This window comes from Ischnura elegans, chromosome 6 (assembly GCF_921293095.1).
Source record: "Ischnura elegans chromosome 6, ioIscEleg1.1, whole genome shotgun sequence".
Taxonomy (NCBI): Eukaryota; Metazoa; Arthropoda; class Insecta; order Odonata; family Coenagrionidae; genus Ischnura; species Ischnura elegans.
In genome coordinates, this window is record NC_060251.1 from 41,191,727 (window position 1) to 41,335,905 (window position 144,179).

Sequence of the window (144,179 nt, forward strand, 5' to 3'; positions counted from 1 at the left end):
CACTTCGTCGTTCCTCCTCATTTCCGTCCACTTCTCTCTTTCCATTCTCCTCCACAACCACATCGCTTCAATTCTTCTTTCGGTCTTATTAATATATTGATAACTTTGTCTATTCCACATTTTATTTGGTACCCCTCGACCTGTTTCAACACTCCCATGTCCTTTTCAGAAGGAAACAGTAGTATAGTATTGATTAGAATAGTATTTCCTGCAGAAAATAACATGGGAGTGTCAAAACCGGTCGAGGTGTACCAAATAAAATGTTGGAAATAGCTGTCAATATATTTGTTTAACCATGAGCAAATTCCAAAAAGTCCGATCGCATACAATTGAAGATATCAGCGATTTCCCGTCCTACTTCTTCAGCGTTCCTGTTTCCACACCATGAAGCGCTATACTCTACGTCAGACTCAACACGAGCATTTTCTTTAAATTCTTACATAATGATCCTCTCATCAGCTCTCACCTTTGTATGAACGTTTCCTTTGCAAACTTTCCTGTTGTCGTGACTGCTACGTCCGTTTTCCTCTAATTAGCTGCCAAAATGATTGAAGTGATCCAGTAGTTTATGAGATAACGTAAATTAAAAAAAAACTACCGAGTGGGTTTTCCCCCACATTTTCATCAGATTAAGTGGTCTATTAAATGCTACACTGGGATCCAGCTCGATTCCGAGTCCGAGATCCTTGTACGAAGTGGCTAAAGGCTTTACTTAGTGGTACTCGGAATCCAGCATTTTTACCTACATTCTTGGAAAACCAAGGTCTTCCAAGAGTAACTAATCTTTACCTGGACATTTTTTATGCTATGTTTTGGTATTGATGATAGATCAGTGCTTACGTCGAAGCTTGAGACAACATTACATCTGTTATTTCAGCGTTGTATCTGAAATTACACCAGCATCAAAGATGCAAATTAAAAATCATTGGAATAAAACGATATCACTGTATCACATGAGATTTATAAATCTATATATTAGAAATTTACAAAAATCGTACAAATTTAATCGCGTTCTTGCATATGACTCGATATTATTTAGAAAAAAATCAAGCTATATTGATTTTTTTTAAATTCCGTCGAACATTTTGGAGAGAGAAAAATCATCATCTTTCTGCTGAAGTTGAACTTGATTCCCCAAAAATTCATCCAATGATTCAACGACTGAATCCACCAAAGTGGCCTAGTATTATTTACGTTGCGCATTTGGCGATGACTTCGTAAAAGTTCACCACTGGCTTTAGTAATCCGCGGCTTGTTTTTAGAATATGCCGCTTGATGGGGAGTTTAAAAACTCAAATTTGAAGTCTCGTTTTTTTTAGTCGATGACAATATTTTTCAAAATGAAATAAGAGCGAGATAAGACGGGAAAGGTTCAGGCACTCCAGAAAATATTAGAGCGAGACTTCTCAAAGATATATATTTGATTCTTCATGTTTTGCAAACATTCGTTGACCTAAACAGATGATATGGTCTGTTAAAAATGGTCGGGGTTAATGCCTTGCTATCTCAAAATTCCTCTCCTCCGTAACCAAAAAACATGCCTCTTTCCGATTCATTTGTTCAACAGCCCAGAATCCTCGAGCAACTGCGAAGCAGATAAATCCTTCAAGTTCGTCAAATAACTCTTCATTATTCAGGCCCAGTACCAAGGGCGTTCCTCAATTAATCCTAAGCAGTAGCGTATATTTGTATCTTTTGGGAGGCTGAGATAAATGTAAGGTTAGGGAAAGTAATTTTTAATAAAAAACCTGATATTTTATGTTTTAAATGCATGTTCAAATTAAAAATTTAGGAAAACCGATATTACTTGCAGACGTAGAGAAAGTATTGCAATTGCTCTAAGAAGTGGGCAATACTCATGTCTGAGGTGCGAGCTCCCATTGTATACACCCAGAACCCCTGATCCTAAGAGAACCTTTTACGTGATAATTTAGTCGCACCATTTCTAATTGTGAATGAATTTTTGCGATATTTTTTTGCCTATGGATTATCTAAAACCATTTCAGTATAGGTGTTATAAAAATTCCGAGAAATTGCTCCTGATAAACATACATATTTGAATTGGCCACAGGCACGATATATGCACATTTTTCCTGTTCTCATTTTTCCTCACTGACCTGGAACCTATTTAAGCGCGATCCAATAATCTATACACTCTTATGAATGGAAAAAAGTTATTGATTTCCGTTACTTTCACGCGTTATTTTGACTTGTGCCGCGCGATGCTTGCTTCAAAACTGAATTGAACCAGGTAGAATCACGTTAAAATTTTTCAAAATATTTTAAGTAATATCTACTTGACAGCATATTAAATTAACGATACGTTCTGAATCAAATATCCATCCATATACTAATACCACATGCTGCTGAAAAACATCCCTAGTCGAGCACCTCAGGGATGACCTTCAGGGTGCTCTTCGGATGACGTTCGAAAAAGTCTTAAGGCCGTTTTATACGGGGCACGTACTTGCACTATCTGACGTGTGTACGAAGGTGCAGTAAAAATTGCGTCGTGTAAAGCGGTGGATTGCTAAAAAGCATGCGAGAATGCATGGATGTGAGATGGCAAAATAGTCCCTGTTCTAATTTCGTTCATGCATTCGCTCAATTCTACGCGATTTTAGAAATTAATGCAGTTCTAACATGCACAATCCCGTGCCCCGTGTAAAACGGCCTTTACATCTACATATTATACAGTACTCAGGAAAACTTTAGTCATTTGGTTGCGCAGAAAAGGGAAGTAAAATTGTGTGAGGCATGGGAATACTCAGCGAGGGGCAGGGGGGCAGTTGCCCTCCCCCCCTTTAGAAGCAAAATCAGTACTGAATTGAAACGAAAGTACTCAACAAATTCTCTTAAAACCCACGAAGAATGATATATATTAGTAGGTATAAGATATGTAACTAAAATAAAACTATTTTTTCAAGGAAATAATCTCATAAATCCCATGGCTTGCCCCCTCTCCCTAGGCCATGGCTTGCCCCCCCCCCCCCAGTTGTGATCCTGGGTACGCCCTTGGTGTGAGGGCTTAGGGAAAGGAGTAAGGGCGTACCCAGGATCAAAACTAGGGGGGAAGGGAGCAAGCCATGGTTTTTCAAGTGATAGGTAAGAATTGAGCACGGAATAGGTGAATGAAACCAACATTTTAATGGAACTGTAACAGATCTTTATTAGTTTTTCAAATTTTTTGCTTGAAAAAATATTATTTGCCTTAAAGACATTTGCGAGTTTTGCTTCTGGGGGGGGCGGCAGCTGGCCCCTCCTGCCCCTCGCTGTGAACGCCCATGGAAAAGAGCGAATCAGAAAGCGATCATATGGAAACAGAATGGCCAACTTAGCAATTAAATTTGGAGCCATCATCATCATCACTGATCAACGATCCTAAGATTGATTTGACGCAGCTCTCCACTCAATCCCTTCATATTTCTTCTTTTTCGCGTACTTCTTTACCTATTCCATTCATTTTATTTCGAGGGCTTCCTTTTTCGTTCTTGCCATCCACTCGTCCCTCGACGATTGTCTCCCCTTATGTAAGTTCAAAGTGAATGCTCCATATTTGGATTTTACTTGCCTCAGTGGAATGTTTTTAGAAGAATCTGGCTTGCTGTAAAAAATTAGGAGCGTAACGTGAATTTCTGAATGTTTCCGAAATTTTTTCTCACCGTTGGTGGGTGAATTTCATTTCAAACACTACAGGCCCCCTAATATCATGCATTCATTCGATCTCTACCCGTAAGTACGTCTGCAATATTAGTTTTTTTACGCTGTTTAATATACAAGAGCAAAACCACCCCCATGTGCACATTGATGAGAGGTCCACTATCGATCGGAAGTTCATCCTAAAAATCAACGATATAAACATGAAGTCCGTGATTCGAACATTCTTTGGTTTAGATATTTCAGAATCAATCTGGGATATTAAATTGTATGTTCAATTTTGGATAAATAACAATTTAACCGTAACTCTAGTATATTCCAACTCCATTATATTATGCGCACTATTTTTCCTTTATTATTCCAACACCTGATATTATACTCGTATTCTTTTAGATCTACATAAAATATCAATCGCATGAAAGATTCAGATGAGCCTTGAAGCTGTCGAAACGCACATTTCGCCCAGAATATTTTCAAACAACCCCCAACTCACTTGGAAATGATTTTTTATTTAAGTCAACACCCTGAAATTTGAAGCCCACTTTCATGGTAGCAAAGAGGAAAACAAACCACAAACTTGAGTACCTTTGACTCGGATTCCCCTTTCTTGGCTTGGCCATCCTTTCTCCCGTCCCCCGCCTCATTACGTGCGTAAGAAGGAACTCCCCGAAGACGTAGTGGGAGGGGAGGTTGGTGGAAAGCGGAGGGGAAGTCGTAGGGGAGGGGTAGGAGGATTGCAGAAGGGTAGTCGCCGGAGGACCTCATCCTCTTGGCATTGACTTCGGAGACTTGAACGCCTTAAGTTCTCGACCGTTTCGAGTCCTGTCCAGTTGTGCACGAGGACGCTGAAACCCACGGAAGATACCATAATGGCTACCACGAATGTTTGTCTCTTGATCGCCCTCTGCCTAGCGGTGGCCGCGGCAATGCCACAGATGCCAAGTGCCACAAATGGCAAGAAGCCAAGTAAGTACTTATACTTCCAGTGTTTTCATTATTTAGCTCATTTGAGGCGCGCATGTTTTCTAGTGTCCCATTATTTCATAGCCGAAAACTTTTTTCTAAGATCAGCAGACATAGGATTGAAAACCCTTTGAATTCAACGCCTTTCAACAACCGCAACTTTACTCTTTTTATAAGGTTACTTTTTGCATACCAAATTATATTTCAAACCGTGACAGACAAGTGTTCAGTGCGAAACTTTCTCAGCTTTCCGGTTACCTCAGGGGAGCTGATCAGAAGATATGTTATTGTTGTCAGTTGTGTATGTAGGTCCTAAAATCAATGGTGTGTTATTATGCTTTAATTTTTAAAAAATTTCATTTCATAACGCTGCAGTTTTGAGTTTTGTCAATAATTAAATTAACTTCTACTCGTCCCAATATTTCGTAAAGTTTTGGATTCATCATGAATTTTAAAGCAGTAAGAGTATTTTGTTGAGAATAAAGTGGAGAATTTTCGTGGTAACCTTTGGGTTGGAATGGTTTGATGGAGGATTAATTATAAGTATACTGGTATCTTTAACACAGAGTGACCTCAGGACTTAGTTTAAATGAACTCCGAAATAGAGCAATTCCATGTACTATTCGTTTTTATATCATCTTCGTGTTAAACCGCATTATTTACCTTTGGATGTTTACAATCACCCTGTCAATTCAAATGTCATTAAGTGTTTTTCACGGCGCGTGATATTGTTAAATTTCTCCCCTAACAATGTGAAGGGAGCATTGAAATTACAGAACGAATGACTTTGTAATTAGAGAATAAAAATTTAAAAATTCCATTCAAGCGGGTTTTTGAACCCGCTATTTCAATTTTTGTCTCACATCGAGGTGCCTAACGTAAGTCATCATATTACCAACTTGCTGTCTGTACATGTTAGAATGAAGTGCTTTACCAGCCTATGTTTTCAGAGAATTTTTTTACGGGACATGACATGACATTTGGGTTCTCTTCACTGTCAATTGGCCCATTACTGCCGGCGCACTGCGGCGTTTCTATCGTTATGTTATCCATATCCCTCATGTTAATGAGCTTTAATAACAGTCATTAAGCCCTCTTGTCGATGGGCGACTCGACCATAGAAACTTTTCCGGCAATGGACCAATTGACTCGATTGAGAAGCCTAATATTCTTCACCGAAGACCTTAATGTGGCCCACATGTTAACGTACTAGCACAGTAGTGACCCATGCATGTTGTCGTGTCCATCAATGCACCGAATTTAATAAGGGTAGACCTGTAACTTTCTTGTCATCTGCAAACTTGCTTCAATGTAAAATGATGTTCTCATGATCCATGTTTTATACCTGGGAATTTTGATGTCATTGTGTATGTCGCCCGGCAGTTAAAGCGTTGGAATTATGACTAATGGGTCCCATATGGGTGAATATAATGGGTTATGTTCAAATCCCGGGAGAGGCATACGGCAATCCCATAATACAAATGCCCAAAGTGCGGTGTCATACAAGGAAAGGAATTGACCCCTGCCCTTCCCGTAAAATTCACAATGCGTGATGGTGGTATTATTGTAAATATATGGCATGGGTTATTATTATGAGATGGCAGATTCCTCAGTAGCTCGGATATCTATTAGGAATTCTTGACAACAATCAGAACATTTCCGATTGGTTTCGGTGTGATCATTTTTATAAAAAATGATTAATAAACCTTAATCATCACAGACCCAAAGTGCTTTGGGTGGTGGTAGGGGCGAATATCCTCTTGAGTAATAAATGCCGTCACAGCAATGGTCTGATCGCGAAAAGACGTCACGGGAATTGCGTGTGCCTAATTCTAAAGCCTTTATGACGTACATCATCGACACCGTATTTTCCCCTTCGCTGTCCAAATGTCGTTCCTTCGTTCGACCGGCAGACGTCTACCTGCGTGCGTCTTTTCGCGGAGACAAAAGGATGATGGCATGCCCAAGGCGTTCGAAACACTTGCCCGTCATGCTATGAAATGTAGCCTTGCACACACGTAGGATCCTTAATGGGCTAACATTAGCGCTGAATGACGAGTCTTCAATACCTTCATTCAAATGGCCCGTCCATCGATAGTACCTAGGACGTGTTCGCAGATGACATGACTAAGATTCGTGTTATTGTCAGTGAAGTCATGGTAAAATTAGCAGTGCCGGAACGCATTTTCCTTATCTTATTTTAGAAGTGAAATATTATTGTTGTTTTTACAAGTCATTATTTACATTTTATTGGAATTTTTTGTTTTTGCATGCATCAATTAGAAATTTTGAGGCAGTAAATTTGATAAAAATGATATTTGACTATTATATCTTTTGTTAACCAAAGGCGGAACGGCGTTCCGGCGCGTTCCGGTTCCATGACATTTTTGATTATTGTAGAGGAGATCACGAAAGGGAGATGAAAGGAATGAAATACAGGACAGAGATTTAAGATGTCGTTCTTTCCTAGGACTATCAGGGATGGTAACAGATGTGCCATCAATGTAATTAATCGCTGCACTCGCTGGGTCGATCGAATGAATGTGATTTTTTTTTCTTTTTTCCCTGTTCTTATTTGGGTCCTCGTTTTCCATTTCGGCATTTATCTAGTTTCATGCAGCTGCATTTATATTTATCCACTTAATAATTCGTATTTTTAGCATGGTAATATTGATCTTGCATGAAGTATTGGCATGTGTTAGAGCTTTATTTTTTACGCGGCTACGAAGGCGAAGTATTGCATGCTGCATGTTCGTTCCTAATAACCAAATACCATTGAGGTGGCTCGCAGGGTATCATGTAGACATAGTTTATTTATCCGGTTACCTCCGAGGGAGTGACAATTTGAGTCGCCATTGAAGTTAGTGGGGTTTATAGATCCTAATTTCTGGAGGCGAGAGCCTTATTGATAACTACGCACAATTTCAGATTTCATTCGTGGGAACAAGAATTTGACCGATATTTTAATTTCTTCAAGCGGCGTAATTTGTTGAATGTACAGCTCTATGCAGTTTTTATCAAGCTCAGAATTTCAGGTGGTAAATATTATGAGTAATTTTCCTTTTTTTGATAAATTTAATCAAAAACCAATAACGTATTATGGTCGGCTTACTTGCTGCGCTTGTGTGTGCAACGTTCTGACATTAACTAAGTACCGTGAAGACATTTTATTCCTCCAAATGGGCCATTTCTCGAAATGTAGCCGATGAATTTTTCTCTTTTGAGCTAAGGCGGTATCATTATATCGTAAACTTAGCAGGGAGGCCCGGAAGACATCTCAAGGCCAAACGAACCGTTGAGGATCGTGAATGAGTATGAGTGACCTCGGTTTGAGTATGTGATGGTAGACGATGAGTAACTGGTCAGACATAAATTCGAATGTTAGACCCTCCCGGAAGACACTTGATGATTTCGAAATCGTTTAAAAAAAAATAACGCACTGGAATGGCAGGATTAGTGAAGAGTTGCTGCATTAAGCAACTGGGTTTTAAATTTTATGAGAATCTGGAGATATCCCCTGCGTTCTTTACAAACCAGTGGGAAAAATGTAGCCTGGACCGGAGGAAATAATTAAATTCGAATATGATTATTTTTTAAAAGTAATCTGTGAATTTACAGATTCTACTGTCCCAGAACAGAAAAGACACGAAGGAGCATGGTATTTTGATTAATTATCAGCAATTTCATGAATGAATGTTCGGTATTTATTTACACTTATTAGCTTTTCACTTCTTGTGGATGTGAATTAAATTTTTTTAGTAGATTACCTACCTATGATGCTGATGATCTTCGCTGCTGACGCATCCTCTAATTCAATATCTACCAATAAGAGTACCGGAGGAAAAAAATTTAAGAGAACGGGAAGTTATTTTCGTGTATGTGTATTTACCATAATACCGGAAACCTAGTGCGGTTAGTCTTCTTACGATAACAAGTAATAGATATCCATCTACTTGATTTGCTAATATTTTTTTGTTTTTCCGTTTATAGCCCGGTCAAATTAGCCCAAAAAAGGGGGTACCCTTGCATAAATTGCCAACAAGCTGAAAATTTCCAGGAACGTTATGAATACCACCCTAATGAAATCGAAAGTCCCCATAGATCCCGTGTGTGCAAATTTTTTTATTCAAGGTCAAAGGTCACAAAAATGGGTTTTTTGGATTTTTCGGCCAAACCGTTAATTTTACGATAAAAATTGCTTTGTTCAAAATTGTAGAGCAGTTAATTTTCTACAAAATTGTCATCATACTCTTTTCTCTAAGATTTATCATTTCTGAGATAGAGCCATTCGAAATTACCCGTAACTGTATTCTCAGTAATATGCATAACTATATTATTGCGCTCTCTGAACATTATTGGACACGTAACACCCGTATTGCTCGAATGGCTCTATCTCAGAAATGATAAATCTTAGAGAAAAAAGTATGACAATTTTGTAGAAAATTAACTGCTCTACAATTTTGAACTGTGCAATTTTTATTGTAAAACCAACCGTTTGGCCGAAAAATCCAAAAAACCCATTTTTGTGGCCTTTGACCTTGAATAAAATTTTTTGCACACACGGGATCGATGGGGACTTTTCAGGATTTCTTTAGAGTGGTATCCCTAACGCTCGTGGAAATTTTCAGCTTGTTGGCAATTTATGTCTATTTTGACCGGGCTATTAATTTCGACTCCGATTTGGTGCTAACAATGAGTTGTTACTAATTTCGAGGGTCGTACTAACAATAACTTGTGCATCTGATTCTGTTTGAATCAGTGAAAATTTTGGAGAGTCGAATGCTGGTGAACTTACTTCACGACCTTGAGGTTTCTCGCAGACCATTACAGGGTGCGCATCTCAAACATTTAGATGCGCTATTATTTACGAAGTTTAGGATGCCTCCGAAAATATTTTTATCCTGCAGTCCCATCCACATTTTAAAGTCCGATAGTATTTTTTTAAAGCTTCTCTTTGAATCTTAAAATATAATCTGTAAAGAAACAGTTCCTCGGAATAAATAGAGTGTTGAAATGTCCACAGATCATTTTAATCAATGCGATGCGTGTACCAGCCAGGAGTGCATTGTATATACATGTAAATTCATAAATGTTGGTATACTTATGCCTTAAGGGCTTCTTCTTTGTAAAAATCTCAGTTTTTAATTGCTTTTCTAAATTTGTGGAACGTAATTCCATGGAAATTTCCTATAGAAGGATGTCTGTGTATTGTGCGCTTTCATAAATAGAAAATATTATCTCTGTGGAAAGCTGTCGTAACTCTTCTGCGGTTGTCGGAGGAGGAATATCATAAGTCGTCCCTGGTGTTTACCTAAGCCATTAAGCTTCGCCATGCACTGTGTACTTTCTAATTGCAGCCTCGTGTAGGCTTTCATAACGCCCATTCGAACAGAGTGAAGATGAGGGGATTCATTTTTTTAAACCATTAATTATTAAGGTCAGAAGGAGTGAAGTTCAAATCGTCGGCACAGTTTTAACAAGCATACGTTGAGAAATTATCATTTCGGTAATTTTATTTGGAGAGACTTGTTCACTGGGCCACCTAGCAGGCGGAAAGTCAGGCAGTTAGCCGGGGACCCCTCAATAATATTCTCAGGGTTCCTTACGGGAGGAAGATGAAGGCCAAGGGTTGGGAAAGATGACATTCCTCCGGACCACCAAATTTGCATCTGAAATTTTTGATGAACTAGTAAAAAATCTTCACGTAGCGGATGCCGGATTTTCGAAATAGTTTAAAAAATAACGTAGTGGAATTAGTAGAGTTGCTGCATTAGGCAAATGGGTTACAAATGTTATGAGAAAGTGTAGAAATTGATGGGGAATCTTTACGGAAAATGGAAAAAATGTAGCCTGGACCAGAGGAAATGATAAAATTCGAAGCAGATTATTTTGTAAGTAATCCGTGTATTAACCTATTCAACGGTCCTAGAGTAGAGAAGTATCGAGGGAGCCAAATTGTTTCGATTTATTGTTAATGATTTCTTACATGAATTAAGTTTCTTCAGTAGATTATCCATGATGCCAAAGACCTTAGCTGTTGACGCATCCTCTTAAGCCATATCTTCGACTAAGAGAGCTAGATGAAAAAATATGGTAGAACGGGAAGTTATTTTCATGTATATGCATATATTCCATACATAAAAGACATTGCTATGATCGCTAAAGATGGACGACCCTCGTTTTCGAAATAAATAAATACGCGCACAACTCTCTCTCTCGCCCAGGCTGCGTCTTTACATCCTTATTGACACAGTTCAGGTTAACCAACTGAAATTTGGGCAAATAATTAAAAGACTTTGGCAAAAATAAGAACAAATTTATTCAGAGGATAGCTAAGAAAAGTGGATCATTTGTGTTCCCAATAAAAGCTTTACCCATTATAATAATTTGGAAATGGATTCGGCCAGCTTAAAGCATAGCTCGAGGAATCTTTATGATAATAATACGGAGTTATAAAACATATACAGTGGAACTTGGTTATGACGGCATCGGCTGTAACGTCAACTCGGGTTTAACGTCACATTTTATACAGACCAGCCAAAATTGAACATTTTATGTTGCACGAAAACCCGTTTATATCGTCGACAAATATTGCGACGCTCGGGTATAGTGTCAAAAATTTTGCGATTCTTAAGCCGTGTCCCAATTGGCCATTTGGCTATGCCAATTCCAGGATTTAGCCATGACGCCATCTTGGAAGGATGTCCCAACTCGTTAGCCAGCATAAGGGAGGGAATTTAGGCAGCTAACGCGGCCGCCAGATTTAGGCATCGAGGAGTGCATCCTTCGCCCCACTTTTCCCATGATTCAAAGCGTCTTCAGGAGAAAGGGCATCATGGCTGTCAACAAGGGATAGTACTTGTTTGCAAGTAGTGTTGATATTTTGAGACTTGTTTCGAATAATTATTAATTTTTATTTTGTTTATAATAATGAAATTGCGTTAATGGAAGTGTAAGAATTACGGAGAAATTAGTTAAAGAGAAGGCGGCGTTAATTTTAATGCTAATTAATGTTTATATGCTTCTTATGTATGTATATGTTATTTTATAACTTTTTATACCGATCACATGTTATCTTTTGCTACCGTTTACTTTTTTAACGTGTTATATAATGCTTATTGATGTTTATATGCTTCTAATATAGGTATACTTAATTATGTAACACTATGTCTAAATTCTTATTTAACACTTTTTGTACATAAGGTTAACACCCGTAAGAATAAACAATTATTATTATACGTTATTGGACAAAGTCCAGAAATTGGAATCGGAATAAGTAACAAAAATTAAAATCTAGAGTGATTATAAGATGATACCGAAACCTGATTTATGTACGTAAACCATACTTTAAATAAATTTTGAAAATAATTCCCAAGTCAGACGGTAACCGTTTGAATAGACTAAATAGACCTGTTCTTAATAATGCAAAACTAGAAATTAAATTGCTAAAAGATAAGGAATTCGAAAAAGTACTTGGTTGAGAGACGATTGAAATATTACAAACCAATTAAAAGGAATATACGCTAACATTTCGCCACAAACTTATCTAAAACCTCTTAAACAAAACCATACGGAACTAAAAATACGAATTTGAAAGTATACCCCTACTCTACTATTACAAAAAGATTGTCTAAGATACTAAAATTATGATTAAATACTCTTCTCCGACATCTAATACTCAAAATCACTTGACACATTACATTTTAACAATTTAGGGTGGGTTTTGTTGATCATTTGTTCAAATCATTCCGATTATCTCTTGTTTTGCATTGGCCTAGTGCCCAGTAGATGGCAGCACCTGCGTAAGGATGTCCCAATTCATGCTCCCTTGCGGTTGGCTGCCCAGAATCTGGCTGGCTAAATACATGATGCCTAATGGCTAACGAGTTGGGACACGGCTTTAGGTTGCAAAAGTGCTTCACTGCTGCACTGCTTCAACACTCAGCGCGCTTCAAGACGTTTGTTGCACAACGGAGAGAATTTATATTTCTGAAAGGACCGTTCAAAAGAAGATCACAGATTTTTTCGACAGTAAAGTAGGGTTTTTATTGGGCTATAAAATATTTAATTGTGAATACCAGTTTTTTATTAACGTGTGCCATAATGGGCACTTTCTCAATCCCTCTGAGACTCAACCCCTCTGAGACTCAACCCCTCTGAGACTCAACCCCTCTGAGACTCGACCCCTCTGAGACTCGACCCCTCTGAGACTTGACCCCTCTGAGACTTGACCCCTCTGAGACTTGACCCCTCTGAGACTTGACCCCTCTGAGACTTCACCACGAGGAGACGATTCGCGAGCTCCTGAGTTTTTTTATTATACATATTCCAATGTACGAGTAGATTTCAATAAACAGTGTTGTATGTAGCAGAACATTTGCGTCTTTACTTTGTCCTTTCACTCAGATTAAAGGCTGCTTTTTTTATAACGTCACTCGGATATAACGTTAAAAATATTCTGGTCCCTTTGATGACGTTATAACCAGGTTCCACTGTAGTATTCAAAACTTCTGTAGAAATATCTCATTCTAATAAAGGCAAAAGAATCTCTTTTGACCGTCCTTAGTTGTTCCCTAAGCAAAGCGAAAAAAATTAACTTCATTAGCACCTAGTACCATGAGCCTCGGTATAATTGCCATGGGAATTAAGGAACCTGGGTAGCGTAGTGATCTGCGCATTGGCCCGGAAAGCCAAAGGTCCGTGGTTCGATTTCCGGTCCAGGGGAATTTTTTCTCATGGCAAGTCTAGTATAATTTCATTAGTTTCACCGATTTTATCATTTGGTTTTTCAAGACGAAAAAAATTTACGGACAATTGAGCATCTTGTATTTTTTTCGGATTCATTGAGGCCGTGGAACTACTCTTCATTTTGCGATGGTGGAAAAGCGATTAGGACGGTGCGGTGGTAATGAAAAGCCTGATCTAAGTTTTTTGATTAGTCGTCATCCTGTTTTGTTGCTCATCAAATAAAGCGGGATTCCCGGTAAAATTGATCCTAGGGTTGTTTTGGCATCATCATTCTTGGATTATTCGATTAAAATTAATATGGGGAGTCCCATCAAGAAGAGATGAGCGCGCTGCCTGCAAACTCAATTATGGTCTCTAATGCCTCCTGCGTACACGATTCTGAGGTGCGTGAGCGAGCGAAACCTGTTATGTCGAAGCTAAATCATAGGGTACGCGAAAGTGGTAATGCATGGTCGGTAGTTTAGTTCCAATTGCTAGTCAAGTTCAAAGAATCTATCCGCTAGCTATTTAAGTGGAATAGAACATGTTCTTGGTACTGTTGCATCCTCTTATAGGTAAGAATCTAGGTAATCATTAAATGAGTGATTATCGCTTTCGCGTGGCGAGGGTTGGAAGGGGACTCGGTACTCTTCTTTTTTGAAGGTTATCCTATATCTATCCGTCGTATGATTTATTTCTTTTATTTTTCTTTAGTAACTTCTGCCAGGCTGTTTAATGCAGACGCACAGTACATCTACTCAAGGGACTGGGGTACGTCGTAATATATTACGAACTCCATCACGTGATACAAAAGTATTCCATCGATGAATGCGATTTAAATTCCGTAGCTTCAGATGCCCATTATTTCTTGCAATAAAATTGCTTGAATATAAGCTTTTCTGGCATTACAACTGATTTGTTGGGTAAGAGATCGATTGCTTAGTGGATTGCGTTAATGTTTGATTTTAAATAAATCCTTTTTGAGGGTGTGAATATAAATTTTGTCATTCTTGACGTATGATTTTATATACATTCGATAATCAACATTGGTAGGTATATACCCACCACTCAAGCTCGGCTTAGCACTATTTTTTTAGTTCTTGACGTCACATGACATTACATGAAACAATAATAAATACGGTTTAACCTTTTCTTTTAACTTTTTCATCTCAGTGGCGCTTTTAGTTCAATCAAACAGCATCTGGTTGAATGGGTCCGTGGTTCACGACTAAGTTAATTCTGCGCTGCCCGCACTCCATTCCCGCCTAGATGGCTCGCCGCCCCCTCTATACCTTACTTCACAAAACAGGAGACTCATCCCCATTCTTAATTTTCTTATCCGTACTTCTTTTTTTTTGCTACTGTAGCTATTGCCCATTATTTTTCCATTTTTACAAGCATTTTTTGAAAGCTACTCTGTTAATTTTGAATCCTCATTAAGTAAAGTTGTGCGAGCAATATGTACTACCAAACTTTCAACGGCGCTGTCCATTTTTTTGCCTTAATTTTTCTTTATTTGGTGTGAATACCATGAGCGAGAGTGATAGTTGGGTTTACCTACTCACACTTGTTCAATTAACAATCTTTTGTTATTTTGCCCACAATTATCGCGCCACTGTATATGACGGGATAGGATCAAGGGCGGTAGAATGAATTAAAGATTAGATGATACTAACAAAGCACCTTGTAAAGGTACGTCTTTCTCTAGGAATTCTACCTAACGAGGAGTGCTGCCACTGCAAATGAAGTGACCTTGCCATGAGTAATGCTCAAGCCTCAAATGCTTACAATTAGCATGCAAGGCGCTACTTTGAGATGGATGCATGCGTTTTGAGCGAATGGCTATTTTCACGTTGGCCGGAAATCCCCGTGACTCATTGAGAATTATGCACGTAACATTTTGGCCACTAGTAAGATTTTCTATTTGCCCACGGCTATTTGTCAGCGTATAATGCCTCCATAGTAGAAATTCGCGAAGTAGAACTGCGCGGTAGTAGTGCTTCGTCTAAGCATATTCCATGCGAAATTGGAAAGATGATAATCATTGAGATGGCTCGCCAGTACAAGTTTTTATAGTACAATTTGAACAAGTAGTGTTCAAAGATAAGTGTAGAATACATAGTAGTCCCTTGACTACAAACAGACGCAGTCTCCATCATTAAAACACAAATGGTAATTTCCACACTATTTTATTTAACGCTTAACGACCGACCATGGTTTCCACACTTGGTGTCATTTTCAAGGTAATCCAACAAAAACTCTCTCGGTATATGCCCAGGCCAACGTATAAGGTGGGAGCATATGGAATTGGAGTGAGGGGAGTGGGAGGGGTAAAAAGTTTAGGTGAACAAATGAATTAAGGCCGAAACCAGAAGACATACAGCAGAGCGTGAGTGAAGGTCACCATTTGTGTTTTAATCATGGATATAGCATTATTCCACAAAATTAAGCCTCAAAAAATGTTATAAGTTTTTAGACGCAGTCACGTCGATGGGCATTGCATACTACCACGCAGGGGCGCAGCTCGGAATTAAGGTTGGGGGGGGGGGGGTTTCAGGCGCAACTAATACTGGGGGGGCACGGGGTTTGGCATACCCGCCAGGGTAAGCGGGAGGTGCGGGGACCCTCCGCCAGAAATAATTAAGATAAATGGCTCAAAATGGTGAGTTTCACGACCGTCTGAGGGATATTTTATTAATCCTCATACTATTCTTTAAGTAATATAATCCAAATAAGTAAAATAGATTTAACTTAAAAAATAATCTGAGCTCTGGGGGGGGGCATTATCCCCCAAACACCCCCCCCCCCCTCGCAGCGCCACTACTACCACGGAAACGTGGGAAGAAGTGAACCACCTCTCCTCCAAAATTGCGCCCGTGTCATGGGCTAAATTATTTCATGATGAAAAGAAAAGGAATCGATAAATTGATAAATAAGTGACTGGACTCCTTTGAGATGCAAAAACCATCCCTCCCCTGTGCAGATGTTAAAGATTTCCTAAGATTTATGCTGATCATAGCACAAGGCAGCGTCGGATCAAGGGGGAGCAAGTCCATCCCCCCCGGAAAGACTTCTAGAAATATGGAAAGGATGGTATTTTTAAGGTGACTTTCAAATCTAAGTTTTTATTTCACCTGCTAAACTTAAAAATAATTGATGAATATCTTAAAGCCACTTTTATACGTATATCGGACCTCATACGCGTTATCGCTGCGAGGTATTCCACACCATTACGGGACGGGCGTAGCGGAAATAGTTAAACCGCGCCTCTCGAAGCAACGACCTTCACCAACCCTGGCACAAGGAGATCTCTCGTGTCTCGTGAACTTTCGGGCGTGTTCTACCTTCGCCGTAGATACGTTGATGACGTCAACAACTCATGCGTATTACTGCTCCTCAGTCGGATACCCCTAGTCCTTGTTCATTGGTCGCTGAGGGATTCGCTGTTTTTAACACACTCAAAACGAAAGGTTCTATCATTATGCGCAACTGTGCGAGAACTCTAATGACGGCAGCAACTCGTGAAAAGTGGGCTGCATTTTTCGCGTTTTTTTATTTTAAACTTCCGTGAGAACGGTTTGTTGGTGACGATTTTTTTTGCGTCGCAACCTATCTTTCCCTTACTGCTACCGAATTCTCGAAATGAATTGCGGTCTGAGTAAGCGACCCCATGGCGGAGTGATTCCTCTGGTTGATATAGTTACTATTCTGTAATGAATATTCTGTTTAAATCCATTTATCTGCCTCTACGTATATCGGTCCTCATACGTGTTCGAGGGCATACCCAGGATCATGGTCTAGGGGGGGGGGGAGCAAGCTATGGTCTAGGGGGAGGAAAGCCAAGTTGTGACATTAGTTAATGAGATTATTTCCTTGAAAAAATAGTATATAGCATAGCGGAAATAAGTTATTGTCATGCTTGAAATTAGTTCAGGCTTTTCCTCCATGTTTCAAAAGTGAAGACTTCCTTAACAGTAAAGAGCACTGAAAATTTATACTCAAATGAAAGGGCAATCTGTTTGTATTTCTTAAAGAATAAGTAAGAGTACATATTAGGTAATTTGTCATTTCATTTAAATGTTGTTTCAAACAATTAACGATGGTGGGCTTGAGTTCCAAGTGGTGATTTTACCTATGATAAAATATTTTTCGACAGGTGCCGCCTCAGCTCCTCCAACAACTGCACCTCCACAGTTTACCTTTGACATTCTTCCTGATGCGGGCGATTTGGCGACACGTCTTGGAGGAGAATGTGACTCTCAAGTTGGAGCTCAGGCACAGAGTAGCTCCTCGAGCTTCAGCATGGTGCTTCCAGGAGGTATTGCAGTGAGTGCAGCCTTCAGTGAAGCAAGGGCAGCAGCTGGTGCAGCTCAGATTGGTACGTATCTTTTGTATGCATGGGGTATCCAAAATCCAGTAAATCAGCATTTAATTGGTGCATATTGGTTTCTACTCATTTTTTACATTGATGCACATATCCCAATAATTCATGGTTTTGTGCAAAGTAGGATTTATAACTTCTTTTGAGGTACCCAGGGAATGTACTATAAAGGCAAAATTTTCTGCTATAAGAAATGGTTAGAGCTCTGTTATTTATTTTTTGCTAAAATATTCCATGCAATATTAATGAGTGTGTTGTGTTGGACAGAAGTAAAGTCTGTATCCAGAACAATGAATGGGGGGGAGCAATGCTTCTGGGGGGGAGAATCAAGTTTGGGAGGGGGTGCATAAGATGGGGGAATTCAGTTGGACGGGGTACCCTAAAGGCTACATGTATATCCAAACATTTTGGTGGAGTTTGACCCTCTAGACCACCAAGAGGCTTTGAAAGAAGCTAGCACAGAAATAGCAGCTACAACAGGGCAGGGTTCAGACTTAAGTTTTCCGGGCAGTGAATTTTGAGGAGCATAAGAAATAAGCTGTAAATTTCTAAATACCTAGGTATTAAATAAAGGTTCAATTCTACAAGAGAGAACAATTGTAAGAAAATACTTTTTATCCTAGATTGGGTCGAGGACAGGGATGTATTCAGGAGGGGAGTAGGAGAGCTCTAAGGGGGTTAAGCCTCCTCCCCCTATTTTTCCCCCTTACGGCAACTACCAGTGATATATCTGCTTAGGACACCACTAGCCCATGGCATATATCCTCAGACACTCCATTGTTCAATATATTATCATAATCCTGCCATAAAAAAAATTTATTTCACTTTCGTCAATATATAGGAAAAATATTTAGCGAACTTATTGCAATGCAAATTGACAACCAATTTCATTGTAGGCAACCCGCATACCACCCCGGCAACCCCAAAGAAAGTTTCTGGCAGCTTGGCTGGGCCATAAGGAACTCTCTATTCACTCCCATAGATCCATATTGTACATATCTGCCATCAACAAAAAAAGGCATTATCATCACTGCTGATCCCTAGACATGCTTTGCTTGTCATCATTTACAATCCCTGTACATATTCAGGTGATTTATTGAATTCAAAAAGGAAAAAAGCATTCACCACTATAGTGAATTTGTCATACATGAAAGATAGAGAATTTTTCTGCCACAGTAGAAACTAACCCATTCCTTGTTCACCAGGAAAAAGTTTAAGAACGTTAGTTACAATTTAGAACCAAAATTTTACATGGTCATTGTGTTTTGTTCAGCAATTTTATTGTGTGAATATGATTTCCTAAAGAATTGGCCAATATTATGGGAAATTATTGTAGTTTAGTGGCATGCCTGAATGAGCTGTGCATACATTTCACTCCTCAGTGACCTCTACACATTATTGGTAGGTACTCCAAGGTCACAACTTTTAATCAGATATCTGTCAATTACATATGTTTATTTAGGATATTGGTATTGTATAAAAATTAATAATTTAATGAACCTTGGTATATGATGTAATTATGAAACAACCTTTTTAAAATAATGAGCAAGTACTCGTAAATACATATTTATTCTAAAACCAGTGAATTTCTGAGGGATCCAGTTCAATAATTTAATTTTCTTGAGCAGCTTTTGCAAGCGTGAATTCGAGCTGTCAATTTGGTATGGTTAACAAAGAATGTATTTTCTAAAGAGCATCAAATGCTCCAATGTAGAAGATTTGTTAAATAAATACTGAGGTCATATTAAGATCTGGATTTGCCTCAACAACATTATTCTAACGTCTGTTTAAAGACTAACTTATTTTTTTTAAAAAAAAAAAAGGTACTCCAAGCCCATTCCGTGGACGAGGTGTTTCAGTAACTGGACCAAATGGAGTGACATACAACATCAGAGCTCCTATTGAAGCAGATTTTAAGGTGGAAGGACCAGAAGGGACCAAGTGGAATGTACAGAGACAAGCAACCACTGTGACTCAGTAAGTTGTGAAAAATGGGAATGAAATTCATTACATCCACTCTGTTTTTAGAATATTTATAGAACACATACAGTTTAAAAAGCGGTTCATCTATCACTTTGCCCCACCAGATAGTTAAATTAAAAGTTACAGTGTATACCCACAGATTTGTTGTATCTGTTTTTGACGTATGGATGATAGTTAAGCACCATATTTAGGAAAGGTCTCAAATGAAGTAACATCCCATGCTGTCTCTAAGGTAGTGACACTGGCTTCATAGATTAAATATTAGCAGAAGCTTAACTAAATCATCAATAGCTGTATCATGTAACTTGCGACATTGTATCATAAAATATGTATGGCCAAACTTGTGTACATATATAGTAGAATTCTTGAAAAGAGTGATTAATGAATTTATTACATGGTACAACTTCTCCACTTTTGGGGACAGATAAATTTTTTGTATAAAAACCATGGGGTAAAGCATAACTCAATCTAGTATCCTCTAAACATAGGCCATAACCTAATGGCATCAGGAAATCATTATTTTGTTTATATGCTCACTTCATGAAAAATTCAGTGGTTTTGAAATCTGCTCATGGCCTCCCAGTGGCGGATACAGAAAACACTCAAGGGGGGGGGGGTGCAAAAGATATATTGAGTTGCCTTTACTTCTATCGTGATAAAAAATAATCAGGTCACAGGCAGAGTAAAATAAAATTTTTACTAAAGTAATTATACACATATATAAGACAATTCCATCTTATGATATAAAAAAGTCACAATTCTGGTTCTTCAATGTTTGGCAATACGGCTGGACCCACAAGGGAGGGGCGCACGCCCCCATCTGTATCCGCCACTGTGGCCCCCACTAAATCTTGATTTGAGCTGTATCCTAGCCATATCAAATTTAAGGTATTATTCTTTTGGTTTAACTGTAATGCAGTGGGAATTTCTGCTGTACTTGAAGGTCCCATTTGTAAGGGCCCCCATGTGGTTTTTAATTTATTCAAACAGTTGTGAGGGAACAAAATAATATGCTTAGTAACATTTGGAAAGAGAAACTAGGCTTAACTCATACTTTTTTATTGAACGAATTATTTCTAAATATATAATTGGAATCTAATTTCACTTTTGCTTACAGAGGAGCAGCCATCACTTTTCCCAAGTCATAAGTACTATTGAGTCTACATAGCTGCTTCAGCTTATGATGCAGTAAGGAGAATCCAAGATTAGAAGAAATAAGAATATGAGTGAAAATTACTGACACTGTTGATGATCTGCATGATGCTCTCTTTCAATCCTGGAGTTACTCTTTGAGTATAAGGCTAATAATGTGTTCTTAGTAATGGACACAATTACTCCTTATCAATGCACAGTGCTTTTTGAACCAAAGTGGACAAAAATGATGGTAGACGTTTTTACAAAGTTAGAATATTATTGAGCCTTTTTATATTACGAGGATTGTATTGAATGCTGAAATTCTGATATTTCAAGAATTCTTCTTCCCAGTGACGTAAATGCGTGCAAAGGAAATGTTTGGTGCACAACCACCAGCCCGCCTGTTCTGTGTGGTTTTAGCAATATGGAGAAACCTTATTATGAGGAATGGCTTTTCCCTTCGACTATTTTATTTCTGACTTACACATTCATTAGGCCAATGGTTTATTACTCATTGTAAAAAGAAGCTGAAGTATTTTTTTAATGAAATGATTTTTATATTGCATATGATTAATCTGTTGCAGCATAATTCAATAAACATTTTAAAAATTGAATTGAAGATGTAAAAGACTTAGTTTTTCATCAATCATGATGCTATTCTAAGCCATTAGAAAGGTTTTAAGGAAACTAAGACATGGATTGAGTGAAAATAAATTAGGCAAGGAGAATTGGTAACCCAGTGTCCTATTGGAGATAGTGGATGAGTGATTGTTGAGACTACAAGGTGAAGACAAACATAAATTATCCATCCTATTATCTTGGGGATCTATCTATGACCACAGTGAACAATTTTGTAATAGAGCATGGCAGTTTCACTCTTTCTAGTAGCATGGATAGTGAAATTCTTGACATTTCTGGAAGAACACATCCTTAATAGGATTGAGGAATGATCACATTGACGTCAAAGGAATTTTTGTCCACTGCAGATTCTTTGTAGCTGTGTCAAATAGAGAGCTGTTTCATAAAAACTTATCAAATTGTGGAATGTAAAATCTGCCAGGTATTCCAAAATTTACTGGAATGAAGTTAGTGTCGTGCGCAGTTACAAAGAGTTTACCAATACATCCACTAATTGTGGAATAATGTTATGATTTCATTTGCATTACCTTAGTAGATTGGGAACACTTAGATAAATATAGATTATACTGCTTTAGCACCTGCCATGGCCCAATGGGATCTGCCGTTTTGCAGTACAGTCGACCCCTGCATTAAAAATGGGCTCTGCTCAAGATAGATTTGGATAATGTCCCCTGCTGATTTTGCATGCTCATTGCTCACTTGAAATTTCGAGTTTTGCTGATAATTTTTTTTAGGTCACATGCACTAAATGCCATAAATTATGTAATTTTATGCTTTTTAATTCACATGAAACACATTTAACATAGCAAAATTTACATGTACTGATGGTCTTTGAAGTGATTCTTTGTATGGAAATAATGTTGATTCAACACACGATGGGTTTCACTTAATGATCGGTCCTCAGAAACTTACTAAAATTGTAAAGCAAAGGTCTATTGTATACCTTCTATACTTTCAGTGGTGAGTATAGATAACAATTTTGGTGGAAAGCCAAGACCAACGTTAGCAATGGTTAAGGAATCTGCGCATGAGCTATCTCTCTCTCTCTCACAAGAGCTATGTGGCTCTATTTTGAGGGGGGTGAGTAGGCTTCCCAAGCTCACAAAGTGCTCCCTTCGCTATGGTCATGATCCTGTGTGGTAGATAAACTCATTTAGAAAACATGTATATCAATGAAAAATAGGCTTGAAAATATTTGGAAGTAACATTTTCACTATATTACCTCTCAATATGGGCAATACCTCTTACAATGTGTGGTATTTATAGTGTGGGTGAGCTTCAACTGAGCAAAGTGGGCTTGAATTTAAGGTGAGCTGATGAAGTGAAAGAAATTCATCAAAGATTACTCCTAGCAGCTGTGTTTTTCATAAGAGAACATGTACAGGATATGAATGTGTCTATTCCCGGCGAGTTCATGGGCAGGTGGGGTTAGCTTAGAGTTCTAATTTGACCAATCCCTATACGATCCTACTCTTTCTATCCTGTAAAGAAACCTTACAAGAAATCATTCTGGAATCCGGGAGCAGGTACCTGGACCCCTCGTCTTTTATAACCCCTCTTAGCGGTAAGGGACAGCGGTCATACAATTGTTTATCCCGTCAGGTTTCGAAATAAATATTTGTTCATTTCTCAAGAAAAATAAACTAAGAATTGAATTCTTGGTCTTTTGAACAGCATTTACAAATTTTAAACGAAATTCTACGATAAATATTAACTGATATCTTGAGTTATGTATTAAAATCAACATGGAAATTGTTGCATTAAATGCGTTAATATTGGCCATAGAACTTTGCTTAAAATTTGACAATGCTCATAAAAAAATGAGGAATTCAATTCAAAGTCTGCAATTTACGTGCAAGCAACAATTATCCATATGATAAATACACATAAGCAATATATAAGTTGACTGCGAACCAGTGCCCCCAGGTATGGTCGTAAACCAGGAAAGGAGGGAGCACAACTACTCTCGGAGTCCGAGATAATGATAAGTCCCAGCGTGGAGGGGTCGAAAAAGGTTCAGCGAGACCCTTCTTAACGAATGCCCTCCAAAAATGCCCGTACCACGAGAAAGAAGAGTCTCTTGGGGCTCAGTACAGCAGTCATGCTATGACGAAAACTCCGCCGTCTCGAAGGGGTTAAGGTATCTATCTATGCAATTTAACTTTTTTATTTCACCACCTTAACAACGTTTAAAAATAATTGATTAGTAATTGATACATATTTAAAAGCCACTTGTGAACCCTAATCAGACCTCAGAGAATTCCCTTAGAGGTATTGAATACCGCATAGGCACTGTGGAAAGTAAAGAACTTACCCCTCCTCTTCCCACCGAAACAACTTCATAATTCCGCCCCCTACCTTGCCACTCCCTTCCCCACTTGGAGAGACCTATCATAAATCCTAGTTACACCCATGCCTCGGATATACTTAATAATTATTCTTCATTTATTGGCTTTTCTGAAAAAATGATTTCAGTTTCCTAAATCATCATTTTTCTTTTCTCAAAAAGGTATTCTCCTTGGCGACAAGGCAGGAATACTGATTTAAATTCGTCAAAATTAATTTTCATGGGTTTTGATTAATATATCCTTGAGACATAAAACAAAGCAAGATCAATTTTAGCATTGAGTTCAATTGAATTCTTAATTCCAGTGTACAGTAATGAAGTGAAATTATTAACATGGCAAGATTGGTCAAAAAAGAAATATGTACCGTTAAAAGAGAGAATTTTGCTGAAGATGACAAATTAATTCTTTGGGAAAGTATAAGAAAGGAGTAATATGGAACCTAATATTTCTTAGCAACATACGATAAAACATTTTTAAAAATCGTAAGCTTCACAGATCCAGCGATCGAGTAATTAAAAAATAACAGAAAAAATGCTCAGAATGAGGAAAGATTTGGTTGTAAATTACTTTGGGTCAGTCACTTATATAATACCCAGGATCAATCAACATAGTTCCCGCCCACCCTAAGGCATGAGTAAGAAAAATAGCAATTGTATAAATTATAAACTTGGGGAGGTGAAACAATTCTCCCACTTGGGATTCCAAGAGACTAAGAAGCAGACAAAGTAGGAGAGAAATAGTGAGTAGGAAACATGAAAAAAGAGGGCTTCGTGTCAATAGTACAAAAGTGGGTGACTCAGTAAAGTTATCACTGAGGCTAGCCGTAGTATACTTAAATTAGCTTTGTATTTTTTTTCCCAGTTGCAACATTTTACAAAAATACCCTTCACATTGGGGGTATCCCAGGAAAAAGGATGGCACTAAGAGGGTTAAAGATGAAAATAGGTACAGTGAAACCTCGATTTTACATTCCCCCATTATACATTTTCCCTGATTTTGCAGTTTTTATCAGGTCCCAAACCATACCGCCTTTAAATAATGATACTCTATTTTACAATATCCTCAATTTTGCACTTTTTGTAAGTGGTCCATTCAAAAGTGTAAAATAGAGGTTTCACTTTATATGTATATAAGTTTTGAAGTTGGGAAGCAATTTATTAGGACTCCCATGTGGTGGATGATTCTGTAAGGTATGGAGGCATAGGTGGTGATAGCAGTGGAGAAATCAACGTTGGAAGCTTTCAAATGTTGTGTTATAGAAGAATGCGATGGAGATCAAATGAACAGATTGTATGAGTAATTCAGAAGTTTTAGGAAGAGTAGGAGAGGAATCTTTTGAAACGTTGGGTAGAAATGGGACAATAGGGTGGTTTCCTATTTTTTTAAATTGCCTAAATCAAAAGATTATTACTCCTCCAGTACCCTTTTAGATTTTTAAATGACGATATCTATTTTTTACGATTAAATGAAGAAATAAAATTTTCAAGCACACGAAAACCCGATGGCTAAGTATGAATGCCCATGTGACATCATTCTGGTTCTGGCTGCTGCCACACGAGTCTACCTTGGTGTGAGACTATGAGCGCTGCTTCGATGTAGGCTGCCAGCAGGTAGCGCTTGGCTTAAATAAGGATTATTAATGCCCTATCAGATGAAGGTAACTTTTTGACCATGGGCAATTTCAATAGGTTATTATTAAGAGGTGTTTCCTTGAGCTCTGTGCCTAATGCATGCATTGGTAATCTCAGACGATGTAAAACTCTTGACTACTTGTATAGCATCTGGGTCCCTGTGACATCAGGTGGAGTGGCAACGCATGGGCACCAATTTGGCCTTTTTCAAATGAGGTTAAAATAGACCATTAACATCCGTTTAAACTGGGATTTCTAAAACCAAATAATTTGTATATTATGAATACGCTAATGGTGGGTAACGAATTGCAATCAATGCCTTTCATTTCCTTTGATGAAGGAAAATACCCTATTAAATCAGGCACATCATGAGACACGATGGTCTTATGAAAATTATCATCGAAGGACATGCAGAAGGGAAGAACTTTAGAGGTAGGTCATGGATGAGATACATAGAGCAGGTAGTGAAGGATGTACACCAAGTTGCAGCAATAAGGGCGCGTCAGACCCCGCAGCGCGGGGAAGCCCTGGCCAAAGGGGGCCCTCGTGATGAGTAGGGAAAAAAATACCGTAATTCTCGGAATAGTCCCCCCCCCCTAATTTTGAGGCTTCAGTATCGGGAAAAGTAAAAAAAATATGTGTGAATATAGTCCCCCCTTTACTTTTACCACAGGCATTTTTGGAAAAAAGGGGGGACTATATTGAGACATATATGGCAATAATCAGTAAGCAATGCTATAAATTACACTTTCTTAATCATAAGTAGGTTTATATAGAATAGAAAGCCTTTAATTCATTTCCATTAATACGAACAGCTTATATAGGGGCCCCTTAAATATTTTCGTGGGGGGCCCCGAAAACAAAGGAAATCTTTAGTGCCGCTACTGTCTATACTAGAAGAAATATGTAATGGCTAAAGCAAAAGCAGATAGGAAAATTGAGTGGAGGGCTGAATCAAACCAATCTTAAGATTGGTGACTGTTGATGATGATGAGCACAATTTCATATGAGGGCAGAATGGGAGCAGTAATTGATATTCTTGAGATCATCCCTCGCTAACACCCCTGTCCCTCCCCTAAGGGTAGTCATGTGATCAACCTTTGCCCACTTAAATTGGGTATAGTTTGAGACAGTATGGTCCATGCGATAGGGCAGATACAGGATTTCTTGCTCGGGGTACGACAGGCAAACGGTCTTCTCATATTAGAGACTAAAAAACAACATAAAACAATTACTGTATGAAATATTCACTTTAATATGAAATTTAATGATTGAGTCTCCATAATAAACAAAACAAATTTAATGATGACCATTCTTGTCTATTTTTCAAGCATCTGGGTGGGGGAAGGGGTCTCATGCCCCCATGACCCCCTCCTAATTCTGTCTATTATTATGGGCTGTTAGCTAAAAGACCTGAGAAGGTCTGGACCCATTTTTGATATCAGCTTCTCCTCATCCTACTGTCAGTCTGCTCAAAAGTTTGAGTTCACTTGTGTGCTCAAAGTATGTATTCAGGTCAGCATAATTTTATTTTATTCCCATTCCACTGAAAACAGGTCATATTGGCCGGCAAATAAACATAACATAAAACATTAGTTGTCAATTTCCTTTCCATTCGTTTACTGCCACTACGACACAAGCATATGCACATATTCCATTCATTTTCAATAAGCTCAATGAGAAACTGGCATCTGAAATTAGGGAAGAAGCTTCAAATGTGAAAATTACATAACGTGAGTGAAATTACAGAGTGTGACACAATGCTCACTAATCCTAGCCAGCATTGCGTGTCACATCAGGGGCACAACATATGGGGTCAAGGGAGACATTGCCTCCCCAAGCATGATGCAGGGGGCTAGCCCCCTTCCAATGCTGCAAAAAATTTATTTTAAGAAGATGAGACTCCACTTCCCCCCTTTATGTCTAGAATAGAATTCAGGAGAAATTTGACCATTTATATAATCTGGGAGGTGCAACAAAAGGAGGGGAGCAAACATTCCTCCCTAGAAGGAGAGTTTGCCTCCCCTACCCCCATGGCTCAGAGGGCTGCTGCACCCTTGTATCACATTCTGAGGAAGATATAAGGGGTGCATTCAGAGGGAATGAGAGCTCAGAGCTCTTGCTCACTACAGGAGCACAATTATTCTCATCCTCATTGAATTGAAAAAGTTGACTGGTCATCACCCAGCAACAGACGGACAGCTAGAAATTAAGGCTGGGGGGATTTTTGGCTCAAATAATAATTCCCCCTGATAAGTTCTCAGATAAATGGTTCAAAATGGTGAGTTTTACGGTGCTCTGAAGGATATTTCATTAATACTTACGCCATTCTGTAAGTAATATTTACCCAATTATGTAAAATGGATTCTATTTTAAAATTTCTCTGAGTTCTGGGTGGAGGGGTGTTTTATCCCCCAAATCCCCCCTCCCTTGCTGCCCCACTGTCTAGCAACACACCTTTGACCAAATAGAACTAATATTTGAGCCCTGTGAATCAGTTACAAATGCTCAGGCAAGTAATGGCTGAAAATACCTCTCCAAGAATTAGCTGAGTGCTCACAATGAGGTGCTACATAGCATTTGCATTCAGAAGGGGGAAATTTCACAGCTATTGCGGTAGTGCTGTGGGCACTCACTCCCCCTTAATGCACCCAAGGAATCTGAAGGAGAGGTGTATCTAGTGGGTGTGCCAGTGGTATTGCTGGTGCTTGTGAACTGAAGTATGTACAATAAATATTTTAAAATTAGATGCATATGATCATTTCTAATAATGGGATTTGTAACATAATCGATCTCTAGTGTTCTCTAATAAGTATACTTATAAGTGACGATGCTGCATAAAGGAACAAAATATGACAGGAGCAAAATACATTATGACTACAGAGTAAATCAGTGTGACTGGGTATACTTGACCCTCTTAGTAATTAAATTTCCAAGAGTTGATGACAGTTTCTGCAATGAGATCCCCAGAACTATGTAGAAACTCAACCCATAGTGTGGGGAATTTCTGAAATTATTGCAATTAGCTAACCTCATAGCCATCTGATTTAAACGAAGTACACAAATATATTTGAGACTTAAAATGGAAATTTCAAATTACTAGGTAAGACAGCTTTTGAGGTAAGAGCAAGGACTCTCTGCCAATAATGACTGGAATGAAGTCTCATCCACTTTCAACAGGAACTTCAATGCATTGGCACTAAGCTGACAACTATACTTAAGACTTCATAAACATTAAATGCAATAACTTATGGATGAAAACTGTTATTTATTACTTAAATTCCCGACAAAACATGACGTATCCACAGAAAATGTAACTAGAGCTAGGTACCTACCTACAATGAGAAGTTGGATAATCATAAACTCGTCACGATATAATTCGGTGATCACTTACACGAGCAAACAATTCAAATAAGTCATAAAAATAAATTAAGAGACGAAAAAGACAAGAAAAATCTTAGAACGTACATTCAATGGCGAACTCGCCAAGAACAAATTCACAAATTCGATAGGCAGTCGAGACTTTGCTCGTAACCGTAAGAATGGTATTCTTGAAAAAGAAAGGAAAAAAAATTTAAATAGTTACCAGTCACTGAAATCATAATAGCAAATTTTTTGAAACACATGCATAGGTGGTTCAGCTAAATTAATTGATATTCTTTAGCAATATATCTGAAATTACCGCCGTGAATAACTCGAAACAAAAGAGTTCTGTTGGGCAATACGATTATTACATTGATTGATATCGCTCATGCCATTATTGCTGAGGTTTTCCTCGAGCTCACCCCCAGTGAGCATTACTTTATCGGCAGATTGGGGTTGTATTTCGCACAACGACAAACACTTAGCGATCATTAACCCTAAAGAGGGAATAACGGGTATACCAACCTTGGTGATGCTGTACTAGGCTGGAAGCGATAGGAGTGCATTATTTTCCCGATTTTTTAAGATAATTTCTCGTAGATTTTATTAAATACAAAATATCAGCAATTAATTTCAGAAATACGACCGGGAAAGTTGCTTTTCACCACGACACGACGACAGAATACAACCGAAAATACTACGATGCAACGTTTATGAACGATACCATCTCGTGGCAGAAATCCTTACTAATCGGTACACGAGGAAGAAGGGAAATTGTAAGTTGTAGCGAATTCTAAGTAAAATAGTTCTTGGTGCTTTATTTATATGAGATCTGAAAATGTGTTGAATTATGGAGACTTAATGATAATTTAATGTGAAGCGAAAAGATCCGATTGTCTGCGCAACCATCATTTCAACAGTTTCTCTTGCCCTCCTGTAAATTAGCACAATATCACTGCGCCTTGTGACTGGAGGTTCGGCCATCTTACATTACCTAATCAGTAGACTTTCGGAAGGAGTTTCGTTGCCTGTGGCAGACCTGCAAATTCAATTACACAGCTGTTGTGATGGCGTTAAAGAGAATAAATAAGGTATGTATTACTTCATTACTTGTGCCTGAGGCTCAGTTTCATATGCCGAAATTTGCTCTTTAGAGTACTTGTCTCAACGCCCTTAACGATTTTACTTTTGCTCTTATGTCTGCAATGCTTATTACCCACGTCAGTGTAACGGTTGAAGTACTGGTAGTAGTGATGCATTAAAAGTTGCGAAGAGTTCCAAGGTACTGCTTCGTTGATGGGCGATTGCATCTTTTGTGGATTTAAGTGTCGAAAGTAAGCAAGTTGTGTTGAATGCCGGAAGTGTGTTAAACCATGAACAATTGATTGTATCAATTAGTGATTCGAATGTTTAAGTTATATAAATACGTACTTCAAGGCTCTCAGTTAGTAAGTTACACATTCAATGCAATAGTAATGTCTCTTTACATTTTGGTGTGTTGCATCGTATCGCGGTTGCGTGGTTTTTATCAATACTACATTATGCCACTATTAATCACCTGACTGGATGACTGTGATTTTTGTCTTCTATGTATCTATTTGTTAAATTTTAAGGGAACTGCTGTACACATTTCGTTGTGCATTACCTATTTTCGGAAATGGACTTCGTGCTCCTTTTATTATTCTGGCTGTTAAGTTACTCGGTGCCCGTTAGTTCCTTGAACCGTCGGGTGACACATTCGTTCCTGTTTGTTGATCTAGTGTATGGACCAATTTTTTTCTCTGTATATCATATTTTAAGTTCTTATGAATTCAATGACGATTTTATGGTCCAGAATTAGAAACTCAGAGTGAAATGCGATATGGTTGTGTTTTTACCCTTATTGGTTCATTGACGTCCCCCGAAAATCGCCATTGTAATTTTCAAGGAATATTTCATGACGCATACATAAGATCATTTTGTCTGAATTACTATATAGTACGGGAAGGTTACATTCACTTAGCTCGCCGTGAATGTTCTTATATGATTTTGCAATTCTATTCTTCAGGAACTCCAAGACCTGGGCAGGGATCCACCTGCACAATGTTCTGCAGGACCAGTAGGCGACGATCGTAAGTATAGAAATAATATACTAGTCATTTAGTCCTTCAATTTTACTATGTTTCATTAGAGTGAGTTCCGTGCAGAATGTTTGTCTTTGGTTATTCCACAATTACATTTTATTCTTTCGTTTTTAGTGTTTCACTGGCAGGCCACAATCATGGGACCTGTAAGTATAATAGTCTCTTATTGAGTTAAAGTGTTATATGGTTGCTGAAGGTAATTTTATTTTTTTTTCTTAAATTTCAGCCCGACAGTCCATACCAAGGAGGTGTTTTTTTCTTAACCATTCACTTTCCAACGGATTATCCATTTAAACCACCAAAGGTAAGCAATTCTTTTTTCTACAAATTTTTAGTGTATAACGGCATGTTGAGGCTAATTTTAATTTTGAAATGTGGCTCGATTAACTCAATCGTTAATGTGGCTCTACGCCTGTTCATTGGAAAAACTTGAATGCTTTGGGTGGTGTTTTACAATTACTTCTTGAGAAGAATTTCCTGGGTGAAAATTCCAGTGTATAGCCCATGAGCATGTGTCAAATAATTCCATTCCATTGTGGGGAAGTTATAATTTAATGCCTAGTTGTGGCGTGCTTTAGTTTATAATTTGCAAGTACTTTCATCACATTTGAAAATAAATTACTTTTTGAATGTTGTCTATGAAGGTAGTCTTAGACATGAGACTAATTGTTATTACATGCACATTGATAGACTAGAAGTATCGTAAGCCTGATGGTCATGTTGTGCTTCCCTTGGTTGGGAAGCGTAGCCACTGAATGGACTCTACAATGACATATACTGCTGTCATAACAGATAGACCTCTATGATACCTTAGTTGGTGTTGGTTGGCCCTCAATTGATGTTTAAATTGTCCTTTTTTCTCTGTCTGTTGTATAATTCAGATTACACTAATATTATATTATTTTTGTCATGTTTTTCAATGGTGTGAAGGACATCTTGTCTTACTTGTATCAGAAATGCTAATTATTTGTTGCTATATTTTAATAAATTAATTTTTACCTGTGGAATCTTTCAAGTGTGTTTTCAGTTACTCAGGTCACTCTTTCAACTGGAAAAATCAGTGAATGAGTTTGATTGGAAAGGCATGGAACTAAAAAAATAGGAAAAATCCTTTATTCTCTAAAATTCAAGTAGTAATTTTCCCAAACTTTTTACTAATTTGATATAACTTTGATCTTTGACAGTCTGTTCCGATGTCATTTAGAGCAGTCTGGAAAATTCCTGGTATTTCTACTGAATAATTTGAGTGGCCATGCTGTTTTTATATATGTCATATTAGCCTTGGTTTAGGCTTTGTCCATCATACTTATTACTTGTTTTGGCTGACTTTCTCAGTTTCAAGTAAACGGGATCCTGTATATCGTAGTGAGATCCATTTCTGCAATTATTTGTAAGAAGTCTAATCATGTATTTGGATTATTGCCTTCAATAATTGTTTTATTTCCTAAGTTGTATGTCTTCATCAACATAAATTTGCATGGTCCCCATTCACTGTTTAGGAACAGCTGTTAGTGTTTTCATCTTACTCTGGACGACCTTGAACTTGTTTTTTTTCCTAATTTACTTTCTGCTTATCTGCAAGACAACTCGATATTTTATGGCTCGGTTGTGGGCGATATACTGTTAATGGATAATTGTTTGCTGTATTATGCATCTTGCCCTCATTTGCTGACCTTCAGCAGTGATATTCGCTAAGATGAACAAATGGTTTTTAATCTAAAATGGAAGAATTTTCTCAGTGGTTAGCATAGTCTCAATGGCTCCTAGAGTTTTGAGGTTCTTGGGTTCTTGAAGTGAAGTTGCGATTGAAGGTAGTGACACATGTGCTGTAATTTATCACTCATTTATTGGCATTCAAAGATTATACTCAGCCTACCATTAATAGTATCTCTCTAAGTTATTTTTTTTAAGTATGGCATTTATGTAGACCATTGCTGGGGTAAAATTTTCATCCCTGCTTCAGTTCAAAGCTTTCATTACGATTGGTGTTTGGTGTTAGTAGAAAGAGATTAGCAGCGATAAATCATTATATTTCTCCTTTCTTGTTGTTTTGACTCGTAGTATGTATAAGGTACCCATGGTAAGGTATGCAAGTCATTTGCAGGGAAAGGGTGAAATGCAAGCTGAATGGGTGGTTCTAGTTGTATGAATTGAAAGGACAGTTTTGCAGATGGTGGCTTTTCTGTTTAAGTTTCCAGTGAAAGAATTTTTTTTGGCAATTCCCATCACATAGCTCCTGAAGCTGTCCTTCAATGTTGCTTGTTGTGCGTGACCTATTTTGGGTTGTGGTCTGCATTTTCCAATTGAAGAGATAGTATTGCATTGAGTAATGGATCAAACACAGCATGCGGATGAAACTAAAAATGATCATGATGTGGCGTTTTAGCAATTATATTCTCTCCTCCAAAATTCTTTGACAATCTTGGGATGGTTCATTACATTATGCCTCTAGCATTTTACTTCTCTACTTTTTTGTCATTAGTTTTGTTTCTTTATCATCCTATCTTAACCTTACTATTTTTGTGGGTTTATTCTTCGTAATTTGATGCTCTGAATGCTATGAGTCAAGGTGTGTGAATGAGCAAGTGAAGTTTCTTTGTCATGTAAATTTATATGAGTGTGGATTGCTTGGTCATCCAGGAATTATGGGGAGATGTGGTTGGGGGGCCAGGGGGGCTGTGCCTCCCCCAGAAGCTTAAAATACGGACATGGACTTTAAAAAATAACATTCCTTTTATTTTTTTGTTATGAAGCCACAATCATTTAATTTAATATTAAGAAATTTCTTATCAAAATGAAGAGAATATGTTCTGCAGTAATTATTCTGTTTTTTTTTCTATCTTTAATATGAAAATATCTGTGAGACCCTTGTGCCCCACACAGAAAATATTCCTGGATCCGCCCCTGCCAGGAATCAATATCAGTTGCTCTTCCATGTTATTGAAAATTTTTGGTTAAGTCATAATTTTCCATTTTCCAATGAATAACATTGTAAATGGATTTTTAAGTTATGGATGTACAAGTTAGTTTTAAATTTCTTCATTCTGATGTCAAAGTTTTGGCTGTCACTCTGCTATGTGCTGGCATATCTGCTGCAATGATTGCATCATGTTGCATGTTCATATTCAGGGAAGGAAAATGGTTGTGGCATGTATTAAAAGAGAGGGATTCCTATTAATGCTGCTATCCCTGACTGATTTGCTAGGGCTGTCATTGTAACTAGCTGGGAACTTCAAGTACTAAGTTTCAGCTTATAATATCTTTATTTGTTATTGATTTCTCGCACATCAGTATGTGTGGAGGATGTCTTATTTTCATGCATGATGTTTTGAAAAAGGATGTGGTGGTTCTTTGACCAGCTGTGGTGGTTAGTTACTTTCTTGGTTGCATTGCAATTTTAGGTTCAATTAGCACTTAAATAGCCCTAAAAATGTTCACTTATGTCGGCAAAAGTAATTTATCTACTTACCAACATATCAGAATTGAGGTCAGTGATTCTCCTCAAGGTTGTAAAAGGGGGAAGGTATTGGGGGTAACACCTTCATAAAGGCAGACAGAAGGGACATCGATTTGTTCTGTTGGTGTGAAGAAATCAGTTTTGGATATCATTGCCAGCTACTTCTGAACTTTTCTTATGTACGTTTTGTTTTGCTGAAGGATAGCAGTGTAGTAAGGATATAAAGAGAGGATAGACTTTGATGAAGAATCTTACTATCGTGACAGATAACTGCCATTTTCTGTACAGCTTAAACATAATGTTTAACTGGAGGGGAACTGTCATGCTGTCACACATGCACATGGCTCACAATTTCCTTAGTCTTTTTTTCTAGTAAATTTCTTCTATATAAGTAGCAGGTAGTATCGAATGTAATGAAATTAAGAAAAAAATGCATTCACGATGTTTTTATATTGCTTGTGGAACATTAAAAAATGTGCCGAGTGGGAAAGAAACCATCCTAAAAATTTAGAGCCACGTGTTGAAATGCATAAGTTTTTCTTAATGCCTAAAGCCGAGGATTGATTTCGGTGCTTTGTGTGACTGGCTAACTGTTAAAATATTAGTGGTGTGTTTAACTAGTTTTCGTTTACAGTTCAATGATATTTTTATATTTTATATATGGGTGATGTAAATTATTTTTATCGTCTCTTGGTACTGGACGAGGATAGCTTGCTGGGTTTCTGTGTATTTTCCCCTATGAAAAAATTGTATAAACCTGTTTCAAAATTTTATACATTCTTATACATTACCATGGCAATGTATAAGAATGTATAAAAATTTGAAACAGGTTTATACAATTTTTTCATAGGGGTTGTCTTATCAGATAGATTGTTTTATCTGTTGATATTTCAGTCTATAAATAACACCTAGGTCTGGAGAAGGTATTATTTTGTATAACCATTGAAGTAATTCGTTTTTTTAGCTATCATTAGCCTCATCATAATGGCTTAATTTGTTTTTACTCTGGTTGAAAAGGTATGCCAGTATTACTCCATTTGTGTGTGAGGTATCTACTTCTACTCTGATGCTATCATATTTTTTCCATTCAGTCCACAATATGGGGTTTATTCATGTCTCATTTATTTCACTCATTTGAAAGGGCTTGGTTTGTAGTTGAAGTATGGGAGTTGCATACTTTCGCCAAATTGTGAAGTACATAGGACTTCTTTTTATTTGTAAAATAAATCAAGCTAAAAATATTTTATAAATGTCCCAAACCTATGAGATTTGAGGTGATATTTCTGCTACATCTGGATGTTGATGTTACAAAAAAAGTTACTCTATGGTACCTTTATTTTAGGGAGAGTTGTACATAGGAGACGAGTTAGATTTTTAAGTCATGTAGTCAACTTATCTGTTATCAGTTTTTATTTTTCGTTAAATTATTATCCATTTGCAATGTTACCGGTGTTAAGTGTTCTTGTAATGTATTTAATTTTGTCTACCATCCAGGATTCCTATTGGACTGGAAGGGGCACTAGAAAGCTCCAAGATTTTTAATTAAAAAATAGGAATTACCTGTCATTTCAACCAATTTCTACATTAATGCTCTTAGTTCGTACTAAACTAATAAAGACAACAAAATTCTAAGCATAACACTATTGAGGATAGCACAATATGAATTAATTTCTGATCGATTCAATGGAATGATTTTAAACCACACAAGTACTATCACAGTTGAGTGCAAATTATGTCAGTCGGTTCCTTGCTTCCTCCAACCCCGGCCCACTGGCCTCAGTTTACACTTTTAATCAGTGGCTATAAACAAGTTAACCTGTGCCGATTGTAAACATTGAAAGGCTGCAGTGTCCTGGCATTTTTTTGCAGTGCGCTTTCATCCAAGTTGATTGTCAATACAGTGCAAATTTCTCATTCACAATAGAGTTCCATGAATTAAGAAGTGCAAAACTAAGATTATGTAGAGTGTGCATCATAGTGCTGATTATAAGGGATTCTTGATCTTATTTTTAATAGACTGGGTGTCAGTGTCACGGCATAGTCTAGTTTTAGATATTGGTTGGGCACCAGTTCAGGTCATGTGATATTGTCATGTTAACGTGCATAAATTACCAGATGATCAATACCTCACGCTTCCTACCCCACTTCACTTCTCACTCGAAGATGATACCTGTATTGAAGCACGTATAATTGCTCTGATGACCGGATGATCGATCCCTTAGCACTCATTTTTGTGATAATTTTGTACCCTGGGATATTTAATTACAGCAGACATATTTAAATACTCATCCTTGATACATTTTAACCACCCAGAATGTTAATTTTGTTTGTAATTTATTCCTCCTTGCTCACTCCATATTAATAAGTAAATATTGATTTAAAGTGATGAAAGTTAATTATGAAGATAGAATTAGAAAAGTTCAGCAAATGGTTTATCAAAGACCAATTGCTTAATTCAGGGTAATTGTTTTTCCCATCTTAGTACTGTGTGCTTACGTCTGCACCTGTGAGGTGATTTTGAATTGTAGCTTTCGGTGTGATGTATCTTATTATTTAGTTCTTCAGCCAATTGGTGGATGATGCTTCTAAAAGATTAATGGCTAAATTTAAGTCGTGAGCATTAAGGTTATAAATTTATAATGAAATGAAATTTGGCTTGTGTGGGAAATTTTTTCATAAATATTAGCTGGTGCCTTCTATTCAGTATATTTTAGATTAATTTTTTTAGGCTAAATATATTTTTAGAGTTAAATTGAAATTATTTTGTTAGTTTCTGTCAAAAACATTCATGGTAGGCATGAAAGTTTTTCCTTCATTTGTGCACAGAGTGGAGCTATAAGGCATTCATGTAAGGATGTCTCCCTTTTCCTTTCACTGAATACATTATGATTTATGTTTCAGGTTGCATTCACAACAAGAATTTATCATCCTAACATAAATAGTAATGGCAGCATTTGTTTGGACATTTTGAGATCACAGTGGTCGCCAGCTCTCACAATCTCGAAAGGTAATTGTAAGCAAATTATTTGTAGGCTTTTGGAAAGTGTTCTAGGTTCTTGACCCACCTGAAATTTACCTATTCTGTCTTTTTTCAGTATTGCTGTCCATATGTTCACTACTTTGTGATCCAAATCCTGATGATCCCTTAGTGCCAGAAATAGCGAGGATATATAAGACTGATAGAGAAAAATATAATGAATTGGCAAGGGAATGGACGCGCAAGTATGCCATGTGATGGCAATAATGTGATGCTGAATCTGCTGTCTAACATTTTCTAAAGGAACAACCTGACTCTGGTGTTCTCTTTATCTGGCAATGCCATTATTTGTTTCTTCCCCTGGTTCCCGATTTTGTTTTTTTATTAAAAAGCATATCTTGTTCCAAAAAATATAATCCCAACCCTTATCCAATCATTATCTCCATTTCATCCTTCCCACTACTCGCACATACAATTGGGTGGTTCAGGGAATTATTGGATTGCGTTACTTTGGAGTAAAATTTTAACTGCATTATGAGCTCTCCAGTGATGACCACGAGCAATGAGGACTCCTTGCCTTGATAGGAGTTTCATAGTGATTTTGGCATAAGTATGGTTTTAACCCTGAATTTTGAGTTTTGTAAAGTATTTCCAGTTTCCTCCATATTCTTTCATGCGAAAGGACTTACCTTCAAAGTGTAAATTTAATTTTTTTGAAATGAGCAAGTGTAAAAATTGTGAAACAACATTGTTTTTTTTCTTTATATTTTTGTTGTCTTTCATTTAGGTGAAACTCCTGTAATCGTACCTTATGTTATACTGGTGAATAAATAATGAATAATTGACGGTTAGTTATTTCGTGGAGGGAATACAGGGAGGAAATCGTAGAGTAATTTTAAATGATTTGATGTCCGTGAGGAAGAATTGGAGAAGTTCGGCAAATGGTTTATCAAAGACTAATTGCTTACTCTAGTGTAATTGGTTTTCCCATCTTAGTACTGTGTGCTTACCTCTGCACCTGTAAGGTGATTTTGAATTGTAGCTCTTGGGTGTGAGGCAAGACTACGTGTAATTCCTCTTTAAAAATTGACTTGTGGATGTGTGAAAAAATGTGGCAGTGAAGTCATGTTTTGGTAGGACTGTTTACAAGAGCTAGTTGCATCAGGTGGAGATGCCAACAGAGCTATTGTGGTTTGGTGGTGATAGTAATTAAAGCTTACTGGGCTGAATTGATAACAATTTTTGAACAGTTTCACTGTGGCCATTGGAGTACTCCCAAGAAATTATCCTTGTGTCTCATGTAATCCAGTTGAAAACCTTTGTAAGAGTGCTTGACAGCCCGCCCTGCCCACCTTGGTTCTAGGAAAGGGATGGCAGTGAAAAAACAAGCTAGTGGTTTTGGGAGTCGTGTTTAAGCAGTTTAACTGCTAGGGAAAATGCCTTCCCCATTTTCTTCATGCCCTTAGTCCAATGTCTGCAGAAAGCATTTCACTTATGTATAAATTTCAGTTTTTAAAAATCAAATGCAAAGTCGTTAGAGCGGTAGAAGATTGTTTGGCACATGGAATTTCCCATAGTTCAGGAACAAAGAGTGCAGCGCTTGGTGGCATTGTTTCCTAATTATTATTATTTAAATGTTATGCAGATGTAAATTAAGGGATTTGTGTATGTATGTTAATATAAGAGTCATGGTTACATGACAAAGGTCAATTTTCATTTGGCCTTGATAGGTATTGTAATGTTGAAAGTATAGGCTCAAGCAGATAGTAATTTCTGCATATCATTTTGGAAATTGTCTCATGTCATTTCCCCATTTACTTAGTGCTAATTTGTATGTAATTAATCATTTTGAATTTGACCTCTTTAAAATATTCAAATGGCAATCATTGGAGAACCTCTGTCAGGACTCCTTTACATCTTCAAATCAGGAAATTCGTTAAGGGGTATTTAATTGAGCAGTATGAAGGGGAATGGATTGTATCCTTACCGAAATGTGAAAAACGAAAACCAAACTTGAGAAATAAATGAGAAGACTTGATGTGAGAAATTTATTACTCCTGCACGTTTCCTATACTAGTTTTTAATGTGATGAAAGTCGTGCCTTTATTGTGTTTGGGGCCTTACAGAATGGGATGGAAGTGTGAAGATTGCAGAAGGCATGTACATTATTAAATGAAGGCAGTATTCCCAGTCGAGGAAAGTTCAGCAAAGCTTAGGTATTATTCGTGCGTCTGTTATTCCTATATTTAAGTATGCCAGAGTGATGGGTGGAACACAAGCGTCAGACGCCACCCCTCTGATATGTGTGGAGGTGGAGGCTACCTCATCAAGATGCCGTGTCTTCTGTGAGGGGAAGTTCACTCCCTCCGAATTTGGATCACCAGGCCTTGAGTGCTTAATCGTTATCGTCTGCAGAATTTTTTCTCGGCGGTGAAGGCAATCATACTATGACGTTGTCAAGTTCAAAACTCGTAAAACCTTACGCAGAAGCCTCATTTAATAATGAGGCGCGGAGATTTCTGCATTTCATTTGTTTATCAAGTATTTGAAGGCAAAAAAAATCCATCGGTTCCGTGGTCTAGGATTACACAGAAGCCGAAAGAAATGCTTAATGACTTCATTTGGATCGGTAAAGTTACCTTGCGTGATTCATCGGTGACGTTCCAATCTTGTTCTCGTACATGCTGTGTCACGTACCGCCTAAAGGTTATCGCCTGGATCTTGTGATGTGGTACCGTTGCCTTTAGCCATTAACGGTAAATGCAGTTCTAACTTACTTGGTGTATAGTTTCGTAACTAGTTGGAACCGTGATGGAGAAAATAATGACTTAATGTAAACACTGCCTTACTATTAAAGAACAGATCAATTTCACCAAAGTTCCGCTCCGATTTCTTCGTAGTATTATGGTCTGAAGGTTTGTGTCAAGGTAAAGAGGTGATACGGTCTTTTACCTTATTTAGATGTTTCACTGTAGCTTAAATTTTGTGTTCTGTTTTATAACTGATACATCCTCTTTTGCATCGAAAATCTATATTAGTGCTCAGCTAACCAAAGCTTCGGAGATCCTTGACCCACTTACGACTTAGGTCGTCTGCTGTACAGAAATAGCTCTAGAATTTTGACTTGTCTATTCATGACTTACGCAGTTGTCACTTACGGGCTATTATTCTGGGAATGCTAAAGAGGAGTGGATATGATGTTTTTGAAGTAGTACTCTCAAGTTCCTGAAACATTTTGACAAGCCCAGGGCGTTCGTGTATGATGCAACTGGATTATCTGTAATAATCTTTTTCAGATCCTTTTTTTTAGTTAGGATTACATTGACCGTAAAGTACTGCATACTGGTATTTGTAATTAGTTCAATGCATGTTTTGAATTAGTGTTGCGCATAGCATGACGAATATTTCAAGAGCGTTGATAGTGACATTTAATGAATTCTCATAGGGATACAGTTGTCAGAATTCCAGAGTTGTTTTAAGCGTTTAATCCCATTTTATTTAGTCTATAGAATAAATGTGGATGACTTCCTGGGCAAGTCAATTTGAAATATCTTACGTATTTTTTTTATGAGATATTTTCGGGTAGATATTCTTAACTCATAGGTTTTTATCATTCCAAATTAGAAATCTTCGCCATTTCTTCTCTCTGACTCAATTATTCGTCACACATATGGTACCTTGTTTGCCAATTCTAGCATCGAACGGGATTTATCCCAATTCTTTTGCCAAATTTTACTTGATGCCCTGTAGCTTTCTAGGTGATTAGAAGCTTCTGCTATGAATTCTTCAACTATCATGGTGAAATTCTGCAAAGGTCCAAAATCTATCAGTAGCAGCAACATAAGAATAGATGAATAACAATTATTGTAACTAATCCATAGTATTGAGACTTCTACTTACCTCCAACTGAAGCATTTTAATTTCATCTGTGTTAATAGCTGTGACCATGGAAGTATGAGTTCCCTCTCCATCATGCTGAGTCAGATCTTTGGAGAGGTCTTCCTCTAGGTCTCCATTGCCTTGTGAGCTTATTGTTGTCGAACCTAATCCTGTTGAAGTTGACTCATCACTTGGCTGAGATGTTTCGTCCTAAGGGTAAAAAGGTGATTTGCTCCTCTAATTTGTATATAATGAGAATGTCTCAATTAATTATATTGACTTAAAATTTGATTGAAGTTAGCCACCTTTTTTCTACTTAACTATAATGGTAATGAACTTCTTTGTGTTGAGTTCTATGTTTTCCTTGAAGTTGTTGGCATCTATGTGAGGCAATGTAACTGATTCGCAATGATAGATTACTTTATAAGAATGACATTGTGATTCAAATTGAAATTTCTCTGTTCAACTAGTTATCTTGGCTACGGGGTAAATGCATGGCCATGTATGTGGATAATCTAATGATTACTCAATTGCTCACAAGAATGCAATTTGGCTAACAAGGACAAAGCCGTATCGACCAAATAGCAGTGAATAAGAATGCTTGGAATGTGTATTACGTTCTGTAACGGAGAAAATAGTTTCTGAAAGCATGAGTGTAGTACCTCCTTACTTTGGTGCTCATTGGGGTATTTATTGTAGTATTATGAGTACTTGAGTATTGAAGTGACTACTTGGGTTCTTGAGGAGCAGTGAGTGGTGCGCAATACCAGGTCAAGCTAGCTCGGCTCACAAACTGAGAATTTTACCCTCTAAACATTTTCAGGGAAAACCTGTAAGCCATTACTTATGTATATAAGGTTAATTTTAGTCTCTAGTCAATGCCATTCATATCATTGCATATTTTCTCATTCCCATACTGAATGTAACTCTCAGGTATTATTTAAGCACAATTTATAAATTTCTCTCATTAGGTAAAAACATTTGTTTGCAAATATGGCCCTGAAGTAATAATTCCGAAGGTCCTGCGAGCAGCACATAGTTCATTGAACGTCCCAGGTGTTACCTGGGATGAATTTTGAGATATTTCTGTGAAATCAGTAGAGCATTGCGTAATATTCTTGATGAAGTTAATCTGTTACAGAGGACTGATCGTAAAACAAATTTCATCCTGTGTTGAATATGCATTGTTTCTGGACAAGGAGTCAGTTATTAGAGTGTCAGTGCAAGTTAATGCTGTTACGTTTTCAATATGTTTTGTTGACAATTAACGTGTAGCATTTTACAATTGTCATTCTGTGCAATCGGAAGCAAAATTTTAAATTTGTTGAAGCACTCGCAAAATCAGCTCACATCTACATACTACCTCGCAAGCCACCTAAAAAGGTGTCTGGCAGGAGATGTTAGGTCACCAGCTGTCTAATATAAAAAGCAAATGCTCAAACAAAATTACGGCTAGCATTTATTAGGGTCCTTTATGGGTCTAGGGAAAAGTGAATTCCCGTATCTCTTCATTCAGCAAAATATCTCTCTTAATTTATCGCTTCTTTTGGACCTGGAAATGTAGTGGTGCTCCATTATGATGTTCTGTGTGTCGCTCATAAAGATTTCTATTCTCAATTGCCCAAGCAATCTAAGCCTGTAGTTTGCAGCCTCAGAGTCTCTAGCTGCTCTGAGCCTAATTTGCTTAACACCTATGTAACGCTTTATGTACACCCGTTGCTGTTTTTGATGAATTGTGTAGCTTTCCATTGTATTGTATTCAGTTCACGTATGAAGTCTTTCTGCACCAGATCCTATATGCTCATTGCGTATCGAAGGTGTGGCTACACGATTGTGAAATACATAGCACCTTTCTTTTACTTGCTCGTCCAAAAATCTTACCACACTATGCTTAACTGTATCTATTTTTGATTGGGTTACCATTTATGTTAGGTTTTGAGGAATTCAACTCACTACTCAGCTTTATTATGCACCAATATGTCTTCAATTTTGTGATTGTATTCCTATCTCTAAGTTGACATATGGCTATCTGGCTTTGCTACATTCTATGTATATGCACTCGTTTTTTCCTTCTGTATTTACATAACATCTTCCCTCTTTTGTAGATTTATGCATCCTCTAACCCCTAATTATGCATTGCATCTATATTATCTGTCTTTTTTATTTCATCTGGCAACTTATTCCCCATACCTGCTATTTTGATTTGAGTATGTTTGTACTCTGGTTCTCACCAGCCTTGGAATTCTTTTAAGTTTGCCATCACTGCCAGATGGATACTCTTATGTCAGCATTTTTAGGCAGCAGAAGTAGCGAATCTCCTTAGTGATGGAAGGGTTTATGCTGTAGTTGGATATTACATAAGTGAGAAAAAAATTTATGGTCCCTAGGCAATGGCCTACGTTTCCTCATTCGTTATCTGACACTGCCAGCATTCAAAGTACGACAAAGGTAGTATCATCAGAGCTAATGTCTGGCTGGCAGCTTAAGATTTGAAATTGTTAGGAAATGAGGATAACTGAAAGTGGTGGAAACCCCTACTACAGTTACTAATGCTACATGTTATTTGCTTGGAAAATACAGGATTGAGAATAACTCAACCACATTTTGAGAATGATTGCTGTACATCTGGTTTTTCATTGGTTCAGTCTATGTTAGTGATCTCCTTTGGGTTTCAAACTTAAAGTCCTCGGGTCAGAAAGAAAGGATCTCCATCCAACTTAAGCTGTTAAAATATTCAATTATAAATCAGGGTTTATGGTCAGTTCCGTGTTTGAGCCTGATTCAGCAAGGTTCATGAGTGGTCACAATGACTATTTTTGGGTATTGATTCATAGGTGGTGATGGGGTTTCTCAAACTCTCCTGGTAGCTGATAGAGAGGATGGTGTATTGATAATGTAATTTATTTTCCGGTGTTTGACTTTTGAGCATCTGTGATTGGAAGTGGAAAAAAATGTGCTTATTTTGTTCTAAACCATAAAATAATTTGTTTTTAATGTGTATCTGGTAATAATTTCATTCGTTTAACTTGCCATGAAGACTTAAGTTTGAATATTTTTCGCGAAAGTTTATTGATTCCTTACCTCTGAAGGTGTTATCTGCCCTGAGCCTGATGTTGAGTTTTTTTCATCAGGAATTTCTGTTCGATAAGTCTTCTCTGGCATTCTTGATTTTATGTAAAAAGAAGTTTCAGATTAATCGTTTAGGCTAGATTAAAAAACATTTGCTTAGCAGTTCCACCTGAAAATTCTGCACATATTTTGTGTGTACCCCAGAGAGGATCTTAATTCAGACTGGGTGTTTGAAGATTTTTGCTTTGTTCTGCATTAAATTTTTATTGAAAATTTTACTCACCTCAGGATTAATTTTGGTATTTTTAGAATATCGCCTACTCGGGGTGGATTCAACATGTTATCTGAAGATAAAATGTTAGTTTTCCATGGTGATTCTTCTATTAAATCATCTGCAAGTTCCTCAAAATTTCTAAAAATTACATCTATTAGTTTGCCTACTGATAAGGAAAAATCACTTATTGATGACCGGTAGAAGTTTAACATTTTTTCCATCGTATTCTGGAAGAGAAACACATTTATAACTCAAGATTTTGTCTTCGAGTTAATGTAAATTTATATGGAGCTAAAGTGTGGGTTTTTAAAAGCCTAATGTTACTTAAGACTTAGATATTGAGGTTATTGTTAAAATTGATCCATCCTTTGATTAACTGTAAATTTCTGGCTCAATGGCAGCTGGAAGTCGAGGCCCATATTGAAACACTGTGACTTTGAAATTTTATTGTTTTTATTGTGGAAAATACAAATTTGAGTATGATGTAGCTTCAGTTTGAAGCCTGATACTCTTTTCTCTTCATGAGTGAAAAGATAAGTCAATAAAATTTTCATTTTGGATGCAAAAAATAACCACTTCAGATTCAAGAAAGCAATCATTGAGATCAGCTAATCAGGATTCTTCCCTGACAGAGGAAGATCATGGGTGCATGAGTAAGGAATCACACTTGTCATAGGGAGTTTCTTCTCAATATTTGGTGCATCTATGATACCCAAAACTTGCTCTTTCCTATCATTATGCTAATATTGTACTTGAATGGAAATCCAAGTTACAATACCAAATTACCATTAGCATTATATCCATCATTTATTTTATCATAATTAAGTTTCAATTAACATCAAAACCAGGGGCATTGTGATTCCATAAATGATTCCCTTGCCTTCTGTGTCAAAACTGTCTTTAGTGCCATGTTGGTTACCTATCATTATACTCTCCATCATTCCGTATTCATGGTTACTCGATACGTGGTCAATGTGTGGATATTATCTACCTTATTGTTGATTCATAAAGGTTCGGTTATCTATTTCTGATCATTTTCATTTCAACCTTCCATTCCCTTGAAATGCTAATTTTTTATTGGGGAAAGGGTTAGATAAGTAGAATAGTAGTAGATAGGTAGGAAAAGTGATGGTGTTATATAGGGACTGGTCAAGGAACAGGTGAGTTTTGCAATGATTGGCTTATCAAGTGACAGATAATTGGATCCCATTTACTTGTCTTTTCCTTCTCACTGTCTTGTGGTACAGCTAGGACCTATGAATAGGTTGATGAATGACAAATTCTATGTTTTTTAATTAACATGAATTTCCTTAAGAGATGGATCTGGTGAATATTTTTTTGTGGTAAATCTCATGCATTTCATCATCTTCCCTTATTCGTACAACTCGTGGGGAATATCATTGGGTCCTGGCAAACTTTGGGAAATCTAGCAGAAATGGCTGGCAATGAGGTGGTCTTAAAATTGAAAGCACTTTTTTTTGCTCAGTTTCTAGTTGAGTTGAAATTTTTTACATGAAAGATCTTTTGGATATCATTGCAATGTGAAAGAAAATTTTCATGATGTTTGCTATTCTTATAAAAAAATTTGAATAGTCGTAAGAGGTTTAATAAACTATTAGAATACTTTCTAACAATCTAAAGATAAGGCAAATCCACACAATAATAGAAGTAATGATCGCCGATCACAGTATATCCATCTGTATTTTCTGGAAAAATAGTGCTTAACTTTTGTGCCAGGCTTTTATTATTAATTTAGTCGCTTGTATGTCCCTAAATTTTGCAATGTATTATGATAATTGCTTGTTGAGCTTAAGGGGTGCCAAATGTTGACCTATGCCAATGGCTTACCTTGAATTTTCTTTCAATGACTCCCATACTCATGAGGCATTTTTGAACTTCTGCTGTAGCAGTTTTGTTTAAATCTTGGAGCAGTTGTCTATTGACTAAACTTCCATGCAGAGCAAGTAGTCGTGCCTCCAAAGACACCAGAGCCGTTACATTTTCTTTTCCTTTTGCTGACCATTCCTTGAGATACAAGAGGCGCTGATCGCGTAGCATAGTGACTTGCTCATCATGAAACATTTTGATCAACATAGTTCCATGTTTTTTAGCCATCACAAGGGCATTTGTGATCATTGAATATATATCTGAGAAAATAATGTGCAAAATCTGTTAGAAGTGCTGTTTTCTGTCTCATTTTTTTCTGTCTTCATGATGTGATGAATCATATAACCTTGGCTTCTACTTTTTGCATCATAAGGTTTTTATCAAAAGCAATGCAACTCTAAAGACAGACTTATCTAGAATGCTACTTAAAATTCAGGATATGTACCACCATTTTAAGATTTATTACTATTGTTCAAACTCTGCTGTAGAGACCTAACGGGAAGTGGTTGAGATTATTCTGGTATTGGCTAATCACAACCTCTGACACTGGTTTGAGTCCTAGCAATGATGAATGTTATTTGTTCCTGTGGGTGTTAAGATCCAATTTTGGTTGTTAGGGAATAGAACTGGACCCATTTTAATGTCTTAGCAGCATAAGTGAGCATTGAGTTATCATCATAGAAAATAAGTTAAAAATTTATGAGGTGCTCAAGTTTATTTTATTAGTAAATATTGCATCTTACATTTAGGAATAGCCTTCATACTTTTGTACTACCTTAATTAGCTGTTATGGGGTTATTTCATCCTGTACAAATGAAAAGTTCTGTTTACATGATTGACAGTTTAGATTTACGAGCTAAAGTGCTTGACCATTACCCCATCCGGTGGCCACAGTTTCTTAAGATTGCATTTGAATTGTTAATTGGATTCTTAGCATACAATACACATCCTCTCTCTAAAATAACTTATGAAGTATTTTAGTTTATTACCAAATCAACTATAGTATGTATTGAATTATGAAAACCGTATGAATATTTAATTTAGAAGACAAATTGAGACTAAGGAAAATGTCTATTACTTTTTATACTCTCCTGTGAAAATTTTTCAAACTCTTCTTTATAGCAATGCACGTTGTAGTTTGTTTCTTCCACGAAGTCATCATATTTGGAGTAAATCAAATCGGAATAGTTGGCCAGAATTTTTTCTTGCTTATGGCTGTAAAATTCCTGGAGAAATTGATCATTTGTGCAATAAAAATAATTTGTTTGCTTCACTACACCAAAGAAATTGTGAGTAAAGGTTTAATAAATGTTAATATGTATTCCTTTTCTAGTTGCGAGAATTCTAGGCAATCCATTTTTCTAATTTTTATTTTCTACATGAAATAATTGCTAGTTTTTGTGAAGTTATTAATGTTGCCTATTAAGAAACATGTTCTTTGAATTTTCCTTGATTTTTAATTTTGACATGTGTTGCATAAATCGCTATATATTTTAGTAAGAAAATTAGTCAAAGTTTTTCAATTGATTTTTACTATTTTTTCATTTGTGTTCAGAAATTTCTTGTATTATGTGGAAAAATCTGGGATAAATGGCTTTCACTAGCCATTTTTTTTAAGTAATAACCAAATATTCAAAAATATTTTCCCTACTTACATGTGCAAGGGACTTGATGCTTTCCACTGCAGCTTGAAAGACAGCATTATAACCTGGAAATACTGGTGAATTGCCATATCCCAGATCTTGCTCAGAATAGTTTTCCCCTGATTGGTATAATGTAGGTTGATTAGAAGTTATACAATAATAATAAAAATATTTATTTGCCCGGAGATCTTGGTACATACGTGCTCCATGATATACAGCCATGGGCGTATCCAGCTAGGGGCAGGAAGAGGCAGCTGCCCCTCCATAGAAACAAAAATCGCAAAAGTCTTTAAGCAAAATCAGTACTGAATTGAAACAAAAGTATTCAACAAATTTCCTTAAAACCCACGAAAAATGATGTATATTTGTATAAGACATGTAAATAAAATAAAACTATTTTTTCAAGGAAATAATCTCATAAATCCCATGACTTGCCCCCCCTAGTTATTATCCTGGGTACGCCCTTGTATGCAGCACGTCAATGTTTTGTTACAAAAAAAGAAATAAAAATACCAATAGAGAACATATTTACATTAAAAAACTCCTTCACCTTAAATTTAAAACTAGACATTTTTTCCACGCTTAATGTTTCTAGGAAGCTTGTTATATAGTAGGTGTCCCATGTTATGGGGGGAAAGGCTAGTTTTACTAGTTCTGATGAACTTTACATGTAGATTGCCACAGTTCCTGGTATGGTGGTTGTGGATGCTATCGTTGGTAGCATACAAACCAAAATTGCATTTAGCACAAATGATTGCACTCAACATGTAAACACACGGAATTGGGAGAATGGAGAGTTTCTTGCTGTGAGATGTATCTACTTGAGTAACAAGCAACCAAAACTTGTTGCTTCTACAATGTTTTACCAATGTAATGGTGTTTCATGAATTTAAGAATTCAGTATTGGCTGTATTTGAGGTCAGCCTCTTGATTATCTCAGTCATGCATCAAAAAAAACTTTTGGTATTTTTTTCTATAGATAAGTTGGAGTGGAAATAATTGCCATTACTTTTTAGGGTTACCATTGAAAAGTTTTGGGAATTACTACAAAAATTTTCATTACCTGAAATTTCTGCATCATGAGTCCTTATTATTTTGTGTTCAACTAGTGGACAAAAGCTGGTTAGTAAATTAAACCATAGTTCTCGCAAAACTTTCTTGACGTCATGGTGTTTATTTGGTCCTTGTGTTGTGGTTTTCTCTCCATCGAGATAAAAATTGCTGGTGTACTCATCCAGTTGCTGATATGCCTGTTTTATGTTACTCTCTTTTGATTTGAATTTCTCTATTTCATTAATGATTGAAAATTTCAAGTGCCGAAAAATTTTTCTTGTTTCAGACACCAATGCTAGGCATTCATCTACAGTTTGTAGCCTGTAAATCAGTACATCATGACATAAGGGCTTGATATTTGGCTAGTTCATTATAAAATTTGTTATCTATCTTCTTTTTGATTAAATGCATTTGCAAATCAAATGATAGGCTTAAATTTGAAGAGTCCAAAGAAAATTAAAACTTGCTGGCAAAACGTGCTGTCTCTGCAACTTTTGCCTCCATGCCTTTGAAATATTCATTTAATATAGAGGGGAAAGTGGGAGAGGGAAAATAATAATTGATTAGGGATATGGGGAGGCCTGAGAGATATATGGAAATATTGGAAAATATCCCATTTTAAAAATTTATAAGGAATGCAATATCGATTTTTGTATGTAAGTGATATGTGGTAGACCAATAATAATTGTTACATGTAGCCCCACAAAAATATGTTTAAACCATGTCAGTCCCTGTAAAAATATCACTGTATATGTTATAAGTATCCAATATCTGAAATTATCCAAATCATCGTGATATTTTATCAGGTTTCTTCTAGATTTCTAAAAATGTGATCTCTTCTATGGAGGCAGTTATTTGTAGGTTGACACACAACAATATTTTATCATGATATTTTTAGTGGACTGGATAAGACAAAAGTTATCTTACCACTATTAGTTATCATTATCACTAATTATCAGTATTTAAAATTTCAGTGTATTTTATTGTTGAATTAACAGTATATTGCAACAGTAACACCAAATTCGATAATGATTAACTCTTAGCATTTGCATACACATCAGACTCCCGATTATCCGGCTGCGGTTTATCCAGGATTCGGATTATTTGTGCATGAGTTCACAGTCCTTTGAAGTTTTCTGTGATCTCTACCAAAAAATAAAATTGGGCGAAAAAGCACCAAGATATTTGCATTTTTTAAATGCATTGCTACACCGGGCTAATTATGTCCTCTCAAATACCCTTCTCAAAGTGGAATAATTTCATTTACTTGCTGACTAGGAATGTTTCAAGTTTACTTGGACATCTCTAGCATAGTAGACGACGATCAGCGGCAGGAAAACCGCTCGATTAATTTTAGTAGATTCTTCAATGGTTAATCATTCGTAAATTCAGAGAAATGTCTATCTTATCCTACCTATCTATGCCTACTATCTTTAATTGTATATTTCATATCGCAAATGTGCAATTATTGCTGTGGCCTTGCATGTGGTTGAATATGGCCCAAGGGAACCGGATATTTCGTTGCACTCGGGCATGTTTGCGCCATTACCAGTGAAGGCCAAACTGAAGAGGAAGGGAATAGTAGAAGTTAAAGCAGTAGGGGAAGTAGAAGTAGAGATAGCGTGAGTTAACGATAGCCAGGCACTCGCCTGCGTAGACAATTTGCCTTAAGTCCTGGTTTCCTAAAACCGCTACTGCATGATGGCATAATTGCGCCCCCGTTGCCTTCACGGTAGTTCCGTGCTCCTCTTTTACAAGCATTGCAGTGCAGGATTGGGCTCAGTGTTTACGGATCCGCGTCCTGCAACAGTTGCATCCTGGGCAACTTGTGTGAGACGGGAGTTCTCGGCATGGTGATAGTCAGTGTAGTTTCCGAAGTCGTGCAGTGGTTTCGAAGCATTCGTTCAAACCACTTTTCTGAATCCGTGAACTCAGAGCCATGGGTGAGTGGTTTTTGGAAATCAGGTATTACATGTAGCAGTAGAAATATGAGTACCATTAAGTTATCACCGCAAAAAAGATTGCAGTCGGGAAGAGAAAGCTCTTAATTCAGAAAAAAATCTAAAATGATAGACAATGTGCGTAAGTAAAAATAAATTATTTGATTTAAATGATGGTTTATGAAAATTAAATTAAATTTGGATTATCCATGTTTTCCAATGATTCGTTCTGCCTCTCCCCATCATTAGCCTGGCTAATTGGGAGTGTACTGTACATACATAGGGCTTATTACCACAGAGAGGCAGTTCTATCTGGGAGAGAGTAAGGCTGAGGGCCCTATCTAAGGTAGTAGCTGTGCATCTTTTTTGCAGGGCTTGTATCCCTTACAGCTGTTAACCCCAGGAAGGCTGTCTTCTTAGTTCAGGACTCTATGGGGCTTGAGGGGGCCTGAGCCCCCTCAATAATTCGTTATGGGTGTGAGGAAAAAATGTCAGGCTTGTCGATTTTCACCGGAGTGTCCTTATATCGAGATCAGAGTTCTCAGTGTTCTAATGTTGATCATACGACTCTTCTAAAATGCTTAAAAAACTTAAAACTCACAACTTATAAAATTTCCCGGGGAAAGATCCTCGGTTTGGGCCCCCCCAATATTTTTTGCAAGTCGGCGTCCCTGGTTCAGGACAATGGGACCTGCTGATTCCTTGCCCATTGAGCTTGATTTGCAACTTTTATTTCCAGTATTACTTCATAGTATGTGGTTATTTTTATTATTCAATTTGTGCGTGGTCACTTTGCCATAGCAACTGCCTTAAGCGATTACCAAGCTTAAAAGCAGTCCATTAATCAGCACTAGGCCATAATAAGTAGGGATGGCTGGAGGTTATAAGCCCATTAATCAGCACTAGGCCATAATAAGTAGGGATGGCTGGAGGTTATAAGCCCGAAAAGGTTGTGCTTAACTATACGTTTTTGTACTATAACTTTTTATCTGTGGCGCATCATTTGCCACAACAAGGAGTTGGATAGGTGGATATGTGCTCAACTCCCAACCGGATGGCCAACATTCAAATCTCAGTGACGTCCAGTATTTTTTCGGTCCTATCCAGAGAAATTCGCAACTAATAAAAAAACACTCCATCTCAGCTACCAAAGCCAGTCTGTATTCAGAAATGGAAATAAACACTCCTTTATTTCCATTCAAGATGGCGGATAGTGAACTAGCTTGTGCGTTATGCTCCGAAGTAATTGGCGAAAACCAAACGTTTTTATCGTGCGAATATGGCTGTAATGATATCTTTCATTTAGGATGCGTTGGTGTCTCTAAATCGTTAGCTAATTCAGTGATTAACAGTGAAAATTTCCTTTATCGCTGCAAAAAATGTGTGACTTCGCCGCCATGTGACTCGCCGCCATGTGACTCATTAAGCCAGATCCATAAAAGACAGGAAGACATGTTCAAATTAATTCTTAAACTACAATTCAATGTTTCTTGTTGTGTAGAATTAATTGAATCGCAAAAGAATGAAATAGTGTCATTAAAGAACGAACTTCGATCCAAGGTGGACTCAAGTAACAGCTCGACGTACGCTAACAAAGTAGTGTGCGCTCAAGAACTCTCTACGGTCAAACCTGTGCCTGCCGTCCATCCTCCAGCAAATCCTGTGCAAAAAAGTTCATCGATGATTAGAGTAGATTATAGTAAAAATCCTCAGCAAACTACCAAACTGAGGAATGTTACCAAACATGTGACCTTTGTCCCCAAAACAGTTAGTATTGATTCCAATGCGAGTAAAGATGTCAATCTAGTAAAGATTGATCCAACGAGGGAAACTCCTGATAATGGTGATAGTTACACAGTAGTGAAATCGAGACGTCGCAGGAAAACCCCGCTGGCCGTTGGTACCAAACCTCCTTCAGTGTGTACCCTGTCGGCAGTTCCACGGAAGACGCATCTGCATGTGTGGAGGTTTCTTCCAGAGACCACAATTGAGAATGTGTCTGATTTTGTCGTAAAAGTAGTTCCTGGGTCATCGAGTAAGGACTTAGACATCGAACAGCTTAAGGTAAGGGATAATAAATATGCCTCATTTCGGGTATCTGTGAGTCCCGATATCGGCAACGTCCTAATTGACAATGACGTGTGGCCAGAAGGTGTAGTGGTGGACAGATATTTTTTTCGGAATGCAACAAAGAATCCCCTTCCCGGATAGTTGACTCGCAGTTAAAAGTGCTACATCTGAATATTCAGTGTATTCGCAATAAACTGCTTGAACTTGAAGTGCTCGCGAGTGAATATAAACCGGATGTGATTTGTCTAAGTGAACACTGGTTAAACCAAGAAGAAATATGCGCAATAAAACTCCCAGGGTATCGCACTGTCGATGTTTTCTGCCGTATAAACTATAAAAATGGGGGTGTAATTATATTACTGGAAGAATCACTCTGCCACACACCAGTTAAATGTACGAATTTTCAAGATCGACTGATAAACTTTTTGAGTATTGTATTGTTGAAATTATGAAAGACGAGTGTAAATTCATTGTAGTTTCACTGTATCGATCTCCATCCACTGATTTCCGGGTGTTTCTGGATAAATTTCAACGATTAATTGAAGAAATTCATAAATGTAACAGGTACTCTAAAATTATAATAACCGGTGATTTCAACTGCAATTTACTCCACAATACAAAAGACAAAACTGATTTCTTAGATATTCTTGCCGCTTTTGATATCAAAATAACAAACTTTGCTCCCACTAGAGTTACTCACTCCACTCAAACAGTGATAGACAACATCCTAACCAACATTGACCTCAAAGATGTGAGCACCCAGGTAACTCATGAGCATATCTCAGATCATCTTCCCTTAATTGCTACCTTTAGATACAATGCAAATCCTGAAGCAAAGTGCCAAATCAAAAGAAACTTTTCTGACCAGAATATGTCACATTTCCTACTGTCTCTCAATTCCCAGGACTGGTCAGAGGTCTTTAATGCTAAATCTTTTGAGGAGAGTTTCCATAGTTTTTACTCAGTTTATCTGCACCATTTTAATGTGTCATTTCCTATGGAAACGAGAAAAATACATTCTTTTAGACAAAAAAAGTCCTGGATCACAAATGATATAAAATTCTACTCATCACTCCTTAAAAAACTGGCATATGAAACAAAATTGTCTGGTAGTTCCAAAAGCAAAGACCACTACAAACTCATGAAAAAACAGTACAGACTTCTTCTCTCGAAAGCTAAAAAAACATATAATGATGCAACTTTATCTAAAGCTACTAATAAAACTAAAGCTGCTTGGAAAATTATAAATAGTGCCAAAAACAAAGATAAAAACTATGTCTTACCCAGCTCTCAATTCACTTCTAGTGAAAAGTCAAAATGTATGTATGATCTAGCTGATGCTTTTAATAAGCATTTTAATTTGTTACCTGACACCTCAGATGTAAGTCCTGGCACTAATTCTGCTGCGTTTAAGGCACCTTCTATCTTTATGATGCCCTCCAATGAAATAGAGCTAAAGTCCGTAATAGCAAATTCATGCCAATACAGTTATAGTTCTGGTGTTGATGAGATCCCTGGTAATGTAATATACCTCAGCTATGATATGATTAAGTCTCCATTTCTGCATCTAGTTAATGAATCTCTGAGACTTGGAATTTTTCCAAACTCACTCAAAGTGTCTAAGATTGTGCCCTCTTATAAGAATAAAGGTAATACTGATGATTTGAATAACTATAGGCCAATTGCACTGCAAAATGCATTTTCCAAAATTTTTGAAAAAATAGTCTACTCAAGATTTGTATCATTTTTAGACAAACATAACCTACTTTCTAGTAATCAACATGGGTTTACAAAAGGAAAATCCACAGTTACTGCTATTACTCATGCAATTGATAAAATACTGGTATCCATTGATAATAGAAATGAAACTATGGCTTTATTCTATGATTTTACGAAAGCATTTGATCTTGTAAATCATGACCAGCTATTGATTAAACTTTATAGATTGGGCATTAGGGGTACTCCGCATCAATGGATAAAATCATATCTACACAATAGATCTCAGGTGGTGACCATAAAATTTGATGGAGTCAAATATACTTCAACTGCTCGTCATTCAACAGTGGGTGTTCCACAAGGATCAACTCTTGGTCCACTATTATTTTTATTATATGTAAATGACCTTTCATCATCCTTATCTTGCAATCAAAATAACACACCAGTTTTATATGCTGATGACACGACAGTGATAGTGTCATCCAATTCTGAACAATCATTGATTGATCAAGCTCAGTTAATTTCAAATGAGATCAGTAAATGGTCAAAGGATAACTTTTTAATTATTAACCCTAACAAAAGCAATTTAATGCACTTTAAGACCAGTGGCCCACGATCAGAAAACATCAGTGTAAGTCTGAACAGTAAACCTATTGATCAAGTGGATAACTGTAAATTCTTAGGAATACATCTGGATTACAAAATGTCCTGGGCAGACCACATTGTATATATCAGCGGCAAACTTAGTTCTACTTGCTACTTGTTAAGACAGCTCAGTTCCACAGTGGAAAGGAAAACTTTATTAAACCTATATTACAGTGACTTTTATTCACATGTTACTTACAGTGTAATTTTCTGGGGATCAACTTATAAATCCATTAAAATATTCTGTCTACAAAAACGGGCCATGAGAATAATTGCTCATAAAGGCTATAGGTCTCACAGTAGACCAATATTTAAAGAATTGCTTGTACTACCCATTCCGTGTGTATATATATTGTCAACTATTATGTATATAAAGAATAACCTGAAAAATTTCACTTTCAATAACAGTGTACATAGCCATAACACTAGATCGCAAAGTGATATTCATCACAATTTTGTACGCACCAGAGTTACTAAAATGGGGCCCACAGAAATGGGCATCAAACTTTTTAACAAATTACCGAAGGAGATTAAAAATGTAAATAATTCTAATTTGTTTAAAGCCAAGTTAAAAAAACTACTTCTGGCTAAAATGTATTATTCAGTTGATGAATACTTAGGTGATGAATTTTAACTCTTTATGTTAACAGGTAATTATTCCTGATTAATTATGTATATCTGTATTTTTCTGTATTTACATGTATTATTGACGTGCCTTATATCTTGACCATTGCAAATGTACTAGATCGTTGGGCAAATAAAGATATTATTATTATTATTATTATTATTATTATTTATAGCAACTACCTTAAGGCTTTCATTCAGCATAGCAGACAGTACATATCAAAGAAAGTGAAGTGGTATTGTTGAGAAAGTATGTATGTCAGAAAAGCATTGCTATGAGAACTTGATTTAGTAGGAATAGGAACTGGAATATGTAGCATGTCCACCTATCAGTTCCAAAAAAGAAAAAAATGGAAACTTAAAGATCTGTACTGCTGAGCTTTTGGATACCAGCTAATGAAAAAGGCAAGAGAATATGTATATGCCAAAGGGTTCGTACATATGTGGTAATTGGTCTTTCAACTCGACCTTACCTCCTCAAGAAGGGAACAATCATGATAGATTTTTGATTGCTATATAGGTTTTGTGTGAAAGTTTTGAAATCAATCTTACTTGTTATCGATCATTGAACTAGCTTGTTTTCTTTCTTTTGAAATCAGGCTCGCTGCTTGTTCTAGATTTTTAAATGTGGTTTTTTCTAAATCTTGTAGAACCTTCTTTGCATTTTCAGTTTCCTTTATGTAAGATGAAACTTCTGCTGCACTGTAATCCCCTCCTTCAGAGAAAAATCTAAAAGAGAAATTCTTTTTATTTAGAAAGTTTTTATTTTTAGTGGAATTGCATGGAAATTTTTATTTTGTAAGAGAAGAGAGAATTGTCAATACATTAGGCGTATTTAATCAGGGAATAATTTTGTAAAATAAGAATGGTAATTGGAAATATAAGTATAACCATGGCCTGAGTTAGCATTAACGTTTTTACATTTTAGTTGATTTTTTTCTTGAAAACATTTAAGATGTTACTGAAATCATACATACCTTATAAATTTAAGACGCTTAATATTTTTTCCTTGAATTGAATGAGTCAGGTGTTTCATTTCCTCCTTGATATTGGACAAGCTTGTTTCTAATTTATCAGAGGATGATTTTTCTAAATTTTGTAACTGGATTGGAAACAAAGACTATTTTTACTCACCTAGTGCATGTGTGTTATTTTTGGAATTGATATTGTGAAGGTATGGCAAATAATGCCCCTTTCGTGAAATTTGGATCATAAGATATCATTGTTTGCTGTACATATTGCCTTTCAGTTGTTTGCGCATTGCTTCTCGTAATGCATATGTACTTCTTACTTACCTTTCGATGAAATGCGGATATAGCTGTCTTATTTTGGATGTGTTTCATGTTACTCATTTCATTCTCAATGACTGATTTCATTTGGTCACTTTTCTCTTTTATTAGCAAGGACACACCCTCTTGTTTCGTGTTTATTTCCTTTTTGGAATTTGCCATCATCTGTGTGTATTAAACAAAACCACATTATAAATAAAGATTATGCCAGAATTTGAAAGTCTGGAAGACAAAATGAGAAGTTATTTTTCATTGAAGTGGAACTCTTGATGGAAATGTGGCTAGGTACATATCCATAGATGGGGGTTCAAAGTTATTTAATGTCCCCTTCCCCCAAAATTATTTCCCTTGCGGAGCTTATACCTACAATATGTACATCTGCTGAGTAGATCTGTATCACCTATCATCTGCCCCACCGTTTTATCGATATTGTAACCGTACGGGCGCCGTCCCTCGGTCTACACCAATACTAAACTAATACCAGGCTAACGAAAATCGGGTCGTGAAATAGGTTCTCATCCGAGGAACCGTGACAGGTTGCCAAATGAAAGGTCGGGACACAAGTATATATGACAGCATTTATTTTAATAATTAACCAACAATTATGCAATTTAATTACCTTCATTAACCGAGAAACAGACCAAGCATGCGATGAAAATGAATATTTCGGGTGGAGAAGAAGCAAATGCGAAATGACTAGCACGTGTAACGACCAAGCAAACCAACATACGGAACTCGGAAAACATACCCCATTCCCTCATTCACATCATACCAAATTGCGAGAGAACTCAGCACGACAAATTCCAGGCAGAGCAAGTACTTGGGGCTCACAACTTTGGTGTCCTGGTGGAACTCCAGGATGGTCCTGGCGACGTCGCCGCTCGAAATCAGGATAACTTCCGGCGTCACGGTGGAACTCCAACAGCTGTTCCGGCAAGACCGCCGCTAAGAATCAGGATCGTCGCTCCACGGGGCAATCAGCCCTTCCGGCCACCATCAACCTCCCACCAGGCAAGGTTGTCCGTGATCCTTTCACAGCCGTGGTTGACGAGAGAGAGAGAGTGAGCCTCCGGGCCTCACCTCCCAACTGACACCTCCTCTGCTTCCCCTCCTTTTTTTTCCCTCTCGTCGTCCGAGAACATCTGCCTCATGACGTGCATGGAGTTCTCTCGCACGCGAATTCCGTATTGTTTACACCCCTGACCCATAACCGCGCTGGCTTACTCTCCTCCTGGTGACCCCGCGGGGTTACAATACATATATTTATATTTCATATAGCTGCGAAAACCAATGATCAGTTTAACTTTCAGCATTATGCCAACAAAATATACAGGCTGTTTCAGGAGGAATCTGCAATACTTTAGGAGTTGTTAGGGAAGACAATTTTTACGCATTTTTTGTTCATATACGTGGGGTTGCAACTCCTTTATTACCAAGCTGTGACAATGCAAACATTTTTTTTGGATGTAAAGAGCAGTTACCATGAAAATTTTTTTTTTTTTGGTTTCAAGCCTTTTGTCATTTTATTTCATTCTCAGGATTTTTTAAGGAAATTAATTAATTAAGGTTGAACAAAAATGTCTGAAACAATCCAAAAATTGATGAGATTGAGCAATCGTACAGTTAATACTCACTCAAAGCTTTCATGTAATTAAGCTTGAAGATTGTTTCAGACAATTATAATCAAATTTTCATCCAACCTTAATTATTTGGTGTCCTTGAAAATCCAGAGTATGAAATAAAATGTGAACAAAGCTGGATACCCAAGAAGAACTAGAGAAGAATTGGAGGGATTTGGAAAAAAAATGTGTTTACTAAATTGAAAAATTTGACAGTTGGAAGTCATATTCAACTTCAATATTTCTATTCATTAATGTTCGGTAAATCTTGATTTGGCTGAAATTAGGCCTACTAATCCAAATGGACTTATTGGAAATCAATATTGTTTGATTTCTTTTCATAAGAGTTCTCATTGGTCTTCCATTGCTGATAACATCAATGAAGATGTGGTAACTACTTTTAAGGATCTGGCTCTAAAAATATAACTTGTTGTCAGTGGCGCCGACTCCATGGGGCTTGAGGGGGCCCGAGCCCCCCCAAATATTAGTTATGGGTGTGAGGAAAAAATGTGTTAGGCTTGTCGATTTTCCCCAGTGTGTCCAGGTATCGAGATTCGAGTTATCAGGGTTCTAATGTTGATCATATGACTCTTCTAAAATGCTTATAAAACTTAAAACTCACTACTTATAAAATTTCCCAGGGCAAGATCCCCGGTTTGGGCCCCCCTAATAGTTTTTGCAAGTCAGCATCCCTGCTTGTGGTGTATCTTTAATTGTGAAAATCAATATTTTTTTCATGTGCGTACGAATCAATCAGGTACTCCTCAAGAAAAATCTACCATTACATAAATTTTAATTTACTCTTGAATTTTGCTTAGTTAAATTTATCCTCTACTATTGTTTTGATACTTGCCCATCTATGATGAGGCTTTTCCTGTCTTTTTAGTTGACATTATTGTTATAAAATTAGCTGAAATGGGGGTCATGTGCATAGAGCAGGGACAGAGAACACAAGCCAGCCCTCCTTTTGTGCCCCTCTGAGAAATATAAAATCTTTTTGTTGCTCATGCTGGCATTAATGTTTTGTTATTCCTTGAATTAGTTTATGGACAGTGATTTTCACTGGAAAATTCAAGACTTGATTAACTACCTTTTGATTGGATGATAGCTGTTCCTTGTGGCAAAAAAGTTCATTTAGCCTTATTTGCTTTATATTCTTTTCTATTCTATCATATCTTTTTTCATGGAAAATGGTGAACGTTTTTTGAGCTATATTTATAAATGACGTTTGCTCTTGTGTCCATTTCTTCCCATTTTCTACATACTCTTCTTCAATACTTTGTTTGAGTTGTGCCATTAATGTCCATAATCTGAAAAAATTGAGGAATAATAATGGGAAAGAGTCTTTAAAAAATTGGAAGGGAAGTTTTTCTAATGGCAAAAAATTTAGTTTTCTCTTTAATTAAGCCTTTTATCAAAGCAATAATTGATTTGTGATATCTTAATCGTGTTATGAACTCTTGGAATTTATTTTTGTCTGATCGGTAATAATGATTTTTTAAGCAACATTTTTTTTCCAGTGTGCAAATTTTTATTTACCAATCAGTCTTTTCCCATTCAAATCGCATAAAAATTTACCTGTCAGCAAATTAATTCAACTTGACTGAGAATGTATGTATGTACTCTAATTTTTACCATATTGACCCTAAGGTGTTTGCCAGATTTTTGAGGGAGGTGGTTCGAGCTTTAGGATGGGGAAGGGGTGTAGCCAGCATAGTTTCTCTGATGTAAATCAGATAAGACTCAATAACAAGTACTCATTTGTGAGATGTTTATTTTGTGAACTTTTTTTATATTAAGCAGTCATTCTTACCTTTTCGTAATACATATAACCAACATAAACATCGAACTTACCTTTGGGTCAAGTCTTGCAGTAATTTACAAAACACAGTGCATGAATATTGCAGTGCAGGAATAATTATTTTTTCTCCCTCTATTCCAAAGTGTGTAAATGCCTCCGGTGGTGTCTCATAATACTTCAGAGATCTCTTTGGATGATCTTGTAAGAATTTTGAAATCGCTGCTTTGAGTTCTGGTGCATTTTTCTTGAGAAAAGGATCATAATTACTTATTATGTCGCCCTGTACCTTAAAGTTTTCTGCTGCTCTATTAAGAAGAAGAGGATATTTGGTAAATTTACTGTAGTTGTGAAATTTAGAAATATGGTCTCTTTCACCAATTTTTTCATAATGACAATGGAATTAAGAGTTCAAAAAAAATAGATCCGCATATTTCCATTTTTTCCATGTGTCGTGTACTTCTAGCTATATAGGGTGAATAGATAATGACCTTTAACTCTTTAACACTGATAAATTGATGATATCATGAGTTTATGGCAAGCGGCTTGGTACTTCTCAGCCACTACTTGGCTTCCTGCATTGGCCAAATGTGGTTTGTTGTTGTGGACAGTATGATGAGCAATTCCTGCCCTCAAAAAAAGTTCACTTTGAACCAAATGATAAACAAGAGCTCTAATGACGTACCAAATCATGAAATGTGGGTGGTTACTTTCCAGTTTTCTTACTTTTAAGTTACTAGAGTATGTTCTGGTATTCCTCTCGGGCTCTTCTTCAGGCTATTGCTGTCGTATTAGCCAATGTGTTGGAAAATGACTTGTTTTACATTCTCAAGGCATATTAATGACTCAATGTACAATTTCATGCTGAACTGAATTGACTATTAGATGAGTACAACAGTAAATTTTAAGTGTATTGGATTGGCTGATTTTCTTTCGATATATGTACTTTCTGTACTTTCCTTATGTTTTTCATGCAATTGATTACCCGTGTCCAAGAATTGCTTAGATTAAAGCCAGTAACACAATTAAAATTTTTTAGATTGAGGCAGATCGCGATGGTTTCCTTGATTTTGTGGTCCCAGTAGGGTTGTGTGCAGCAAGGTAATTTTCATCTCCCCATCAAACGGCGTGATTTTCATTGACACTGTGTTCCACCACAGCCTACTTCTCTGGTTGTACTAATCTAAAATGCCCTCCTTGCTCTTACAGCCTTGTCTCAACCATTGGGCCTGTTTCCCTCACGTATATTTTACTGCTTTTGCAAGGAACCTGGTAAACCCCTGGCATCTTCAGGCCGGTAGGATCTGTGCCTTAATTTGGGTGGTGGTTTATGGCTGGTTTGGATGTTGTACCACCATAGAATGCGGTGGATCTTAATTGCCAGATATGGTTGAGTCATATGTTCACTAAGGCTCAGGAATGGCGTTAGGATGCCCATTAGATATTTGGCAGTATTGTATGTCGGAGAGTTTATTGCACTGACAATTGGCCTCAATGGTATTCATTCCTTATGAATCTTGGGCAACCTATAAATCCTAGGAAGCACTGGTGTTTGAGGTAGCAGATTCTTAACTGTCTCTTGTGGCAAATCTATTTATTTAATTATCTTAAGGTTCTTCTGGGTACAAAATTCATGGGGTCTCGGGGTATTCTCCTGTATGTGCTGTCCCTCAGTAACTCTAGAATATTATGACAGTAATCAACACTTATCATAAAGACAGTGGTATTGCCCCTGTCCACAGGAAGAGCAATGATTGATATTTCTTTTCAATGAATTCAGCGCAATCCTCTCTCTCTTAGAAATGTTGGCTTAGGGTGGAAATGCATGCTTAAGGACAAATGAGAAATCACTTTTTACCTCCTCATCTGCATCACTGGGAAGCTTCTGTATTGCTTGCTCTACCCCTCCAATTATGTCACCAAATGAAATGTTTCTTGGTGTGGGGCGAAGGTTAGTCCCTTATAAAAAACTGAGTGTGTACTGTCATCAATCCCCTCACCAGTTATGTTAATAACTGTGCGGTAATAATTAAAATTGTTTATTACTGCTGTATGGTTTAATGTGGAAGTTTTTTTCTCACCTTATCATTCATCTATATCTACCAAATTCTTTTAATGAATTGAGATTTCAGGTCTGACTGAACAACCACATTGCTGTGGCCTATCATAATTCTCTTTTGCAACTGATTGGCTCTGAGCTAATCCATTCTTTAAGTATTTCAGACCTTAATTTTGGAATCCTGGTGTAACTTCAGCGGTATGTAAAATTCCCCAAATTCTATTAATATAATGGGAAACCATTTTCTTGCTAAATGGATGAATATTTATGGAAAGTAAGTTTTCAAAATATTTCTCTCTATGTATGTACTAAATTGACTGCTGATCAAAATGTTTTTGATTCCATATTTGTAGAAATTGCATTCAAAAATCCTCTTGTTATATATGTTGATCTTGTCTTTGTAAGCCTTGAAAGAATCAAAGTTTAAAGTGTAGTATAATTGTAATAAAAAAGTGGTATTGGGTCTGACATATCACTAAGATAATGATGAAAAATCAACATTTACACCTTAACATATGCTAAGTAGCATTGCTAAGCTAAAGATGGAATCGAGAATCTGTTTGCAGTGGAGTAGCCAGGAATTTTGTTCGGGTGGGGTCCAAAACCAGGGGGAAAATTTTTGAGAAACAGGGTATTAAGTGGAGTGTTTTAAACTAATTTTAACACTTTTCATAACTGAAAATACTTTATTTTTCAAAGAAATCTTTTGTAAATTCATGATTTTTCAATATTTTGATTTCTTTTATGAAGCAAAGTAATTGTTATTTTGGGGGAATGGGTGTCCAGACCCTCCGGACCACCTCCCCTGCTACACCACTGTCTGTTTGGAAATATGTGGTCTTATCGAAATCTCTGTGACTGAAAATGTTGCAAATAAATTAGGTATTGAAACATAAAATATTATATGTATGGATTTGAATCATTTGGTGAATTAAAATGACAAACAGGAAGACATTAGTGCTGGAAATAGAGTTTAGGTGAACTTACTTCTTTTTAATACTATCCAGGAGAGCTTTAATTTTTTCCATACATTTATCTATTTTTTGTGATTCACTTTCTTGCCTCAATGTGTCAATGAGTACACTCAGCTTAATTTCCATTTTCTGTAAAAAAAATTGTATTTCACAGAAAACAGTCTATAATAATTTGTAAAGGAATGGCAAAGTTAGACCTATAAAATTAGGAAATACGTATTAAGGAAAAATTATTTAGACCAAAATCAGAAACATTTTTAACACCTATACATTATATGCAGTGACTGATCTAATGTACTGCTTTTTTCATCTCTATAAGTTGTTCCAACTCAATCCTGTATATACTCATGCCGTAAAATATTATTCAATGAGAGCCAAGCCACGTTCTAGTTCTTTGCATTCATTTTATTCTTACCTCCATTTCCTAATCTCGCATGAACCCCATGCAGCATATATGTTAAGACCTCATACATATTGATGTGGTCCCGTCCAAGCCGAAATATGGAGCATGTCAATTGAAGTGCTCTGCCGGTTTTGTCGGGAGCCCTTTCTCCGCCTCTGTACATGACTAATATCCACTTCCAAGTCTTCCGATCATGTATATGGCCTTCAGTAAGCTTCCCTTTTTCGAACCGTGTGTGCCGTTTATAAAAAGCAGTATTTGAATGGAAGTTATGGGGCGGAAACCTCCATCTACATATTTTTCTTTCTTATTTTTACGGCCGATTTTGACGAATTTAATGTAAATAGGGCATTGAATATGTCAATGGAGATGAGCAGTTGGTAGTTCTATGGGTGGTAGCGAAGAAAATACTGAAAATGAAATTTTGTTTTCTTCCTGCAGCTCTCTGATTGTCCTCTCTTCCATAGTTTTTCCCCTCTATTGGAGATGTGCCCATGCAAGGACAGGCCCTCCCTCTCACTTCCTTTTCTTGCTGAGTAATATCTCAATCTTACTCCTGAATGAACCCACTCCCGAAGGTGAAGATGAAGCCCCTCCATTTCCCATATTCACCGTAACTTACAGTTCTCCTTTTATATCAGTGCTATTTCTCATAGGGATAAGATCTGGGTTTGCCTTAACTTGCGTATTTGTACATAACTTTGCTAATAATTCTAATTCCACTATATCCAATTTATTTTACTTGTAAAACATAGGCTATTCGGTGGTACCAAGACTATCACTCCCTACAATGTGGTTCTTGCAATATGCTGTACTTGCTATACTGGGCTTCCACTTTATTGTGAAATGACCACGTTTGGCTGAAACTAGTTGCTCTCAAATGAAGTGCGTAACCAAACCAAGTTGATTTGCATTCATCATTCACGTTCTATTCAAGACTTGTCCACTAAGTAACCACTATTTCAGGACCACAACGGGCTTGTTGGAGCAGTAGATATATTCAATCTAAAAAAATATTTAGTTGCTCATAAGGAATTAAGCAATGTTATTAGGAAGATTGTATTGCTGTATTTCTGCTCAGTGCCAAGGCTGTAGTGAGCAATGGTATGGGGAGTGTCTCGGGCCTCAGGCTCCCCAGAAATATTAGGAAGTTCACAGTCACAGTTGATACCCCTTCCATTGAAATCCTTTATTAATTTATTCATCCCTTTGAGGTAAGCCATTCCCCCTCAGAAATGCATCTCCTTCACTCTTACCCGTACACTCGAAAAACTTTTCTTGATATGGCCTTGCTGTGTACAACCTTTTAAAATGCATCCTAAGGAAAATCATGTAAAACTTAGAGGTGCATACCAAAATTTGATAATTTGAGGGAAAAAATGCCTCAGAAGCTAGAAGAAGTCCATGCAATTTGAGTAAATTCTTGAGTATAATTGAGAAATAGAAAAAAAACTGAGTCAAGCAAGAAATTGAGGTATAATTGCTTGAAAAAATCTTGCTGAACATTCACTTGATCATAATCAAGGATAAATCAAAATATGCAAACATTTATTTGCTCTGTTATTAATATAATAGATCCAGCCTTTTTTGTGCCTACGTACTAATGAAACTCTGTATGAGACTTGTCTGTTGAATTTACAGGATGACTGATGATAATGAGTAGAAAAATAGCATTCGGAAAAAATCATGTGGGATTTCTGAGTTAGTGCCAGGATAGTAACACCAAGAAGTTTGAAAGCTACATCAGTGGCAATATTTGCCGTTACCATTTTGAGAAAAGGTACCATTATGCATGGTGTTATAAAGTATTAAGCGAGGCAAGTACATAATGTAATGTAGGTGTGACAACTTGGAGCTAATCGTTAGAATTTATATCCAAAATTGACTAATGGAATTCTTTTGGAAATCTCAGTAATTACATTGGAATACATAAGCTTATTAGGAAGTTTTGCATGGTTGTCTTGTCTAGTACTAATGAAATATTGATGAATGAATTAATATTTTTTTAGCTACCTGAATTTCATTGAAAGAAGCCTTAATTTTGTCACTTGATATTCTTTCAAGTATTTTTCTGTAGTTTATCAAGTGATACATTTTGTCTTTCAAATTCACGTCCATGTCTTCCATGAATGAAAATGTTTGTATTCTCTGTTTCTCCATCTTTGACATCAAAGCTCTGCATAATGCCTGCAAAATGTAGGTAATACATAGTGACAATTGCAAACATTTGTCTTCTAAAGATTTATTGATATTCAAAAGCTAGCCTTAAAAACGTTGTAAATATGCTGTGATACCTTGAAATTTGACATTCTTCTTAAGTGCATAGTCTTTATTTTCTTCTCATACTCATAAAATTGACGGATATCATTTTCTGTAATACTTATTTGTTCTGTTTCCATTATATCATCAATTATATGGTTCACTGTTATCCAGTATTGTTGTTGTAACAACTTAGATATATTTTCTTGGAGGCTGATGAGTTGTAGGATCATCTGTTCTGAAACGATAGGTACACTTTTTCAATTAGTTGCAATGAAGGTTTGTGCAGAATGTTTCAAGAAGCATAACTTGTGTCTCTAGATTTACTCAGTGTCAGTCCATGTTCCTTGCAGCATTTTTTCTGGTATTGCAGCAGGTATCTTTGGATAAGAAGGCAGCATATTTCTTCTTCTTCATGTTTAAAGTAGACAAAGTATTTCTTCATAGAGCTGGAAGAAGAACTTCTTATCTGAAGATACTACTGAAATACCATATACCAATACAAGTGTTAAACATGAATTGATGCTGAGGAAGTCATATGAATCAAGGTGTGTGTCAAGAAATATTTGGTTCTTTTCCAGTGAATAGATTGCGTGAAGAGTTTTCGGGATTGTCACTGGGTCAGGAACTGCATTACTGCTAACATTTTGATGTTTGACTCGACCATCGTCCTCAGGGCTATTGAGCCATACAGCATATGGCCCTGAGGACGATGGCCGAGTCAGACATCGAAACGTCGGCAGTAATGCAGTTCCTGAACCAGTGACAATCCCGAGAACTCTTCAGGTAAGGTGTGTAGCTGAATATGTTTTTAACTAACATTTGAGTTTATTTTACAATAGGTATTAATGACAACAGGCATGGCTTTTGACCTGAAATTGACTCTACCAGTACCCCTACAAAAAAGAGTGGCAAAATGTTGTGGTGACATTTATTTAACAATGGTTCTTTGAAAATCTTTTTGAATTTAAAAATCTCTCTGAATGTTAACGGTGACGTTAGCACTTTTTCAGTGATAAGCAACTTACTGTAAAGTTAATTGGGTTTCAAAATTAGTGATAATTAATTATTCAGCATCAGGGAATACAAGAATTATTTATCAAAAAAATGATACCAGGCGAATGATTGCTCAACTGAAAATTAATTGTGTCCCAATGCAACTTCGTTTATATATAAATAAATTGCTTAAAATGGTTGGGATATCTTCCCAGGATTCAGTTTTGAACTGATTTTCTAAGTTTTCCAATTCTTTTAATGATGTAGCAGTGGCATTATTTTGGTAAATTTCTAAAAATTTGGCTCTCTGTAAATCTATATCTGCTGTGCTATATGCATTTGCTTCCAGATACTTGTACTTCCAAAGTGATATCCTGTAATGAAAATTGTTCATTGGAAATTAGTTGTTATGCATGTAGCTTTTTTCTTTCTTTTATTCATTACTTTACTTACTTAGGATAAAGCATCAGCTAAAAAATTCTTATTTTGAAAGTGGTACTATTATGCTAATGCATGAACTGTCAATGGGAATTTCAGTGAGTGCTGCATTGATGCATGGTATCTTTAGTAGTAGAGGGATTGTCTTAAACCAACAATTGATGTGGTAGCACCAGGAGAATGAAGACATTGATTGCGAGACTGTTACATTCATGTGATTCACCGATTCGGGTGTGATATAGTGAAAGTTTGACACATTGACATTTAAAGTAGTTGCACTTTTTCACAATTATTTTGTGAAAAAGTGCAAAGTTTGTGCAACACATATTGGCTCACAGAGCCATCAATAATGGCACTGTGAGCCAAAATGCATTTTATTATTGTGAAAAAGTGTACTTCTCTATGTAGCCATCATTACATAAAAGGGACAGATAGCCAATAATGTACATCGTTCTGTATCAAAATTCAGAAAATTATGTGAGATCTCAGGAAAATCAAAGATATCCTTTGTGTTTTTGGAAAATTTTATACAAAAGAAAGCTTATTATGTGAAGTTCAGATGCTGTTTAGGATGTGGTTATCATGAAATTATGTATCTCAAAATATTTAGTTTGTTTTCAGACTCCACTTCCAAAATTTATTAAAATCCATATCTTACCTTAGGTGATAAAATATGCACATTTTTCTCGCTCTTATAGAATACTCCTGTCTCTTCTTCAGTTTATATTTAAAAATAACTGGAGTTATGAGTTCATTCAAAGAAATATATTCAATCAAATCTGTGTTCATTAAAGCATCCAAACACATTGAATCATTTATAATCTGAAATATAAACGGTTTGGATTTAAGATCGTTCTCAATTCTCTTTTTTTTAGAAGAGTGATTATGTTATGTGCATAGAAATTGGGCTGAGATTAACTTGTGGAAGTTAATTAGTGTCAACGGCTTTCAGGAGCAGCTGCATATTGCGCTTCGTAACGCAAGCTTTTGCAGCCATTACAGGTTGTATCATCAGGCGATGAATGGCATGGTTGGATCATTCCAGGCAACCTTCATCGCCTGATGACATGACCTGTAATAATGGCTGCGAAAGTTCATGTGACACAGCTGCTCCTGAAAGCCGTTGGCATCAATGAATCTCGCTGTGTAAGCCTATGTTTCAAGTTGTGGAAGTTAAACTAGAAAACATGGGCTAAGTATGACATTAGATTAGGAATGTGAAAAGACTGGGATAAGAAAGAAGTAAAATATTGAAGGGAAGTAAGCTATTTATCAAAGTCAAGGCTTAAACATCATCGTGGATGGAGGTACACTTGGGAAATTTTCGCGTGCATGTGGAGTCATCAGATGGATATCATTATGGTAAGGCATTGGTTTAGGCTTATTGTGAAAAAAAATCATGTGGCTTCCCTTTGGTGGATGCATATTCAGACCACAACCTTGTTCTAATGAGTTAGGAGGAAGCCGAAGAATCAGGATAATTGAATCCTTGTCCAAGACTTATTGTTAGTCTTCAATTACTTTGGCTAATCTTCCTGTTGAATTCAATTTTTATGGAGGGTGGCACTTACATTATATGTATTTAATTCTTCTGTTTGGCAAAAAGCTTATGTATTACTTATTTTACCTTTTAACTGTATTTTCTTCCTCCCTGACCTAGAATTCTCCCTACCATCATAATCTTCAGCTTCCCCTCCTCCTGAAGTCCGTGACCTATGCATCCTATTTCTCTTGTACAGTAGTTTTCACCCAAAATATGACTTTATTTTTTAATAGCAGGCCACCTAATGTTGCTTGGGGAAGATAGTACCCAGAGAAGTGGGAAGCTTGAAGCTTGGAAATTCATGGTCACATAACAGGATTTTTAGGCACGCTGAACAGCAACCAATGGAAGAAACAATTTCCATATAAAGTGCAAGGGATCAGCTTCATAGCATTGATGGCTGTGTGCGCCAGTATGTGTATAGTCCAAAAATGTCTCGTGAACGATCATTCATGCCCCAGCAAAATGGTTAGCACCAAGACTATTAATAGGTTAGTGTAGTATTATTTATGTTTTCCCGTTGAGCGAGTGAAGAGTTGTGCCTACTTGGCATGTCCAACCACCGAAGTTGTATGATGTGACGTCAAAATCGATAATGAGAAAATGACACGAAGGACGCATCAGATGCGATGGAAAGTAGCACTATGTGGTTCAGGAGCATGAGATGTACCTACGTGTTAACTTTGGTTACAATAGGGTGGTTTCCTATTATTTTTTTATTGTCTAAATCGAAAGATTATTACTCCTGGAGTATGTATTTCACGCTTTTAGATTTTTAAATGACGATATCTATTTTTTGCGATTAAATGAAAAGTGAAAATTTTCAAGCGCACGAAAACGCGACGTGTAAGTAGGAATGATGGGAAATCTCTCCGTGCGACGTATTTCTGGTCCCCGCTGCCGCCCTGTGAGGTGACCTTGAGGCGAGGCTTAGCGCTGATACGACGCAGGTTGCTAGCGGGTAGCTGAGTGCCCTGCTGGCTGGTAGCGCTAGGCTTAAATAAGGATTATTCATACCTTATCAAATGAAGAAAACTTTCCGACCTTAGCCAGTTTTAATAAGTGATTATTAAGACATGTTTCCCTGAGCTCTGCGCCTCATGCATGCATTGGTAACCTCAGATGATGTATAACTCCTATCTTCTCCTATAGAAACTTGGTCCCTGTGACGTCACGTGGAGTGGCATCGCATGGGCGCCAATCTGCCCCTTTTCAAATGAGGATAAAAATGGACCAATGCCATTCGTCTAAACCGGTATTTCTAAAATCAAATAATTTGTATATTATGAATACACTAATGGTGGGTAACGGATCGCAATCAATGCCTTTCGTTTTCTTTGATGAAGGAAACTACCCTATTCATTGAGCCGTATGGAAATGCATAGCGCACAGACAAACAGACATCCTCTTTTATATACTGTTTAGATTTCTATCCATTTCACCATTTCCATTCTCTTTCATGTTCACATCTTGAATGCTTTAAGCTATTTCTCATTATATTTCAGCAGTATCCATGTTTCTGTTCTGGAGAGTGCCCAGCCCCTTTTTAGCCTCTTATCTTTACACCTGAATAATGGTTCTCTAATCAATTCTTTCAAATTTGTAAAAGGCTGTCATAAAACCATTCCCTGCAGCTGGTCACTACAGCAGGCATTAAACTAGGCCAGGGGTCTCCAAACTACGGCCCGCGGGCCAGATCCGGCCCGCCAAGGGCTTCCATCCGGCCCACGCACTCGTTTCAAATAGCGCGCGATTATCGCTCGTTTAACTCTGTGAGACGCCGCTAGTAGCATTGCGGCACTGTACTACACGTCAAAGTTGCCTTCAACTGTTCGTAAATAAGAAATACGCCACCAGATACTTCAGTAGACGTTGGAATCGAATACTTCAGTCATCGGCAAATTTGCTATCCGGCCCGCGGGGCGATTAGGAACTTGGAATGTCGCCCTTTTGGCCTAGTAAATTGGAGACCCCTGAACTAGGCCATGGTTGGGAATAATATTGTGAACTTTTTCATTAAATTATTATTAACATACCTTCAGATGCAATTCCAGAAGTGATTTTGCCTCTGAAGATAGTTTGTCTGAGGCATCCAAGCATTTACTGTAGTATGCATATAAAACTTTCTTTATTGCATTCGATTTTCTGCTTTCAGCATTTTTAAACTCATTGGATAACTGTTCAATAATCTTTACTTTTTGGTGAAATATTTCTTTTCCATCATTCCATGCCTTAGCCAATTCTTCGTCACTCACAACCTTATTCTAAGAAAATGAAAACTTAAAATGGTCATCCCAAAAATCTTCTCATATGGGATTGCAGGGAGGGATTGTTTTTTTGTATGGAATTTATTATTAATGATAATTTAATTTTAATGATTAGTTGGTTTATAAGTAAGAAAATTTTCACAGTATTGAGTATTGATACTGTTATCATCATCATCTAGGATGAAAATATTATGTGATTTATACTCTAATATAATACTTAGCATATTGAGTCATGAAATAAGATACAAGGTTATAAATTTGTGTACTCATTTGTTTTAGTGCATTGTGGGTAGGAAGTTCACGGGGAGTAGTGTTTGTCAGTGTTGGTCAATATATTCAACCTATCTCTGGTTAGTTTGCATGTCATGAAAATATATGTACCAAAGTAATTAGGGTTTTTTGTCAACTGCAACTGTAGAAGCCTCACTGGTACTATGGTGAATAGTGAAGATTTTGAGGCAAGAGCAAAATCTAGATATTGGTTCTTATCAATGAATGAATAAGGCAAGAAAGTGTTCTGCTATATACATATATGTACGATATGTATCCATTTCTATGAAAAAAAATGAAAAATCCCATTTTAATTTTGAAAAATTCTGCTTTTGTTGATGGTAATAGTTTTTGTGATCTCATAAATTTTAATGTAATCTTTAGGAATTTATTATTCTGTGGTATGTAATGTGTCCAAAGTATTATGTATACATATTTTATTTCTTAGCTCTGCAAAACAAAGCTTATCTTTCATTAAAGCTTTCTTTCATTGATTTTAAAATTTTCAAATTCGTTTCTTCTGTAACTTTCACATTGTTTTACTTTTGGTCATTACTATCCTGGATAGCACCTTAGTTTACTTTGCAAATATTGCTTGGTTGAAAACAAGTATGAGTTAACTCTGTGCTTGCTGTTGGTTAGCCTGGTTTTGTCAGTATTTTAGGAGCGTGAGTATTTAAAATAATAAGTAATTTAAATAATGAGAATAATATTTAAAATAATACATTCAAGCACAGTAGAGTTGGCTTCTCTATATTCTTTGCATTAATGTTGTCTTATTGGTCTCAATTTGAGTGCATGTGACTTAAAAATTGGTGAAAGTCACAAGGGTAATTGATTTTATATTTTTGATGTGGTATTTGATGGCTTTAGAATGACTGTCATGATATATACAAAATATTTAATTTCTTACTGGCACACCTCCTGTAGAATTTAAAATGTCTTCAAGTTCACAAGAATGCTTTTCTAAGGCGCTGGAGGCTTCCTTTATTAATCCCATAGACTCCTCTGATGAGCTTGACAGTAACTGGCCTATTTTTTTGTGAAGTAATCTGATATCCCCACTATCCAGGATTTGATATTTGTTTAAAAAAGTGCATAATGCCTTAGAACACCATTCTTGAGGGCCTGGAATACATAAATTTGGAAAAAATTGGTGCTGTAAAATATATAGGTACCTACTGCAGTTTAAGGTGAGATTTTTTATGAGATATCAGTATCTATGAATTTTCATTGTATTATGCAATTTTCTGAGGTCATAGTATAGAATTCCGCTCTCTTTTCATTTTGATTTCCATAGTTATCTCATGAATGAATTTCTCCGGCATAGGCGATGTCTGTATTCTTCTCTCAAAATTTCACAGCCATCATGGTGCCCTGGCTTTAATGGCAGTCCTTCAGAGCAAAACTGTTCTACTCCAATCTGTCTTATCAGACCAGATATTTAAAATGAAAGAATTTTCCCATAAATACCATTTGAGTGCTTCATATCCATTTTGTTTGATTTTGAGTAATGGTTGTTCATTTGTCTGCTCTAACTTTGGTCAAAGATTGAAAACACCATTACCTGGCTAAATCTATTGACTTCACTTTGGTGTGGTGTAATTTTGACTTTGCCTATTACTTCAGTGAATAAAATTGACCCATATTGCAAATAAATGGACTAACGTTCAAAGAGATGTTCCTTTGAAAACGACGAAATTCTGCAAGAGCACAAGTATGGGTTTACACCAGCAGTGCATGTGTTAACAAAATGTTATGATTTATACTTAGAAAGGTCATATTTGCCCTGACCATCTCGATAAAATTAGTTACTAATAGTTCTTTGTTATCTTTAACAATCTAGGCAAATTCTTTTTTTGCATTGATTAATTCCAGAGTTTTATTAATTCTCGATTTTTATAATATTACCTTTAATGTTTTCGCAACACGACATCTTCTCATTGAGCTAAAACTCTTTGCAAACCCTTGATTCAAGATGTGGAAGATAAAAATTCATATTCAACAGTAACATTTTAAAATTAAAATATATACATTTTTTCTGCTTCAGTTTTTTTTCAACGTTTGAAACACATTTTGCCAAAGCAAAGTTGCTATTTTTTATGTATGTGATACCGATTGATAAAATCAAACTGACGACCAAGTCTCTTAAGTGCTAAATAAAATAATCCCAAAGTTGTATGTAATTTGTTCTACCATTATTTCCTTGATCGTACTCCACCGTGCACAACTTAAATGAACGACGGGTTGCATACACACCATTGAATTCTTGCGGATCGAAATATTCATTTTGTTTCCGTTACAGCTTGTAATTTAATTAGGTATGCAAATTTAATGTATAATGAATATTAAATTGTTATAGATAAAGATTAAATATACTTTCAAACTATGCAAAAATCTCTTCAAGCCATGAGGATGATATGGTAGTAAGTTCTGAAAAGATTGGGTCACAGGATCGTGAAAAAATCAATTATGATTTTAATCCCGGATAAAACCAAAATATCCACTATCTTTTTACATTTCATATGTTGATAAAGGATACTTCCTTCTATAGAATTTAATTGTATGTAACTTGAGTATTTGAAGTAGTAATACTGATAGCGTTATCGATAATCACGGTTCTGTAGTAATGAATTATTTTCAAAATTACTATTTAGTCGTACGTCATAGGAAGTTTTTTTCTCTCCGCATATCTCGTGATCTTTGGCAATGGTGTTCGAAATTTAAAATGGCTGTTAAATCACGGAAAAAACAAGTTATGAAATGGAACTTTTGACACTGACGATGCGGAAAGTTGGCGTATAATAAAACTATGTTAAATTCTGAGAGAATAGAACGCGGCAAAAATGTTTTAAGTGCCGCCTATTAAATGAATCTTCTAGTGCCTATATCCTAGTTAGTATATAAAAGTGTAAAATTTCGAAGGTTTTAGTTACCTTTTAAATAACTCTGAGTAGCCTTGCACCGTATTTATTGGTATAAAATAATTGGAAAAAGCAGATAAAACAGAGATTGGTTTCAAACATTGTCCACCATCTCATATCTGCTGCTAATTCAAGCAGCAAGCAGGAAAACATGAGTGACAGATAGTGTAAACTCACCCATATCAGGATCAAGTTTCTCGACCAGCCTCTTGTCATCTGCAACATCGATGATATTCCTTGGGGGCTCCATTATCATTTCCATTTCGAAATGCGCCTTTGAAAGTGCTAGTTGAGGCCTTTAGCCAGAAATAAATACTCATTTAATACTGCTTTATTCAAAGGAGCTTCAGGAAATCTGCAGAGGTTTTCAATGTCTCCGGTAGCTTGGCTTGTGGCAGCAGTTATTAAAAATTTGTGTCGTTTCAGGCTAAAAATCCTCAGTTATCAATTTAGTGAGTAACTTCAAGTCTTCTTCTTAAGTTAGTTCGACGTTTGATCTTCGATGGGGCATTGAAAAAGAGGAGTAAATGTAAAATATTTTGGCTATATTTTACCTTTGAGTTTCACTGCAATTGATAATTGAACGCTGAATATGACTTCAGCTCTCAGAATCGTTAGTTAGCAAACATGCACTAATTGATATTGATGGTCTCGCAGGTGGTGTATTTTGGTCTGTTTTTTTCACGCTGTATTGACTGGTAACGATGGTTACCTGACGTGGAGTACCTTCACATGAGTGAAGATCGGCTTGCATTCGTGGTTATGGTGAAGACCAGCGACTACTGCTGCTCTCAGCTTTCAGTAGCCGCAGAAGATTTCCCTTTAGGAAACGTCATCAATCGACTGATGTCATCGGTTACTGCACCGTACTGCCATTTGATTTCGGAACGCTTTGGCGGTACTGCCAGTGAATTTCGGAACGCATCCAATATTGTACTGTTATTGACGCCAGATATAGTATAGTTGTTAATACGTATGAAGTCTCCGTTAGCGTAATTAGAAGCTTTAGAAGATGAGCAATAATTTGATTTGTTGTCATTCTCACATGTACACGCGATTGTCGTTTTCCAATTCCTTACCACTATCTGCTTGCCCTTCAGAAATTGTAGGATCCAATTTTGTTGCTATGGAGTGAAATGGCAGAGGAAAAGCAGTAAAGGAGCTGTTGGGGCTCCCTCATTTATGCGAGTTATTTTTGTATTCGTTCCGTGTCCATGGAGGTAATTCGATTAATATATAATGTAAGTTGATTGCATATAAATCGGGAAAAAAAGGAAGAAAGTAATTACTCTGTGTCAGGCTAGTGAATGTGCTATTTATTAGTTTCTTTCATCACAGCAGGTGTTACCACATTAAGTATATTAATTATACGCTGAGGTAGCACCTGCTGCGATTAAAGTAACAGCACATTCACTAGCCTGACACCGAGTACTTAATAGGCTACTTTACAGAGTATACCTACTCTGTGGTAGTAGTGTGGTACTACCTAGGATTGGGAGAATGGGTTACGTGTATTATACGTTACGTTTTGGTTTTAAGGCTCAAAGTTATAGCGATATCCACAGGGGCTAATTAGGAGTAGGAGAGACTCCTTGCGATAAGGTATGCCTGAGAAAATAAAATGTATTGCTACTATTAGTGTGGTATTCTAGCTTTATATGTCTTGATTCACTCCTGAGTCTCCAGTATTTTGTTTCCGCCACACTATTTTCTCACCGGTCGTCGGAGGATAAAGGGAGATATGGTGATGGATGCATCAAGGTTTCCGGAAATTATATAGTTGAACTGAACAGAAATGTATACGTTGTATGTTATTATTTTATAGCTCTCTACTCGGTAATTATTAAAAAAATATATATCTTGAAGTCTTACTCTTGCCGAAGCTAGTATTACATCACTTACGTGAAATAGGTGTAAAAATAGTCCTGGGCGATTTTTCCATTTCCCCTTAGGCGAGGATAATGCGAAAAAGACATTTTACGTGCGGTCTACAATTCGAGAATACTTCATAATTTCCTTTGGGGTATTTATCCGATAAGCATTCTCCTTGTATCGTAGGAAAACAATACCAATCGTCTTTTATTTTGGTGGAATTAGAAACTGGGCATATATATGTCACTGCAATAGGTCATTTCAAGGATCGAGATTAATTAGAATGGGCCTACCATCCCATCCCTTTTGTGTGTAGCAGCGCTAAATAATTTTCTGAGCTTTTAAGTTTAGCTTTTCTGAATTATTTTCTTGAAATAAATTTTAGTTTTTATCCTTTCATTTCACATTTTTATTGATTGCAATTAAAAGTACACTTTTAATAATAAATTTCATATAAAATTTATTTTTGAGTTTTCAGCTAAATCCTAAAATAGGTGGCACTTGAATATCCTCCAGTTCTTTCAATTCTTGAGACAGGCTTTAGCCAGTCTAATAGGAGGGCTAAATAAATAAACCAAGTTTTTCACAAATGATATACAGCATTAAATCACTTTCTAAGGTTATGCGAGGCACTCTACATGGGTTGAGTGGGTCTCCACTAACTGCATCGTAACATCACATCCGAAGAGCACTATATTTCCGATTTGTATTTCATTGGCAATTTAAGCTAGTGCAAAACATGAGATTTACACCTTACTAGATCCTATTCCTATGTTAGAGTGAATTCCCTGATGAACTGATTAAAGGAAAACTTTCCATTCTGGGATAATAGATTTTCTTTGGATATTTATGCCTTAAAATTTCACGTACAATCATCTGCGTTTCGTGAAAGATCGGATCTCAAAAGATCATAAGCTGATATTGATCGTGCCTTAGCTGCCATGAGGGACACTTATTTGTGTAATTTATCTCGAAAACATTACAATTCTGTGTAAATTCCAGTGCCAAAGAACGGCCACTTTTCTTCAAGCGAAGAAAAGTAGCCGTTTTAAAAAGTGGGCACTGAATAAAGGTGACAGATGGTAAGATTTTCAGGAATGAGTAATGAAGAAATGAGCCACTAATTAACATGCTGCCTATAACTGGCATGGTTATTCGAATCTTTTTTAAACTTAAATGCCACTGTCTGGGGTATAAAAGGAGCAATAACAATTGCAGACTGATTTGGGACGGTTTTTTTTATTTGACCTCAATCGAGCTCTTTTACGAACCTTTAGTATCTAGATCGGAAGAGGACGCGTAGCAAAAAATGTTACTGACTCCGTTGGCACGGTTGATTAAAAATTTTTGAGTTCTTTTGAACGCTTTTAAGAACCTCGAATTTCCTAGATCAGAAGAGATTGCTTCGCGAAAACGGTTACTGACTACGTTGGGACGGTTGATTAAAAAAAATAATTTTTGACCTCTTTCTAACGCTGTTAAGAACCTGATTGGAAGAGATCGCTTTCATAAAAATGTGACATAGAATGCTGTTGGAAGTAAAGTCCTGGATTCGGGCTCACGGAAGACAAAGAAATGTGGCTGCTGGCCGTTGAAGGAGTTAGTTGCTGAAAATCTGCAAAGTTAATGCGGGAAATGCCTTCAGTCCCTGGGAAAAATGACCACCTTTGGTGGTGGCCGTCAAATAGGGGTGGGGGCTAAATAGTGGTAGGTAGTCACTTGGGCGGGTTGCACTAAAGTGCCCTTTCAATGGAGTAGCGGACGTTCATTCGAGAAATGAGTCAAATGAGAGAGCGGATGTTATAAATTTGAATTTACACTTTTTTGTGCTTTGATCGATCCTCTTGAGTTTCCCATGGTAAGGTTTCATTACTTCACTTTTCTTTATCTAGTTCGGGTAAAAAATTACAATATAATCGCACACGTTCACTCGATAGTCTATCTCTTGGAGTGGGAGAAACAATTACGATTATTTTACGTGCAAGCTCCGCAGGAACTAGGACATATTGCAGTCATGTAGTTGGCGTTGTTGTAGCACTCTCCGGAACGCGCCCAAGCCAAGCAGTGGACATGGCGATCCATGCAGCGGAACTCTGTGAAGAAAATGTTAAAGAAAAGGATATCAAACTGTAGAATATGCATGTAAAATCATAGTCGTTTTGTGATTACAATAATTATAGATGGGCGGAATCCCAGTGACAGAGCTTTCGCTATTAATTAGTATATGTTAATATATTTCAACTTCAAATAGTTCCATTTTAAATAAAAATATATTGTGAACCTGGTGGTTTTTTCCAATGGTGGTTATTAGAACGTTAGTTAAATTTTAATTTCTGTAGGCTGTATATCGATGTATAGATAGAAGTGAAAAAATTCATGGTTTTTGTAATTAAAAGCCTTTAATTGTGAAGAAAAAATCTCCCTCCAAGTTCCATTTAAAGATACACATCAACATATAGAGATCCTCCAATAATAAACGTCATCACGGTTATAATTCTTCACAAGGAATAATGCGTAGAGTTTCTCCTGCCCTCCGTACCGCAAACGAATTAAAAATTCAAATACCCCTCATGTTTTTGGTAGTTTATCATTCGTAATGAATCTTTAACCCATTATAACCAAATTTTACTAATAAGTAACATCAAAACTGTATATATTTTCAGCTCTATGTACGAAAGATTTAAAATACGTGTTATTTTGTGCAGTACTGGTTAATGGCAAAATATGTAGCTGCCGCAATAATTATGATCGTGTAAAACAATTTCACATTAAAAAAATGAGACGTCTTAATTTCTCCCAGAAGCAGCTCTGGGTTAGAAAGGGTTAATTTTCTGTCAATGAAATAATATAAATTTCTTACCATTTTTCGCTCCAGATATCACATTATCAGATACCCCTCCACTCCAACCGCCTGCTCTTCTGCACCGGTAAAGGCGGTTCAACTTCCATAGATCTATCTGCTCGCCATCAATAAAAGAGAATGCAAAAAATATCTGATTCAGTTGCTCTGTTCAGTTTTTATGATATTTTTAAGTGATTCGGCATAAAGCATGGTTTTTAATCAGAGTATTTAAACTTGAGAGCCGAAGTAATCATCACCTTAATTTGGTTTTCAGAATACTTGTGTTAAAATGAGTTGATAAGGTGAACCACGTAAAAATGTGGAAAGTACTCTCCAGAAATATAGGTTATATATAATTTATTTAAAAAATGCCCAGTTTTAAATTATAATTCCTCACAATAATCAAATCAGATTTGGCTTACGTCGCTGAATCCGTAACGTTGTCCGATAGGTGTTCCCCTCTTCTTAGGCAGAATTGTCGGTGACGAATAATCTTTGGAGAATGAAAAAGGATCGTAGTGCATCACAGAACCTGTCGGAATAATAAAAAATTAATAAATTTTTCGATTTATGAATTTGGCTGAATAACTTTAATCAAAGATTATTTTTCATTCGTCTAGTTGAAAAATTTACCAATAAGATATAGTATTCAGCGCTGAGACTTTTCGACATGCCATATATATTCTTTTTAAAATTTCCATTTACCTCGTAGCTTAACCCCTTCCACTTCAATTTATTTTCTGAATGTCGTGCTGCTATCCTCTAATTATTTATCCTGTGGTTCTTTTTAAATAGAATAGTAGGTAATAAAATGACATTTTATAGTTTTTAATCAACGTATAAAATTGAAGTTCAAAGTGATTATTATTTCATATTTTCAAGTATTTAGTTAAATAAATCGATTTCACAGCTATCGCTACTCGTATAAAATCATTTCATTACTTCAAAATATTTATATTGTTCCAATAAATAGTGCCAAAATTATGAAGTTTCGAAGGCGAGCTACACTTGTCATTGCGCGATTTGGCTCCGGAAGTCCATGACGAGCTGGACTTATCGTTTCAGCGCAAGGGGTTAATGCATGGATTATTTTATAAAGATATGCTACAACGACCTCACTATATAACAACCTTTATTCATGAGCAGAGGCACCAAGTTCTTTGATAGTTTTGAATGTATCTAGATTAATTGGGAAGTAGTCGGCCATATTGTCCTCAGCGGAAGTAATGCGATGCATAGACTTTTTTGGACTCAATTCATTCAATTACTTATCGAAAAAATGCTTCCGTCATTTCACCGTGAAAGTTTACCATAAAGTCTTGCTTCTAAGCATAGCATACTCATTCTCGTTTTTTAGTATGGCGTTTAATTTTATTTGTCGTTTTTTCCGATTACATGATATTGTGCTTATTGAGTGAAACAGTATTGCATTAATTCTGATTTGATACTGAAGTTAAGTAGCATCAAAGTCAATTGTATATTGCGAAATTCAACTAAAATCACGCTTAAATTATAAAATCAGGTTGTGTAAACGGTGGTATTTAGGTAGAATATTGTAAAGATATTGTGCTTGGAAAGGAAAATTATCTCCAGTGAATCAAGTTTAACTATTTAAGAAGAAGAATAGATTACTGTTGCGTCGCCCAATGATGGGAGTTCTTATTTAGCAAGAGTCACATTATTGGAATATGGGCTGAGAGGGGGCAGAGAAGTTTTCGAAGCCAACGATTAGAAATTCTGTCACGAGGAAAACCCTCGGAATCATCATTGCCATTCGGGAATTTCCGGCAAGCGACCTTGACATCGCCGCCACATTCTTAAAAACAATTGGCACCACGGTAGAGGAGAGGCCTTTTTATTTACCTACGTGCTGAGGAAGGAAATTGCCGTTTTCTTAAATCAGTGCTCTGGCGTGAGGGGAAATAAATGTCAATATTAACGAGTCCGTCTCGGCCTGATATTATTCTGAGCAATGTCTATATCGGTATGGTATACTTTTCGGAGGAGGCGACCGACAGCTTAGCTCATTTGCGCCATGAGGGAAGGTTAGGTAAAGCCTGAATCACACGATCATTTTTTTTCGTCGCGAAAGTAATCACTATCGAGATCACTTTTCCCGTCGCGAAAAGCAATCGCTCTAGTGATCATTTTTCTGAATCACACGGTCACTCCCGCCGTCGCTTTTCGCATCCTTTCCAATATCACAGCTCGTTGTCATAGGACCCACATCACGAAATATGTAGCGTGATTCTTTATTTATGTCGTTCCTACAATTGTCAAACGTTGCGCTGCAATCGCTCCATAGGGGAATGCGTTCCCATTTGCTGATATGGGGTTTTAGTGACGGTTTTAGCGACGGAAAAAGCGACCGGACGAGTGATGAAAAATAGCGATGGGAATCCTCATCGCGATCGCGAAAAACAATTGCCGGCGACGATCATTTTGCGCAGTGATCGCGATAGTGATCACTTTCGCGACGAATAAAAATGATCGTGTGATTCAGGCATAAGGAAGGGTGGAGAGAAACCCGGCGTCGCCATTAGCCTGCTCTTAACGAAAGGCGCCAAGGGGTTCACGGCTTAACGTCCCATCCAACGGTCGGAGTGTTGCGCTTGAAATGTCATCCACACAGCATTCAAGCTGGGATCGGGCAGTCTGAAAATTCTCTGCCACCCCCGGGATTTGAACCCGAGCCGACGAGGTGGGAAGCCAACTCTCTGGCCACCACACCAACCCGATCCCCGCAATGTCTATATCATTCCGGGTAGTGGTTTAACAGTTTTTGGCTCAATTCTCTGAGTTTCGCCAAAATGAGAGTAAAACAACGTACTAAATGGTTATCTATAGTAGGTTAAGGCAATTTGCGTGGGATGGTGATGGTGAAGAAGAGTAGTCATTGAATGTCAAGGTTAGAAAGGAGTTCGTGGCGGTAGGTCAAGGCGCAGCTTGGGGGAGAAAAACAGAATTGCTTTTAAAAACCAAAGTATTGGGAACATTTCGAATCTTAGCAGTATGAACCTGTGGGACTTCTTTACTTACAATGAATGTGTTATTTAATGGAGTTGCTCTGAACATACAACAGTTGTTCCTTGTTCCCAGATATTGCATACTATCTTGTAGACCTCACCACATACCCGAGCGTCTACTAATTGATTTTTTGGAGCGCTGTATAATGTCATAACTTTTCTGGATATTTTAATAATTTTTAATTTTAGGAAACACTTTGGGTAATAAAATCCAACCTCCCCCTTCCAAGGTAGAATTGGATTTCGATTGAACTCTTATGAAGCTAAGAATACTGGGAAAACTTTATGGTTTATGTTTCAATCTGTTATCGAAATAATTTTATGGCTATTTTTTCAATTGTAAATGTTGTCTTGAGCCGTTTGTCTTGAGAATGACGCTGTAGCCGTCGATGCTAGTCGATAGCAAATAAAAGTTTGTGGAACAGCACTGGGTTTTTTGCTTCATCAATTGTTAATTATTATTTTCACCATGAGGGAAAAACCCTCATGCCCTCGTAATCCTTTTATCGCAAGACTGTTTCGTCCAACTTCGTGTCTAGGCTTGAGAGATGAAATGAGTTCACCTGCGTTATATTTTTATGTCGAATTGACTCACCTGTGTCGTAGGCAGCTCCAAGATCTGTAACGAACTGCCAACTCAACCGCTCAAAGTTATACTCCATACCTGAAACACAACAAGAAACAACCTTTGAATCGCTGATCCAGATATTCGATTGAATTAAGCACGTAAAATTCGATGGGATAAAGTAATGTGTGAAAGTTTTAATGAATAGCGTGTCTTAAATTTCATATGTTGACATGTATACTTAGTTGGATGATGATGATCGTTTTGGTTTCCCTGCATTTGTCTTTTTTGGCGAATGACTTTTCCTCCTACGTTTTAACAGGTATCCAACCGGAATATTCCTCTTACAGTGGAACAAAATTGGCTAGGAAACACCGAAATATCATTATCTATATAGGCGTGAAGAGACCTCTCACTAGGCGATGCCAGGAATTTACTGACAATGAGTGGCATTCGAATTGTAACATTGCACAGTGGTCCGATATAGTTGGAAAATAGCGGAGAATAGTCTAAAATGAGTTTTTTACATAGAGACTTGTAACTTTTATAAATACTCAAAAATGGTTACCTATTGTAGATGTATGTTCCGTTTTGCATAAATATTTCCGTTATTGAGATTCACTAGCACTTTGACCAATTAATCAAAAACACGCGTGCTCTTGTGTTTCTTCGAAAACCTTAGAATTTAAGCAGGTGGTGTGGCGTTCGTATAATATTTATGGAATAAATAAGTAAAGTACCTTTAAACTGGTGCTTTGCCTACATTTTCCATGACTTTTGACGATTTTTGCTCTCATATGTTTGGTTTTGTAACGCAAAATAGCGTAGTACCTATCTGTTTTTCACGTGAAATTTGACATAAACTAGTCGTTATCTTTCGTTTACGGAGTATATAACTTGGAAAATTTACGTCACAGTGTTGATATTTCTTAAGAATACTCAGCAGAGATCTTACAAAAAAGTTTGAAATAAGCTCTTATAAAAAAATTTTTTTTAAAAACCAGCCTTTATATTTAGATTACAGGGGATGAGCAACGTTTATATATGACACAAAGCAAAAATACAACATGTTTTGGGGGGCTATAGGTTGACTGGGGGGTGGTTAAAGGGGAGTTGGAGAGAAAAAGTTATATTTTCATGTATTGTCATCGGAAATGAAGAAGTGTGCAAAATTTCAGCGTTTTTGCTTCACAGGAAGTGAGTCAAATTTCAGTTACAAGATTTGTACCAGACAAACAAACAGACAAACAGACAGGTTGGTGAGTTGATATAAAGGCTGGAAAAAGGAAAAGGAAATGACAGAGATGTTTCGATCGCGCGTCAAGGCTGAGCTACATGACACTGGACCCTGAGGCTCGGTAACCGCAGTCGATTTTTCAAGTTTTTTTAACCTTTATTCTGGAAAATCGTCATGTAAAGCAAGACACGCAGTCAGTATTGACCTAACACACTCTACTCAGGAGATTACCAGGATTATGGATCGATCGACATAACGCATTTCTCTAGTGAAGATTTTAAGGATTGAATATTTGTCGGAACCATCCCACATATATAAAAATTATGCTTGGGAATAAGTAAGGTTAAGTCGAAAGAAAAAAAAAACTGTTTCCGGGATAACATAGTCAATGCGGCCTCGGGTCAAATAATTTAGAGACTACTGACCTATCATAATTGTCGGAGATTGCTCGAGAATGAATCATAGACTTTGTCTTAGGCTCCTTGCACACACACCGATTTTGGACGGCCGGTAAAATATCGGCTGTCCACATTCCAATCGTGAACAATTGGAGGGCACTGATCGACCATGCACCGGTAAAAACAGCACGGTTTTAAATCGTTCACGGCTGAAACCGTTTGGTGTGAAAGTGTGCATTTAATTACGTGGATCACTAAGCAGAAAAACGATACGGTAGCCGTGTGGCCCCAATGGCACTGGACGGCTGCAATGCGATTAAAAACCGTGCCCGTGTGTTAACCGAACAATGTGAAAGGTCTCATAGACTTATTCAGTGGACTAATAGAAAAAGCCCCGTGCTGTTTTTTCACGCACGGGCGAAACCGTGTAATGCGCAAAGAGCGGTAGCAATAAAAAGCCGGTTAGCAGCCGGCCATTACCACTGTGAATCTCGAAAACCAAGCAAGTGATCGTTTGACCGGTTAAAATCCTGCGTATGTGCGAGCAGCGTTCCACTGATAAAATATCGGTCGGTATTTCTACCGGCCATCCAAAATCGGTGTGTGTACATACAAGCAGCAGAAAGCCCTTGTCTTCTTACCTCGTCGGATGTTGTTCCAGAGGATGACCACGTGCTCGTCTCTGTCGGCCCTGCTGTGCTCGTGCCAGAACCCCACGGCGTGCAGCAGTTCGTGGATGACCACGCCCCTCTGCGCGCAGCCGTAGCCAATCGACAGGGCCTGAACCCCGTAGCCAGCTCGTCCCACCAGGCTGCTACATCTGATCGACGACGTGAAGGTAAAAGGAGACTACTAATTTACAATCTGTCGACATTGGGCTCATTTAGAAAATTCTTTTTTTAATTAATTTAGTTATATATGTGGATCGTTATGTGAGAGGTTAAAGAAAAGGCTTGTGAAGAGCCTGGGCGGGGCCGGTTTAAGCGGTAAGGAAAGCACGCGATCGCGTAGGGCGCCAAGCAAAAGCGGGCGCCTAAGCGCTCAGTCCAATGTTCAGTACTAATCATACAAGGAGATTTAAGGTCGAGGGTTTGATTTGAGGGGGAAGGGAATGTTATTCGTCTACACTAGAAAAATGTCTTGAACCGGCCCTGAGCCTGGTACATATCTTTGGATCATATCGGAAGGGAAGCATGAGATGAGTTAGATGTAACATTTTTCCTTTTTGGAATGTTCGCACTCATTGTGCCTTTTGCACTACTTAGGCAGCTCGTTAGAAGGAAACAGATGCAGCAATAACGAGGACAGGAAGAAAATTGCATTATCAAAGGAGGCATTCATGAACACAGTGGCGTAACTATGGCGATGAGGGGATGGATCCCCCTACGAAGCCCCAGAGAAATAAAAAAAGATTCAAACTTTATGTCTAGTTTTGACGTATAATAACTCCATCTGCATAAAGTTAAAGATCATTTATTAATGATGCAAAATGTGTTAACAGGAGTATCATTTTTCAAAAATTTCCCCGTGCACGTTTCCACGTTGCATGGGGGGTATCGCCCCCCCTCCCAGGCCTCCCCTCTTCCCCCAAGGCATATTCCTAGCCACGCCACTGCGTGAATAGGAAGGACCTTTTGAGAAGATCCTCATGTAAGAGTTTCAAGAAAAGGCTGGTGAAGAGCATAATCTGGAGTGTAGCACTTTACGGTGCGGAAACATGGAAACTTAGGAAGGACTACCAGAAAAGACTGGAGGCGTTCGAGATGAGGGTCTGGAGAAGAATGCAGCAGAGAGTAAAGTCGACGGTGTGTAGGAGAAACGAAGAAATGCAGGATATGGTGAGTGAGGGGAGGCAGCTTTTAGACTAGATACGGATGACACAATGTATGGATGGGGGGAGTACTTAGCGGGGGTAAGATGTTGAAAACATTGTTAGATGGCAGAATGTTGGGCATACGAGGGAGAGGAAGGAAGAGAATTTATTTATAAATGAAATAAATTAAATTATAAAATATAAAGACTTTATTATGAATTTTAGTGGGAAGTCCATGAAGGTAGGGGTGACTGCCAGGATACTTCTCGAGTACTCCATGGAAACCTACCTTAATCGGTAGGCAATGGCGGATCCAGGATAGGGACAAGGGGGGGGGGCTAAGTGGGGGTTGGAAAAAATTACCATTCTATCTAGTGTAAATTGGATACCCAAAGGGGTATCCGAAGGGCTATAGCCCCCTAAGCCGCCCCCATAGATCCGCCACTGTCGGTAGGATACTTAAATAATAATAAAGTTATTTATTCTGATTTGCTATTCTCATATCCATGCTTATTGGATTTGTCAGTTGATTATTTAATTTAAGTTCTAATGAATAGTCAAAATGAAGGGTGGTAGTGAAGGCTGATCGCGTGCTCTACTGTGTAATTTCCTTCATGGCTACTGACGTTTCGGAGTACGAGTCGCACTCTATTCTTCGTCCTTCTCCATATCCAGAAACGTCTGCAGCCATGGAGGAGAGTACACGGTGGAGAACCCGAAAAATCTTCACTACAAGCATACTCCGGGAAAGCATTAGATTTTTATTCAAGGAAGGGTGAATTATAATCATCCGGGTGAATTATGAATGGGAGAGCAATTTGGCAGATACATGAATCAGGTTATAACTCTTTCTTGTCTTTCTTAGGTGACCATTTCCTCTAGTTAATGGCCCTGAGTTACTCACCCCTCGCCCTTCAGGATGTAAACATAGTCTTTTTGCGTCGACCTGGGGATGAACCGGATGCAGCTTCTTCTGTGGAACTCCAAGATTGCTGAAGCGATAGCTGCTCTTTCATTTTCGTCTGAAAAATACATTGGAGACTTACGATATAGTTTTAATCAATCGTAATAAGCATTCGAGTGTAATAAAAATTTGTTCAAGTTGGCCGAAAAGAGGCATGCTTGGTGTCATCACTCGTCAATCTTTTAGTTTAGACATGGGAAGTCTTTGTCAGTGTCATGTTGGTTTGTCGGTGTCACGGGTCATTGAGATAATTATACGTGACCACCTGAATCTAAAGAAGTAATTTATTTTGGTTTCGAAATATCGATTTTACGTGTGTCAGGTTTAGGATAAATGATAAAGAACTGTGATCCAAACTTGAAATAAGTCATGGTGATAATTAAATGAGAAATTTCGACTTTTTCTCTGAGTTCAGGGAAGCGCTATGTAAGTAGCTTATATCATCTTTAATTATTACTGAAATTAATAAGTAATTCGAAGAGAATAAGTATGGGGACGTGGCTACAGTTTATCTTAAAACATTCAGTATGCCGTTGTTGATTCCCTAACCATTTACGAGGCACGGAAAGGATAGGGTAATCTGTACATTGGCTTAGATTATCCAATTATTCATAATTATTAAATCATAGGCCTTAAAGGATATAATTTTATACTTATAATTATGAAAAGTCACAATTGAATTCAACGGAGGACATTTTATTCCGTAAGAATAAATTGTGATTCGGACGCCATTTAAATTACGTTGAGTGAATCTTATTTTAAGTGCTTGCACGGAAAATCTCTTGAATGAGATTTTTCTTACGAAATCATGGATATATACTGGGTATTAGCTTACGATATAGGCCACGTATTGTCGAGATCACTCATTTTTTATCCCTTCGAATGAAGGGAAACCTGAGGAACTTCTAGCGTCGTAATTATATTTTATCTAATAGCGATCGTGAGCCGTATTCAGTCAATTTTACAAATGAGGACGATTTAAAAAAATTTCAGACTTCAATGGTCGAACTTATTGATTTGTAGACGACTAAAATATATATTATAGCATGAATGCCATCTTGCGCTTTCTATATAATATGAGCAAGAAAATAAATTTATAACATATAATATTGTCATGATATATATTTATGCCAAGCGTATTAACTATAGAGGGTGTTTCAGGAATCTGAAATACTCCAAGAGGTGGTTGGAAAGGACAAGTTTATTTTCCCTTAACATTGGGTCGCAACTCCGTAGTTACTAAACTATGGCAAATCAAAAATTATTTTTGGGTGCACTTTGCAGTTAGGTACCATGAAAACGGTTTTTCATGAGTACACCACCTTTTAGAAATTTTATTAAACTATCTGGATTTTAAAGACATTAAATAATTAGGGTTGGACGAAAATGTGCGATTGAAATTGTATGAACCAATTAATATTGTTGCTTAATTAAACGAGAACTGAGAGCGAGTATCACCAACACAGTCTCACCCATTTTGAGAATTTGCATACAATTTCAATGGCAAATTTTCGTCCAACTGTAATTATTTAATGTCCTTAAACATCGAGAGTATTAGACAAAATGTCGAAATGGCTGGGTAACAAAGAGAAAATGTTTTCATGGTAGTTGCGAAGTGCATCCAAAAAATGTTTGCACTGCCATTGCTTAGTGACGAAGGAGTATCGATCCCATGTTTAAGGCCAAAAAATGCTAAATATTGTCTCCCCTACCACCTCCTTGTGTATTTCAGATTTCTCCTGAAATTTCTCCTAAATGTAAAGGCATTAATTTAAACTATGGAGGCAAGGGCGTATCCAGGATCAAAACTAGAGGGGGGCAAGCATTGGTCGTTCAAGTTGTTACACAAAAAAGATTATGAAGGCAAAATTTTCAAGAAAAGTATGACTTCGCTTTATTAGTTTTTAAAAGTATATCCTCGGAAAAATTTTTTGTTTTAATTACATGTTTCATACTAATACCAGTTTTCTTGATTTGAAAGAAAATTTGCTCAAAAATTTTGTTTTGAACTACATTTGCAGGGCAGTTGACCCCCACTGCCCCCCGTTGGGTACGCTCATGCATGGGGGGACACAAATTTTATATGTTTAGGAATATAAATGTATTCCATAGAGGTTAGGAAAAAGAGTTCGATTGTGCCAGTATTCATAGCTCTCAGAATAGGTTTTCGTAAGCACTCACCAAAGGCTATTGAAATGACGTACGGCACTCTTCCGTCGGGCCACAGGAGGTCTTCGAATCGGACGGCATTTCGCACCTCGGCCAGCTCGGTCGTGCCTCCCCTGGCTGCTGCCCTGAGGTTCTCGGCTGTGACCCCGGCCACTCCCGCTATGTCGCCCTCGAACAGATCCTCAGACTCCGGTGTGGGCTGGGGAGACGATGGAGACTCTGGGAAAGACCCTGGAAGGAGAGATTACACGTGTATGGAAGCGAAATTGTGAAATAGTTTATGTTTAACGTTGAATAGTTTCTTGGAGTACTATAAGTCTTGAAGAATTTTAATTCAAATTGTTGCCAATGTTTTGGTATATTTCTTCACCGTATCAGGGCTATTATGCAATTAATTGGATTAGTTAGTTCGAGGCTTCAAACGCTTATTGCATTTTTGTTGAAAAAATCCAATTAATCGATTTATATTTCTTGACCTCAATAATTTAGTGATGAATAACGCCTTGGAGTACAGTTCTGACCTGTACTACCAGACATTGTCCATAATTTAATCCGATTAATAGCATAAAAGCCCTGTTGAAGGTGTATAAATATATTGAAACTTTGGCAAAAGGTGTATAAAAGTACCTTTAGATTACCCTTCATTTCTAAGGATTTTATTATTCGATTTTGCGGGATCACTAGTTGACTTACCATACTTTTGGTTTGATACTCCGCTGTTAGGACATTTGAATGAGGTTGAGGAAACATTTTTATTGAAAAAAATCGTGTTGGTAGTGGCACTCTGTGAATCAGAAACGTAGAACTTTGGTAAATCTTTACTGAAATGACTTGAAGCTTTCGAGACCTGTTGCTGGCTTCTGGTGCTTAAGATCGACTGGACGGATAGGGTGAGACAAGAAGCAGTACAATGTAAATATACTGAGTATGGCCAAAATGGCTGAGTTCTGAGAAGAATGTACTCAGTACATTCTTAATTTCAACTAAGGCACATGTCTCGGAAATTACGTGTGTATGTAATTGTTGTGTGTATCTGAAAGCTAGTTAGTTATCACGTGGTGTTAGTTTTTTATGTATTCATAGCAATTGGATTCTTATAATTGAATGTCCCAGCGATAAGAAAATAAAAATAAAAACAGAATTGAATTGAAGAAAACTTGCATCATTTATTGATAGCACCAGTTCTTTGGGAACAATGTATGATGGTAGCCCCAAAACAGATTCAAAAGGGTACTTATTTATTCATGTGCTTTTGTAAAGGGCATACTGTAATTGTCTTTAGTGGAATAATGTAATATTATTATCAAATGATCTGTGTAATTGAAGCGTGGGTCAGGTAATCCTCTATTGACTCGGGTAGTCGCGATTTTATCGCTTAAACGCCTATTATTTCTCTTCCAAGTAGTGTTGATTCTCAAATGAAAGTTCAAAGTCTTAAATGAGGTCAAGGCTGGGACCACTGCAGCTCACGGACTGAGTTAGAGTCGCAGAATTATCGAGGAAGCTGGACCAGCCGGGTGAGATAGATAATGGGATGGTGAAAGTGATTTCGTAGGACGGATGAGGAATGGTTGAGTTCGCTGGAAAAAAGGAACGGGCAGTCCCGAAGGTGACGTAGTCTGTGAGGCCATTAGATAATTTTTGATAATTCAGCTCGCATTTCGCGGAAACGTCAAAAAATTTCGTTTAAGATGTGGTGAAGGGCAGGTGAGGAAAGTGTTGAGATTTCGCGGGAAACGTTGCCGAATACGCCGTAGCCCGTTGCGTAACGCGAATCACATCCATCGTGGTTTATACCGGTGCGAAATTCATACGAAACTTACTGGTTGTAACTATCTGGAAACATTACCTACATCTACAAAACATCCTGCGAGCCACCTCTAGGGTGTTTGGTATGGGGTGATCAATCACCAGTATGCAGCATGCAAAAGGACCCCACATACTTGCCATACGGTCATAAATATATAAAGCACAATTACATGATATTCTCTCTCCCGCATTATACTCCCGCATTCTTCAAAGCAAAAACTTGCGACGGTTAGTAATAATTCCCATTGTAAATCCGTGCAAGATTGGAACAATAGAATAATATAAACATGCAATGAGTCGTCCTGGTGAGTGACCCTATTCATTTTATTAATCGAGACACCGTTGCTATCCGTAATAACAAGAGTACAGAATGGTATTTTAAATTTCTACGAAACGTGATTCCAGTTTAACAAGGTTATTTCGGCTGCAAAATATCTGCGAAACCCACGTTATAAAAACTTACAGTAAATAATTAGCCATCCAAATAAACCTAATTGTTAACGGGGCAATAACTGATTGTAATTTAAATTGTGATAATTTTTGATCTTTTTCATTCTTTTTCCTCTACTTTAAAAAAATATGTATTGAATAATGTGACAGTGTGATATAGAAAAATTTTGTACCTATATATCAAAATTTTGCATACTTTTTACGGATACATTTATCTTTGTAAGTGTCAATTCAATATTAATTTTACCCAATTGATTAAACTTATTATATATTTATTTTTACCATCATGTGGTCATTGAAGTGTTAAAAAATGTTGAGCGTTTTTATGCTATTACTCGCTTAGCTCGCTGGGGGGGCTCTGCCCCCCCTAGGCCCCCCCGAAAAAGGCCTTCGGCCTGTTATGCTCACTGTGGGAGGTCTTACACTTTTTGTTTGCTACTTGTTACTTAAGGATCGTTTACTTTTAAGCTGGCTAGCTTAGGTATAAGCAATATTTCCACTTTCACGTAAAACGAGCGCATGGTACGTAGGCTACAATGTGAATGTAAATATTTATAAAGAGAAACGTTTTTCTGAGGGGCTAAAAAAGTAAAATAAATTTCTACGAGTTTCTCTAACTTATTCAATTCAAATACAAAAAACGTTGAGACCACGTTCCACTGTAACACCCAATGCATACGTAATATCATAACATAACGACTTTACGAATTACAATGAAAAACACGTTTATTAATTATTTTCCACAAAACAACCAAATTCTTGATATACGAATAAGATGTAACAGCTTTTCCCCTTCGTAAGCGAATTACGTTGGGACTGAATATCAATATCTAGAAACAAATGCGCCTTAGCATGAATTGGGGCTAGTATAACGAATTTTATCGAAATATTATTTATCGTGATCGTGAATGATTTCACTTCAGAAATGCCTCTATTTAAAGTTTTAATGAATCGGGATACACAAATATCTCAGCTTTAATATCCAAAACGCAATGCGCAATAACTCTGGTGAGAACGGAGTGAGTAACGGTTCACAGCCTTTGGTGTACAAGACATTGTGAATGTCAAGATTTCGATAATTTTCACAGTTGAATAACTTAGTCACTCAAGGAAACGTGATTAACGCAAGACAAATAATTGAATAAGAAATACCTTTATTTGCACTTATCTTCCATATTGTATTATTCACTGCCTATTCACTCCTGCAGCTCACGGATAACATTGTACATTAAAAAGGAAATTAACGGAAAAAAGAACGTAAACAAAAATAAAAAGTTATCACCATCACAAAACACGATAATAAAATCATTTTTACCAACCTATATTATGTAAGTCTTGTTAAAAAGTCTTTCTACTACAATCGTGTATCGCCAACAAGATACGAACTATAGTCAACAGCACGAATCATATTTCTAATATGGCATTTAGAGCACTTGTTAACTTTGAAATTAATAACCACCACACTCTCGATGAAATATACCAAAAACAACAACTAATTTCTTGCCTTACATTTCTCCGCTTTTGATTTGAATGCGCTTTGATTTAAACAGATGTTTGTTCTTGCGGAAAGAAGACGCAAAGAAATAGACACTTCAATTATTACTTTCTTAATTTCCTACCTTATATTTATCACTTTTTCGTTTCATTTCCCTTATCTTCTTTCCCAATTTAGCTCCTCTTGTTTGCATAAACAAATATGTTGCTATGATGGTTCGTTTGTATGACTGCCGCGCCGCCATTGGAATTTGGTGGCCATTTTTTGAACTAATCCCCATACACTCAATTTTATATGAATAGACGGATAAATAATTGTAAATTTAGTGTTTTCATAATTTTTCCTGGGGTTTCAGACAATTTTAGAGGGGGTCTTCATTAGACTTTTTGCCGTATCTCGTCTCGTTCGCCCCAAACATTTGTATACGTGAATGAATGAATGAGTGGTCGTTAAGGGGCTTCATGTTATATAGATATAGATTTTGAAAACTAGGAATAGGGAGGAAGTCCGAGCAACAATCATTATTATTATTAATATGCAAAAATGTTGCGTGGGACGGATCGCATTAATTGTCGCTAAAAAGTTTCCGAATCAGAGAAGAAATCTGGCAGTTTGGTGTGCTATTCGCACCCGAAACAATAGGGTTGTTCAAGCCTATCAAAACGGTCTAAAAAAACGAATGTATATCACTTCTGATGTAATTTCATTTTGATTGGGATGAATGACAGATGCGTTGAAAAAGTAATGATGGAATTATTAGCAATCAAAATTCGAACAATTTTAAACGCCGCCAAAAACGGTCGGCCATCTTGAAATAGAGGTGATGACGACACAAGCCTGTACGGCTGGCCTGTACCCTCGATCGCTCGATGCCAAGCTGAGTACTCTGCATGCCGACTGGACATTTGCCAAGGTTATTCCTTATTTTGAAATGGCCTATGTTGTGCATGAAGCTTCCGGATGGATCAAGGCGACATGAAATCCATTCTTCAAGTTAGACAGGCAATGTATGTAGCGTTGACAGGAATTGAAAGTTTTGTATTGCTGCATTTGCTAGGAAACTACGTGCAGTGAACTTTCATTGTGTTTCTAGTGCAAGTGAACACAATTTGTGCCCTTAATGTACCCCTAAGCGAATGATTGCATGTAGACGATGAAGTAAAGAGTGAAGTGAGTTGTGAATGTAACTGCTTCGACGAAATTATTTATTTCTTCCATGCTAGTTCAATCAACCCTATACATTTCGATCTAAGGTATCTAACTATTGCCTAGGGCTTATTTTTCATATTTGAGCTAGTTGTGCTTTAGGGATACATCGAACGCATATTAATTTTCAATCGTTTGTTCGCTTCTAAGTTCCGTTTGATTTTATTACCTATTCATTTTGAGCATTCACGAGTGTTTACATTTCACGAATTTCGTTGCGCTGTTGTTTGTTTTTGTTTTGGTCATATTTTGGTTACGGTAAGAGTACGGGTAAGAGTAATAGTGAAATTCGAAGTTTTTTGATGTTACAACAACCGGTTTAGCTATTTGTTTCAGCCTATTCATTTCATTGTCCTCGAAATGTCAATGTGAAATAACGTAAACTGATTCTAAGTCGTTAGTGATGAGTGAGAAGTGAGGTGTGGAGAATCTTTCGAACTTCAAGGAGTGCAAATTCTTTTAGCGTGTGCATAGTGATTGGAAAACCGATTATCATGTTTTATTAGTGTTTTATATTTATTGTGAGTCAAGTTTTTCATTGAATCAGTTGATTCGGAATATATTCGAACAATTCGTATCAAAAAGACAACTCGTGAAATGTGTACGTTGTAGTGCTATTTATGATATGATGAGCAATAAATATGTACAAGTAAGGGTAATTTTGCTTATTATTACTCTTATTAAAGGATAAATTTGGATTTTCTTTAAACACTGATCTGGCGGCAGACGCTGGAGATCTTGAAAAAAAGTGGAATAACCCTGCTGAGCCACTTAAACAACACTGCAGTAGGGCATCTACAGGCTTGTGACGTCACACATCAATTCAAGATGGAAGTAGGGCTTTTTGGCGTAACGTAAAATTTGTCACTGTTTAAAGCCTTCTCTAAACATGTACAATTAAGAAAATAGCATAATATTATTGTCATTGCTCCTTCTGAAGCACGATCTTTCGATTTCTTAAATAAAAAAAATATGGTGAACAACCCTATTGGCGAGCGGAGACTATTTGCTTATCACATGGATGGTGCCCGCAAATATGAAAACCTCTGCGGTCGCGTGTCCCCTTTTCTGTCTTGATATCTGAAGTTCTTAAAAGATTTGCGGTTTGGAGATACGGTACGTTACGAGATGCTTGCGGAAGATTTCGTAAAATTTGCGTCATAAATTCGGCAGATCATGCGTGGAAAAATTTACCATTGTGCCAACAAGAGTATTAAGTGGTTAAACTTTCCGAGTTTCATAATTTCGGTTCGATTTGAGATATGATGAGTAAGACTTTTCACTGGAACTCTATTCTCTCTTTGTTTCGATCGGTATCGTCTAGTAGTCGTTTTTATCGAAATATTCTTCTCATAATCCATTTGCCAAGTCATCCTCGCATTACGCTATTCCTATGCGTTTCTCCGTTTTATTTATTAGCTGAGTAATTCAGATTATTATTTTAGGATTCGTAATTAATTCCTTACTCTTTGTGTCATTCTCTACACTTCTTCTCCTACCTCAACCACTGAGAAGCAGTATTTTTTGAAAATGGTAGGAGGAGAAATGATGATCTTACTAGCCGTTTCAGGCCTTACCTTACAGAATCAATAAAGAGCTGTGATTGCAAATGACATAATATCTCTTCTTCTGACGATAAGCAGTCATGTCGCTTTTCATACCGTTTCATAACCTTTAGTGTTATATTTCGCCGATGGAAATTGGAGCTATTTTACCCCAAGTAACAAACTGAGTCAAATGCTACGGAGTTTGCTTAGTTAGGCTCAATACATAACCAGTATTTACGTCCTTTTTCTTCTGTTTAGCATGTAAGGTTTCGTAAAAAAATTTCGCATCGTAATGAATAATGAAATTTGGGGGTTATCCAATATCTTCATTCGATGGAATGTGAGAAATTATATGCCTACAAATGTAACTGGTTATCTAGTAATACCACGTACATGAAAACTGCATTAATCTTAAGCTGCTGAACCACCCTTTGGACTTCTTTGGCAGTCTTAATAGTCGATACTGGAAGATAAATCCGATGCAAATGGACATACTATAAAAAGAGAAGCTCGGCGTAAAGGATGAGGATTAACGGCTTAAGTCACCAAGTATCTCGGTTTGTTTTTGCTGCATCGGCATTATAATGTCTCCTAGCTCACTAACGTTGCAGCATCCTGGATGGACAAGTTTTTACTTCTTTAGGTTCCATTCATGTGGACATTTCTGTTTCCCTCCTATATTTCCGGTAGGCTTTTTTACTCTGATCTCCATTCGGCTTGGGAGTCAAGAGCGGGTAGATGACCCACAGTGAAGACCAGGTGACCTCGAATTGGCATTACACTATTATCATTTTGGGAAACCATATTGTGAAATTCCATGCCATCGACGTAATAGCCTTAACAGTTGTCCCCGCAGTGTTTTTTTAAGGATAAAGAAATGTATTTAGCCACATATTTATATCTGATTTTCGGTTTCTGCCAACCTCCCCCTCATCTTGTCATGCATATGCTTTTATCTATTATTATCTACTTTTACATTCCTAAATAGAAATTTTTATTTAATGCATTATTTCCCTCCCCTAAAGTTGATAGAGAAAGTTGATAGCACTTTATTATTCACGTTAACAATCGTATTTATCCAATGTGGGGTTAAAATCCTCGAATGGATCTATAAATATTGTAATCAGTCTTTCATGTTCCATAGAAACTGTATTTCCATGTTCCGCATTTGCGACTCGAAATCTTTGCAAAAATTAGTTTATGAAAATGCTGCAATTACGGCCTTTAGTCGTAGCCATTAATCCGTGTCATCTTACTTGCTATCTTCAATTGGGCATTGCAACCGAGCCAAGTCCTCTTTGCTTCGCTGTGCTACCTAACTCTGGAAAATCTATGAGTTACTATGTACGCATTTGTATTTTTTCGTGGATACGAATTATAGAAATTCATGAAGTAAATGAAATATGATGAAATCGGGAGAATTTTTTTTCTTGTGTAGGTCTGTGACTAGTTTGTCTCTAAATAACCTTTTATATTTTACATTTCTAGTTACAGTTAAAAAAATGTAGCAGATATAATGGGTAGTAATCAGTATCACTTGGAGAACTCGAGAGGATTATTTTCCACTAAGGAAAACTAAGATTTTTATTGAAAAGACTTATGGAAAGCATAGACGAAGATAACGATACCTAAGTACTCCTGGCTACCACACCAACCCGATCCCTGCTTTTTTTCTTGTGTACATCTACGACTACAAAAGCTTGTCTCTAAATGACCTTTTTTTATGTCTAAGGGCGTACCCTGGATCATAACTAGGGGGGGGGGGCAAGCCACGGTCTAGGGGGGTGGGCAAACCAAGTTGTGACATTAGTTTATGAGATTATTTCCTTGAAAAAAATAGTAATATTTTAGTTACATAATTTATACTAAAACATATCATCTTTCGTGGGTTTAAAGAAAATTTGTTGAATGCTTTCGTTTCAATTCAGTACTGATTTTGCTTAAAGACTTTTGCGATTTTTTTCTTCTAGGGGGGGGAGGGCAGCTGCCCCTCGCCAGGTACGCCCTAGTTTATGTCACATTTCGAGATATCAATTGGATTAATTAAAAATAATATATATCGCACACTCACCAAACTGGTCAGCGTTGGCGTAGTCCTCCAAAGTCAGGGGTTGTCCGGGGGAGTTGTCAATCGCCTCTTTCGCCGAGTTTCCCGCGGTCTTCGGCGGCTTCGGTGGTTTCACTTGCGCCTCGGGGCCCGATGCCATGGTGGCCGCCATGGCAGCGGTCGAGAGGGCCAACAAAGCGGCGAGTCGGAGGAACATGACCCTATGGATGGACATGCTGAGCGTCGCAGACAAGAGACTCCAGGGGTGCCGGGTGTGGATTGGCGAGCGATGCGTGGGGATGTTGAATAAAAGGCGGAGGAAGAACATTTTTTAAGGGGAAGGGAAGGAGGAAAAGCGAGAAGTGGTGGGGGGTGTTGGATGGACATGCGACTCCCACGCCGGACGTTGGGGGATTTGGGTGTGGGGAACTCTCGAGAGACGCCATCTTGCGATGAGTTGCTCACTCCGGAATATCCCTAATTAATTAGACTCGGAAATTCCGCAAGAGGTTTGTGCGATACTGTAGCATGACATCGTTTCACTGGAAGGAGATCTAACCCAGGTCTTATTGGATATTCACTTAGATGCTGCCATTGTTGGAATTGAACTGACGTCAACCGTTGAGGACTGATAACGTTTTTATAAAAAAAAGCGGTTGCAATTTCAATGAAAAAGCAGTGCAACTAAAGGTTTCATTTTTCGATTGAAACTAATTAAATTATGTTCGCGAATTTTGGAGGAGACTTGTGAGATGCTGTGCAGCGTGACATAGTTTTTTTACCTGAATGAGGACCAATGGGTATGCTTTTCGAGGTAATTCTATTTGGACTGACGCCAACCGACGAAAAATGATAACGTTTTTTTTTTTGCCAAAAAGCGGTTGCAATTTATCTGAAAAATGGTGAACATAGGGGTTTCCATTTCTTTATTCTAACTTACGTCAACCGATTAAAAAGGAAATGGTTTAAATGAGAATGAGGGCCAACAGCTATGAAAAACAGGTGCCTTTTATTTTTCGATTGCAACTGACGTCAACCGACGAAGAATGATAACGTTGTTTTTTTACCAAAAAACTGTTGCGTTTTCCATGAAACATTTTAATTCTGGAGTCTCCAGTTTTTTATCCTAACTTACGTCATCCAATTAGATAGAAAGTTATTTAAAGAGGAATGATGTCCAACGGCTATGGAAAACCAGTGCACCTGAAGGTTTAATGTTTCGATCACTAAACTAATTAGACTCGGGTATTCCGGGTGAGAATTGTGCGATGCTGTTCAGCATGACATCGTTTTTTTTCCATAATTAGATATGCACTTTGAGTTGTGCGAAAATTCAACAGAGAAAACATCATTCGCCTTTACCGAAATGTTTTTTTTTCTCTGTGGAATTTTCGCAAAATTTATGCGTTTCACTCAATAAAATTACCACCAGGCTAGGCGTGGTGTACTTAAATTGCACTTTGAGGTACCATTCTTCGATTCGAACGGACGTCAGCTGATGAAAAATGATTACATTTTTACCAAATACGGTTACAATTTCTATAAAAAATGGTCAACGGAGACCTTAACATGCTAATCAGGGATAGCATTCAGCCTGATGACGATGGTGAACTTATAATGGAAATATTGACATAAATACATGCAATATTCTATGATTATACAATTAATTATGACCTAGATTTCAATGTTACTAAATCAGCTTCAACCTAGGTCGTAATAAATTTTATAATCGTGGAAAATTGCAAATATTTATTTCTTATTTATTATATATTTATTTATTCATTTATTGATTCTAACTTAAGTACGTCAACCAGTTAAAAAGCAAATGATTTCAACGTGTATGAGGTTCAAAGGCTATAAAAAATCGGTGCACCTAAAGTTTCATTTTTCGATTGAAACGGACGTCAACCGATAAAGAATGAAATCATTTTTACGAAAACGGGTTGCAGCAGGTATGAATAAGTGGAGTCCATGGCGGTTTCCATTTCTCGATTGGAGATGATGACAATCGATTCAAAATGGGGTTTATTACCAACGAAAAACTAGTTTAAATGTTGGTATTCCCTCTGTTTTTCCTCCTTCATATATTATCCTCCTTCGAGTAATAGATTGCTGCTTACAGATTGACAGATCAAGATGATAGTCTGATTCTGATGAGCCAAAACTGAAACCTGAGCCATCCGGTCAAATTTTTTTGTTCTTAATAGACCAGACAATACTCAAATAACACTTATATCAATTTTGGTGCCTAAAAATGTCTGATATATGCCTAAATTCGTAACCAAATTAAAAAAATATGTCTTGCGTAAATAATAACTAGTAATAAAAAATAAACACTTCTAAAATATTTTTAGGAAATTGCGTTCCGATACCGCTAATTTTGCCATGGCGTCACTGAAGTCGACGTGTATCACTGATAATGGTGTCTAACCTCTTTTAAGATAATGAAATCTGAAAATTCTCGAGAAATCGAATGTACTTGTGGGATGAAGAAATAACCAGTTATGTAATCTTTTAAAATATTACTTGTGCTCTTTGAGTTTTTCATTTAAACTTATTAAAATTGAAATAAATACCGGCAATTTTTGACGATTATAAAATTTACTACGACCTAGGTTGATGATTATGCAGTAACATTGAAATCTAGGTCATAATAAATTGTATTATCGTGGAATATTACTGGTATTTATTTCAATATTTCCATAATTAAGTTAACCATCGTCATCAAGCTGAATGCGATCCCTGATTAGGATGTTAGGGTGCTGTTTCTTTGGTAGTGTTGACTATACCCCTTACACTGTTGGTTTCAAACCACGCTGGAACTTTTGGGAACCACGAAACTTTCCTGTTGCTATGTCGCCAGAAGAAATCTGGCATTCAATACTTCATTAATTTTCAAAGAGGCTCGATAAGATAATCTTAAAACTCAATAAAACATTCTGTGCCCATGCAAACGTTCACCAAGTGCAGTGTGAATGACGTAAATGTGGCGGTGTCTTCTCATTTTTTCCTCATCTTATGAGGAAGGTGAAAAAAAAGTTTCGTATGCACGTCGTTCGGTCGTGAAGAATGAAAAAAATTGCAAATTAAAAAAAAAAAATACTGCCGAAAATTTAAGCATGAAGGTGAATCCGTGGGAGGAATTTCGTTCGCTTTTATCCGTCAGTCCATGCAGCCGTCTTCGCGGTTGCGCGTTAAATGTTTTTCGACGGGCGGGCGGCGGCAGTCATCTTTTCTATTGTGGGCGGGAAGGCTCTCTGTGAGGCGGTCGGTTGAAGGCCCCAAGGGCTTCTCATCTTCGAATCCACTCTTCCGACAGGACGATGAACCTCTTTTCTAATGCGTGAGCGATAAAAATGGATTCGTGAATATTCGCGCCTTTGAACCTGAAATTATATTCATCGCCGCTCTTTTTTTCGGTCAGACATTGAAATCGCTCGTAGTATAAAAATTTGATAAAAATCTGTATGAAATTGATATGAAATAAATCAATTATGTTATGCTGTGTCCATCACACCACACGTCACGCCACTCAAGGCCCAAATAAATGTTTTCCAGAAAAAAATCCCATTGCTTTGGCTTCCGATTGGTGTGTATAAAATTTTTCTAAAATATCCTTCTTAACTGGATGGCTGTTTTGACATATAAATTGAAGTATATACACGACCTAATTAGGAATGAACACAAATATATTGCGAATCATCTGGAGAACTGCGCGTAAGTTTTTATATTCAAATCTAATTTTAGACGCCCTAATCACGCCATGTAGACTATGAAACGTGTGTATGAGAATTAGTATAATTTTTACAAAGTCTTTGGAAAAGTTATTGGATATGAGGAGATAAGTTATGACGATTTTCTGTACTGAGGGTGAGGTTATGCGTTGTAGTATAGAGTACCAATTTATACCATACGTTGTACACGGTACCAATGTGTACCAATGCGTAGAATACCGTACCATACGCATAACTAAATGAAATAGAATTTCAAATAAGTCAATATTGTATGATATCATCCTATTGCATCGAATTGCATGCGCGTTAAGGCTCGACTCTGGGATCTAAAGGGTACGAAATAAAAAGTTCGTTTCTCAATATTTCGGGAATTAATTTAATCGGTGAATCCCCTCTGCTAAATAACATTATAATTTGCAGGCCAATATCTCACCCTGTTTACCTCGCCTTTGATTCCACCGAAATTCAGGTACACTCATCGGATTTCTTTCCCACCCTGTTTTTTTATGGCCCCAACCTCATCGCTTGAGACATTTCCCCATCGGCGCATTAGCCTGACCTAACGGGTGATGGCTTGTGACGCATATTGTGTGATTTCCTTAGGTAGCTCGACGCGGTAGTTTGATGGTGATGAAAATAACACTCGTAAAAAAGGTTTTTATCGGCATAATTTTTAGATTTGAAGCTAACTCGTAGTTAAATCTAATTTTTTGTGCCCAAATCTTTCCACTTATCTGTTAGATATTAGTATAATTTGGACATAGTCTTTGGAAAATCACAGTGTCGGTCCGATATTGCTGAGTAATTTTTAACAGGTTATGCTTACATTCATTTTATGCCATCTTTATAGTATTCAACCGTATACGTTGATACTTCGATTAAGTGTATGTCATTTTTATACTTTAACCATACTATTTATAGTCAATTCATTCATCTCTCTTCAGCTCTCTCTTTATTAAACTTTTTTTAAAGTCCTCCATGTCCATCAACTACTGTTTAAATGTATTTGCTCCTGTACCCAGCACTGGGACGGAGCAATGTTATCGAAAAAATAGCTTTTATAATAGTTGGTTCGAGCTGAGCATAAATAAATTCGTCTTTCATTGATCGCATATCTTAAATATACCAATGCCATAAGCTAGAATTAGGTAATGTTTCTGGGGGTTGAATAGAGGACGGCACTATTCTTGAAGATATCTTTATTTATGGCTGAGTTTTTTCTTTCTGTTGACCTCAATTTTTAACGTTGATTGCTGTCTAGGAGTGTTGGTATTTTAACAATTAAATGCAAAAGGTTTTTAGATTTTTAATATTAAAAAATATTTGAAAAATTATTATTGTAATAAACATTGTAATAACCTTTCATGCCTTTATGTAACAAATTAATGCAATCATATAGTCATTCCTCGCCCTGTAGAAGTTATAAAAAATATGCCGAAACGCTAACAAAAATTTTACATTTAATTCTTAAGGACCCACACTCCAAGACACCAATAAAAATTATGTGTAATAATTTTTAAAATATCTGTAAAAATATTCATACTTGTAACTCCTTGAATATTTTTTCTTTTGAGGCGTGACCCAAGTCAAAATCCAATCACTGAATAATGATGATATAAGGTCCTGGGTGTGAACCAAGCTCTGAGACCTTAAAATGCCCCTTTGAAACCATGCGAATGTGCAATGAAGGACTGTCATGGGGAAAAACGGCTTGTTCAGCATTCCTGTGAATGCTTGATCGTGAAGGAAATACGCGTGTTACCTTTGCGTCAACTGTGATCGATGTTGGCATCCAAATTGGAGAATTATTTTTCCCTGTTCCGAAATAAAGCCAGGTCTGCACTCTCATTTCCTCTAAAAAATTCTGCGAAGACCCAGGAGAACGGTGCGGCGAAACAACAGCGATTTACTGCCGGCTGCTCTATAACACGTCACTTAAAGCATGACTTGTAGTTTACTGACCCAAAAATTGAACTCACACCGTCTTAAGAAGTATCCTCCATTCAAGGTATTATTGTTTGCGTCTGTGAATGAGAACATAAATGCGTACGACGTAGCTAGAAATGCTAAAATTTTAGAAATTTAAAATTAGCAGAATTAGTGATAGATATCTCCGAAGAAAATGATAATATAGCTAGGAATCCCTAGAATACTCCAATTTATTGCATTTATATCAGTTAAAGCTTTTTGTGAAAAACAATTTTTTGCAATAATGATGTATGAATGTAACAAAGGAATTTTGTTACTTAGCAAAACGAGGGAGTAAATGCTTCCGTAACTAGCGGTTTCAAATCAGATAGTACAGGGTGATTCAAAAAGAATTTGGAAGCAGGTTGGGTTTGTTCGCTGGTTCCTGCACTGATTTCTCATTGTTGCCGATGCCTTCAGTACTGATGGTTCTACCTGGACGGTTGGTACTTGTCGGGTTGTTGGTTATGGATGACTGCTCTGAGGGTCTGCCCTTTCTTCCTACTAGTTCCTGTTAGTTGTGGTATTCTTTTTTAATCACCCTGTATAATGATAGTCGTATTATTTTACTTTATTATTGATTTTACAATGTATTTAAGTAGCTAATTTTGGGATTGTAAGTACTCAATTGGTTTATAATTAGAAGACTTAATAATAAATTTGTAGCCATCACAAAATTTGGAAAGTTTTAGGCGTATTTAAGCAAAACATGCTTCGGTGATTCCAGTGGATAAGCATTTACCTTCTTATTATTAATTTTATGGCCTTTACCTGCATATTTATTTTAGTGGCTGCTCAGTTATTTTTTGTTATTCTATGCTGTAAAGCTGATCTTATGGTTGGATTTGAAAATAACTTGCATATATGAAATGCCCGTGTGTAATTGTGCAATTTACATGGAAGCACATATTGAATTTTCAAAATTTAATGCATACTGAAATTCCTGCGTAGGTTTCCGCGGCGATGATCATGGTGCGTATGGGTTTCCGGGCGCTCCAGCCGCGTTCGTCGGTTTTGGGTGACGACGGTTCCGAGAGCCATCCTGCTCCCCTCTCTGGTCGAAGTGGAGAAGCTTAATTTTCCGCCGACTTATATAGGCAGGCCCCTGGGCGCTGATTGGCCAGGACCCTCTTCCATGTCTTATCGATCGGGTAGCCGTGGTCTCTATTGAAGTTCTTCGTTTTGTATATCTCCAGGGCTTCTCTTATTTGCCGTGGGTAGTAACGGCTCTCCTTTACCAGTATTCTTGCCTTGTCGAACTCAATGGTATGTCCCGGCTCACTCCATGCGTGTTCTGCGATGGCCGACAAGTTGAACTGCTTCTGTCTCATGGCTCGGGCGTGTTCCTTCATCCTTGTGGCCATCCCTCGACGCGTCTCTCCTACATATGATTTCCCACATGAGCAGGGCACTTGGTAGACACCCTCGTATAGCTCCTGTGGGATTTGGTCTTTCGGCCCGGGCACAGCGTCATGGATCTTGGTCACACAGTTGAATCGGGTGACCACGTCATGTTTTTTGAGAATTCTGGCGATCCTCTCCGAAGTCCCCGCGATATACGGGATAGTCAGTTTCGCTGCTGGTGTCATCGAATCCTCCTCAGTGGTGTGGCGTTCCATAGGTGGCCGGGCGTGAAGCTTGGCGACATTTTCGGCCCTTTTTTTGTAGCATGTATACTAGTTATGAAATTGATTCAGAAAACCCAAACAAAAACAATCATCATCACTGGTCATCAATCCTTGGATTGGTTTGATGCAGCTCTCCACTCAGTTCTCCTATCAGCTTATCTTTTCACACCTACGTATTTCTTCTCGTTCACATCCTTCTTTACTTGTTCCATATATTTTGTTCGAGGTCCTCCTTTTCCGTTCTTACCTTCCACTTGTCCCTCGACGATTGTCTTCATCAGGCCATCATGTCTCAAGATGTGGCCTATAAGGTTGTTCCATCTTCTTGTTAAGGTTTTCGCGAGGTTTCTCTTCTCTCCTACTCATCTAAGGACTTTCTCGTTACTAACTCGCTCGGTCCATTTGATCTTCATCATTATTCTGTAGCACCACATTTCGAAGACCTCTATCCTTGCTTTCTCCGCTGCGAATATAATGTTGATATCATCTCCATCGTAATGGTTTGCATGTTTGCTGTCTCTAGCTATTTTAGATTCTGATAGGATCAGCTAGATCCAAGGGTGCAGCTTGGTTTCGAACGGTCACTATGATTTGCGACTGACAAGTAGGGAATCGATAACCCGAGGTTATCTCTGATGACCCTTGTTTTTTCTTGTCGTGAATTAGACCTCCCGAGAAAGCTTAACGTCCTAAATGGCTTTTGGCGGGGCCGAGCTACACATCACGATTGTCACGATCAACAGCCCTATTAAAATGATAGATGGGACCGCCCGGAACTAGTAACCCACCCTGTAGCGTAAAAGATTGTTCGAGGACCAAATTTATTCTTTTTTTATGTACGATTGAGAGCAACTTGTGTATCATAATGGATGTATCTCGCTACACCTTCTTCGCAACACGTCAGACTCAGACAACACGTATTTATTTGAAGTTCTTATTTATACATGCGAATTATGGTCTATGACCTATCCTCTACTTTACATATTCAGTCACATACATATGTTCCCTGGCAGATGAAATACTCATCTAGGCGGAATTCGTATCCACCATCTTTAGGTAAACTAGTGTGGTCTTGAACCCTCCGCCACCAAGGCCAACATACGTCATAGATTGTATAAAATATTCATAATCGTTTTCCATGCGCATCCTGCAATTCATCCAAATAATTATTTGGGCACCGTAGTATCAAGTACTAAATAAAATCGCATTTGATGATATCTGCATAATGAAGTAACTTTTTAAAACCGAATGTCAATGGACAAATTAGAGATATATAACGTTCAGTAAGGGTTTCATGCCTGTTTAAGAAATCTAAAAAATGGACATAAAATGGATAAGAATGGAGAATGGAGAAATTTATATGAAAATTTTTAAACAAAGTTGATAGACACCCGGAATTGAATATCTGAACAAAATATGGAATTGTAATAAAATTATAGATATTTAGAACGATGAAAGGATCTGAATGCTAGTTAAATTTGAAATGAAAAAAAAAGAATATATAAGGAATTGGGAGTGGATAGTAATAATCATTTCCAGCGTAGCTCGTATGTGTTACCTTTACTTGATTCAAATCGTATATTGTTGCGAAGCGTGTATTGCCAACGCCCCTAAAGTAAAATTTACTTTACTTTACGTTAGGTGGCGTTGGTATTGCCATGGATGGAGCGATGGAAAATCCGCGAATGCAAAAATATTACATCACGGTCATCATTATTTGCGATTTCACTAAAATTCTTTCTTATCTTATTAGAAAAATGATTAAAACTCTACAAAAATATCAGATAGAAAATGTAAACTATAAGCCTACGGTGGAATAAAAATTGATAAATTTAAATTTAAAAAAAGTTGTCATTCACATTCTCAGACAGCCTTTAAAAATACATGAATCATCATGTTTTAAAACATCAGGCGTCACATATTCGAAGTTATTGATATCCATTACTATTTTAGTACTTTTCCGCTTAACTTAAATATATGTACAACATGTTTCACTGGTGAGCGGCATTATCAGGTAATATCATATACTGTTCTGTTTGACTTACCGTTTAAAACTGCTATCTTAATATAGTTTTAATCGATTCTCTTGTTAGATTAGGGGAGAAAAATCATGGAATTCGCAAATAGGGAAAAATCAATTCGGTGTGGCATAAAAAAATCTAAATAAACTTCTACTCATTTTCAAAGTCATCACAGGAAAATCATCTGATACCGCAAGCATTTATTTATGGAATGTAAAAGATAAAAGGGAATGTTTTCCATTCATTTAGCCACTTCGATTCTGACTCTCTAAAATGAGTGAAAAACTTATCCCTTAACAGTGAAAAACCTACTTGGCGTGAGATGTAGACATTTATGGGAAGTCTTGGAGATTCTGAGGAGAGATGATATAGCTTACGATAATCACATCGCTGTTTATAGTCAGAACGGCTATTTATGTTTCAAAATTCTCTCATTAAGTCATAGGTCAGGCATATTAGTATCTTATATTGTAGGCGTAGTTGTCGTTGAATTTATCTTAGCTCCCTGACCTTGGCTTTTAATCCCCCTCCAGTTTCCCGTTGTCCCTCAATCACGTCTTTTTAAATCCCCAAAACAGCACTTAGTATCACCAGAACCTATCCAGAAACAACGACATCATGGGCCGGATTAAGGATGTGGGTGGCCTGGGGTCCTTTTTGGTGGGAGGCCGGGAGACCCACTGTTTCAAAGTGTTGCAATTTTTCACGTAATAATAGATACCACTGGTTACGTTCAAGCTGCATCAACGAAACCTACGGATAAAATGTTTTCATCAACAGCGCTAACCATTTATTAACGTCAATATTAACGACTACATTTTAGCCTAAAATCAACCCAGCTTTACTTCTAATCCCCTCATATCGTACATGATGGTTTCTTCTGTTTTTCCGATTTTGTGAGATTTACCTCTATATTGATGGAAGGCTCATGCTTGGTGGGTGGCCCAGGGCCCCTGACCCTCGACGGGACCCTTTGATCCGGCCCCAATGACATCCTTTGATGGCTGGCATTTTCTTTCCCCTTCCTCTACTCCATTTTTTTGCTATATTCACATTTTAGTATAAATATATAAAGTGAAAGCTGGGTGCCTATCCTTTGATGAATACCCACGTAGCCGAAGTTGTCGAAAGTCGGTTGTAATTGTTTTTGGTTTTGTTAAGAGAGAGTGGCAATTTTTACTATGTGCGGGAATATAACTAATCTGGGGAAACATCAGTACCTCTATTCTCAGTGGATGCGATAACCAAACCAAAAAATAAATTCAAAACGGGTTGGGTGGTAAGATTAGGATGATCGCAGTTATATTTCATATGATGAAAACAAAATATGAACTAGAACTGTGTATGAAGTGTAATTATCGTGCTGTACCTGTATAATCCATATTGCATATACATATTACATATCTGAGAAGAACTTTTATATTTCAAGCTTGTATATGCATAAAGTGTATCTGCATGACATTTGTTTCTTTTTTATTTTGAAGTTGTGCTTTCCATCATACGAACTAAGAGTGCGAATACGTGTGTAATTATCGTAAAGTATTTAAACCATATTGCACTGAGAGGAACTTTAAATGTCGTCCTTGGATAAAGTCTGTTCGTTTCTTTTTTGCCTTTATTTTCCCCGTCTTCCAGTATGTTTTCGGCTATTAAAGGGAAAACAAGAGTCACATCCCTAACTTATCGTGTCCATTGAAACGTGTGCACTTAATTATTCGTTGAAATAAAAACCGTTAGGTATTATTATTAAGCATTTTAGTCTTGCGAAAGAACGCTGTTTACAGCATAAAAATGGGCAACATCTTCGCATCTCTTCCTCAGACTCACGTGTTTAGGGTAAAGACGTTGAAAACTGTGAAGGTAAAAATTCGGTAAAATGAAAAACATTACTATTACTAAGCACTTTATTCTTCTGATAGACCGCTGTTTATAGCATAAAGAAGGGCATTACCTTCGAATCTCTTCCTATGGAAATGCTTACAATCCTTCGTGATGGCCTAACCTCACGTATCTTTAAATTATTTTAGCACATTACCTGCATCTTGCAATCACGGTTCATGTGCAATTCGCGAAAGGCAGTTCATGAGATGGTTACCGGGAGGAGAAAAGATGGACCTTAGGACGGGGCGCCGAAAAACCGGGGTCCATAAAATGTTTGGGAACATTCATCGCTGAAGCGTTGGAAGGGTCGTTGACTCGCGGTATGCAAGATGACGGATGAGTCACGACATCTTCCGGAATACCTTCTCGATGGGTTTCAACAAAAATTCCCTCGAGGTCGGATCGCGACTGTTTCTCTTCTGCCGACTCGAGTGCTCCGTCGGCCCGAAAGGATAATATTGACTCTTTCAGGAGGGCCCCCGTGGATAGGTGCGACGGACATTCCTCCATCTTATATTGACTTCCACCGCCTTTTTTTGCGTAAACACTAGAACGACCAGATCCGTCATTAACGTCCCCTCCGTCCGCCATAGAATAGCCCGGGTCTGGTCGACTGAAAAATTATCACGTAATGGATAAGCGTAATTTGTAAAACTGTAATTTATTACAGTTTTGATTTCGACTTGTGATTACGTGACAAAAGAGTGTAAGCACGTTAGAGTTATGTCAATTAGTTATGTAATACTTAGTGTGAAACTTTAAAAAAAAAGCAAGTGCAATTTTTTGCAACCGCGGCGGACGGACGGAACGGAGGCGGGCGCACGGTACGCGGCTAGTGTTGGGCTCTCGAGCGGTGCCTTGAACCTCCAACCCACCTTCCGTGTTCGGACAGACTATAATCATATTGCCGAGAATTTTCCGCGCTCTAGGATTTTTCTGACTTTTATTAATTTTTTAATGGAACTTATTCTCTTTAAGTGAGATTTACTTTTTATACATAAAAAATAGTTATACCGCCTGTCTACCTTAAAAGACCAACACTCGTCAAAATGTCGGGTTAAGTGTTTCTATTTGTAACTATAAAGCGTATTTTATTCAGGAAATCACTCCACTATATCATCGCGTCTGGGGATTTTGATGATTTTGCTAGCCTATATTTATGCATTCAAATTTCCTTGAATGGAAATGGTCCGCATATGTGCCATACCGAGTGTCGTGTGGTAGGTCGGTGCAGGACCGACATGGCCTCCATTCATTTTTAATTTCTTATCGTGAAATGATTTGTAAAAAGAACTTCTACCCTAGCAGCAGACGATTACCATCGGATATCCAAATAAGATCGATATATTCAAAACACGCGGTTATTACGCAAATTTTGAGAAAATCCACGACGAAAAATAATTGGCCTCGGCTAGGATTATCTGTTGATACACGATGGATATTTTGACAACTTGACATAGATATCCTATTTGAAATACCCACGACGAGTTGTAAAAATAACTTCAGATAGATATCCGAGTTGTAATATCCGTCATAAAAATTTGTTGTTATAAACAATATCCATAGGTGGCACACGTTCTGTATACAATTGAGCAGCACAAATGTTTTGTATGCATTCCTGGGGATTATCAAAAACCATAATAAGCAGACTCATTTTCTACTCATTCGATGTTGTAAACATATCTGAGAGGTATAGTATGGACCTCCATGTCTACTATTGGACATCGCTGCAACATTGTTTGGCGAGTCCTTCGGATATTTATTAGATATTTATATATTAACATGAATTGTATTAACATAGATATTGCACGGATGTCATAATTATGATAATGCCCACAATGTCGTCTGGATTTAGTTGGAACATTGATTGCTACTTTGGTAAGTTATATTGATAAATAAAGGCAAAAGTTATATTTAATGAAGCTATAAATTAATTTTAACGTAAACGAAGAAATATTTAAAATAATTGCTTCTCGTCAAAATGACGGGTAATAGTCCTTCTTGGTAGCCATCCAACCCCGGTCCTTGTAGTGTTAAGTGAGTGACTCAGCACGGCCTCTTGATGATTTCCTTTTCCCCCGACCCACGTCTCTCTTTCATTCGAGGGTCCTTGTGGAGGTACGTTCCTTGGGTTCGCCACGAAGGAAATCCGTGAGATATGCAAATTAGTGTGGAGGTGCGTCCTACGGGTGGTCCCTGGCTCCTGTGATGATCGCAAAGTCTTTCAAGGATCCTTCTCGTGAGGATGAGGTAGTTGGCTGACAGTGGGTGCGGTAATTATTTTCTCGCTCATGATATAAGTACGTTTTTTCATTTTCACACAATTCAATTCGGAAGCCATTTATTTATTCTCGTGCAAATCGTAGGGGGTAGCTACACTTGGTTTCTCAACTATTTTCTTCGTCTTCGACAATGTGTGCTCATTATGCGTCCAATTTCTGTTGCTTTTGGGTGAAGAAGCAGACGTCTATCAAATAATTTGAACACTGATCAATGTAAAAAGATGGTCACATGAAGCCCGGATAACGTTTTATGGGTTGCACTTTTTGATGTTTTATTGGTGAAAAATCAGGCTCATATCAAATAATTCAAGCGTTGATGGAAAAATATGGTCATTTGAAGCCCAAATTACGTTTAATTTTTTGCACTTTCTGCTGTTTTTTCGGTGAAAAATCAGTCGTTTATCAAATAATTCAAGGGTTGGTACTATAATATGAAGCCTAGAATGCGCATAATTTTAAGGTTTTCATTTATTTTATTAATACTTTTAATTATTATTTTAATAACTTATTAATACTAATTCACGCTGTGTTAATAAATATTAATTTACTAACACAGCGTGAATATTAAGTGTTTATTTTTGTTGATATTGTTTTTTCATTTGATTTGTGATACTTGCCTCGCTTACTATTCTGAAAGTAATGAATGCTTTGGCCGCAAGATCAGTGTTGATATAAGGCTCCTAGCTAACTAGGCTCCTCATCGAAATGGAGACAACTGTTGTCTTCTAAGTTGTCTACTCTCCGCCGAGTAGTCTTAGTACGTTATCTTAGTAAGTATCTTCCATCTATTATTACTGTTGCAATTCCTTCATTTTTTAAATTTCAAATTTAAGCATCAAATATCATCTTAATTTGCTTAACCATGCATTGATCCTGGGAGATAATTACGTATTCTCATGGAACGACAATGGATGCAGTAATTATTCTTTTGCGGATTAGATTTCTTCATATTTACAGCGTTCGTTACGCGAACTGTTTATTCCTACGCCATGAGTGTCCCTATATGCCGATATTTTGTTCCTATCCGTATGATTTTATGGTCTTGCAGCCAATCTTTTTCCATCCTTCGTTGCGTGAAGAATCACTCATTAATTGTTATTGAGAGGACGAATTTTCCTCCTCAACCGGTCCTATTTTGCCTTTTTGATGATGGTTTACTCATTTGAAAAGTGCTTTATCACGTTGAAATTTTCAGGATTAGTTAAGTACACCTTATTCAATATTATCCTCTATAGCAAATACAAGAAAAAAATTATCTTAAAAAATACTTTGGTAAATTTTCCAAACTTGAGATTCAGGTAAATATTGTCAATGACTTGCTTCATATAGGCTGAAATTTCCATATAAGCGAGTTATGCATAACCAAAAAAGACTGGTCGAGAGTAAGGATTGCGTTTTTAAGTAACTGATGCATTTATTTAGGTTTAGAATAAAATGCCACAAGCTATTTGTAAAATTTATTTATTAATTTTGATTAACGAATAAATATTTTCATTAATTTAACAATTCGAAACTTATTCCAGCTCAGCGCACTCTATTTATATTTTCAAGCCGTTTTATATTTTCTTTTAGCCATTAAAGCTTGTTTCGCAACAGCACTTTGGAGTGAATAAATCCCATATGTAATCAATGCCCCAATCAGTATGATTCATTAATTCCTCTAAAGTGCCGACTTTGACGGTGGCGGGGTAAAGTTCTTTCCTGCCGCACAAATGGTCGCAGGTTCGAGTCCCGTCTGGGTAGGCTGCACCTATCCAGAGCATGGATGTTCGATTAGGTTTTATTGTGAAGTTAAAAAACCCCGTTGAAGGAGGCCAATGGAGTTGTACTTGGTGTAACAGGAATAAATAAAAAATAAGTATATGTTCATCGGCAACGACATTAGAATCGGGAGACTGAAAGATCCGAAGATCCGTTACCCTCAGAATTCACCGAGGGAATTTTCAGGTTACAATATAGCACTATATTTATATTTTCAGGTTAAAATATAGTTACTACGTTTATATTTCCCATCAAACATTATAATAATTAGTTGCTTTCATTAATAAAAATTATATTTAACTTGTTTCCATTTGGCTGTTCCCTTTGTGTACAGATTCTCGCATATTCGTACGTTTTTTAGCGAAATTCTTGTCCACTCCCCACTCATTTCCGCAAAAAATGCAATATTTTTTCTTAGGAGCCAAGGTTGGCCTCGCGAAAATAGTTTCGGCACCACTGTACATCGAAATACTAAAATACATCCATACGATGTGCGTCATCTAATGTCTTCAGTGGTTTCCCATGGTGGTATTGTAGTTTCATGGAGTCAATGGCTCCAACTACCAAGGTCACTTGAACGTTCCTCTCCAATGGATGAGTTACATTCATGGGTGTGTGTAGTCGAGCTCATGAAGGTGAGAGTAAATGCGACAATTATTTTCTCTTTCATCCTCACCATTTACGATTTGGAAGCTGTTTATTTTCGTGTCTATCGTTGGAGTAAGTTGACACAAATACCCATCGTCATTGCCACCATTGCTCTTTGTCATCATCTCCTTGTGATTTCATATTCACGATGCCTCTTATCTATGTCTTCGTTTGCGTGGAGAGTCATCAGCGAATTATCAAATCGTTCAAACATTGATTTGACGAAAGAAACCGATGGAGAAGTGAGATATCATTTTTTTTAAATTTCTACTTCTTTACAAGCACATTGAGTGTTGACGCCAGTCTGTTTACATTCTATGCTAATGATTATTGCATTATTAAGACAAAAATTAGCCCTTCCCCCATAGATCCGCCACTGATGTGTTTAATTTTGGCCGCTCACCTTTTATCATTTAACCCAGGCGGTTCCTTGGATGTTATATATTCACCGCTTTTTCGTGACGTTTTCACCATAATTATCCGGTACAGAGATTGAAGGTGCTCTTTTTTTTGCTAAATTTTCGGCCTCTTGAATGAGTGCCTACATTGAATCCTATATGAATTTCGCACCTCCTCCTTAATGGGACATAAAATGCGTGTTTTATCTTTTATGCGAGCATGAATCTTTGGAAGAGTAGAGGTAACGGTCACATTCTATTATGTCATCAGAAGCTATCCAACCGTGTATTTGATTTTCTACTCTTCTACTGCTGTTCCAAATTCCAGTCTTTTGTACTATTCTTTTACACACTATGTTCCAATTTTTTTTCGCTGAGATATTTGGAGTAGGTGAACAAGATTGTAAAGCAGAAAATAATGGAAAAATTAAACGATTTACTGATCGAAGAAATGAATGGACTACTTAGTGAAATTATTACATTTATTAAATGATTCTATTATGACTCATGAGGAATATTTTAACTCAAGTTGAGGGAAGAGTACCATAGTTCTCTTTTTCATTCATTGATTCAACCCGAAGTTTGTTGGACACCAGCATTGCTAGATGTATTTATAGCTCCTTGTCAAATATGCTTACGATTTCGCTATGAAATTGGAGTACAGATCTTAGTTTGCATCATTGGGTCTATTCTTCTGAGGTCTGTAATGTAAGGACATCTTTTTATATTAGCCACCTAATGAAGGGAGAATGAATAAGCGACCAAGGCATTAAAGATTTTCCTTCCTCAAAATTATTTATGCCGCTCCGTTTTCAAGCTAACGTACCAATTCTTTTAGGAATGATTTGGCAATGTGTCATTCGATTCATCGAGCAGTGGAAAACCTTTCAAGTGATTTGGACAGACATTTAAGTATACTCAACTCGCGTAAAGTTTCCGCACTGTATAGTGGGCATCTGATTCATTTCCTTTCCCGCTACACACCTTTTTCCCTTTCACACTTGTATGGCATGAACATCACCTACCACTCCTAGCATTCCCGCGGTGGCATTCTGTAACTTCGAGCTCCAGAGAAAAGTGCTTCATGGAGCTCTTTTCTTCGAACGGTATTCTCTATCATGGGAGAAAGAGCTTGCAAGAGCTCCTCTATCTCCGATCGGTTTTCTGTAGTGCTCCGTGTAGCCTTCCGACGTTCCAGCTTTCTCCGAGAGGAGATTCACAAAACGCCAGCTCAGACCCTGCGCTAGGTTTTTCTCCCGTAGATTTTACGGCGGGTAACGTCAGTCTTTTCTAAAATCAGTGGAAAATTTCAGCAAAATCCTTCGAGTCCGTTAAACGGAGCCTAAGGAAGTCCTTTCTTTTGTTTTAATTCGATCTCTTTGCCGTGTAATGGATATAGTTGTAATTTTGAAGTATGTGAGATAACCAAAAGCCTTTTTTTCCCAATGATTATTTTGGTAAAATTTTGATTGGTTCGAGATACTGAATGTACTGAATTGAATTATATTGTTAGATCTTTTAAAAATGACACGAGACTCTCGGCTTTACACATTTATTTGCACAAGTACAACACGACCATGCGTGTGCTCAGGCCAGGGCTCGCATACAATATGCCGCCTCCGGACAGGCTAGCTCGTCGTCAGTTCTCCTTCTCCTCGCGCACGCTAGCGGCGCTCCTTCCGCCACATCCGTCGTCAGCCCGACGTATCCCTCCGCCGTGATACTAGCGCGAATTCATACGCTCCTAACAATATACTCAATGTACTTAGCTGAATACGTTCTTAAGGACTGATATCGAAAATTACATTATTTTAGGGAGTGAATATATGGTATTTATATCCATTGGGTTTCTATTTGGTCGATCATCAATTCGGCTCATCAAGCATCCATCTCTTTAGCTGTCGTAGAACTCAAATATTTGCATACGTGGTCGTATGCTAGTAGAACAACGGTGGTGCAAGGATGAACGCGGAGATCATATAAATTATTTCTGACAATCGTAATCACGATTTCATTCGTTTATATTAGTTTTTACACACTCCAAAGCATTCACTACACTTTCGATATTGAACGATTGGATCATATTTGTATCCACCGGTTGTCATGGGTATTTGTTTAGCGTGTGTGCTTTTAAAGCTAATTAAGAGCTTACTGTGGTTACACTATTCTATAACGCATTAGCTCAAGCATTGACAAAAGAAGAACAACAGCTACGAATCGCAATTAAGATTACGTTAAGACAATTATTGTCAATAAAATAATTCAATACCGACTTATTTTTACTGGTCAATAAATATCATTTCAGATTATTGAGAGTAATTTTGAATTCTTTGGAGTGCACAAAATTGATATAAATGGATGAGATCCTGATTGTGATAGACAAAAGGCACTGGTGAATACCTAATTCAATACTAAGGATAACTATCAAAAGACAACGACAAATTGTAGAAAATAATAAAATGAACTAACGAACCCCAAATAGAAGTGCCGAATCGTTTAGAAAACAAACGGAATACTATTTATTACATTCGGAATCCCAAAAATCATTAAGTTAGAAGGCAAATGGACGGATTGCTCACATAAAAATTATGACTAGACTTATCTACACTTAGTAATAAGGCTTCATAAACTCTTGGCTCCGCGATGGTTTGAATGTAATTCATGCCTTAGTTATATTTTGGCCCAATAGGAATATTATATCTACTCCTCCTACTATTTATCTTGCGAATTATGACGATTTCATTCCCTGAGATTGATGCAAGTTTATTCAATTCGTTTTCATTCAAAAAATCCGAGTTAATACCGAGTGCATTTTAACATATGCATTTGAAATCTGCACCGAATCCTCAATTATAAACGGAACATTCCTCAAGAAATCCGAGTAAATACCGAGTGCTTTTTAACATATATATTTGAAATCTGCTCCTAATCCTCAATTATAAACGAAATATTCCCCATTTCAGAGTAGTACCGGAATCTGTAGCTGTCTAATGTTTTCTTCAAATGTATAACTAACAACATTGTGAGACACGACCTCTTAAAATGCTAATTTATGATACAGCTCGAAAGATTTAATAAAATTTCGCCCGCCTTTCCTGTGTAGTAGGTAGATGATAGAAGATTAATGAGAAATGAAACCATGATCGTAGTGCAATTATATGCATCACTAAATTCCCTTCGGCTTCAATAGTTCCCTCAAGTTTCTCTGGTTGATTGTGAAACGAAAATGATAGCCAAAAGCTATTTCTTGAAAAGCTATGTTCCAGTCCATCAGTCAGCCGCACTTTGCAACAGAGTTTTGATCCCCGCTGTGTGCAATCCTCTTTTATTCTCTTTTTCTACGTAATGCGAAGTCTATTTCTCCTCCAATTCTTCCTCCTGTTGCCAGCAGGTCCGTGTCGAGGTCTTTGAACCCTCACTCGGGAAGAAAAACAATGCCTCCCGGATTTTACGTACCACGTAGGAAACGCGCCGTGCTTCTTTCTTTGCAGACCTCAGAGCAAACTTTCCCTTTCGTTTTCATTCAGTTTTTTTGTCTGTCCCTCAGGGGCAATTTTTGGAGCCGGAGGTATCGGAACGGTAGTCCGTCAACCGTCACCACTTTGGCAACCGTTCGCGAGACACACAATTGTCTCGTCCGCGACCGTTCCAGTTCCGCACGGACAAAAAAAAAGAAACAAAACACGGGACCCATTTGTTCGCGACGGATTCGCTCTCTAAGCTCCGCCAATCTTCGATAGTACCTACCGTTCCAGTCTGGGCGTACGCTTGGAATATTGAGGCTAGGAGAAACCCCTTGCTGTTTTTCTCTCTAGCTTCGTTTCTACCCGGAGTCTTTTTGCACTTACCTGTTGTTCGTTCCGTGCTGACGCGCGCGGTATGGTGTTATTTTTTCATCCGTCTCCAGTTTTTGCTTCGTGCTTCTAGTCGAAATTTATCGTCTTTATAAGGAACGGCCGGAGATGAGTGCTTACAAAGTTACTGGATCAGTTGACTAAACTAATTCAGCGCCATTCGTTTCGCCAATAAACTTTTCTCTGCGCTATTTTTTTCGGAAATGCTCGTGGAAAAAATTGTGAAGCGTTCTCTCTCTCTCCTTTGTTGTGTTTTTAAGAAGTTGCGTCACTTTCAGCTTTCGATTTGCTCCCGTATCCAACCATTTAATCGATTTATCCTTCTCGAATCATAGTGTGAAGCTTCTGTTCTCCATACAGACAATTACCGGAAGGTATAGCACAGTATCTGAATAATAAATGGCTTCCAGTGGCATATTTTATTCCCGGATTTAGCAAGTATGAGATTTAAACAATAATGTATCCTTCCTTATTTACGTCACCGGGTTATTTAGCATTAACTGCCAACATTAAACTCTGTGATCGTGATAGTACTCAAATATAACCCTTAAGTATTTATTTTTCCGTTTTTTTCACCCTTAATTCTTGTTTTTCAACGTTAATGTTCTCAACATTACTTTCAGTATGCACGGAAAATTCCTTATAAAGAATGATAGTATTCGAGTCTCTATGCGACAATTTTCGCTTGCTTGTCCAAAAAGTATTTTCAACTCGGAAATTTCTTCTATTGATCGTACCTTAGCTTTATCAAAATACTATAAATCAGAATTTCATAAGAATGAGTGAATTGTTTATTTGGAATCCTCATTACGATTTATTTTCTTCCGTTTTCATGTAATTTTCATGTTTACTCAAATAATTCATCTTAGTGTGGTCCTCAGCCCTCAAGAAAGGCATCGGGTGTAAAAATCTAGTTAATACAGGTTTCAATGACATAAATGCTTATTTATCCGTAAATTATGTCATTGCGCTGGAAATCTAATGCTTTAACAAACGTTTTAGCTTTGCAAACAAGTCATTTTCGTCGGTTTATTCTCTAAAAAACGTTTTGTAAAGTGAAAGTACATAAAAATTCAAGAGATTTTGGCTCAGGTTTTCATTCAAATAAAACAATTTTTAAATTTATAATTTTTATATTTTAACAATATTTTTGAACAACAATCAACAACCTGTATTTTACATCGTAAAAACAGATAAGCCACCTAAACATCTCCGATGTCAACCGTGCTGTGGAAGGTTGAACTCCTATCTCCACAATATATCAGAAGTGCCATATTTGAGGAAATAAATAAGTACAGACATTTACCTTTTGTTGCCTGCAAGTGCAGGTGGATCCTTGAAAGCTAGATTTCCAGTTATTGAATATTTACTGTGTCACTGATTGAAACGTTACGTGAACATTGCTAAACAACTCAATCGTTATCTCTTATGGATATGAATTTTAGAATCGATAATCTTTTCTGAGTCATTAAATGATGCTGGAAAAGCCTAACAAATTGATAACAAAAATTTCCTGATAAATTTACTTTTTTACGGTTCTTGAATGGGTTTGTTTCGAGTTACCCACCGTTTTTGAAAGCTACCATTGGAAAAGGCATACAACCGGTCACACATTTACCACCACGATCCGACTCTGATGCTCTGCATTTGTAGTTTTTTTTATCTGAAAGAGCAAAATATGTACATTATAGAGGCGAAAATCAAGCAAGGGTTTCTAGAAGCTGCTACAGAGTGCTATGGGATTGCTCTATCAATTCTTTCCGCACTAGAAGCAGTGAGAATTTGGTGACTCTAAGGTAGCTGGATGCAGTCAAAAGGATCGTGGCTATGAGATAAGGATAGCTACGGTGATAACTACAGGAAATCTAGCTTTCTACAAATTTCCATTGCAGCACATGCTTAAGCTGCCAAGAAATTCGTACTTTAAGGATCCCATGAAGATGAAGGTAATATCAATCATTTCTGCTTGTCATGGAAACAAGTATCTGCATAATTCTATTCACGTTTGACAATCGGATAGATAGAATCATTGGTTGTACAAAAACCATTCAACCAACGATTCAAATGTTTGTATGTGATGGATTTTTACAAAGGTTAATGTGGAGGAGCAATTCTAAAAATATACTCTGCGTGGCTACTAGGTGCATGCAGGGATAGCCTCTCGATTCGAGTATAAATGACCCTGTAAGGTTATTTATTAAAATAATTGCATAATGCTTAGTGTTCTCTTCTCATAAATTAGGCCAAATTCTATAACTGCGAATAAATGTAGTATTTTTTATTGTGTAGATTCATGAATATTATGCATTTTTGGCCTATGATAAATGCTTCTTCCTATCGAGGAATCTGTTAGTGCTGGATGAATTCTGATAAGCTTGTCAGTGAAGCATTAATATTTACCTATTATTCTAATAAAAGTGCATTTATATTTTGATCTGTGAGGTGCCTCACCTGCGTTGACGATAAAAAATTACTCTCCACCTGGAGTCATGTAATACAAGGATAATAACACGAATCACATTTTTACGCATTAAAATGCATCAATTTATTGTAACCAACATTACGTTACGTGCAAATTAAAGCATCAGTCTTTTAATGATAAAATATTTGGACCAGTTAGCTTAATAGATTTCCAATATGCTCATTTTGTGCGACTTGGAAGAGGACAAAGTCCTGCCTGGTTTTTGTGCCATGGTCAGTACTATTACATTGATAGGTTGCTCTTACATCGACTATAGAGGAAAAGAGAACAAAAATTGTAGTTTACTTCGTTCCATCAACAATTACAGCAAAATATCTTGTAATAACTTAAATCCTTGGATTTGTGAGCATTGTACGTATTTTTTTCAGTAAAAAAATCCAAATTACCGTACCATTATACCTCATCATTTGGTGAGTGTTCATTAAAAATCTCTTTTCCGTAAAATTGTTGCTTAACTGTGATTTTAGTATTTTCTTTATCCAATTTTTGTTTATTTTCCATGGGGAAAATACCGTATAGCAACAGAAAGTTACTTTTCGCCATTTATCCTGAAAGTATCCACCTCGTGAAGTGAGTAACAATCTGGCGTAAAATCTTTTGACTTATACGGTGTATTCACTTGTCCAACATATCTAATGATCTTAGTCAGCGGCTTCCCTGCTGCTCTTAACGAACTCCTCGAACACCGACTCGTGTTCTGACCTCTTAAGCATATACTTTGGCAGGTGAATTTTCCTAACCGGATCGAAAGTTTGGACGGTCTCGTCTGCGTACACTCCGTCGGCTATGGCTTCCTCCTCGGCTGTGGCCGCCCTCACCTTATCCCCTTCATCTTCCTCCTCTGCCTCGACAGACTCCCCATCATTTTCCCTTCTTTCCTCGCCTCTCCTCCTTTCCCTATTCTCCTTCCTCCTCCTCCTACCACCTTCTCCTACGGATTCGACTTTACTGCGGCTCTCGCTGGCCGCGTAAGAGGGTGCCGGAACCCTTTGAGCCCTGACCAAGGAGGTGTAGGAACCGTCCGAATCCGTCACCAGTGGGTGTGGGAAGAGGTTGACCGTCGTGGAATGTTCGGACGCGACTCCCAGCGCGTCAGAATGCCCAGCCAGGGGCTGGCTGAGGAGACTGACCCTTCTGGAAGCCCCGCCGAGGGCTTCCCCCTCGTCCGGGACTAACCTGTACTCCTTCAGCTCGTGGTAGGCGAGATGTCTCCCTTTCGGATCGGACTTGGCCACGAACATGCATTCCTCGTGTTGCATACCCTTGTCGTCCACGCACTGGAAGCAAGTCATCTTGTCCCTCATGACCTTCTTGCAAGACGTGCGGTCTTTCTGGCTGAACTCGCCGACCAGCTTCTCGAGGTGCTGCTTCTGGGCCTGGTCGAGCTGGAACTCCTGGCTGGGTCCTTTGTAACTGTAGTCGGTTGCCTTGTCGTCCTCGCTGGCCTCTGCCTTCTTGGTTCCAGGTCCCTCTTCTTCCTCCTCCTCTTCCGCTTCATCGACGGAAGAGGCAGCAGAGGATGACAGAACAGAAGGAGAGGAAGCCGAAGCCTCTCTGTAGTTGAACTCAGGGAAGAGTCGCTTGAAGTTTTCGTCGTAAGAATCTCCCGGGACGGCCTCGTACGCTATTTTTTCGGAGTCAATCCCGCTGGTCTCGGAACTCTCGTACTCCGGAGCGTCTTCCTTGTTTTCCTCGTTGCTGGTCCCACTGGCGTAGGCGTCGCCGTATCTCTCGTCGGGCAGGTACCTCCTGCTCCTGTACTTGCTGCTCGCGGGGTTCTTTCCCTTGGAGGAGAACGCCCTGGAAACGAAATAGGACTTGTCCTTCGGATTGGAACCGTAGGCGCACGATTCGTAGCTGCCGCCGTTGGAGGGGTCTTCGCAGACGTAGCAGGTCATGGCGGGTTTGGCAGCCCTGCGGAAGCGTCCCTTGCCGACGTCAGCGGCGCTGACCTTCTTGGAGATCTTCTTGCAGTTCTTCTTGGTTGCGGCGGTCTTTGGTGCCGAACCAGCTCCTTCTTCTGCGGGGGCTGCGGCCTCTTCCTCCGAGATCAGTTTGCTGTAGTCCGGGCCGTAGTACGGGTCGCTAGCGGGCTTCTCGGCCTCTTTGCGTGAGGAGGCTGCTGATGAATAGGGGCCATGGGATGGGCCGAACTGCTGTGGGCCAGAGTTCTCATACTGACTGGGTCCGTAGTAGTACTCCTGGGGTTTGTAAGCCGAACCGCTTCCGGCGTAGTGTCCGGAACGGCCCCTGTTCTGCTGTGGTTTGGTCACCCTCTCTCCGTCGGCGGACTCGTCGTCCTCTTCGGCTTCGTCCTCGTCGTGGTACACGTGGTGTTCGGTCGCGGCCGCCCTCCTGGCTTCTTCGGGCCCTCGCCTTCCTCCGGATCCTCTCCTCTCGCCTGGACCCCTCCTCTCGCCCGGGCCTCTCCTGTCTCCATTCACCCTCCTGCTTCCCTCTTCCAATTCCCTGCTGTCGTATTCATCAGCGCCGTCAGCTGCGGCGTGGACCCTGTCCTCGACCTCTTTTTGACTCGAAGCGTGGGCGGTCAAGAAGTCCTTAATCTGTTAGGGCGAAGATGCATGAAATGATTTTTTTAATGAAATTTTCATTCGTAATGAGTTACATAATGGTGCCAAGAGTGACTGTGTGAAGTTAATCTAGCTTAAATGAGTTAAACTCAGAATTTCCGCTATTTCCGAAGATGCAGATTTAGGTTTTAACTCTATAATTTGAAAATAGTTGTACATTGTGGAGACCTAGATCGGTCATATTTAAATTTTGTGGGAAATAGTATGATGAATTTACACCATGACGATGTATCATTTTCAATGGCTGAAGGATAAATAATTCTTAGAATTTCTGTCGTAGAAATTAAAGTGTTTCCCATTTGTTCATTAATTATTATAATGAAGTACAAATTTGTTTATTTGTTATTTCAGGTAGGTATGGATCGAGTCAAGTAGTAGATCTTTTTCAAAGTAGGACTTTAGGTAAATGAGCGCCTTAAGTTACGGTATGACCAATTTGTGCTTCTAGGCAGGCGGGGAAGGATAAGAGGAGAAAAGTATTTCTAAATACTATTGAAAAGGGATATTGGGTCTAATTGTGAACTCATAAGGAAAGTGACACCCTTGTTTTGAGTCCCAGCGGGAAATTCAATTTAAGGATGGGTACAGGCTGGAAAAAATTTTCCGGTGAACGTACCTCAATCGTCAGAATACCTATATAAAAATGTAATTTTGATAGAACAGCCTATGCTGGTGATCATTTGGCGTACCATAATTTTGATATCCGAAACTATAGTTGGCGAATAATGGAAAGGTTTAACTTGTAAGAGTATATGATGTCATGAGAAGTCAGTTTTGAATTCTAATACCGAATAGAATGAATACGTTCTTGACATTCGTGGCATTTATAAGTAGCTGGAATGAACGGTCTATTTCCCAATGCTCGGAATAAAGCCGATTAGCAATTTTTTTTTTCGTTTTTTTACCTTTTACCTTTCTTTACCTTTACCTTTACGTTACTTTACCTTTTATTCGACTTTCCCATTTGATATTAGAAAATACGAGTAGTATATTCATGCTTTGAAATATGCCCAAAGATTTCGCTTTACTGATGCACTGTGTTCAACATTTAATCGATAAAAACAAGCTTTAGTGACCTATAGTACAATCTTGACGCATCGCATCTGCTTGAATGGAAAATTAAATATTCTTCAATTATGGCGTTCATGAAACAATTGCCGCGAAATATAGGTAAATCAGCAAAACAATAGCGTGAGAGTTGACCGATCTCAAATTAGCTTGAATTCTTTGAGTGGAGTATCGTATTAATTGGCTACAGCGCTTATCTGCCTTGTTTTGTTAACTCAAATTGTGAATCATTGGAAGAGCATATTAAGGGATGAAAAATAACGAGATGGCAATAAAACTTAGCCCCAGACAGGGTATCAAGATAGCGTTGATAGCGAAGGAACTCCTTCATTCAATTTTAATTCAGTAAGTACAGAAGTTGGCCTTTAGTTCACAGAATAGAGATAGCTGACGTCAAGTATGGTTTAGTTATTTTTAGGGCCACAGACCTGTGCAGCTAATTTTTCATTTGGTGTCATTTTTATTTTCACGAAAGTTTTTTTTTTTAATAAACCCTATAATCTAGTATGTGTTAGTAACTGTCATGGATTATCGATGATTCGTATTGTTAACTCACTACGGAAACGTAATTTTTCAGAATAATTCGGTAGAAGGAAAGGAAAGATAAGTTAAATACGCTCAAAAAATTTTCCTCATTCATGAACTCCATCAAAACGCGGAAGTTGCCGCCCTGCTTTTATGATTTGGCGATGTCATTAGAGTACCAGGTCGGCAATTGGGAACCGCTCGTTGAGGGAATGATTCGATCACGAGAGTCTAAACAACTGCAAACCACGCGATGATGATGCGAGGAAGGTAGTGGTTGGTATGGATTAATGACCCACTCGGAAAGAGCGCGTGACGTCATTAAATAATGGGTGAACTTATTAAGAGACCGCATTACGTCACTTTTTACTTAAAACGCTATCATCTTGAAATTTTCAGAGTATCTAAAGGAGGCCCTTGTCAACATATTATGGCGGTGTGTCGGCATTGTTAAATATTTATATCTGAGATACAGGGAAGTGTAGTCAAGGGTCTAGTCTATATGCCATTAAAATTTCAAGGTGATAGCCTAAGTTTTAAGCTAGAAATTATTCAAGAAATAAAACAAAATCCAAACGATTTAGCGGGATTGATGCGACTTAAAAAGGCCATCGTTTTTACTCGCTAATAGGGGTAGAATAAACGATAAATATAGATTTATTTAGGTATAGAAAAATTGCACGACCAAAGAAGAAACTAAATCGGAATGAAGAGTGTAAACGAACCATTCACTCATTCTTCCGAAATACTTATTCATAGAGTTTTGATAAAGCAAATTGCGATAAATATAAGAATTATTAGAGTTGAATACACATTTTGGCAAGCAAGTTAAAATTGTAATATGAAGATTCAAAGACCTCATAACGCTTAACTATGAATTTTTCCGTGTATACTGAAAAGTAAACAATTGTCGGGTGACCAGGAAAAGAGTCAAAAACGTCGAGTATATACTTGAGCGTTACATGAAATCAATAGTTTGCGAGTTCGCTTCGTGGAATGTTGATATGATAGATACAGAAATAAGCTTTGTTATATTCCACACAGTATTTATAAAAAAAACTACCGGTTTCGACCTTTTCAGGTCATTATTAAGAGGGGTAAGACAATGTAATGTACGTCTTCTTTTACATCTTCACAAATACCTGAAAAGGTCGAAACCGTTAGAGTTTTTTTTATAAATACTTTGTTAAATATAACAAAGTTTGTTTTTGAATCTGTCCATAGTATTATATTCGAGCTATCGCGATCACAGCGTTTAATTTTAGTAGTGACTGTAAAATAATCCGGTATTTGGCGCAAACAAAGAAGAGTATTTATTATAAAAGATGATGGATAAATTATGGATACAAAAATGAACTTTGTTATATTCCACACATTATTTATAAAAAAACCTCTTCCGGTTTCGACCTTTTCAGGTCAATATAAGGAGGTGTAAGGGCCGTTTTACACGGGGCACGGAATTGCGCAGGTTATAGCTGCACTAATTTCTAAAATGGCGTAGCATTGCGCGAATGCATGAACGAAATTAGAACTGGGGCTATTTTGCCGTCTCGCATCCACGCATTCTCGCATGTGTTCTAGCAATTCACCGCTTTACACGACGCAATTTTGATTGCGCCTTCGCACGTACGTCAGATGGCGCAATTCCGTGTACCGTGTAAAACGGCCTTAAGAAAATGTAATGCATATCTTCATTTACTCTTGATTATGACCCGAAAAGGTCAAAACCGGTAGAGTTTTTATTAGAAACACAACAAAGTTTATTTGTGAATCGATCTTGAGTATTGATGAGCGGAACTGTGATTTCCCAGTCACTTCGTCACCTGTGACTGCTACCCATCAGTAACGGCGATTCCCAACTCTGATTGCAATCGCCGAGGAGAGTCACTCGTAAAAGTCAGCCGTGACTTGTGGTGCTGCTATTCCTGCTACTTTGTGCAATTCCAATGAAGGAGCTCTCCGCAAAAGGGACGAATAAACTTATTGAAAATTGGAAAATTAGGCAAAATAATTTTTCGGGGGAAGACTTCTGATTCTAAGTTTATGTCACGATAATTAAGTAAATTTGATATGGTAAAGGAATTGATATGAGGCAATCATTAAAATTCCGTCGGCATTATTTAACATATTTTATGTTCAAACCGTTGGCTTATATATCGTAAAGGATGTCTTATTCATCTTTGATTGTAAAAGATGAATAATGATGAATGAATACAGATGCATGAATAAGACATCTCCTATTATAGGTAACATTGCTACAAGTAAATTTAACATGGTAAAGGAATTGATAAGTGACAATCATTAAAATCCCGGCGTCGGAGTATTTACTATGAAGGAGACCATTACCTGAAATCCCCCGTGAGGTGCTCCATCGAAGAAAGACTGGAAACTGTGGTTTGGATCCACGAATCCCCTGTCGTCCTCGGTCGCGGCCTTGTCCTGCTCGGCGCCGAACACCGGGAAGAGGCGACCGGACGACTGGAAGGGCGACGAAGGCTCCTGGACAAGATGGAGTGGCCTAGCGGCACCCGCGCCGAAGGCTGGAGACGAAATCGCCTCGGCCCCGACCAGAGACTCCCTCAGGAGTCCCGAGAAGTCAATGGGGTTCACGAAGCCGTGGTCCTCTGCCTGCTGGGTCGCCGCAGCCGTCGTTGGGTGGTATGGAGATCCGTGATGGACCGCCGCCACCCCGTGGGAGCGTCGGTCGTCGGCGCTCTCGTCTCGGACTTTGTATTGAGCCGGTGCGGGCACATACCTCTGTGCAGACGCAACGGCCAATGACGCCGCTACGAATATCAGCGCCAATTGCTGTTGGTATGAGGATATATTTCAGTAGGAAAATTAGACATCAAAGGGCGATGTGTCTCAATCTACCCTCGACATAAACCCAAAATCACATGATCATTTTTTTTTTTTTTTTTTTTTTTTTTTTTTTTCCGTCGCGAAAATGATCACTATCGCGATCGCTTTTCCCGAAAAGCGATCGCTCTAGTGATCATTTTTCTGAATCACACGGTCACTCCCGCCGTCGCTTTTCGCATCATTTCCGATATCACAGGTCGTTGTCATAGGACCCGCATCACGAAAATATATATCGTGTTTGTTTATCTATATCGTTACCACAATTATCAAACGCTGCACTGCAATCACACCATACGGTCATGCTATCTGATTGGCTGATATGGGGTTTTAGGGACGGTTTTCGCGACGGAAAAAGCGACCGGACGAGTGATGAAAAATAGCGATGGGAATCCTCATCGCGATCGCGAAAAACAATTGCCGGCGACGATCATTTTGCAAGTGATCACTCCAGTGATCGCGATAGTGTTCACTTGGAAATGACGGATAAAATGATCATATGATTCAGGCTTTAGATGGAAAGGTTTCTCGGCTGGCTAATGAAGCCAGGGGCGTAGCTAGAAATTAAGACTAGGGGGGGGTTTCAGGGGCAACTAATACTGGGGGGCCTGGGGGAATGGCATACCTGCCAGGGTAAGCGGGAGGTACAAGGGCCCTCCGACGGAAATTTTTTAAAGATAAATGGTTCAAAATGACTAGTTTTACGGCCTTCTGAGGGATATTTTATTAATCTTCACTCTATTCTATGGGTAATACGAATCCAATTAAATAAAATAGATTAAACTTTAAAAATTGTCTGAGCTCTGGGGGGGCGTTTTATCCCCCGAAACCTCCCCTCGCTGCGCCACTGAATGAAGACGCTATGAATTTTAGCGCCAACTGCTGTTGGTGTGAGGGAATATTTCAATAGTAAAATTAAGCATCAAAGGGCAATGTGTCTCTATCTACAATCTAAAATTGATAAAAGGTTTCATTATGAAGAAAATGACGCGACTACACTTTCAATGTGAGGGAATGTTTCAATAGGAAAATTAGCCATCATTGGGCGATGTCTCTCAATCTACATTCGCCAATAGATTTGAATAAGAAGAAGCCAATAGGGTTCTAAATTGGATAAATATTAATTATACCGCGATATGGTACTTGGAGGAGGTGACCGACAGCTGAGATCATTTGCGCCATGAGGGAAGGGTAGGGAAGGAAGGGTGGAGAGAAACCCGGCGTCGGCATTAGCCTGCTCTAAATTATAGGCGCCGAGAGGACTACGGCTTAGCGTCCCATCCGACGGACGAAGTGTTGCACTTGAAATGTCCTCCATACAATATTCAAGCAGGGCTCTGACAGTTTCTGAAAAATCTCTGTCACGGCCGGGATTCGAACCCGAGCCCACAGGGTGGGAAGCCAACGCTCTAGACACCACACCAACTCGATCCCCAACTTATATAACTTCTTTTTTAATAGCCCGGTTCTGTGAATAATCATTAATATCAGACGTAAATGATGGTTAATATATTTGAAGTGAAAATTAAACTGTTTTAATCTAAATTTAAAAAAATGTTATTCTTTAAATTATTTTTGCGTGCATTTTTATTTTTTTACGCCTATTGATGACGATTATTCATCGAAACCCGGGTCTTAAAAAAAGATGTGGTATTAGTAATAGTTATCCAACCAAGAAACCGAAAAATGTAATACCACACAGTTTAAAATGAGTTAGTGAATACATTAAAAGTTCCCTTATGCTCATTGTCTATGTATATATCAGTGTAGGTATATATCGGGCATGATGAGTAGTGTGCTTTAGAGCCATAAAGGAACGTTATTAGCAGAAGAGACGCGGCAATAGCTTTATGGTGACGAAACTCGTTCCTGTAAAGTACTTAACATATCTTAGAAATACTCATCAGTGATTATCATTTTTACAAGATATTGTATGAAGACGGATTAACTATTGCCACTGAATTAACAGTGTTCCGTATAACGACGGGACTTAGTTTTTATAAGGCTCACTTGTTCCCAGTACTGTGCATTACGCGGGTATATTTCCGAATTTTCCTCCCCGAATATCCGGATTTAAGACTGAATTACCAGTTCCCTCAGAATTTTTCTATTTTGTCTTCATACTTGGATTAGTGTTCCAAGCTGTATTCAACATCCAATTTTTAGGTAATATAGGCTGTCGTTGGCTTCTACCATCCGTCGTGGTAAAATGAAAATTAATTTTCGGAAATGGGAGACGAGATAATGAGCAAAAGATAAAGGAAGAAACTATAATGGGAATCGTCAAGAATTTAAATCTTTCCTCGCTGTGTTAAAACTTTTAGCTTCCGTATTTCCGCCTTTTATATTTATATTTTTGCGTATTAATATGGTCAAAACTTTGTAATTTTTTTATTCCAAATCTGAAAATTTCACTGAACTCCCTTGTTAATGCTAGGCAAGGCGTTGAAACTTTATATGAGGATTAGTGAATATTGTAAAGGAAAAGTGACGAGAAAAGGGTGATATAGGAGCTTCTCCTTAGAAATAAAAAATCGTTATATATAGAATAAAAAACTCTATGCTTACGGAAATTACGTTTAAGTAGGATGAAACAGTTGAGTAAAGAGCAAGTTTAAAGAGTCATATCCTCCCTAATCTAAATGCTACGTTCCTTATTTATTTTGCATCGACGAATGCCACCCATAAATAATATTTTTATAAAAAAAATTAGAACTAAGAGAATTCATCATTCCCGGTCGATTCGTATTTTTCTGACGTATTTACTGTTTAGAATTTAAGTATTAGCGTGTTTCCAGGATATATGGAGTATACCTTTTTCGACGTTCACCTCTATTGCAAATATGAAAATTTTATCTCAGTATATTCCTAGGTGTAATTTTTTTAGAATATTTGAAATTCTATTAACGTTGACAAGAGTACACTTTATATCACGAGACATTCAAAGGATAGTGTTGAGTTGCAAACAATGTATTCCTTGGGAAATCATTATTATACTTAGGGAGTAACGCGTCAACTAGAGGGTGTTCCACCGAGAAACAGGAGAAACGGAATAAATTTGATTTTCTTCTCCTCCGAAATTCATTGAAAGTTGGCTCTCTGAGTGAATTCAAATCTGCTGTAAAGCGAAAGTTGCTGGATAACACCAATAAATATTTGCTTACTCTATTGGCACTACTGGTAGATATATTTGAGGAAATATAATTTTGTGGTATTCAATCTGGAAAAAAATTCTACTATGCGGAGAAAAATATAATCTTGGTCTGAATTGAGTTCGTTTGTTTGTTTGTTTGATCGAACTCAAAAATGCTTGAGTTCGATCAAATTATGATGTAATCAAATTTACAGTTTTTACGTTGTCAGTTATAATGAGTAAGAGAAGCGGAAATGGCTTCTCAGAAGCATCAAACGGCTGCATTATGAATTACATCAATAACTTAAGGGAATTTATGGTTAAAAGTTCGCTTGTAACTAAATGTTCTTTGGTATCGCAGGTTTTCTTTTTTGTATTTTTGTAAAGAAATATGGAAAATTTATGAAATTAATACCTTTTTGCATGAAAAATCGGAATTAGATATTTGTTCCGAATCACACAGTTATGAAGATTCCTATTTGGGGGATTTTTTTGTATATGCAGGCGTTGAACTCACCCTCATGTTGGTCAGCTTCGATCGTTGAAGTCTCCGCAGAGGGGTGAGTTTGAAGCGATGCTCCGTCGATGAACGAACCGACTTTTCCCTCGCCCTTATAAGCAGCACTACAACACTCTCCACCAAAAGATACACCGGCGGCTGACTGGGCTGCACCTCACTATTATAACCCCTCGCCCCCCCTCCTAGTCCAACCCCACCGCGGCCTCCCTCCATCAACCCCTCTCCGCGCCCCACCCAGCCCTGTCCGCGGCAGTCGGCGACGCTGTCAGAGAAAGCCTCTCCCTCCCCCAGATCCGCGAGCCCCATTCCACGTCAAATGGGACACATTCCCCCCGACAGCATCTCGCCCTATTAGATTTTCTTTTCGGGGCGCGCCGAGGCGTTAAAAGGGGCAATCACCCCGTGGTGCGCTTCGATGTGCGCACCACGGTTGGGAGCGGGGGAGAGCGAGGTAACGCGCTGATTCGGATATGGTGCGGGAAGCGTGGGAGGAGGTGGATGGGATAGAAGATGGTGGTAGCGGAAGGGATTAAAAAAAATAGGTTTAGGCTGGCTCATTTTTTTTATACCCCGAATCAATCACTGGCTTCGGGGGAGGATGATTTTCATGAGTTTTAATCTTTCGTCGGTTCTCTCGACTGTTTTTGGCTGTCCAACCGGTGTAGTGCATCCAAATTTCCGCCTTCATCATTCACGTGTTGCAATCAGCAGCAAATGGTGCATAGCAAAGTTTCCGAAAGGACGGATCTTCACAGCATCCAATTGATTTTCAGAATTTTTCGTTGGTGACGGAAGACAGGTCCCTGCTCGGCACGTAGCCAAAGGGAGTTTTGGGCATAAGCCCCACGAAATATTTTCTCTTGTGGCATCTACCCGCGATGAAACGCCTGCTGAGGAGACCACTAGCACATCTTTACTCCTCTGACATTCCATTTTTCGGTATAGTTACATTTCACGATGTCTGTAAATAACTAACCATAGATCAAACTTTCGGTCATCAATCGCAAGATTTCTGATGCAATGGACTTTCTCTGTTGCATTTCATCCCAAATTTGATACCTGATGCGTTATAAACAATTGCAAGCTTTCGTTCTTTGAAAAGTTTTGTGGGCTGGAAAAAGATTATAATAATATATCTATCATTCGTAAGCTTCAGGATTATTATAAGCTGTAAATCACAAAAATTATGTATTAAAATTTTCATAATATGGCCTAAAATGCATTAAGTGCGATAAACCCTGTCCCAATGCGTCTTGCAGGAATATTTTATTTTATTTTCAAACCACCGGATACAGCTCTTATTGGCCATTTTATACCGGGGTGTTCAACAAATGTAACAAGTAAACGTACACAAACGACCATGCCCTGGACCGGCGATACCTACCCAGGCGGGACTCGACCCGCGACCTCTTGTTTGGCAGGCGAGAACGTTACCCCGCCGCCACCGAGGCCGGCAATATTACGATAACCGATGAAAAAAATCACGATTTATGAATCGTGCTCTGGAAAATTCATGACTTCGAATGCTTTGCTTGCCGGATATTGCGACGTATCTAAGGCATCCGGCACCAGGGCAAACTCACGGCCTATCGGAGCGCTTAACTCAAAGTTTCCGCTGTGTAAAAATGGTGCGTTTTCGCCCTTAACATCATCAGTAATTTTGGTTCCTACAGGCATCAGCTATCCAGGATTGAAATTTCGTGACACAATTTTTCTCCACCCTGTGTAGCGAGCGGGTTTCATGAAATGAATGTTTTTCCGATACGTGCGAATCCACCATACATAGGTATGGGCAACTCGCATACCACACAATCTTCCCCTCGAAAGTCCCATCCAAGTTGTCTGACTGAAGTTTAATATTTTGGAACTATGGGATGGAATTAAATGTTTATTTGGGATTTTTTAAACTCGATATATTATAAAAAAATAAATTTTAATTCGCAACATCACGACTAGTGCGGGAAACATTGTGTCTCCAGTATAAAGAGAAATTTATACCATCTCGATCACACAATTGATTTGTTGTTGATTCATATATCGCGGCTTTTCATCGGCTCTCATAGCATGCCTGTTCGACGCTTTCATTGGAGTAGGGTTTATCACACTTAGTGCATTGTACGGCAAAACGTGAACAATTTTATGGATAATTTAGGTGATTTATTCATTAATAGTAACCATGAAGCTTAATAACAATAATAGGTGCCTTTATTCGGGCGAGGTGGTGACTATTTAATTCATCATTTCTACCTCTATCACCTGATCCCTCAGCGTCATTGCAAACGCATTTGAAACGGTAAATAAACGTTTAGTATACAAAAATATACTATTTAGGGTAACCCGGGGCAGAATGGGGTATCAAGTTCAAAACATTAAAAAACAAGCACACAACGGTATAATAAATTTCACCTCGCGTTTTAATATACGTTATGAAATGTATTGATCACAAAAATACAATAATATGGTGGAAAAAATATTAATTGTACATTTTTCCCAAAAGAAAAAAATTGTGCCATTTGCCCCGTTCTGCCCCAGGGTACAGGGCAGAATGGGGTAGTGTGAAAATGAATAACAAAAACAAATTAAATTTGTGCAACAATAGGAAAAATCAACTTGTATGTTCTTGACTTATAATTTAAATGAATTTTTAGGTGCAGAACACATTTAGCCTTAATCTTTTTTGAAGCCTAATCGCAACATACTCATCGACTTACGAGTACAGAATCATCTTCTTCGCTTTCAACTCCTGCACACGAATTGTGAGCCAATTTCTTGCAAATGGAACAAACGACCCAGTCTTTTACTGATTTTGAATGGAATACGCCGCAGTATAAACTAAGAGTTGTCTCTTAATCCCACCGTTCTTTTTTGTATTTTTCTTACTTCTTCGTTCCGCCCCAACCGTTCTAACCCAAGAACACGTTTCCGCTTACATACGAACTGACACCCGAAAACAAAGTTTAGTCAGACGTTCAATTATACGAAACTAACGACGATTAGACGTACTTCAAACATATACCAAGAATTACAGTAATTTGATCACTTAAATATGACTTACCATCGATACAAAATCTTTCAAAGTTAGAAAACAACAAAATATTCACACAACTCACGGTTTACGTGGTAACCCTAAATTAACCAAACCAACATGTCTATATAAGATGAACAATAACAGGTTAATCTATTTTCAATCCTCTCCGAAAGTTGACAGCACCTCCTAGACACAAAAAATCCCGAACCTCATTCTGCACCGGCCCCCGTTCTATTCCCTTACATTATTAGCGAAATGCCAAAAAGATAAGCATCTGTGGAGATTTTGTGTAAAAAAATTCTGTTTGTGGGAAAAAACATAAGGATAAGGGAGTAGTATCCTCGAGCGAAAACATCCACTGCAGGATAACGCCCAAAAGAAGCTTACGAATGATAGAAATGTTATTGTTTTCTCTGTCATCTTACTTACTGTACATCCCACCACTGAACGATGGATGGCTAATGTTTATAAGGTTTACTAAGATTTCAAATTTGGGTTTAATGCATCTGAGAAAGTTCACTTACGTATTTGCTGTAACAGTGCTGCGATTGAAAAATTACGTTATAAACGTCATGAAATTATTTATCGCAGTACTATATCTCTCTTATATTGGCAATAAATTGTGAGTCTGAGAAGAAGCAATTCTCTTTCATGAGCTGGCCGAACGGATATTTTTTTTTTTTTTAAGTTTTCATGGAGAAAAACCTGCCGCTGCAGTGGAACGGAACTGAGTCCCTCTTGAAACTCTCGTCTCCATGCATTGGAGGCGTTGTGGTCTTCTATATTTTTCGTGGACCTGCAGAATAAGCAGATATAATCGTTTTGGACAAAAAGGCGCGACGAACTAATCATGCTTCATTAATTATTGAATCGTTTATTAATTACCCAGTAACCAAAAATTTGTTACTTTTAAGGAAATCAAGAAAATTGTATGTATTTACTCCTGTAATTTAGGGGTATCTGCGCTAAACGAATAATTTGATGCATAGTTTAAATGTCGTTTTACACGAGGCACGTGCTTGCACAATCTGACGCGTGTACAAAAGGTGCATTCAAAAGTGCGTTGTGTAAAGCGGCAAATTGCTAGAACACATGCGAGTGTACGTGGACGTGAGATGACAAAATAGCCACTGTTCTAATTACATTCATGCATTCGTGCAATTCCACGCCGTTTTAGAAATTAACGCAGTTCTAACCTGCGCAATTCCATGAACCTTGTAAAACGGTCTTAAAGCCTTTAGAGTATTCGTGGTTTTGTAGTTTCTGCACCAAGCATTGCATTTAAAATTGTGGATTCATAATGTTATGAAAAGTCAAAATCGAAAAAAATGTCGGCCATGGGATTTCTGTGTTGAACGATTCAATTGTAAACGAGGTCCTTATTTTTATAACTTCATGGTTTCGAAAAAAGAAATAAAAATAGTAATCATTGGAGAATGAAATTAATACGAGTAAGGATATTACGTTTTCAGATGAGTTACAATTTTCAGTAATAGTTACTTAATCTCAAACACCCTCACTACTCAAAATTTGGCCAACAATATCGTAAGTCACTTGCTAAGGTTTCAAATTTGGGATGAAATGCATCAAAGAATGTCCACCGACGTATTTCCTGTAAGAGTACGGCGATTGAAAAATTACGTAAAGAAGGTCTTGAAACTATTTATCGCATTCTTATATCCCTCTTCTGTCTATCTTCTATTGACATTGTAAGTCACATTTAACGTGGTTAATGAAGCAATGGTTCATTTTTAATGGCATGATTAATTTTTTATGGAGAATATTTCTTCTTAAAAGTTATACTTCAAAGTTAGGCTACAGGTTATCCACATAATTTTCTGGGTTACCAATTACAATTGCTATGAATTAATAAGGAAAAATTGTAAGTATTTGTTTTGATACCAGAAACCCCTGGAATATCTCTGGAATGGTATCATAAAAGATATGAATAAAATACAGATAATCTTGTGATAGTTTTTTTTATGCATTAAGTGTTACGTTGTCGATTACTATTAACTGTTCCGCTCAAGCACGCCAAAGGTATAGGTTTCGGAAAAGATGAATAGCTTTATTTCTCAGAACGAAAAAAATCGTGCTGTCGCGTTTTTTTCTAACTCCTATTCATAAGCGTTTTCTCTACGCCTAAAACTTAGGTGTTTGGTAATAGTTTTTTTTTCAATTGAATAGAGTCGGTCGCACAATGTACATGTGATTTCAACCCTGAAAGATCGAGAAAATGAATTTTAAAAACATATTTCTATCATTTCAGAGAAAAATTAATTTGTCTAATTGTACCTAATCTCCGTTTATGACTCAAACTATGGTGGTTAAAACTCAGTATTCGTTGTAAGCTATCTTAATATCTACTTAAATTTTTTGCCTTTCTATTCCTGCATTTATTGACACCAAATTATTATTTACATCATTGACAAATATCATGTATTTTATGTAGTCTGTGCAATGGTGTAAAAACATCTGTCCATTACTAAAGGTTGGCTCTGGCAGTGGCTACGTTATCACTCAATCTTGAATCAGACATCAGTAGTACCATAATAACTGTAACAATCATAGTGAGTGATTTAAGGAACAAAATAGGCATAAATAAAAAAATAAATAATCGATAAAAAAATTTTATAATGACTTTATTACCTGTGCAATTACAAAACGCTCTACTTCAAAATAATTGAATTAAACCTTTCTCTTTTTTCTACCTAATGGATTCTAAAAAGTAAACTCATTCCTCTTTTAAATTTGACTAGAAATCAGATCTTAAAGGCCATGTATTGAATAGAAATTCTTTTACGTTTTATCAGTTGCCGAATTTTTCCGTCAGGATTGCCTATGCTAAGGAAGATGAGGGATCTAGTTTGTTTGGAGACGTGTTGGCGCTCCTTAATCCTTTTTTTATAGTCCTGCTTAAACACAGAAATTCGACGAAAAATAGGGTCCTCCATTTCGTATCATATCGGCCACAAATACAACAAAAAATCGTGAAAGTCGATGAGAATTAGCAATAAAAACCGTTTGGTAATATTGTAAATTTTTCTTACGTTTTAGTTGACACAAAAGGTGTGCCTTCAGTTTTAACATGCCTAATTTTGGAAAAAAATCCAGACGGGCAATTTTTGCAAATTTTTTTCAACTTTGAGGCCACGTATTTTGTTTAAAAAGTAAATTATGAATAACGTTTTGCGTCAAAATATGCACTAAAGTTTGAAAACAACTGTGCAAAGTTTTTAATTCCCGTGCCAAAAAGCGATTAAACTTTTTGAGGATTGGTACATCTTTTTGTCGATTTCAGCCGACTGTGTGGCGTCTGGATCTTGATGGAATACCTCGGGAGACTACCACGGATGAGCAATCTCTACGTAAAGGCAGTGCGCTTTTCTCCAGAGCGATCTCAGATGTTTTTTTATTCTTTTTCCTTTTCGTCGTACCTCACCCTCCGATCCGCCGCGGGGAAACGCTCTGAATGGCGGAAATGCCTCCTTCCCCAAACCATAATCCTTCCACTCCCTCCTCGCTAAAGAACGGCCGTGCTGTCGCCCACAACGATACACTAGAACGCTCGATTCACGGATGCAGACTGTGTATCTTCGCCGATGAGGCATGATAAAATACCCGAAATCCCCAATACAAAAGGCCAATACTTTATGTGGTATAGGAATAAATAAAAAATTGAGACATCAAGTTTTAGTGAATCGCGATAACTCGACTAATGCAGCACAATTTACTTGTTCCTGCAAAAATTTGTGTTTCCGCCATTTTTCACGCAAAAATTTGACCATGTTAAATTTACATTTGGTGGCCAGGCAAGAAATAGTGTTCATCTTTATAAACTTAAATGTGATAAAATATCGCTTTTGCTCTCCCACATTTGTTCTTTGTTTCACGCGAAAGTTTTACCATACCAAGGGACAAACCGCATTAGCTTAAATTTTCTTGAGTTGGTCTCGTATGAATAATTATTATTCATCATTAAGAAGTTAATGCAATGAATATCTTGGGCTCCCACAATTCATGTTTTTCGTGCGATTTTCGGCTTTCTTCAATCCGTTGTTTTCGCTCTCCCCTCAGTGTTATAAGGTGTGCTGAATTTGAAATGGTCTGCCATTTACCTCAGGCTGAGGAAAGTTACATTGCGTGTTCATCAAACTTAAGAGATAAATAAAAAAATGTACTGTGAGAAAAGCTCCTGGCGGGTACTAAAAATAGTTTTTAAAAGCACTTTTTAAAAGAGAATATTTTGATTTTTTGAAATGACAAAAGTAGAAATTATTCGACGGAATAATAATCCATATTTGACAGCTTTATTGGACGAAAATTTCAGATTTTATTGACGGAAATCTCTGCCAGTAGGCATGACACCGAAAATACCTACCCAACACGGTGGGCTCAAGTGACTTTAAATGAATAGCACCTACTTACGCTGTAAATTTCCTTCGTGGGCTCAAGAGTACATGCTTATATAACTTCTGCATCATATTTATGCCAAGATGAAATATTTTATAAATCGATGATGTCGTTTTTCAAGAAAATCATTTTTTGACTTTTATATGACGGGGTGAGATAGCGGAAAATAGTGCCCTTAAAAAATAATTATTTAATAAGTCACTTACAATTAGTGGCATGTTTATTGAGTTTTTATATTTGTAAATTATTAAATAAAATAAAAATAAATAGTAACTAAAAATTATTAGTAAAACTATTTTTCTAAAGTAAGTACATTTTTTACAGATTACTCAGCTATTTTCTAATGAAATAGCTGGCATCATTGACTTCGTAAACGATTTTTTCCTTACACCTAAACGGATGGCTTAAAAAATATCTTGTTATCATCATCTGCGCATCGATAAAAATAAGTGGGAATTCATTGTTATCATCGGTCAGGAATGATGAGATTTATTCGATAGAACTTTCCTCTCAATACTCTTGAGAGAATATTTTATCATGTTTACATATTTTTTCCTTTCAATCGTTAAAAAATTTAAAACTATATCTTATGCAAGGTCATGTTTTGCCGTTCTCCTGCTCACTGTCCCTGCGACGATTTTCTTCATCGGAACGTATATTAGTTCTATTAATCTATATTATTGAAGAGCCCCCATAAGGAACCCAAGCAGGGTGCGAATAGACTCTGAAAACTCTTGCCACCACCGGGTTTTGAACCCGGGCCCCCCAGGTGGGAGGCTAAAACTCTAGCCTACGCAACAAAGCATTTAATAATGAGCAATTCATGGAGGCCTTAAGTTTTACTGTTAGGGAAAACGTTTTATACAAATATGTACTTTAATACATGGTTGTTTTACTTTATCCATCAATTCCATATGAATGATATTTAGTGATTTTTCCGGGTATTCTCCCACGTATATCCATTTTGTAGGGCAATATTAGGATAAACGCGTTGAGGTTGACCTAATATTGTCCTACAAAATGGATAAACGCGGAAGAATACCCGGAAAAATCACTAAATATCATCATAATCTCCGCGGAAGCCTACTTGGAAACTTCCATGTGAATGTCATACGAAGCCCATTCTTAGCGTAGTGTCACGGCCTGTGCATCTTTCAGGTTATGCCTGAACGCTTGATTCGATGTTGGCGCTATCTTGTCGAAATTGGCGCGCTCACGCAGAGGGTTCTCGAGGGACCTCATCGGGGAGGGATTGATTTCCTGGAACGACGCTTCATCGTGTCTTTCTGTGGAAGCCGCCTTCCGAACCGGACCCATGTTTACACTCGTGTTGTGCAATTTTTTTCCATCTCCACGCTCCATTTTTTTTATATTTCGATTACATCACTCGAATGAGTCGCCGATCCACCTGGCGAGGAACCGTGGACTGTTTCATCATGCTCGTGTTTTGACATGGATCACCTTTTGGTTGCGGTTGAAAAAAATATCAACATTTAGTCATGAAATCCGATAATGCTGGTTGAATTGCAGCCCACTGTCATTTCCTTGATGCCTCCCGCTAATGTTAACTTAAAACCTTGCAAGATATTTTTATAAAGTTTTTATAAACTCGCTTTATTGTTTGTCATCTTGTGTGGGTCAAATCTTGCCACTCAATTTTAACTCTTTTTTTGGATTAGCTATCAAGGTAAAATTTTCAGGATAATTCTGAACCAGATCACAATTCAATATTTTAATACATTTATTATGATTTTAACTATCCCTCGATTGTCATTCAGAATTTATTATTAAATATGGAGATGATAACATTGCCACTATCAAAATCCGATAGTGGCGCTGCAATCATTTAAAGGAACGGAAGTGATGGAGAGTCATAACAACAAATTTGTTTTCGTCGAAGTTCATCAAAAAATTGGTTTTAACAAAATTTTAATTGCAAAAGAAGAAGGAGCTAAAAAAATAGAAAGTTAAGGTAGGTTTACAATGCAATTTTTGAAAAGTAAAATTATTCATGGCTTGTCTACATACGAAAAATTCAACGCAGAAAAGTTTTAGTACTCTCTATAGTTCGCGATAGAAACTTTATTATCTAAAAAATTTTATTTTGTATCATTATTATTACTGTTATCAAATTGTTGCAGGTAGGTGAAAGACTTGGTTGTAACATGAACATACGATTAAAAAAATGGAAAACATCATAGCAAACCACTGAAACTAATTCTTCAACCGATTAAAAAAACAAGTTTTTCGGGAAATGGCGCTCATATTTTTTCTGGTAGAACGTTCTAGTACCTTATGGTCCTGTTCAAGGAGGAGAACTACTTTATATTTTACCTTCAAACTTTATCTTGAAATGGTGACCATTTTTTCTCACAAACGTTTGGTATTACAATGGCCTTCCCAAATTCGTCTCAAGCTTTCTCCATACTATTGCATACATCCCAAATAGCCTGCTCCTTTTCCTCCTGTCCTGTATTTTTTTTCTTTATATTCCTATTTTATCCGACCTATATTTTGGTGATTTTCCCATCAAGTTTTACCATACTTTCACATTTAATACCCCTCTTTAAGTTTTCATTAATCACCAACGCGTGGATTACTTGTATCAGACCTTATATTTGTTTTCTTTAGGTTTCTGTTTTGGTTCCATATTCCTCCGTCATTCCTTCTGTTTATATCGCGTATCTTATTGCTTATCTTATCTGCCCCTTTGTTTTGAAAGTTGTCCCTTATCTTTGTATGTCAAATTACCTCGGATGACTATATCTTTGGATTGCCATTGTTTTGTCTGTAACGTTTACCTATTGAAAATTCAAAACAAACGTTCGCGAAGCCACTAAGTCGACTTTTAGAAATGGAATTGAAAATAAATCAACTTTGCAAAATTTCGCCTAATTTATATGTTACCTTCCCAAAATTCGAATTTTCCGCAGTCGTTCTTAAGATATTTTTAATAGCGATGGTAGCACAGACGAAACCATTAAAAGCATGGAAAACCTAATCTCAAGACATTGAATAACCAGAAAAGGTATGTGAAAAATTATAGTTTCCTGTTTGTTAATTCACCTCTGATTTTTTTTGTATTTTATTATGAATTAGTGTTAAACATTGTAACAACCCTACACATATCAAAATTATATCCATTTTCATTTTAAGCCGTTTCGAAGGATATTATCCGAAAACGTCGGCCAATAATTGCATTTTTATTTTTTCGGCACAAGACATGCACTCCAAAAATATCATTTACAATTCTTTTCTTTTTGAATTTATTGCTCAATCGGGATGTCATTTGAAGTAAAAATATCAATTCTAAAAAAATCAGTGAGAGCTCTTGCGTGTGAGAAATCCTACATTTTCTAATGAAGAATTAATAATGATGGATAGTATTTTTGATTGTAATGTTTTGATGTCCTGCCAAGTTTGATCAAGCAGCAAACTATTACGTCCTTACATTGGTTGAATTCCATTTGGAAGTACGTAATTCAATAATTGAAATGGGATTAAGTCATTTGGATTTTTTATACCCCAATAACAGAGCGTCTCTAAAACCTGAACAATTTTAATTGGGGGCGAAATCGAAATTCCCACGCTCGTAAAAGAACCGAGAGACTCAGGAAGTGACTTCACTCATTCGAGCCGTACTCTTTCGCACCAGACTTTCCAGACTTTTTTTTGTCATCTCGACTCTCTTCCGTCATCATAACTGTTTTTTTTTATCCTCTTCAATTCGCAATTGCGATGGTGCCTCTTATCCCGGCGGAATCCTGATCCGTTCAATTTCGCTTTTGTTCGGGCGACAAAAAAAGAGAAGACCTCGGAAATCCTGTGGTTACAACTCTCTCGATGTATTCCCGCCAATCTTAGAGAACTTGGGTATGCGGATCACATACACTTTTCCCCGGATGCTAAAACTGTAGAAATTCTGCAGAAAATAGTGAGGTAGTTAATGGATCAGGTCAATTGAGTTATAGTGTCATAGAGTTGTAGTGACTCCATAAACTCCATACTTTGGAAGGATAGTGAATATATATAAGATTAAATAAGATATTAGTATGCATCAGAGGAGAAGAAGTCAAGACTAGCATAAAAATAGGAAACAAAAACTGGTAACGGTGGATGATATTTTAATCTCCGTTTTGATGAAAATAAACATAAGCTGCTTGTTAAAAGTTCATCTACATTAAATGTTACCGATCCAAGTTTCGGCTGTATTGAAATTGCAGTCATTATCTAGGTCCTTGGTTATGGCCGTATGCAGGCACAACTTGGTTCCCTAATATTATAATTAAGCGAGAAATATAATGTTGACTGATTTTCGATTCCATTCATACTCCGAAATTGTTATTTAAACGTTTCATTGTTAGAGAAAGGGTAGTTGCAATTTATTTTCATGCATACAATTCGCAATTTGGTGTTAGCTTCCTACTCGTTGCCTAACCCCTCTTCACTTGACAATGATATGTGTACGTTGAACTTCGCTTTGTGAAATAATTATTTTGAATCAAATTCGTACCGTGGATTAATTTATTCCGAAAAACACCATGTCCCTATCATTTATGACTAAGATTTAAATCTGATTGTAAATTTTTACGCCTTGTTGTATTGTGCATATGCGTTTTCTATTGTATAATTCTGTTTATGCTCGGAAGCAAAATGTAATAATAGTGGAAAATCAGAATAATTTGATAGTCATATCTGTATTTTTCTGACCCGTGTTTTTTTTAATATTCTATTTTTCTTGAAGGAAAAGCTCATATTTGGGTCTACAATTCACAATTTATGTTTCCTCTCGCAGGCTGAATTTTCAATTCTGCAGTGTTTCATCTATATGGTGATTGTTGATTTTCAGAGAAATTTATTAGAACTTAATAGCCTTTAACAACATTTTTCTCCCATAAATGTAAATAAATATATAAATAAAAA

The 144,179-nt window shown here is 37.5% G+C and overlaps 5 protein-coding genes and 1 long non-coding RNA gene across 9 annotated transcripts; 3 read left to right on the top strand and 3 right to left on the bottom strand.

The window, feature by feature from the left end:
* The first annotated feature begins 4,423 nt into the window (after positions 1-4,423).
* On the top strand, positions 4,424-21,459 carry LOC124160546. Its single transcript, XM_046536409.1, has 4 exons — positions 4,424-4,623; positions 17,504-17,725; positions 19,552-19,705; positions 20,829-21,459. The coding sequence occupies exons 1-4, from the start codon at positions 4,527-4,529 to the stop codon at positions 20,857-20,859; spliced, it is 504 nt and encodes a 167-aa protein (XP_046392365.1). The 5' UTR covers positions 4,424-4,526; the 3' UTR covers positions 20,860-21,459.
* Positions 21,460-29,219: 7,760 nt separating this feature from the next.
* On the top strand, positions 29,220-39,421 carry LOC124160549 (ubiquitin-conjugating enzyme E2-17 kDa). 2 transcript variants are annotated; one of them, XM_046536415.1, is made up of 8 exons: positions 29,220-29,341; positions 29,464-29,602; positions 29,772-29,917; positions 30,874-30,937; positions 31,064-31,095; positions 31,176-31,253; positions 37,308-37,413; positions 37,502-39,421. In XM_046536415.1, the coding sequence occupies exons 3-8, from the start codon at positions 29,894-29,896 to the stop codon at positions 37,639-37,641; spliced, it is 444 nt and encodes a 147-aa protein (XP_046392371.1). In that variant the 5' UTR covers positions 29,220-29,341; positions 29,464-29,602; positions 29,772-29,893; the 3' UTR covers positions 37,642-39,421. The 2 variants fall into 2 exon arrangements, with proteins under 2 accessions (XP_046392371.1, XP_046392370.1); XM_046536414.1 differs by having other exon boundaries at positions 29,220-29,602.
* A 725-nt stretch (positions 39,422-40,146) lies between these two features.
* Positions 40,147-47,694, top strand: LOC124160550. The gene is made up of 3 exons (XR_006865190.1): positions 40,147-40,662; positions 41,322-41,486; positions 47,615-47,694. It is a non-coding gene; the product is annotated as an uncharacterized LOC124160550 (long non-coding RNA).
* LOC124160548 lies at positions 40,854-75,698 on the bottom strand. Of its 2 annotated transcripts, XM_046536412.1 has the most exons (21): positions 75,200-75,698; positions 73,012-73,226; positions 71,598-71,825; positions 68,677-68,840; positions 67,719-67,954; positions 66,620-66,822; positions 66,339-66,512; positions 63,936-64,051; positions 60,946-61,197; positions 60,182-60,401; positions 57,479-57,637; positions 57,161-57,285; positions 56,736-56,912; positions 49,199-49,509; positions 48,148-48,254; positions 47,571-47,718; positions 46,454-46,752; positions 44,615-44,832; positions 44,344-44,425; positions 41,284-41,472; positions 40,854-41,189 (listed from the first exon to the last, which is right to left on the bottom strand). In XM_046536412.1, the coding sequence occupies exons 1-21, from the start codon at positions 75,282-75,284 to the stop codon at positions 41,046-41,048; spliced, it is 3,852 nt and encodes a 1,283-aa protein (XP_046392368.1). In that variant the 5' UTR covers positions 75,285-75,698; the 3' UTR covers positions 40,854-41,045. The 2 variants fall into 2 exon arrangements, with proteins under 2 accessions (XP_046392368.1, XP_046392369.1); XM_046536413.1 differs by lacking the exons at positions 68,677-68,840; positions 71,598-71,825; positions 73,012-73,226; positions 75,200-75,698 and adding an exon at positions 66,912-67,033 and having other exon boundaries at positions 67,719-67,803.
* A 1,791-nt stretch (positions 75,699-77,489) lies between these two features.
* On the bottom strand, positions 77,490-98,727 carry LOC124160235 (zinc metalloproteinase nas-15-like). The gene is made up of 8 exons (XM_046536046.1): positions 98,487-98,727; positions 89,921-90,139; positions 87,680-87,797; positions 85,604-85,782; positions 83,358-83,426; positions 80,159-80,268; positions 79,755-79,851; positions 77,490-78,987 (listed from the first exon to the last, which is right to left on the bottom strand). The coding sequence occupies exons 1-8, from the start codon at positions 98,695-98,697 to the stop codon at positions 78,869-78,871; spliced, it is 1,122 nt and encodes a 373-aa protein (XP_046392002.1). The 5' UTR covers positions 98,698-98,727; the 3' UTR covers positions 77,490-78,868.
* Positions 98,728-119,787: 21,060 nt separating this feature from the next.
* LOC124160279 lies at positions 119,788-131,935 on the bottom strand. Of its 2 annotated transcripts, XM_046536106.1 has the most exons (4): positions 131,813-131,935; positions 127,650-128,111; positions 122,296-123,683; positions 119,788-120,300 (listed from the first exon to the last, which is right to left on the bottom strand). In XM_046536106.1, exons 1-4 carry the CDS (start codon positions 131,816-131,818, stop codon positions 120,297-120,299), a joined length of 1,860 nt encoding a protein of 619 aa, XP_046392062.1. In that variant the 5' UTR covers positions 131,819-131,935; the 3' UTR covers positions 119,788-120,296. The 2 variants fall into 2 exon arrangements, with proteins under 2 accessions (XP_046392062.1, XP_046392061.1); XM_046536105.1 differs by lacking the exon at positions 119,788-120,300 and having other exon boundaries at positions 121,687-123,683.
* Positions 131,936-144,179: the final 12,244 nt, after the last annotated feature.

Excerpts from the sequence above, each read along its gene's own strand:
- LOC124160546 (XM_046536409.1), top strand. The coding sequence starts at position 4,527 with ATGGCTACCACGAATGTTTGTCTCTTGATCGCCCTCTGCCTAGCGGTG. Across the intron at positions 4,624-17,503 it reads CACAAATGGCAAGAAGCCAA|GTGCCGCCTCAGCTCCTCCA; the intron begins GTAAGTACTTAT and ends ATTTTTCGACAG. Across the intron at positions 19,706-20,828 it reads CAAGCAACCACTGTGACTCA|AGGAGCAGCCATCACTTTTC; the intron begins GTAAGTTGTGAA and ends TTTTGCTTACAG.
- LOC124160549 (XM_046536414.1), top strand. The coding sequence starts at position 29,894 with ATGGCGTTAAAGAGAATAAATAAG. Across the intron at positions 30,938-31,063 it reads AGGACCAGTAGGCGACGATC|TGTTTCACTGGCAGGCCACA; the intron begins GTAAGTATAGAA and ends TTTCGTTTTTAG. Across the intron at positions 31,096-31,175 it reads AGGCCACAATCATGGGACCT|CCCGACAGTCCATACCAAGG; the intron begins GTAAGTATAATA and ends CTTAAATTTCAG.
- LOC124160548 (XM_046536412.1), bottom strand. The coding sequence starts at position 75,284 with ATGGAAATGATAATGGAGCCCCCAAGGAATATCATCGATGTTGCAGAT. Across the intron at positions 47,719-48,147 it reads GCATCAAGTCCCTTGCACAT|GAATTTTACAGCCATAAGCA; the intron begins GTAAGTAGGGAA and ends CAATTTCTCCAG. Across the intron at positions 41,473-44,343 it reads GGCAGATAACACCTTCAGAG|GACGAAACATCTCAGCCAAG; the intron begins GTAAGGAATCAA and ends TTTTACCCTTAG.
- LOC124160235 (XM_046536046.1), bottom strand. The coding sequence starts at position 98,697 with ATGTCCATCCATAGGGTCATGTTCCTCCGACTCGCCGCTTTGTTGGCC. Across the intron at positions 90,140-98,486 it reads CGCCAACGCTGACCAGTTTG|GGTCTTTCCCAGAGTCTCCA; the intron begins GTGAGTGTGCGA and ends CTCTCCTTCCAG. Across the intron at positions 78,988-79,754 it reads GATATCTGGAGCGAAAAATG|AGTTCCGCTGCATGGATCGC; the intron begins GTAAGAAATTTA and ends TTTTCTTCACAG.
- LOC124160279 (XM_046536105.1), bottom strand. Across the intron at positions 123,684-127,649 it reads CACCTCACGGGGGATTTCAG|ATTAAGGACTTCTTGACCGC; the intron begins GTAATGGTCTCC and ends TCGCCCTAACAG.